The sequence below is a fragment of the Pan paniscus genome, chromosome 9 (assembly GCF_029289425.2).
Source record: "Pan paniscus chromosome 9, NHGRI_mPanPan1-v2.0_pri, whole genome shotgun sequence".
Lineage (NCBI taxonomy): Eukaryota > Metazoa > Chordata > Mammalia > Primates > Hominidae > Pan > Pan paniscus.
In genome coordinates this window covers 87,711,960-87,846,051 of record NC_073258.2, presented here as the reverse complement: position 1 = coordinate 87,846,051, position 134,092 = coordinate 87,711,960, and the positions used below count along the sequence as shown (strand labels likewise).

The following is a 134,092-nucleotide window of genomic DNA, read 5'->3' as shown; positions in this document are numbered from 1 at the left end:
CACCTAGTCTGGAGTGCAGTGGTGCGATCTTGGCTCACTGTAACCTCCGCCTCCCTGGTTCAAGTGATTCTCCTGCCTCAGCCTCTCAAGTAGCTGGGACTACAGGTGCACGGCACCACGCCCGGCTAATTTTTGTATTTTTAGTGGAGACGGGGTTTCACCATATTGGTCAGGCTGGTCTCGAACTCCTGATCTCAGGTGATCCACCCACCTCTGCCTCCCAAAGTGCTGGGATTACAGGTGTGAGCCACTGCATCCAGCCTTGGGTGAAGTTTAAATAAAGAAATGAATGTAGGGCACCTAGCATGGTAGACTCAATATATATTTAGTTTTATTCTTTACTTTCTGATGGGAAAGGGGATGGAGCAAAGCTCTGAGGCTCAGTCACTCAACTCATTTTCAGTTTGAATATGACACGAAACAAACCCCCAAATTTTGAAATTTCTACTTGAAGGTCAAACAGCCATTAAAAGTAGCACATTTGCTATGAAAACGTTACTGAAGACATGTCTATCACAGGCTGGAAAGACAGTGTTGGTTAGTAGCTGGAGTCAGATATACTTGGATAGTAATTCAGGTTTCAACTGCTACTAACTGGAAAGTCTTACAAAAGTCATCACCTCTGTAAGCTAATTTTTTCAACCATAAAAGAAAAAGCTAATTTGTTTGGTTGTTACAAGCACAAAATATGCTCTTGGTACATAGAGAGTGCTCAGTAAATGACAGTTGTTATTATTGTAATATTCTGAATGCTTTCAAGAAGGGTCAGGAGGGCCTTCCTTTCTGTTATTGAGAGCTACATGCCTGATTATGTTTTCATTTTTGCCTTGATTGCCAGGGAGTTCAGAATCAAATTTAAAACTTAATCATGGCAACCCTGCTACTATTAAGGTTGGCATATTTATAAGTCCCTTTTCCTGGCTCTTGATTTTCTGCTTCTAAAGCTTGTCAGCCAATGAGAAGCAGCTTATCAACTGGACCAGACTAGGGCATGCATATAAATGTATACGAACACACACACACACACACACACACACACACACTCCAGTTAAACAGTTATTTTTCAATGCAGTTTTCACTTGGGTAATTCCCTGCCAAGAGAAAACATAAATCACTTTTCAGTCCAGCATCCAGGGGCTCTACAAACCAGTCCAAGAGAAATTTAATCTGGGTCTACGTAACAGAAACTGGGCAGCCAGCCAGCAAATTTTTGTTTTGTGTTTTAAGAGAAATGCAACATGCTCCTTGTCAAGTGATGTCTGGGGTGATCAAGCTCACCCCCACAGGGCCAAGGGCTAACCGCGGAAAAGTTAGCTTGGCGGCTTGTGCTAAAGAAGGGCCTTTGAAGGGTCAACTCCCCTCGGTGAGTTAAAGTCTTCTTCAGAAAATGTTACAGAATGAAATACTGAGTCTCAGCATTCAGGATGTTGATTCTAAAAGTGTCACAAATCAGAAGCTGACCCCGGTTAGGTAGGGGTGAAGAGGCAGAGGGTAGGAGGGAAGCTGTGGAAATAAGCTGGGCTCTTGGAGGAAAGGAAGCCATACTGAACCGTTCACTAAAGGTTTTGGGGAGCCCTTGGACCATTTTAAACAATGTAGTCTTTCCTACTCTTCAACTCAACATTGATTGCACCAGGACTCAGGAGCTTCCTCATTATCATGTAATCACTATAACAACTCTTGGAGATAAGTTTCATTACTTTTCTTTTCCAGTTGAGTAAACTGAGAGTCACTGAATTGCCTAGGATTAAGTGGCTAGGTGGAGCCAAGAATTGAACCCAGGTCCAAGAGCCTTCAAGTCCAGTTTGCATTTTCCAGTTTGGCTCCAATGCAAGCGCAGTATCTTATTTAACTCATTTTTGTTTTATCTATCCCTTACTTCTTGGTCCCAGGTCTCCAAAATTTAACAGAGTTTGGTGGTTGTAAATGTCAAACATGCCCTCATCATTTTGTTGTTGTTGTAAGCCCTAGAAATGGCTGTAGGAGTTGGCAAAATAAATGCATTCTGAGGCCAGCAGCCCTTTCTTCTCTGAGCACATTCCCTGTTCCTTTCCCAGTCTTTGGGAGAGGAATTTTGCCCATGGGAGCTGTCTCAGGTGCCGACCTTTCTGTGCCTCCCTCACACATTCCTGCATCTAAATTAGAACTGGTCAATGTTTCACTCCCCTGCTGTCCTCCCAGCCGTGTCTTCTGAAGCTGGTGAACAATTAACCACCAGCAAGCAGCCCCTGTTTTCCGGCTCTCGATCTTACCTCCTTAGAAGCCTCCCTACATTTACTGCTAGGTGTCAATGATCTACCAAGCTTGAGAAGCACCGGGGCTTCCTCTCCGTTCTTCAAGGATCCTCTTGTATACCCTTTTACAATGATTCTGATGATATACGATTCTTCTCAAGGAAATATATCTTAGGGAATAACCAAGCCAAAGCACCCACATTGACTCTTGAATCATGTTTTCTGTTGGGAATTCTTACAAAGAACTGGAGAAAACGGGAAAAGATTCCAGGCCAGTTCTGTCACTTACAAGCCAGGTGACATTAGCCAAATTTCTTAACTTCTGTGGGTCTACTTTTTACACTTATTAAATGAGGAGGGTCATTCTTCCCTCTTAAGTGTGTTATACAGACTAAATAACAGTGTGTACAAAAGTGTTTGGCCCAGACTAGCAACCTAATCAGTTTTCTTACATAAGAAACTGTAGTCTAAAGTTCATATGACCATAGAATACTGGAACTAGAAAATGCCTTGTAGAGCTTGTATAACTTTAACAAGAGAGGAGGTCCAGAGAAAAAGTCTGAGATATACATATTCAATGACCTTTCAGCCAATTGGTGGCCTATAGTCTGGTTCTGCTTTGTCCATTAGAAATATAATGCATAAGCCATACATGTAATTTAAAATTTTCTAGTAATCACATTAAAGAAATAGAAGGTGGTTTATGCTGGTAATCCCAGCAACTTGGGAGGCTTAGGTGGGAGGATCACTTGAGTTCAAGACCACCCTGGGCAACACGGCAAGACCCCATCTCTACAAAAATATTTTTAAAAATTAGCTGGGTGTGTTAATGTGTGCTTGTAGTTCCAGTTTTTTGAGAGGCAGAGGTGGAAGGCTCACTTGAGCCCAGGAGTTTGAGGTTGCAGTGAGCAACGATCACACCATTGCACTCCAGCCTGGGCGACAGAGACCCTGTCTCAAAAAAAAAAAAAAAAAGTAGACAGGAACAGGTGAAATTAATTTTAACATATATTATTGAACCCGATGTATGTGATATATCATTTTAACATGTAATGGATATAAAAATTAATAATGAAATATTTTACATTTAGTAGCCCCAAAAAAGGGCTACTAAATTTTCAAAACCTGCTGTGTGTTTTGCATTCACAGCACAATCAATTCAGACTAACCACGCTTCAAGTGCTTAATAGTCATATGAGGGTAGGACCTACAGTGCAGGTGTAGTTTAATTCAAGCCAGCAAACATTTTGTGCACCTGTTATATGCCAGGAAGTCTGTTAGATGCAGGAATATGAAGGTGAACAAACATACCAGGGTAATAGGCAGACAGCTCTGGAAAGCACAAATTATAATTCAATGCTGGGTGTCCCTTCCTGTCTAGGCTGCTGTATTATTTATTCATATGTTTGAGCAAATGTAGAAAAAAATTCTCTAGAGAATATCTATATCTTTAGGGCATTTTCTTCTGCTTAGATATCAAGGGATGGAAAGTATTTATTTTTACTGAGCTACTACTGTGTCCCAGGTATTGTATCTGCACTTGACAGGTATTGTCTCATTTAATCTTCATAGTGATGGTGTGAGGACATTATTTTGCCCATTTTATTTTTATTTTTATTTGTTTATTTTTTTTTTTTGGAGATGGGGTCTTGCTATGTTGCCCAGGTTGGTCTCTAACTCCTGGGCTCAAGCAGTCCTCCCGTCTCAGCCTCCCAAAGTTCTGGGATTACAGGCAAGAGCCACTGTACCTGGTCATATTTTGCCCATTTTAAAGAGGAGGAAATAAAAGTTGAGAGTGGTTAAGTAATTGTCCATCTGATTTATCAGAGGTAGACCTGGGACTCAATCTCAGAAACAAGGCATGTTTAACTTGGTCAGTATTGTCTCAGGGAGATTTGGAGAGAGGAATGTTCCTTGGCCATTATTATTTTTATCTATTTATAAACATTCCCAAAGTTTCCTGAATAATGTGACTGGAGCTTTATTTTAATAATAACTTTCCATTCCAGGTGACCAGTGGTCCTCCTTTCTGAAGGCTCTTGCTACAAAGGAAAGATGAGGATATTCTATTTCTTGATCCCTCTCAGCTACTGGGAGCTGCTTTGTGCCTTGGAAGCATCAAGCTGAAATGGATGTCAGCCTCAAGTTTAACTCCAAGAGGGTTCATCTTGTTTCTTTGAACAAAATGTGCTGCCTGTTGCTTCCCTTTGCCAGGAGTGGTGTTCCCTTTTCCACAGGTCTGGACCACGGTGTCTCTAGCTCCCGCTCCTGGATACTTGGTTATTGTGTGTTTCGGTAAAAAAGCATCCACAACATGAATATCCACTAAGCTATAACAGGGCCTGCTGCAACTATAGTATTTCCTGAAAAAATATCAACTGCCGCAAGGGCCACAAATAAAGTCTGTGAACTTGAAATAACCGTGGAGAATGAAATGTTCTGATTCAGATCATCAGTGGGATTTCATTGGGAAATCTCCCACTGGGCAAGAGTAGATGATGGAGGAGGAGAAACAGTCACTAGAAAAAGGTGATACTTTGTATCAAGAAACAATTAAAAATTAGATCACATCCTGAAACATTAAGCATATGCCCCTTTGTGAGGCTTGCCTGGCTGAACTTGAACTGGATTTAGTGAATAATTTCTTAAAAACAATCAAAATCACAGATTTATTCTATTTGAAATACTTGTATTTACTTATATTTCATTCAGAAATTAGTTAACAAATAATTTTTGAGTATCCTGGGAACTGTTCTAATCATTAAACATGCAAGTTTGAAGAAAGTAAGGATGAATCTGCCTGCATGGGGCTCTCAATCTAGCGAGAAGCAGATAAGAAGACAAATGTCAGGGAAGATCACACAACCTTCAGGTAGCATTTAAGCTGAGACCTCACTAGTTGCTAAGACTGGATTTCAGAGGTCAGGTTTGGATATACAAAATTTAGGAGCTGGTACATGACTTTTAAAACCATGGGAATGAACGAGATTTCCTAGATAGAAAGAAGAAAAGAATATTGACATTTAATATTGAACGGAGTAGGAGGAGCTGAACAGGGAGACCAGGAAGGAGCAGACAGTGAACCTGGAGCATGAATAGGAGAGTGGGTGTCATGGAAGCCAAGAGAAACAAGAATTCAAGAAAGAAAGTTTCTCACTGTAGCAAATGGCGCTGAGAGGGAAAGTAAGGCCATGGAATGATGACAATGACAACAGTGACGAAGGATCATTGAGTATGGTATCATGCTGACATTTGTTTCTACCCAGGCTAGGTCGTTACTGAGGGGTGGTAGCTAAGACAGGGTGGGTTGAACATGAGGAAATGAAGACAGAACATGAATTTTTGGAAAGTTTGGCTACAATGGGAAGTAGAGAAATGGGGTAATATCTGGAAGGGGAGGGAATTGAGTCAGTAGGGTTTTGTGTTTTGATTTTACGGTAGGGCATCTAGATAGATCATGTTTATATGCCTATTCCCACTCTGTTCTCTCTTCCTGAAGAGTCTCCTCTGGCAAACTCCATTCTGTAAAAGTCCGTATTTAAGTGTCCTGTTCTCTGTCAAACATTCTTCCCAGGACTAGTATGATGTCTGTCCCCAGGCTTCCATGCCATTATGTGTACACATTATCTGCCATAAGCTTACCTTATTGCATGGCAATGGAAGTTTTTCCTCCCTCTCTCTTCTTCATTAGACAAGAACAGGGTCTTGAAAAGTAGAGACTGTGCCTTCTCAAGTTCGGACTACTGGCACAGGTAGGTGCTCAGAACTTGGCACCAGGAAGATGCTCATTAAATATCTGAAGAACAAATAAGTAAATGAATAAATAGACTAACTGAGTTTGAAGGCAGTGCTATGGCAGATTTTTCTTATTTTATGAATGGAAAAACTATGGCATAGAACAATTTGGAATCTGATAATTTTACAAATTTGTAGGAGTGCTGGAAAACAGTAAAATCTTCAGTCTTGCTCCTTGAGCTGTTGCCCAGGTCCCTCTCTGGGACTGCACTAGCAGCCCTAAAAAACACCTGGGGCTGATACCCTCACATTCACACCAAACCGCAGACCTTACCACAGAAGCACAGGCCTTCACACTGGCGTCTGCAGTCTACTTGTAGTTTGATTTTAGCAACATTTGCCAAGTTGAAGCTGGGAAGCAGCTGGTGAACAAAGGGTGGATGCACTTTTCTGAATCTAGGGGGAGACCAGGTTAGGGCCATGCTAAGTGAAGCTGATAGGGTAGGTGGGCCAGGCAGGGGAACAGGCAAAGATACCCTTGGCTCCCTTAAACTTGGGCTAGAAAAAACAAAGACATGGCTCAAGGAGAACCACAAGGTGTCACTGTTCATCCTCAGTTAAACAAACACTGATTTGGGCAGGGACTTGAGCAACACTGCGAAGAACTTTATTTTGCAGATGAAGAAACGGAGGCCCGGGGAGGTAACATGATTTGACTAAGATCACGTAACAACTTAATGGCAGAACAATTATGAGAAACCAAGTCTCTTAACTTTCAGACTGGCAGGACCACTTTCTCCCATTGCTCCTATGAGATGGCATTTTGAGATGAGGAGTAAGCCTTTTCTACAATCATTCACTCAAGACAATGGCTTTCAATTAGAAATAGAACAGAAAAAAAACGAGAGAGAGAAGAAAAGAATGAAAAAAGCGCAGCATTCGCTCTCACATGTGCCTTATTCAAAGTGCTGGGCTAAGATGCCAGTGCCCACAACGAGAGAGTGGCCCACAGGGCCTCCGTCTGTGGCAGGCTTGAATACCCGAATAGAAAAGTATCAGGTAAAGGATGTCATTCTTTTTATGGCTCCAACTTAAAAAGAGTCTGGTTCCCAAGGAAAACAGGAAGCCAAGTTGCTCAGCAAAGAATTGGCTGAAACCTAAGTAGGACCCAGATAAAAACATTTGCTGGATGGAAGGATGTGGGCAAATTTCTGGGCCCCGCTGCTTGGGGATGGGAATCTATGAGGCAGAAGACCCTTTGTGAAACAGTGACCCGTGCACCAGGCATTTTTGCGGATGTCTGGAAACTGTGAGGCAGTGGAGGAGTCATAAGTTAGTTGGTTTTTTAACTCCAACTAACTTTACTCCACCAAGTATCTCAGGAGATTTCGCCTATGCTCTTTGGCCTGACTCCCACTAGGCCCTTACTCCTTCCATGGTGGCTTCTACTGGAGCCTCTTTCTTAGTTCCCAGGTTATTAAAATAATAATAAATTCAAAGAGCTTTGTTGTTTTCTTAGGTAATATAATTAATATGCGCTCATTACAAAAATTCAGATACCAAGTAGCAGAATGAAGAAAATAAAAGACATCTGTAGTCTCTCCATTCAGAAATAATTGCTGTTAGCGTAATGCTGTATACATTCAGGCTGTTGGCCTATGGAACACCTGGTATATGTCCTCGGCCCTGGGTTTAGAGCTGTAAAGCTGGCACAAACTAATCTCAGCTCTCACAGAGCCTACATTCTAATTGTCTGGGAGAGACAGACAATAATATTTTGTAAAAAAGTGAAATATATAGGATGTCAGATTGTGGTAAATGCTATGAAGACAGAGAAGGGGATGGGGATTTTAATGGTGGTGAGGTGGCAATTTAAAAATAGGATATTCAGAAAGTGACATTTGAACAAAGATCTGAAGCAGATGTGGATATCTGGGAGAAGACTTCTTTCTTTCTGTACATATACAATAATGCAATTATAACATAAACAATATATGAATACATCTTTGATTTAAAATCTTCAAATAATACAGAAATATATGGGAAACAAGGGAACAACCTTCTCACCACCCTCCTATTACCTTCTCCTCTCTCCCAATAAGCACTTTGGCAATGGTGTGTTCCCTGCCCAAGCTTCATCTCTGCATTTACATTCATTTCTGTATATACTGACACAATAGCTTTATTTTATTTCCTACGTAAATGAGCTCATCCTTTGTGAAGGTGATATCTTTTTAGTTTCAGCAAAAAGAGTCTTCTTAACATTTTCTAAAATTCAAAGGTATGTGAGACCTATAGGCCTCATTACTAAAAATGAAATAGCTAAATGTGATTGCTAAGTGTGGGTAAATGTTTTACTTCTTCCTTTGGGCTAATAATCTAGCATATACTGAATTCTATTGAAATAATTTGTTTCTGCCTCTGTCTCTGCTACTACACAGTGAATTTTTTGTGGCCAGGGAATTATGTCTTCACATCTATTAATTTCCTGTGCTTGGTGCAATGCCCAGCATGTGGTGTTTGGTAAATGAATAGGCAATCAATTATACTTTCATACATTACTGTGGAAGGCTTCCAACACTGGGTGAGATATTCGCTGAGATCAATCATCTGCCCTAATGTGGTCCAATCTTTTCTCCATTGAAATATCTATGTCACTATGGGACACAGCCACTGTGGGATGATAGCCAGGATGACTGTGGTCAGATCCTACAAATCAGATAGTCCGATTTTAAGCATTAGAATTAAAAAATCAAGTAATGAGAGCTACCTTTCATTCCTCTTGCTGAAAGAAAAGAGTTAGGACACAAATGTGCTAAGCACTTGACCTAACACTTCTCGTTCAAGACACAAAAGTCTCAATGAGGTAGATATTATTTTGTGGACAAGGAAACTGAAAATCGGTGATTAGTATGGATATTAGTTAGATCCATTCATGTGTCTACCATACAGACTTATCAGATCTTAACATTTCCCTATGTTTGCCTTAATTTTTTTTCCCCAGAAATATTACACCAGAGGGCCACGATCACAAATTGATTGATTGACTGAGACGGAGTCTCACTGTCGCCCAGGCTGGAGTGCAATGGCACAATCTCAGCTCACTGCACCCTCCATCTCCTGGGTTCAAGCGATTCTCCTACCTCAGTCTCCCGAGTAGCTGGGATTACAGGCTTGTGCCACCACGCCTGGGTCATTTTGTATTTTTAGTAGAGATGGGGTTTTGCCATGTTGGTCAGGCTGGTCTTGAACTCCTGACCTCAGGTGATCTGCCCGCCTCGGCCTCCCAAAGTGCTGGGATTACAGGCATGAGCCACCGCGCCCGGCTCCACAAATTTAATTGTGAACACTGGATGGCACATTTAAAAAGCCACTTAAAACAACTTTGTCATTTTATTCAATAGACATGAACTGAGCCTCGGTGCCGGGCTAAGCTGTACGGATACAGAAAGGTATAAAGCTCTGTCCTTGTGCTCACAGGGACTCACTTTTTAGTGGGGGTGGCAGATGTATAAGTTTTACAGTTGAGAAACTGAGGCACAGAGAGGGGTGGTTACTCTTTCAAGAGGCAAAGCCAGGTTTATACACCGGGGGTCAAACAAGCTGGCCTCTTGGTGGACTGGGAGGCCGCCACACATTCCTGGTCTGTTGGAACAGCGTGGATTCTGAGTGGGGGCACCTCTTCTCCAGGAGGGTCCAACTAGGAAGGGGAGCCAGTTTGACACAATGAAGCCGAATCTGTGAGAAGCACGCATGAGTGTTTTTCTCTCTTTCCACTAACCATCTTTTTGCTGCAAAGAATTAAATTCTTTTCTGGTGACACACACTTCCTGTCAGTATGAGGCACACCCAGCCAGACAAAACCACCCAAAGTAAATGAAGAAAAATCCTTTTAATTCCTCTAGGTCCACAGATTTGGTTTCTGCTGGATTGTTGCCATTTTCCCAGGGGTTAAGCCAGAGGTGGATTTGGGGAACAGCAAATAAGAACAATACACTGATAAGGGTAACACCAGTGACATGAAAACATCCACTATTTATTATCTCCAATTAAAATTCCATATTCTTATAAAAGCAATTCTCATCATAGAAAACTCAGAAAGCTACCAAAATTCATGTTTATGGGTTTTTTTTGTAAAAAGAAAACCAAAATCTCTCAGTCTAACCTACAATCACTTTAACATTTTGATGTATAAACTTTCTTTTTAAATATTATATTTGTATGCATTATTTATTCTGGTCTGGTCATATAACTTTATATGACAAATACTTCCTTATATATTATGCACTTTGTTTTGTTTTGTTTTGAGACAGAGTCCTGCTCTGTCACTCGGGTTGGAATGCAGTGGTGTGATCTTGGCTCACTGTAACCTCTGCTTCCTGAGTTCAAGCAATTCTTGTCCCTCAGCTTCCTGAGTAGCTGGGATTACAGGTGTGTGCCACCATGCCTGGCTAACTTTTTTGTATTTTTTTAGTAGAGACAGGGTTTCACCATGTTGGGCAGGCTGGTCTTGAACTCCTGGCCTCAAGTGATCCACCTGCCTCAGTCTCCCAAAGCGCTGGGATTATAGGCATGAGCCACCATACCTGACCCATTATGCTCTTTCAAATATAATTATAAATATAATATTTCATTATACAGTTGCTCTATAATTTAGTTGGTCAATCTATTGTTGGACATTTAAATTTTCTATCTTTCAGTTATTATATTATTACCACTTTAGCCAGGCACAGTGGCTAAATATGTATTATATATAATTATATATTATATATATTACTTATATACATTATATATTAGTTTTATATATATAATATATATTATTATTACGACTCTAAGCAGATATTTGCCTTATTGAGTGACATCACTGGCCTCTTTTCTTACATTATCTCATTTCCTTATAAGCCTCCAGAGTAGACATTATTACTGTATTATTACTGTTTTTAAATGAAGGAACTAGAATTCAAAGAGGATAAGAAACTGTCCCAAGGTCAAAGCCAGGCTTTACACCTAAGTCTCTTTAACTCCTGAGCCAACACTACCTATTGCCACACCCTGGGTGTGCCTGGTGCTCCCTAACCCACCCTGAGTTTTCTGTCTTACCAGAACATCATTACTTGTGATGTAAGAGTTTTCTTCTACTCTCCTTTGCTCAAAAAACTTAATCCTAGTCTCACTCCTTTCATGTTCCCATGAATCCCCTGGCCTCTTAGTAAAATTCGGGTCTTTCCAATTAAACACTCTCCATTTTAAAGTTCCCAGGCAGCTGGACTGATGCGATTGATGGTTCCCAACTGCTGTGCAATGTGCTCTGGTCCTCCTTCCTTCTCAGCTGTTCCCAGAAAGGCAGGCTATGAGGTTAATCACGTCTCTATGCTGTAAAACTGAATCCTGATATACTCACTAAAGCCCTCGTGGTGATTTGTGCCCCATTTGAATTCCCATTTATATTCTGAAACTTTTTCAAAATCTGAGATGCTCTCAGCAACTCAGTACATTCTAAACAGGATATTAAACTTTTAAAAAATGTATAAGGCTTAAAACTCTCTTCTAAATTCCAGACTTGGAACAGTTTAATTGACACCCACTCAGATGTTTTGAAACTTAACACATTCAAATCAGAATTATTGAAAGTTTTTATATGTGCAGTGATTACATGTCAACTAAAAAGGGGAAAAAAGGTTCTGCCACATTATAATCCTTTTTTCCAACTGTTTATTTCTGTTATTTTGAAAGAACAATCAGATGGTACTTTTTTCAAAGACAGTCACATAAAAACTGAAACAAGGTATAGATTAATTACATTTTTTGAAAACTGTGTGATACACGATTATGAAATTTGTAGAAATTTTATGTGGAAAAAGAACAAGGGAAATCGAGTGAAATGCTTCGAAGGCATCTATGACATAGGATGCTGTGCTCTTCCTCACCTTCCATTCACTTTTTAACCCTCTCCAATGTGCCTTTTCTACCATCCGAAATTGTTCTCACAAAGGTCACCAGTGACTTTCCAATTGCAAATCCAATGGGAGTTTTTTGGACTTCAGCTTACCTGATTAATTTGAGGCATTCAATGTTATTAATCAGTAACACTCCTTTTGCAACTTTCTTTCTTTTGTTGTTTTTTGTTTTTTGAGATGGAGTCTCACTCTGTCACCCAGGCTGGAGTGTAGTGGCACGAAATCGGCTTGCTGCAACCTCTGTCTCCTGGGTTCAAGCAATTCTCCTGCTTCAGCCTCCTGAGTAGCTGGGACTATAGGCACACGCCACCACATCTGTGTCTGGCTAATCTTTGAGGTTTTTTTTTTTTTTTTTTTTTTTAGTAGAGATGGTGTTTCACCACATTCGTCAGGCCGGTCTCGAACTCCTGATCTCAGGTGATCCACCCGCCTCAGCCTCCGAAAATATTTGGATTACAGGCATAAGCTACCGGGTCTGGCCACAACTTTCTAGTCTCAGTGTCATCACAACCAGTTTCCAGCTTCTCTGACTCTTCTTAGCTACCCTGTTGTCCTATCACTCCCTGCCTCTTCCCCAGGGTTCATCCTCTGGTCCACTTCCCTTCTCACACTTCATAGGAAAATACCGCTCAAGATCATTGCCTCCCCTCTCACCACAACATACATCTCTATCCAAAAACTCTTGATATTTTAGTTCAGACTGTTTTTAGCTATTTTACTGCAGAGTTGGAATTTAAGAGTCTGGAGTTTGCAAATGTAAACTTTCATTGCACTTGATTGCTGCTGTTCTGTGAACTCTCATTACCTTTTCCCTGGGTGGCTGCTATATATCCTGACTGGTTTCTCCATCCCTAGTCTCATTTCAGATCCATTCTCAACACTCCTTTAGAATACTTTCTAAAATATGGAAATCTGAGTTTCCACTTCTGCTACTGGCAGAATAGTTCCTATAAGACCAACCCTTCCACAAATAAAAACAGTAGATTATTGAAAAAAAAAAAACACCAATACAAACCTGAAGGCTATGGAGAAGAACCAAAAACAAACGCTAGACAAGAGCCAGCATTTGGACAAAAAGACTATCATGTGTGAAATGTTCATTTTTAATAGTTTTTTGTTGTTGTTGTTGTTTTTGCCTGAGGGCAGACCCCAGTGAGTACTAAGCAGGGCAGCTAAAATGCAGATAGACCCAGTCTTACCAAATAGAAGAACAAGAGGGAAGCATTCAGGGTAACTATAGCAGCTGTAAATTGGGATCAAGGGCAGGAGGATCCAAGAAAGGATAAAACAATGGAAAGGGAGCCCAAAATTTTATGTATAAAACTCTACCTAAGTCTCTGGCAATTCTCTGAACTATGCATGTGTAAGACAGACGTCAAGCAGCCTAACTAAGGCCAAAACAACTAAACAGAGATTTCACTTGGTGTCTATTTTAGTGAGAGATAGAGATTGAATTTAGCCATGTTAATTACTGGCTAAAACAAACAAACAAATAAAAATAACACTTTTTGGATGAATGTAACAAAAGACAGAGTCCCTACAACATATCACTCACAATGTCCAAGACATAATCCAAAATTATTATAAAGAAACAGGGAAACATGACTCATATTTAAGAGAAAGGGCTAATAGAGACAAGCTCTGAGACGAACCATATGTTGGAATTAGTTGGCAAGAATTTTAAAGTAGTTATTATAACTGTGGTTAAGGACATAAGAATAGACTTCTAATGAATTAACAAATAGGAAATTACATTAGAGAAATAGAAATTTAAAAAAGAACCAAATGGAATTGAATCATATACAAAAAATGCAATATGAGAAATAAAAAATTCCCTGATTGAACTTCACAGTAACTTGTAGATGACAGAAGAAAGGGTTAGTGAACTTGAAGAGCGGTCAGTAGAAATCACTGACTTGAAGAACAGAGAAAAGAAAAATTGGAAAAAAAATGAACAGAGCCTCAGGGAAAGTAGGCCAATATCAAAGGCCTAACATGTGTGCAATTGGAGTCCCAAAGACTAGAAGCTAGAAAATGGGGCAGAAGACATTTTTGAAGAAATTATATCTAAAAGCTTTCCAAATGTAATGAAATGCATATGTTCTCAGATTTAAGAAGTTTAATGAATCTCCAATAGGGTAAGTACAAAGATAACCATCACATAATTCAGTAGTAAACAACAGTAACAACAATGACAACAAACCCTATGGTTATGTCTATAATCTTTTGGTGCAAAACCTTCTTGTCTTGTCTTTTTCTGCTTATCACCACTCTCTTTCTTATTTTCACCAATCTGGAGATACATATACAAAAACATTTTAAAATCCACTTTTTGGCCAGGTGCAATGGCTCATGCCTGTAATCCCAACACTTTGAGAGGCCGAGGCGGGAGGAATGCTTGAGCCCAGGAGTTCAAGACCAGTCTGGGCAATGTAGGGAAACCCTGTCTCTGCAAAAATAAAAAAATTAGCTGGGCATGGTGGCACATGCTTGTGGTCTGAGCTACTGACCACTGAGCTACTGAAGTGGGAGGATTGCTTGGACCTAGGAGGTTGAGGCTGCAGTGAGCTGAGATCATGCCATTGCACTCCAGCCTGGGTAACAGAGCAAGACCCTGTCACACTCACACACACACACACACACACACACACACTCCACTTCGTTTCTAATCATGGTGTATAGATGCAAGCAATATTGTTGGTTCTATGACAATACTTTTAAAACTACAAAAACAAATTTGAAAGTGACGTGATGTGAAAAAGAATGAAATCATGTCATAGCCACATGGATGCAGCTGGTTGCTATTATCCTAAGTGAAATAACTCAGAAACAAAATCTGATACTGCATGTTCTCAATTATAAGTGGAAGCTAATCAATGGGTACATATGCACATAAAGATGGAAATATTAGATACTGGAGACTCCAAAAGGGAGGAGGATGGAAGGAGGCCAGGGTTGAAAAACTACCTGTTGGAAGTTTTGGGGTACTATGTTCACTATTTGGGTGATGAGTTCACTTGAAGCCCAAACACCAGCATTATGCAATATACTCACGTAACAAACCTGCACATGTACCCCATGTATTTATAATAATAAAAAGTAAATTAAAATATTTCTATATAAAAATAATTTAAAAAGAAAGTGATGTGGTGGAAAGGGATAGGATTCCTTATAAGCTAATTATATATAAAATACTCTCCTGCTCTTTTTTATTTATAATTCAATCACTCCCTAATTAATTTATTCATCTAATCATGAAACTTGTTTAGTCACCTACTTGGGGGCAGGTACTGAGGACATGATGACAAATAAGGAAATCTTTACCCTTTAGAACTCATCATGTAATGATCCATATTGGTCACTTTGAGATTCTGGTACTTCTAAAAATAACTTATTATTTTTACTTCTTATTATAAAAATCATACATGGGACATTTAGAAGCTATAGGAGAGCAAAGGTAAGAGAATTCACTGTGAATTAATTATTCATTGAACACCTATTTTGTGCCATTGACTATCCTTATTGCTGGGAGCACAGCGTTTAAAAAAAACACAAAAACCTTTCTCCCACTGTAATAGATGAGTCACATAATGGGAAAACAAACAAATGTATCATCTATTAAAGTGGGAGAACTTGGTTTTGTAGTTTTAAAAGTATTGTCATAGAACCAACGATACTGCTTGCATCTATACACCATGATTAGAGAGGAAGTGGATGGAGAGTGTGTGTGTCTGAGAGAGAGAATATTTAGAATGCCAAAAGCGGGCACTTCAAGGAAGGCTTTTTTTATTTAAAAAAAATTAGCTCATTCTACATACTTTAGAAATTACCTTTGAGTAGCAAATGTTAAGGATATAAATACTTTGCACGTATATTCCTTGTTTATAGTTAACCATATGTTATTTTCTACCTGCAAAATACTAAAACATATTCTACCTACGTGCAATCTAAGTTTTGTAGCAGAGTCTTTTTACGGGGGCCAAACAATTCTGGACTAATTTTTAAAACCCTGAAATGGCTCACTGTTTTGAGGTTATTTTGATAGAGTATGAATTTACTTCTTTGTCATTTGGAGAAGGTGCACAGTATTATTATGAACAGAGAAGAGCTGTATGAAAACTGATCTTCCAGCATCTATCATCTCCTTTTAGTCTAATGAGATACTGCCATTATCTCCTGATGAAATATTGTTCTAGAAAACTTTACCCCATCATACGATTTCTGCAGATCTTACAGGAGCAATCTGAGCTCAAGCAATATTAATTACTGTTTCATTTGTCCATTTGTCTGTGTATAATCATGTATTTTAATGATCTTCTATTTTCTATGGTTTGTGTAGATTTGGAGACTAATTCAAAAGAGTTGAAGTTTTTTGGACATGTTTAGTTGAATGTGCAGTTCTCTTTTGAAGAATCCTGTCTCCAAATCCTGTTTTGAAAAGAGTGTTGATGAGTAGCACAGCACCTGGCATATTGTGAGTGTGCAATAAAATCATGCCTTTTCAGCAGACCTTAACTAAAGAGTTAATTTTATTTATTTAAATCCACCTTTCAGATGACTCACATTCTGCTTTGTCAGTGGTTGACGAGGGTAAAGGCACTTGAGGATGCACAACACACAGGACAGGGAGCAAGCCTTTCTCAGTGCGGAGAGCTAGGATAAAGTTTGCTCAGAAAGGGGTACATTAATGACAAAGGATCACAGCATTATGGGAGGATACTACACACCTGTTCTTCAGGGAGTACTCTGGACATCCCTGTTCCTTCCCCACCTGGCAGATGTCTTTTCAGGTGCTCCCAACCACATTACCCTGAATTCCCATATCTGGGTTTCCCTCTATGCCAGCCTCTCCTCTTAGCCTTGAATTTAGCTTTGTTGCTTAAGGCAAGTCACTTCCCTCTCTGGGTATGTTTCTTCTTCTGAAAATGGATGCAGTTGAACTAGATGAGAGCCAGGTGGCTTCAACTGATGTGCGGTGGCCCTCTGCCCTGCTTACTTTCATCTCCACGACTCCAAGGTGGCTCACAAACACGAATCCTCAGCCCCTTGGATTGGGTTCAGGGGAGTGCTATCAGGAACTCATGGGAGAGACAGGAATGTTTTCAGAAACCTCAGCCTGTCCTCTTTTTACTGAAATAGGGGCCCTTGTTGACGGTAGTCACTGTCCATGCTGTTTAGCCTAAGGAAGGTGACAGTGGGTGGGCCACCTCAGGCCATATGGAGGAAGGCCTGGCACAGAAACACAAGGCCAGGCAGGCTGTGGCTAGCCTGAATTTAGCTGTAGCCTCAGAATCAGGGGACTTGGGCTTGACAGCTGACATTACATGGTGCACAACTCTGGTTAAGTCACTTAACTTAAATCTTATCCCCTCATCTGTAGATGGCTTGAAGACCAAATTAAGGAGCTCCTTCAACACATACATTAAAAAAAAAAAAGAAAAGAAAAAGATAAGCCATAAGGCACATACGAATCACTTGGGAATCTTGATAAAATGCAAATTTTGGTTTGGTAGATCTGGAGTGGGGCTAAAAATTCTGCATTTCTAACAAGCTCCAGGGTGAACCTAGCTGATATTGCTGCTGCTTGAGTGGGCCACACTCTGATGAACAAGGATAGAAACCATTAAAATAGTTGAAAATGAAAATAACAATGAATTATATAAACCCCACCCCCCTCACACCACTTTCATGTCTGATATTTTTCAGTTAACCTAAAAATGTTTATTATTACCTAATAAACATTTTCCATGTTTCTACAGATTATATGGACTGCAAAGTTTCTGTAATTACTATTATGGAGTAGCTACACAGTATCCCATAGTGTTGAACTAGCATCATTTATCCAATTGCTTCCCTCACACTGGACCAGTGAGTCCTAGGAAGTGGCTGCAAGGAAGCAGTAGGTTTCTGGGACAGCCCAAGGGCATTTCTTATTTCCTCCTGTTCCTCCCTGGGATCAATCTGTAGGAGTAAACTGACTGAAGACTGTGAACACCTTCATGAACTCCTGTGACTTTGGACTTGTTTTCCAAAAGGCCAAAATTATAGATATGTACATATTTTGATTATTAAAAATATGTGTTTCCTTGTACATTGTTGGTGAGAATGCAAAATGGTGAAGCTGCTATGGAAAACAGTATAGAGTTTCCTTAAAAAATTAAAAATAGAATTACAATGTGATCCAATAATCCCACTTCTGGGTATTTATTAAAAAGAATTGAAATCAGGATCTTGCGCTCCCATGTTCATTGCAGCATTATTCACAATAGCTGACATGTGGAAACAACCTAAATGTCTGTAGATAAAGAAAATGTGTCATATACATACAATGGGATATTTTTCAGCCTTAAAAAGGAAGGAAATCCTGCCATATGCAACAACATGAATGAATCTTGAGGACATTATGCTAAGTGACATAAGCCAGTCACAGGACAACTACTGCATGATTCCCACTGACGAGGAATCTGAAATAGTCAAACTTGTAGGAGCAGAGAGTAGATGGTGGTTGCCAGGCACTGGCGGGAGGAAAAAATAGAGTTGCTATTCAACGGGGTATAAAGTTTCAGTTATGCAGCTGAATAAGTTCTAGAGAACTGCTCTACAACATTGTACTTACAGTTAAAACTATGGCACTATGCACTTGAAAATTTGTTAAGGCCAGCGTGGTGGCTCACACCTGAAATCCCAGCATTTTGGGAGGTTAAGGCAGGCGGATCACTTCAGCCCAAGAGCTTGAGACCAGCCTGGGCAACATAGAGGGACTCTGTCTCTACGAAAAATACAAAAATTATCTGGGCATGGTGGTGTACACCTGCAGTCTCAGCTACTCGGGAGGCTAAGATAGGGGGACTGCTAGAGCCCAAGAGGCTGCAGGGAGCCATGATGGCACAGTGTGCTCTAGCCTGGGTGACAGAGTAATACCCTGTCTCAAAAAAACCAAAAAATTGTTAAGAGGATAGATCTCATGTTAAGTGCTCTTACCACAATTTTTAAAAAGTTCCCTATAGAAAAGTATTTTTAAAATGACAATTTCCCTAACACCACTGCTAACATTGATTGAAAAAAAAATCATTAATTTGTTCAATAAACATTATACACTTAGAATGTGCCAGTTTCAGTGTTATGCATGAGGATGCTACAGCGAACAGTTTTTCTTTCTAGGCATATGTCCAACATTATCCGTCAGTCAATCTATATAACAAAAAGTAGATACAATACAAAAATATACATGTATGTATATACACTACAAGATGTTTTTATTCATGTTTTATGTGAATAGCAAGACCAAAAAAATCATTAATTGGGCCCAGTTTAGGCCAGCAATGGTATTCTGTCCCCTGGATGTACACAAATAAAAACAACGCAGCTCATTCCTTTTAAGCATCTTAAAGTATACCAAAGTTTGTTAACAGCCAGGTATGCACACGACAGAGAATGAGTTCCCTGACATCAGCCGGAATCTATCACCGGGTAAAATGGATGGAAACCTCGCCCTGCTACTTACTGCTTATTGCTCTTCAGGCACTGTTTAATTTCTCGGTACCTTAATTTATATAGAGATAAAAATGCCATCTCTGGTTGTGGCTGAGAAGAATGAATGAAATAACGTACCTAAAATGTTCACAGGGCCTAGCATAAGGCAAGCGCTCCCTAAATAGACATTGCTTTTGTTGTCATTAGTGCTAGTGATAGAGGACCTTGGGTTTGGGCCTCATTGTGCCACTAACCAGCAGTGTTATTTTGGGCAGCAGTGCTGTCCCTGGACCTCAGCTCTCCCTCTGGGAAATGCAGGGTATGGAGGAAACTGGTAGTTCAGCATTTGGAGATTCGTGGCAATCTATCAGGCACAACTCCTTGAAATCTTCCGGAGTTGGCGAGGCACTGCGGGGCTGATTAGATGGGGGGCAACCTCGCGGTCCCAGCTACAACCTCGCCGAGCCAGCCTCCAGCCCCTAAGGTGCGCCGGGGTGGCGCAGGGGCGGGCAGCTGGGCGTAGGCGAGTACCAGGCGGAGGGCGCAGCCTCAGGGGGATCCTGGGCGAAGAGCTGAGGATGGCGCTGGTGGGGGCCTTTGAGAGGCCACAGCCGAGCCCATGGCTTAGGGCTTCGATGAAAACAATAGCTGCGAGGTTTGGTTTCCTGGGCACAAGGGTGGAGAAGGCCCGGGAACCCTTCCCTTTCCAATCCCGGTGTGGCCTTCTGACTGGCAGACAATATTAGAGGTATTAGCTTTCCTCTTGCCCCCGCCCCCGGCCCCGCCAGGCCCTGGCCCTTCCCTGCAAGGCAATAGTGCGCCTGAGAAATCCCTGTGGTGCCTTGTTCTCTCTACAAAGGCAATGAATTCTCAGCACAATTTGGCTTGGAGTAGGCTTTCAAGATAATTGTTGAATGAATGAATGAATGAATGAATGAATGAATGAATTAGTGAATGAATGTCATCAGTGGGGATGGGCCTAGGGCACCAGCAAGATCAGGAGATCTCATCTTTCATCCTCACCTTCCTTGTTCACTCCATTTGTTCACATCTGTACAGAATTTTCACCGTTGTGTTGGTCACAGCGGGTTGGTGCAAAGGGGTCATGTTTTCAGGTAAGAGCAGCACTGCATAGTGAGCAGAAACCCCAGATGAGTGGGACTTCTCTGAGTTCTGTGTCCACACCTTGGGGACTCAGATATCTATTCCTGCCTTCTATTAAGCTTGACAGCAAACTCAGCAGATGTAAATATTGACACTTTCTGGAAAAGTGTGAAGGAATTTGTTAAAGAAAACCTTAAAGAAAGGGAGGCAGACATTGTGAGACTTTTTATGCCTTTCAGGGTAGCTTCAGGACTTCTGGATGGTTTAATATGTTTCAACTCAGCATATGACCTAATGATTCATTTCTTAGAAGTTGAATCTGAAAGGAGTGAGGTTTTTAGCTGGCACTTTATTTTGTGTCTGCTTGTGGCGGGAAATAACAGATTCATATATGACTCTCCACCTCCTGAAGAGGCTAGAGCAAGAGTATCAATGATGTACCTGTAGGAAGAGCACCATACGTTTGAATGGTGCCTTATCACTGTCCTGGGCTTTCACATGCTTTGTGATGCTTAAAACCCATAGCCCTGTGGAATAACCAGAAAGAGATTATTATTCCAATTTTCCAGCATTGTTACTTCAGTTATTGAATAGCCACTATGTGCTGAATATTACAGGTACAAAGAGAAGGAAGGCCTATCTCTGCCTTTAGCGCACAGTCTAGTGAAAGAGAAAGATATGCACATGGATCATTTCGGTATGACATGTTACCTGATAGGGTAGATCAAGCCCAACATCTGTTTTTGAAAATAAATGTTTTTTCTTGTTTTGTTTTGTTGTTGTTTTGAGACAGGGTCTAACTCTGTCCCCCAGACTGAAGTACAGTGGTATAACCATAGCTCACTGCAGCCTCTAACACTCAGGCTCAAAGGATCTTCCCATCTCAGCCTCCCGAGTAGCTGGGACTACAGGCATGCACCACCAGGCCCTGCTAATTAAAACTTTTTTTTTTTTTTTTTGGTGGAAATGGATCTCAATATGTTGCTCAGGCTAGTCTTAAACTTTTGGCCTCAAGCAATCCTCCTGCCTCAGACTCCCAAGATTCTGGGATTACAGGCATGAGCCACCATGTCTGGCCCAGTGGTAAAGTTTTACTGGGACACAGCTTTACTCATTTATTTATATGTTGTCCACAGATGCTTTTGTGCTACAATGGCAGAGTTTAGTGTAATAGTTGTGACAGAGGCTATCCGGCCTACAGAGCCTAAAGTATTGACTATTGAACATTTATAGAAAAAGTTTGCTAGCCCATAGAATAGAGGAATAATGCTCAGGTGGGCGGGTATTTAGAGTTGGGGTACATAGCACCACCTGGGAGTTGAGAAAGGCTTCCTGGGAAAGGCACTGCTTGAGCTAGAAGCTGAAGGGTAAGACTTATGGGAGTTAGAAGGATAAGATGGGTACTCCAGGCAAAGGAAAGCCAAGGGACTAAACTGCTAGAACCACAAGCAGTTCATGATTACTAGGATACAACATGCAAGATGGGGACGGAAGCAGATGAGGAAATCAGTCTCGACTTGGGTGATTTGCTGGAGGTGATGTGTCTAGGTGGGGCAGGACTAAAATCCAGGTTTTCTAACTGGCAGCCCTATGTGCTTATCACAACAGCAAGGACAGCAAATACACAGCACCCATGTTGTCATTCCTTCAACCTGGGTCCACAGTGGCCAGTGCCAATTGAGCACAGAAGTCTTTTCTGCAGCTTTATGTGTACTCCAGGTGACTGTTTGTAGAGTGAGTGTGCATGTTCAGACCTATATGCTATCCCTGATTTACCTCATTCCAGCCATAGTGAGAAGGTTTTAGATTTAGTTTTCTCTGAATCTATTAGAAAAAGCCTTCAGAAGCAAAAGCTACCAATTCAAGCAGCCCTATTTCAGCACATTCTAAATTATTGCTTACCCTGCCTATGCCAGGTCATACACCAGGTGGTTTACACACTTTATCTATCTTTATCCTCACTTCAAGATCATGAGGGAGGTAGAATAAATAAGTCACTTACCCAGGGGTCTGGAAGTAAGCATTTTAATTGTTCAAAAAGATTTTAAAAGATTATATGCAGTCCGGGAGTGGTGGCTCATGTCTGTAATCCCAGCACTTTGGGAGGCCGAGGCAGGTGGATCATGAGGTCAGGAGATCAAGACCATCCTGGCTAACACAGTGAAACCCCAACTCTACTAAAAACACAAAAAAATTAGCCAGGAGTGGTGGTGGGCACCTGTAGTCCCAGCTACTCAGGAGGCTGAGGCAGGAGAATGGCATCAACCCAGGAGGTGGAGGTTGCAGTGAGCCGAGATCACACCGCTGCACTCGAGCCTGGGCAACAGAGCGAGACTCCGTCTCAAAAAAAAAAAAGATAGTATGTTAAAAATTACAATACTTAAGGAACAACTTGGTGTTGTGGTACTGTATAGGGCTGGGTTGTAAATGACCAGTGGGCATGCCAGAGGCTCAGCCCATACATCGCTAGTGGGGTATGAACCATTATGCATGATTGCAGTGACCTTGTGACCTGTAGCTTGTAAAACAGAAGCTGGGATGATTATTGTTGGTTTATATTTTGCTGGATATCATATTTTTTATACCTTTTAACTGTGATTGTGGAAATTGACACTAGACATCCATCCCTTAATCCATGTAGTAGGTAAGAACATACAGATAAACACAGGGCAGTGGGGAGGGGAAAGAAAAAAGAAAGGTAGGAAGGAAGGAAAGAAGGAAAAAATATATCCAGAAGATGCAAGACCTGGATCAAATGGTAGCAGGAAAAGTTCTTTTGAAGATATCTAAGTGTTGGAAATATCATTCATCCAGGACAGGTAAGGTCCTGGACATTCCAGTGAGCAATTTCCCTCTGTGCTGTTATTTTTCATATTTTGGAGAGAAGAACACTAAGGCCTGAAGAGGTTAGATAGCTTGCCCATGCTACTTAGTGGTAGACTCAGAATTTCCACACTGGCCTTCCAGAGTCCACAATCCAAGATCTTAACTACGATTATATTCATCTTTGATCCTTGGGAAGAAGGGAAGATATTTTCAATTCAGGCTTGAAAACATAAAGTAGCTGAATGAAGCAGTGTGGAATTAGCAGAGAGCAGAAAAAGTAAGCACCAGTCTGTGTCTTGATATCATGTTGTTTACATCTTGCTTTGGATTTTTTTAAACTGTCTTTCTAGAAAAAACATAGGTAGTAGCATCATGTACACTAATCTTTTCTCCTCAGTTATCCACATCTGGAAGTAGTTTGATAGCTAGATGTATGATATCATGCCTGTTAGCTGTTATCTGGTGGCAGCTCACCAATTATCCAATTTCTAGGGCATCTCTCTTTAAAATCTGTTTCAGAAGTCTTGGTCTGACAGAAAGCCAGGTACACCTGAAGTGGCCGAAGCTTGGGTGAGGACCCTTATCTAGGTCATCCAAAGATAAGAATGAGATAAGCTGAATAACAGGTCTTAAGAAAGAAAAAAATTAAGTACCAATGCCTAGTCCAAGGAGAGAGAAGACTCCAGCTGGGAGATATTGCCAAAGGTCAGAAGACATGCTGAGTCTAAATAGAGCAGTAGAAATTGGGAGCAAATAGATAAGGTTTTAGGGGAGGGGTTGTAGAGAATGTCCCTATAGTTTCTGAGCACAAGTGGGTCAGTTTATAAGTACATAATCTTCCTAAATGAATATTCTAAGGGTCAACTTTATTTCAGTGAAAGAAAACTCCACAAATTGCTTAGACACACTCTCATCTATCCATCATCTATGTAGACATTCAGTAGACACGAATTGACAATCTACTCTGTGCTCAGCACCATTCTAGGCTCCAGGTAAGCAAAGATGAGCAACACCCAGTTTCCACCTTGAAGGATCACCCATGCCTGGTTCAGTAGAGACAGAGACATGAGTTTCCTTTTTATCTATTTTCCCCCAGAAGTACCCTGGTTTTCATAAATGACCATGGCTTGACATGCTATACCATTATGATAATAATGTATAATTAGTGGAAAACCAAAGGAATGACTGGAAATTGCCTTTAGTTATGGGAACAGCTGGGCTTCTCAGGATAACGCTGGAAAATACTATACTATGTGAGCAAGGTCTGTAGGGTCCGGGTTTCTCTGGAGGTACAGCTAATTCCCTTCCAAATGCCAGCTTTAAATTCTGACATTTTGGCATTTATGTGAATGACTGTATGACTATATATGTAGGTGATCGGCCCTCTCAAGAGACTTTGAATTAGAGGCTTTCTGGTTTTGATAAATGCACCTTCTTTTCCTCAAAGTCCTTTATAACTTTTTAGACCAGTGACCTCCCTTCTTAGCATCTCCTTGGCTAGAAGCAGAAGACAGTCAACCTACCATTTTGACTGTAATTCAATTTGGTTTCAGGCACTTTTAATAATTTGGTATTCTGTTATGAGATGAGGTATACAGGCCACCTCTACTCTTTCAGTTCCGACAGCAGGAATGGAAAAGATGGTAGTTTTGTTCAAGCCAGCCATTCATTTATTCTCTAAACATTTATCATGCCCTCTGCTGGGACAAGAGCTGTTTTCGGTTCTTGGTATATAATGTACATAAAATAGGTGCATATTGGTCAATGTCCCCATGAGGTTTACTCTCCATCAGGTGTAGGGTGTCAGACATTTGGCAAATAACCTCACAAATAACAAAGTGTTAATAAGGAAAAGACTAGGCTGTTATGAATGTACAATAGTGGTGGGCCTAATTTGGATTGGGAGACAGGGAAGACCTCTTTAAGAAAGAGATGATAAGCCGGGTATGGTTGCTCATGCCTGTAATCCCAGCACTTTGGGAGGCTGAGGTGGGTGGACCACCTGAGGTTAGGAGTTCGAGACCAGCCTGGCCAACATGGTGAAACCCCATCTCTACTAAAAATACAGAAGTTAGCTAGGTGTAGTGGTGGGTGCCTGTAGTCCTAGCTACTTGGGAGGTTGAGGCAGGAGAATCGCTTGAACCTGGGAGGCAGAGGTTGCAGTGAGCCGAGATCGCATCACTGCACTCCAGCCTGGGTGACAAGAGTGAAACTCCATCTCTTAAAAAAAAAAAAAAAAAGAGAGACAATAATGCTGAAATTTGAAGGAGTGGGCACTAGCCAGGCAGAGTCTGAGAAAGAGATTCCAGGGAGAGGGAGCAGCATATGTGTAGACTCTGAGCTGAAAAGAAGAGGATGCCGCCTATACACTGTCAGAGGCAAACACAGGTGTGCCATAGTCATGGTGGGGAAGAGTGGCACAAAATGAGCGTGGTGAGGTGGCTCAGAGCCAGACCATGCAGGGCCCTGTAGCACCTGGTAAAGAATGTGGATTTCATTCTGAGTACAGTGGGAAGTCACAGGCAGGTGGCAAGCAGAAAAGTAGTATGATCTGCTTACATTACAAAATATCTCTGAATTCTGTGTGCAGAATGGATCAGATATGCATTTAAGAAAAGCAGTACACAGCCTGAGTCATCAAATGCATATTGCAAGGTGGGCACAGAGCCTGAGCATATGGGCACATGCAAGCCGCTTCCTCCTCCTGCCTCCCTGTACCAAATGTCCCGCCTGGGAGGCAGAATGCAGTTTACAGACCTTGAAACCAAGTGCAAAGTGTCTACAATTACAGGAGAGGAAAGCATTGAGGAGGAAATAATAAATCAAGTATTAAAGATCTCAACAACTTAGAGAACAAGATACCAGTCTTAAGTGAAAAGAACACATTTGGCATTAAGTATCTCAGGAAACATGTCCTTCGGGTCCATTGACTCAGAAACATCTCTATTTTCAAAGAGGCATTTAGTCAGCTCCTTCCCTCATCTAACTCAATTTCCTACTTCCCTCCATCATAGACCATGCGTTCTTTGGTTATCGGATTTGCCTTTGGATTTTTTTTTTAAAAGACAACTAAAAACATCTTTTAAAAATCTAGCCTTTTCAGTGTCACTTGTCACTTATGTGTTTCTCTTCCCAATTTACTTCATGGCTGAGGCCTCCCTTGGGGTAGTATTTTTTTTTTTTTTTTTTTAAGAAATGGGGTCTCGCGGCCGGACTTGGTGGCTCATGCCTGTAATCCCAGCACTTTGGGAGGCCGAGGCAGGTGGATCACGAGGTCAGGAGATCGAGACCATCCTGGCTGACATGGTGAAACCCTGTCTCTACTGAAAAATAGAAAAAAATTAGCCAGGCATGGTGGCGGGCACCTGTAGTCCCAGCTACTTGGGAGGCTGAGGCAAGAGAATGGTGTGAACCTGGGAGGCAGAGCTTGCAGTGAGCCAAGATCGTGCCACTGCACGCCAGCCTGGGTGACAGAGCGAGACTCTGTCTCAAAAAAAAAAAAAAAGAAACGGGGTCTCACTTTGTTGCCCAGGCTGGAGTACAGTAGCATGATCTCAGCTCACTGCTGCCTCAACCTCCCAGTCTCAGGTGATCCTCCCGCCTCAGCCCCCCAAGTAGCTGGGACTACAGGTGCGAGCTGCCATACCTGGCTAATTTTTGTATGTTTTGTAGAGATGGCGTTTTGCCATATTGCCCAGGCTGGTCTCAAACTCCTTAGCTTATGCAATCTGCCGCCTTCAGCCTCCCAAAGTTCTGGTATTACAGGTGTGAGAAGCCACGCCTGGCCAGGGTAGTATTTTTTTCTTGACTTGTGAAGAGTTAGCTTGATTCTCCCCTACCAGTGCACCATGAGTGGGGTGTGGGGTTGGGGAAGGGATCAGCACAGGAATGCATGCTGGCCAGGCCAGGGTTTGTTGAAGCAGGTGGGGTTTGAAGGTTGTGGGACAAATACTTCCCAACTTTACCCTATGAACATGATGGCAGGTCAGCTGAGACTTGCACATACACTTTGTCTGCTGGGTGTGTCTGGAAGTAGAGTGATGCCCTGGAACCTGCTTGACCTAGTGCTCAGAATACCTGGGCTTGGTTTCTGATCACTACCTAGTCCAGTAATTCTGTGCCACAAACAAATTAACATAGATGAGTGCCCATGACTACCAGACAATATATATAAGTGCTTCTGGGCACCCAGAGAGGTGTGCCTTGTTTTCTCCATGTAGAGGCCAGGAAATCAAGGTTCAGAGAAGAGATATGCACACTGCATGCAATTCCCTCTGCCTGGAAAGCCTCTGCTCACCCCATCACCCTCTGCTGATGGAGTCAGTTTCTTTGTGTGGTCTCAGCACACTTATCACATCTTCAGTGTGACACATATTTTATTCACAAGACATATGTCCCAAGGACAGGGACCCATGAAGGAACAACAGCAGAGAACTGTAGCTCTGAAAGGTGCTCCACTTCATTTGTCCTTTCCCAAGACAATGAGGAGAGGGACAAATAGCTATGGTCACAATGGAATTCTCAAAGAGACTCCTTCCTTATTGACTACATTCAATAGAAAATGAGTCCTTGGCATTCTGATCCTCAACAAAAAATATCGATATTAATATTTAGCATCCTTATATATCAAATAGACTCTAATGGGTTATGGGATCTTTCTGAAATACTTTTTATACTATATTTCTTGAAGGAAATAAATAAGTTATAATAATTCACTTGTCCCATCTGGTTCAGTTTTAGGGGCCTTCTTCACTATGATTGTTTTTAAAATCCATGGAAATAGAGGTGAAAACCCTTGTCCTCCTCACTGCACTATTGACATTATAAACACTGACCTAGATTATAACCATTAGGTTCCCATCGAAATGAAATATCTGCCCTGGGGTTTAAATTCCTAAACTTACTGTGTAAGATGAGCCTCCAATTAAAGATTTCTAATAAGAAAATCAGAGATTTGGTGTTAAAACATCCTCAAGTAATCTGCGGGGAATGTTACTTTTAAAATGAGAGCACTTACTAGCATCTGATTCGAAGTAGAGTCTAGATCTATCTGTCTTCTCCAGGGAGAGCTCCTTGAGGACAAGGAATTTGCCTCTTTCATGTTATTTGGCACAGTTTTTAGCCCATAAGAGGCTCTCAATAAATACTGGTTAAACAGAAGTAAGAAAAAGGAGATGCTGAGTGCAAAGAGCAAGGTAAAACCATTCTGCTCTTTTTCTTCTTTGAAGATGATGATGGCAAGAGTTACCATAAACTGCTCAGGTGTGGTGGCTCACACCATAATCCCAGCAACCAAAGCCCAGGGCAGGAGGATCACTTGAGGCCAGGAGTTTGAAACTAGCCTGGGCAACAGCAAGACCCAGTATTTATAACAAACAAAAAAAAACTAGCCAGGGGTGCATGCTTATAATTCTAGCCACTCAGGAGGCTGAGGTAGGAGGATTACTTGAGCCCAGTAGTTTGAGGCTGCAGTGAGATATGATTGTGCCACTGCACTCCAACCTGAGTGACAGAGCAAGACTTTGTATCTCAATTAAATAAGTAAATAAATAAAGAGTTACTATAAACTGAGTTGTTTACTATGTGCCAGGCACTGTGTCAAGTACTTTATGTTGGCCAGGCATGGCGGCTCACTCCTGTAATTCCAGCACGTTGAGAGTAGGCCAAGTTGGGAGGATTGCTTGAGGCCAGGAGTTTCAGACCAGCCTGGGCAATATAGTGAGACCCTGTCTCTGTCTAAGAAATTTAAAATAAAAAAAGCACTTTATGTGCAACAGTCCTTTTAACTCTTTAATTCTATAAGGAATCCATTTTTCCTTTAAGTAGATGAGGGCCCAGGGCCATTAACTAAAGTATCCAAGGTTACCTGACTTAGAGGTGATTTTCCAAGATCTCAATTCAGGTCTCTCTACATATTTTTAAACATTGTATTGCCTTTCTAAATGAACCAGTATTTATTAGCCATTTTATGCAAATAATTGGGCCATGTATTAAAAAAATCATTTCTTATGTTCTTATTTCAGCTGGTTTGCAAAGCGGCCCTGCTGGGGCTTGTATAGGGTAAATGATGGGCTGAAGTTAAAGATATACATATGTATAAGATGTATAGGGTGGCGTTTTGTTAACCCTGGAAAGTTAAAGAGAATTAGAAGTTTTCAATATAACAATTCCAGGCAGGAAAGTGTTAGCATGTTATGAAGAATTTCCCTTCCTCGGAGCCATTGGGCTTTTGCCAAGGCTTCAGGGTAGATGCTGCATTAGTGGAAGATGAATTTGATCCAAGAAGACATCTTCTCAATCCTTGTGTAAGATTAGTCTGAGTAGGAATCACTTGGTAACAATTTGAAATGGAGTTTGTTAGATAAACAGAAAAACATAGCTTTGTCTGGGTTGAGCCCAGAACTGGGTGACAGATGTTAATGATGAGTGACTGAACAGATGTTTGGGGGAGAATTACAAAAAGGGTTTCTATCATGCAGGATCTAAACCTTAACCTTCCTGGATGATGCTGAAAGGAGAGCTTGTATGAAACACGTTCTTACAAAACTATTTGGTGGATCGTGACAAAGACGAATGACTGGGTACTATAATTTAAAATGGAAAATAAGGTAAATGGGAGTCCTTGTTTATGTGCATGTGTATATGTGTGTGTGTGTGTGTGTGTGTTTTTTTTTACAAAGGTCAGTGCTATATTAAAGAATTGGAAAGTTGAATAAGTCATTCCATTCTGCTTCCCTATTTTTTCCACCCCTCCCCTCCAAACTGGTAGGAATGAGCAGTATTTGATACTGTACCTTAAGGCTCAACAAATTATTAAAATACTATCACATATATACATCCTGAAATATCTGCCCTGTAATTACATTTGGAAAAGAAAATTTCCTGTGCAAACTTAATTGGTAGTTTTAGTTGGGGTCTCTGAGACTGACTTCAAGTTTTAAGGAGTTTAAAAAGACCCCCATTTCAAAATAAATAAGAGACCAAGGCAGATTTTAAAAGTTGTACAGCTACTGCCATAAGCCTGTCCCCACTGTGAAGTGGGTACCACTTCACAGAAAGATGAACAGTTAGTTGTGTTATACAAATTATATACTTCCAGATAATTTGACTGAAATTTTGGATGGACTGATCAGATGCATTTGTTAATTCATCTTCATATCTGGCCATAATTGTGAATTTGACTTACCTTCTGCTAATTATAGCTGTGGCTACACAATAGTACCAAACACCTGGTTAAAAAAGATGAATACAGGCCAGGCACGGTGGTTCACACCTGTAGTCCCGGCACTTTGGGCAGCCAAAGTGGGCCGATCACTTGAGCCCAGGAGTTCGAGAGCAGCCTGGGCAACATGGTGAAACCCCATCTCTATAGAAAATATAAAAATTAGCTGGGCATGGTAGTATGTGCTTGTGGTCCCAGCTACTCAGGAGGCTGAGTTGGGAGGATCACTTGAGCCCAAGAGGTCAAGGCTGCAGTGAGCCAAGATCGCATCACTGTACTCCAGCCTGGGCAAGAGTGAGACCCTATCTCAAAAAAAAAAAAAAAAAAAAAAAAAAGGATAAAATAAAGGATAAATACAGTAAAAAATCCAGATATTCTCAGTTTAGTATACTAATATTAATGAATGCCATTGAATTTATGATAGACATTGTGTATACAATAGGCTCATATGTCATCATAACCTTGCAAGGTGGATTTATTATCCTCATTTAGTGAATGTGAAAGCAGAAGCCCAGAGAAGTTAAGTGACTCACAGAAGTTCACATATGTCAGTGAGTAGCAGGACCAGGATTTGTACCTTGGTCTGTGGTATTCAAAATTTGTCTCACTTTCTAATACGCCATACTGTCCTGGGTAGAATAGATGTTTAATTATTTGATTAAATCCTTATATTTGATTAAATCTTTATATGTTACTGTATATCAAAATGGAATAGGACTTAAAAGCCAGAATTCTCAAATTCATGATCTGAAGTCTCACTGTAATGCCATCAAAGAAAGAGTACTGGTAACTCTCTGTGTTATTGAAAGGGGAGGAAAAATACTAGATCCTTTCTTTGGCTTTGTCCTGAAGACAGCTCAATAGAAAGGAAGGTAATAACTGAATAAAATGTCTTTGGGCAGGGCAGTGTACTAGAAGCTATGAGCATTAAAAACATAAATGAGATACCTTAGAGCCTACAGAAGAGATAAGACATATACACAAATAGTGATAAGGAAGAAGGGCATACATCAAGGGACATGAGAGTTTAGGGGAGAAAGAGATTTTAGCTATGGTGATTAGGCAAGGCTGCATAGAGAGGATGGCATCTGCACTGTGAGCTTTGAAGATAAAGACAACGACCAGTAAAGGTTAGTCCTTTCTTCAGCTTGATTTTCCCTTCCTGTTCCTACTACCTCTCCTTCCCTACATTGCCAGACATGAAAGTGTCACCCTAGAAATGAAGAAGCAATAAGACGGAAGGCACTGGTCCCTTGACACTGGAAACTGCCATGGGAGTTCTAGAATACTTACTCTCATGTGATTATATAAGAGAGTGCCAGGAAAAATTGCAAAGGGTCTTGAAATGGGCAACAAAAAGATTCTTGGGTGCCTTGAGTAGCTTACCCAGCCAGGTTACCTCTAACATTCATTGTCTTTGAACTATTTTACAACTCTGTAAGTTGTAGAGAACTGCTAGCAGGGCAAAGATGATTTCTTTTCCATATGCAAACAAATTCTGGCTGGGCACACTGGCTCATGCCTGTAATCTCAGTACTTTGGGAGGCCAAGGCGGGCAGATCACTTGAGGTCAGGAGTTTGAGACCAGCTTGGACAACATGGTGAAACCTCATCTCAAAAATACAAAAATTAGCCAGGCATGGTGGCACATGTCTGTAATCCCAGCTACTTGGGACGCTGAGGCAGAAGAATTGCTTGAATCCAGGAGGCGGAGGTTGCAGTGAGCCAAGATTGTGCCACTGCACTCCAGCCTGGGCGACAGAGTGAGATTCCATCTCAAAAACAAAAACAAAAACAAACAAAAACGGAAGACAAATTCTGTCCAGTGAACTGATTCCCCCCTTTACTCCCTCGCTATTTCTGCCCCTTGGAAAAAGCCAGTTTTACATCTATTTGTAAATTCACTTCAGTATTCCTGATTGACCTCTATAAGTGGGGTACTTTAAATTCTCCTTTGAGCTCGTAGTAATATCTTACTGGTTCCTTCATTAGTTAATGAGTTAAAATCTTTGACATGTATTCATTTTATATTTGTATGAGAGTAAATAATTTACCTTTATTTAAAAAAATTTTTTTAACAAGAAGAATATACTTTTATTTAAGCCACTGCTATTTTGGGCACAAAATATACAATGCATGTATATATCTATATCTATCCATCTATTTCTATCTACCTATCTATAATGATCACATCTCTGTGCTAAGTAGATAGCTCCTGCCATCCTACCTTAATTATTTCCATGAGGACCAGCGTTGACTCTTAAACCAAATCCAAAGATTTTTTTCTCAGTCATCATTCATCCTTAACGAGAGACATAGTAGAACAATGTTTCTCCCAATCATGAGTCACAACAAATAAGTGGGTCGGAAATCAATTTAGTGGTTTACAGCCAGCATTAACAGGATTTATCATAGTGCATAACACACAGTAAGTATAATTTGCGAAGCTTTGGATTCAGATACTTATATGTATTAGTTTACTAGGGCTGCCATAACACATTACCACAAACTGGGTGGCTTAGAACATTAGAAGTTTATTCTCTCATACTTCTGGAGGCCAGAAGTCTGAAATCAAGGTGTGGCAGGACTAAGCTCTCTTTGAAAGCTCTAGGGGAGAATGCTTTCTAGACTCTTCTAACTTCTAGTGAATTAGTGAATTAGCCTGGCATTCCCTGGCTGGTGTTAGCATAACTGCAATCTCTGTTTTCATCTTCACAGCATCTTCTCTCTGTGCCCTTTTCTGTCTAAGGACACAGCCATTGGATTTAGGCCCCACTCTAACCCATTGTGATCTTATCTTGATCTTTACCTAAATTATATCTGCAAAGACCCTATTTCCAGATAAGGCCACATTCCAAGGGTCAGTGTAGACATAAATTTTGGGGGACAATATTCAACCCACTACATATATATATGTAAATTCTTGATCACGATGTGAATTGTTTTTCTTATTATGAGAAGAGGTCTCAAAACTTTCAAACATAGGACTAGAAGACCCCTAGTACCTTTTTCACTCTGATTCCAGGAAGCATTTAACAAAGCTGGCTACATTTCCCTTTTTGGCAATAATAATATTAATAATTAATAAGTATAAAATTTATTCAAGTAATTTTACATGCAACAAATAATTCAATCTTATAAAGCCTTAGGAGGTGGGTTTTAATAATATGTCAGTTTTAAAGATTATCACACAGCTAGAGAGCTGAGCAGCCAGTATTCAATTCCAAACACATGGTTTTCCATCATATCATGTGTATTTGGAACTTCATCTCCCTTTGCTTCCATATCGCTGCATTGATCTGGTGTATCTGACTTGGCTGCATTTTCTGGCCTGTATTCTCTTCTTTCTATCTCCTAATATTGTCATTCCATCAACTCTCAGCCATGGCCAGCTCCCGCCCAATCTCATTCAATTCTTCACTTTCTACTTACAGGCATGGAGAAGACTTAATCCTATCTGGAAGGAGCCAGTGCACAGCAAAGATGGCAGAGAGAGAAAAGAGAGGGAGTGACAATGAAGTAAGGCTACAGAGAGATGAACAAGCGTCCCAGAGGAGGAATTCTCTTTCGGAAGGAGATAGACACCTCTTCCTGTGAGACATTTGGTCATTTTAACAAGGCAAATAGTGATAGCAGCAGAACAAGGAAGCTCCTGTCCCATTAGTTGGCTTTGGGTTCCCCAGTTTCTGGCTATGAGGCTTGATGTGAAAGCCCGGGTCTTGTCTCTTGGACAAGGTGCTCTATTTTACAGATCAAGTTCAGCACAGGAAAATAGGATGTTGTATCAGTCTGTTTTCACACTGCTGTAAAGAACTGCTTGAGACTAGGTAATTTATAAAGGAAAAAGGTTTAATTAACTCACAGTTTGGCATGGCTGGGGAGGCCTCAGGAAACTTCCAGTCATGGTGGAAGGCGAAGGGGAAGCGCACCTTATTCACAAGGCAGCAGGAAGGAGAATGAACGCAGGAGGAACTACCAAACACTTAGAAAACCATCAGATCTCGTGAGAACTCACTCACTAGCACAAGAACAGCATGGGGGAAACTGCCCCCATGATTCAATTACCTCCACCTGGTCCCTTGTAACGTGGGGATTATGGGGATTACAATTCAAGATGAGATTTTGGATGGGGACACAGGAAAACCATAGCAGACGTAGTGCGAAATGTTTGGTTACTTAGTTTAAGAAATGTGGGAAAGAACACAAAAAGAAAAGGAGAAACAAAAATCTAACACCCAAAAGATTTCCTCTTTGTCACCTCATTACCTGAGCTAATGACTCCCCAAAACTCAGAGAACACATCAGGAATCCAGGACAGCTGTGCTCCTCAGCCTGGAGGAGCTTTCAACAGGCACAGGAGTTGGACAATTACACACTGGTACCTTTCCCAGATGATTTATGGAATATCCTGTGGCAAATAAGGAAGACACAAGCTCCAACAAATGATTTCTTTAAGTCAGGACCTTTAAACAAGAAAGCATTACTGAGGGGGCAATAAAACCATCAGAATGTGGCTCTGGCTTCTCTCCATCTTATTAGGCTTGAGGTAATTATCCAGGTAATTTAGGGAAAATAAACTGCCATTACCTGAATTATTCAGATAATTACCTCGCTGTTCTGCTTCAGTCCAGTGGTGGAGAGCCGGCTGTAAATGTCTCACAGGCTCAGTCTGATTACAGAAAACAGGCTTGGCAATTGAGGAGCTGGGGGTGGAACAGTGGAAGGAGTTGAGCTCAAATAATTAGGTGTTTTAGACCAAGCCCTGGTACATACTACCTGCTTACTCCTGGTTAGCCACTTTATCTCACCGAACCAAAAGGCATTTTGAAAATGGCAAACTATAAATTACTAACTGGTTGTTGTTCTGAACCCTGATTAACCTTAATAGGGAGAGCACCAGGTTCAAGAGGCTGAAGAGACCTAGAGTCAGCAAAGGAGATAAGGGGTTTTATTAAGGGCTTACACACAGAAGAGAAAGTCCAGTGGTGGTGGGCTGGACAACATAACCACATGGCCCAGTGGCATTGGGCTGAGCAGGAAACTGCAACCACTTGCAAACAGCATGCAGTTTATATAGCATTTTCACTTAACACCTTCCCCTAATGACCTCCACCTGGCAACCTTCATTTAACCCAAAACTTAGGGCCTCAATCCCATGTACAGCCCGTGTTTCACTTCCATGGTTCAGGCCAGGGGCTCAGATGTTCTTCATAAACAAGGAATAATTTCTGGGTTGGCCACTCCCGAATTCCCTAGTTTGGAACACACATTCAGATGTGTCTGCCATACAGGGTCAGTCTAAGGGTATGCTTAAGTTATTGCTATCAGGTGCATTTACCCTACATGGATACAATTTAAGCAATTATTATTAATCATATTTTTTCACTGGTGTTATCAACAGCTGATGTAAACTTTTGTTCTGGCATAAAGATGGCTAGAAATTTTATGCTTTATGCTGAGGTATGAGATTCCAGGGCAATGCTTCTTAATGTTAGCTGCCCATTAGACTCAACTGGGGAAATTTTTTTTTTTTTGGAGATGGAATCTCACTCTGTTGTCCAGGCTGGAGTGCAGTGGCATGATCTCAGCTCACTGCAATGTCCACCTCCCAGGTTCAAAGGATTCTCATGCCTCAGCCTCTGAGTAGCTGGGATTACAGGTGTGCACCACCACACCTGGCTAATTTTTTTTTGTATTTTTAGTAGAGATGGAGTTTCACCATGTTGGCCAGGCTGGTCTCGAACTTCTGACCTTAAGTGATCCACGCGCCTCAGCTTCCCAAAGTGCTGGGACTCAGGCGTGAGCCACCGCACCTGGCCTCAATTGGGGAACTTTTAAAAAATAGAGGATTTCCAGGTCCCACACCAGATCAGTTAAATTTGAATCTCTAGGGTCGAGCTCCTGACATTGGTATTTTTAACAAGCTCTCCAGATGATTCTAACAGGCAGAACTACTGCACATCAGAGAAAGAAGGGAAGGGAGATTTCTGTTACTGAATGGTCATATCCAGGATTTGACATTTCTGATGGATAAGTCTCGGAGTGACAGGTGAAGCTGAGTGGTCAGCCTCTTCCCCCAGAGTTCTAGGCACAAGGGATCTGTGATGGTTTGAATGTTTATGTCCCTCCAGAATTCATGTTGAACCATAATCCACAGTGCAACAGTATCAAGAGGTGTGGCCTTTAGGAGCTGATTAGGCCACGAAGGCTCTGCCTCATGGATGGGATCACCCTTATAAAAGGACTTGATGGAGTGCATTCAGTCCCTTTTTTGCTCCTTCCATTCCTTCCACCTTGTGGGAATACAGCATGCCCTCTGGAAGATGCAGCAACACAGCACCATTTTGGATGCAGAGACCACATTCTTGCAAGACACCAAACCTACTAATGCCTTGATTTTGGACTTCCAGCCTCCAGAACTATAAGAAATATATTTCTGTTCTTTATAAATGACCCAGTCTCAGGTATTTTGTTACTGCCATAGGAACAGACTAAGAAGACAGGGCCCAAATTGCCCTATCTCTGGATTTCAGAGGTCCCTGATCTGAATGGCAGAAGAGGAGTTTGCTGTGCCTATCTGCTGAACTGTACACCACTCCCGTACAAAAAGGCCATGAGGCTCTGGCAGTGCCTGCTCTACATACCAGGTTTGTTTGAGTAACCAAAGGACTCATCAAAGGCTGCTTAACCACTGCTAGTTGTTAGCAGAGATGGGCAGAAAGAATCATTTTCACTTCCTTGTCATTTCCTAAAACTGCCCCTCCCAAGGATTAGGAACAGGCACATCCCCACCATGAGTGATCAGGGCTCTATAAGGTGCATTTGTGCATCACATCAACACTCATTAAAAACAATGAGACAGTAACTGCAAAAAGACATTACTTCACCCCGGCAGCAAGTTCCCAGGGGCAAACTTGCCATCTGCTAGGCAGCGCTAGGAACCAGAAAACTTTTGAAGCAATTCAGTTGGATTCTCCAGCTTTGAAGCATCTGGTTGGTAACTGTGCTATCAGCATGAAGTTACCTTCTCAGTTTCAAACACCCCAGTGTTGGAACCTGAAGATAGAATTCCTGTGGTCTAGACACAAATGCCTGCTACTAGGATTTACAGATGGGGCTCTCCTTTAAGTCTTAGGAGACATGGCTCAGAAATGATCATGCAATCTCTCAACAATTTCTCAGGAATGACCAACAGTCTCTCAGAATACAGCAAAACATCTGTTTCTTACATGTAACTCCACCGAACACAGGCTGCCTTCCCCATACACATGTTTTTCTGGCGGGGATTGTATGACATGTGAATTCAAAGGACCATTTCTTTTGCCCCATGACAAGTCTTTCAGAGGGTGAAGTGCTTGGATTTAGAGTGATTCTCCTTAGAGGATTTACCCCCAGTTGTTGAAATATGGCAAATACCAAGTGTCCACGATTTATTATAAGACAATAAAGTGATTGTTCCTTATGGAGTACTCCCTACACTCTGGAGAAAAGCAAACAATAGCATGTGTTCTTTCTTCCTCTTAGAAAATAGTCTAGTCTTTTAAAATTCCCCTTGACTGCATAGAGGTTTGTTATCTTTCAAGGTCCTGTTCAAATGTTGCCTCCCCTGTAAAGCCTTCTAGGGTCTTCCTGAGCAGAATTAACCATGCCTTATGTGGCAGCTTAGGTTTTTTTTTTTTTTTTTTTTTTTAAAACCAACTTGACGCTCAGTAACATTGTGTGTGTGTGTTTTTGTTTTTGGGTTTCTTTTTGAGACAGAGTTTCACTCTTGTTACCTAGGCTGGAGTGCAATGGCGCAATCTTGGCGCACTGTAACCTCTGCCTCCCAGATTCAAGCAATTATCCTGCCTCAGCCTCCCGAGTAGCTGGGATACAGGCGCCCGCCACCACACACGGCTAAATTTTGTATTTTTAGTAGAGACACATTTTCACTGTGTTGGGCAGGCTGGTCTCGAACGCCTGACCTCAGGTGATCTGCCCACCTCGGCCTCCCAAAGTGCTGGGTTTACAGGCATGAGCCACTGCGCCCAGCCAACATTGTGTAATATTATTTAGTTGTTCAGTGTGTGTGTCTGCCTCTCTTCCCTCCCACCCCTACTCCCAGTACACCGGACTATGAGCTCCTCGAAGACAGAAATAATGTAGGTGCACAGTAATTATTATGTGTGGAATTGAATGTGATTCCTGGGACAGTTATAATATTCTTTCACAGTGGGCATCAGGACTATTTGACTTTTTAAAGTGCTTCCGTAAAGGGGTGTTCCATGTGCTCACAGGGAATATTTTCTGAATCTTCTCATCTATTCCCTCACATTCACTATGAAATTTTCCTCCTGAGATAGTCCTGGCTTTTTTGCTGGGACGTTCATGCTTCTGTTTTTTTTGTTTTTTGTTTTTTGTTTTCCTGACTGTTTTTTTGACCCCTTCTGGTCATTTCCCATTTCCCATTTCACATCTTGGGCAGAGTTGGCATTTGACTATAATTCTCTATCATCCCAAGCTGCTACCAAACATTGCCTCAAGAACCCAGTCCCCACCTGCAATGTACCTTCCTCCAGATATTGCATTTGGGAAAAGTGTCCAGAATAATTTTTAAAAGAAGCCAGGATTGTGTAATAAGAACGAGCACAGTTCTGGAGTCAGTCATATCTGTATTTGATATCTACCTTGAGTTCTGCTATATAGTGATCTTGGGTGAATTATTTAACCTCCTTAAAGTCCAATTTCTTCATCTATAAACTGGGGATAATAATAGTTCCTACCTTTTTAGGTGGCACATAGTAATAATTCCATCGTTTGACTACTTACTTAATGTTAGGTCTTGGGAAAGTCCACTTTTTTATTTATTTATTTTTTTAGATGGAGTCTCACTCTTATTGCCCATGCTGGAGGGCAGTGGCGCGATCTCGGCTCCTGGGTTCAACTTCTGCCTCCTGGGTTCAAACAATTCTCCTGCCTCAGCCTCCCCAGTAGCTGGGATTACAGGTGCCCGCCACCATGCCTGGCTAATTTTTGTATTTTTAGTAAAGACGGGGTTTCGCCATGTTGGCCAGGCTGGTCTCAAACTTTTGACCTCAAGTGATCTGCCCACCTCGGCCTCCCAAAGTGTTGGGATTACAGGCATGAGCCACCGCACCCGGCTGCAAGCCCACTTTATGGGGACTATTACATTTAATCTTCATAACAGGATTGTTGCAGGTTGGGTCCTCTGAGAGACAAATTCTAAGATGCAGATTAATATGCAGGAAGTTTATTAGGGAGTGCTTTCAGGATTAACACCTGTGAAGAGGGAGCAAAAGAAGCAGATTTGGGCAGACAGAGAAACTGAGCTGCAGTACAGTTTTAACAGAGGCTTCACGCAACTTCACAGGACAGTTTAAAGCTGGGAGAGCACTTCAGAGTTGTGTTGCAGTGCAGGGAGGGAGCTGAGGTCTTTATACTCCTACAAATGATCCATCATGGGAAGCAGGCTGTCCTTTCCCTGAAGGGAGTGTGGCCTCAAATGAGGTAGCTCTCTCCAGCTGAGGGCAATTTTTGGAAAGGGCTGACAACTGTGGGGCAATATTCCTAAAAGCACCCATTGCACAAATTATTATTATTATTAGAGATGGGGTCTCACTGTTGTCCAGGCTGGCCTCAATCTCCTGGACTCAAGCAATTCTCCTGCCTCAGCTTCCCAAAGTGCTGGGATTACAGATGTTAGCCATCATGCCTGGTCTATTGCACAAATTATGTGAGATAACACATAAAACACTTAGCACAATGCTTGTCAGAGAGTAATCACTTCCTAAATGTTACCTGCTATCACCATCATCATCATCATCATTATTAACTACCAGATAGTCCACACTTGCCATCTTGCAAGCAAGAACATAATAAATTGCTCAGCCTTTAGAGAAGTTGATGGACATATTTTCTGAATTCTTCTTTTAAAATGAAAGACCTAATGCCCATGCCAATGGAAAAGATTCCTAGACAGTGTATTAGTCAGGGTTCTCCAGAGCAACAGGACCAATAAGATAGGATGTGTGAATTTATAAAGAGAGAGGGAGAGAGAGAAAGAGAGATTTTAAACAACTGGTTTAGGTGATTATGAATATGAAGCCTGGCAAGTCAAAAATGTGCGGGATAGATCAGCAGGCTGGAGGCACAGGGAAGAACTAATGTTGCAGTTCAAGTCTGAAGGATGCCTGCTGGCAGAATTGCTTTTTGCTCAAGGGAGATCAGTCTGTTCTGTTAAGACCTTCAACTGACTGGATGAAGCCCACACACATTATGGAGGGTAATCCGTTTACTCACAGTCCACTGATTCAAATGTTAATCTCATCCAAATACCCTCATAGAAATATGTTGAATAATGTTTGGCCAAATATCTGGGCACTGTGTCCTAGCCAAGTTAACACAAAGTTAACCATCATAGGAGTGAATATGGGACTTCGCCTCTAATTTATGGAATCAGAAAATTTGACAAAGAGAGTCATATGGTGTGCATAATATTATTCCGTCACAGTGCCGGGAAAGGGCTTCAGGTTTCTGTGCTTTCCTTTGCTAATTTTGCCTATGAAGTTCTTGGGATGATATAGTTAAATCAGTAACATTCTTGAGTCACTGATGGTGATAGAAATTTAATGATGTTATATAGTATGTGGTAGGGTACTGAACAATGGAGGTTTAATCACTGAATACTTATTTTAGGCCAAACTTTACTGTAGCACTGGAAATGTAGAGATAAATAAAATAAATGTCCTGTCTTCAAGAAGCTGTTTTCTTGAAATATTCCAATGAGCACAATATAATAAAATAATTGCTTTACTGAAGACAGAGACAAATATATTGTGAGTATAGGAGAAGCACCTAAATTTGTTTGGGGAAATAGCATAATTTCCAGAGGTGGCAGTTTTTCAGCTGACATGAAAGATGTCAATTTTAGGGATGCCAAGTTTGGTGGGAGATACCTAGGAGCTAAGGCAACACCATTCAAGGTCATGGTAGCATGAATGACACATGGCATGTTCAATAATATATGCATTTTCTGGATGAACAGAGTAAGATATGATAGTGTAGGGGAATGGTGGGACAAGAGGCAGGTTAGGGAGACAGTGGCGTATCTTGAAGGCTTATGTGTTATGCAAAGCAATTTGGAGATTGTTCCATGGGTAATAAGGTTTTGAGAAAGAAAATCATATAATCAAATATGAGTGCAAGGCTGGGCGTGGTGGCTCACGCCTGTAATCCCAGCACTTTGGGAGGCCAGGTTGGGGGCAGATCACCTGAGGTCAGGAGTTCGAGACCAGCTTGGCCAGCATGGAGAAACCCCGTCTCTACTAAAAATACAAAAATTAGTTGAGTTTGGTGGCACGTGCCTGTAATCCCAGCTACTTGGGAGGCTGAGGCAGGAGAATCACTTGAACCCAGGAGGTGGAGGTGGCAGTGAGCCGAGATCACACCACTGCATTCCAGCCTGGGTGACAGAGTGAGACTCTGTCTCAAAACAAAACAAAACAAAAACAAATATGAGTGCAAGAATATTTTGTTGGCAATGTGGGGGGTGAATTGGAAGGGTCAAAAACTATAGGCCAAATGGCGATAGATGTAATAGTCAAGGAGAGAGATGATGAGAGTAGCTAGTATAGAGTAGTGTTGGTAAAGACAGAGGACATGATGCATGCCAAAAACTGGGGAGGAAGGGGATGGAGAGGCAATAAGACTAGATGATTTACTGGCTATAGCCATAAGAGAGAATTAAATATTAATGATATGGGATATCTCCAGGGTTTCTGTCTTGGGAAGTGGGTAAATAATGGTGCATATCATAAAGCTAAGGAAGATAGGATGAAAAGCAAGATGAGGTAGAAGAGATAAAAAAGTTAGTTCGATTTTGGGCTGCTAAATTTGAGGTGCTTAGGAAGCATACTAATGCTTACAATTCATAAATATGTAGAAATCAAACAACACACTCCTAAAAACCAGTGGATTAAAGAGAAAAATCACAAGGGAAATGAGAAAACACTTTGAAATGAATGAAAATGAAAACACAACATACCAAAACATATAGGATACACAAAAGCAATGCTTGGAGGGAAATTATAGAGGTAAACGTGTATATTTAAAAATAGATTAAGTCCTTTTCTGTGCAGAAGCTCTTTAGTTTAATTAGATCCCATTCATCTATTTTTGCTTTTATTGAATTTGCTTTTGGCGTCTTCATCATGAAATCTTTGCCCATGCCCACATCCTGAATGGTATCGCCTAGGTTGTCTTCCAGGGTTTTTATAGTTTGGGGTTTTACATTTAAGTCTTTAATCCATCTTGAGTTAATTTTTGTATATAGTGTAAAGAAGGAGTCCAGTTTCAATTTTCTGCATATGGCTATCCAGTTATTCCAGCACCATTTATTGAATAGGGAATCCTTTCCCCATTGCTTGTTTTTCTCAGGTTTGTCAAAAATCAGATAGTTGTAGGTGTGTGGTCTTATTTCTGGGTTCTCTATTCTGTTCCATTGGCCTATGTGTCTGTTTTTGTACCAGTACCATGCTGTTTTGGTTACTGTATCCCTGTAGTATGGTTTGAAGTCGAGTAGCATGATGCCTCCAGCTTTTTGCTTAGGATTGCCTTGGCTATTCAGATTCTTTTTTCAACGGAGTATACAGACAATCTACAGAATAGGAGAAAATTTTTGCAAACTCTGCATCTGACAAAGGTCTAATATCCAGCATCTATAATGAACTTAAACAAATTTACCAGAAAGAAACAAACAACACCATTAAAAAGTAGGCAAAGGCCATGAACAGATACTTCCTAAAAGAAGACATAGATGTGGCCAAAAAGTGTATGAAAAAAAGCTGAATATCACTGACCCTTGGAGAAATGCAAACCAAAACCACAATGAGATACCATCTCACACCAGTCAGAATGTCTATTATTAAAAAGTGAAAAAATAACAGATGCTGATGAGGTTGTGGAGAAAAAGGAACACTTACACACTGTCGGTAGGAGTGTAAATTAGTTCAACCATTGTGGAAGACAATGTGGCGATTCTTCAAAGAACTAAGGTCAGAAATACCATTCCACCCAGCGCTCTCATTACTGAGGATATACCCAAAGAAATAGGAAGTGTTCTATTATAAAGACACATGCACATGTATGTTCATTGCAGCACTATTCACAATAGCAAAGACATGGAATCAACCTACATGCCTGTCAATGACAGACTAGATAAAATATGGTACATTTACGCCATGAAATATATGCAGGCATTAAAAAAACGAGATCATGTCCTTCGTAGGGACATGGATGGAGCTGGAGGCCATTATCCTTAGCAAACTGACACGGGCGCAGAAAACCAAATACCACATGTTTTTGCTTACAAGTGGGAGCTAAATAATGAGAACACATGGACACATAGAGGGGAACAACACACACTGGGGCCTGTCAGAAGGTGGAGAGTGGGAGGAGGGAGAGGATCAGGAAAAATAACTAATGGGTTCTAGACTTAATACCTGGGTGATGAAATAATTGGTACAAGAAACCCCCATGACATGCATTTACTAACAAACCTACACATCCTGCACATGTACTCCTGAATTTAAAAGTTAAAAAAGACCTCAAATTAATAACCTAAGCTTCCACTTTAAGAAACTAGAAAAAGAAGAGCAAACTAATCCCAAGGCAGGTGGAAGTAAATAATAAATATTGGAGCAGAAATAATGAAATCGAGAATAGTAAAACAACAGAGAAAATCAATGAAACAAAAACTTGGTTCTTTGAAATGATCAACCAAATTGACAAACATTTAAGTGGGCTGACCATGAACAAAAGAGAGAAGATTCACATCACTTAAGTCTGGAATGAAAGAGGGGACATTACTACTGGTGTTATAAAAATAAAAAGGTTTACAAGGGAATACTATGAACAATTAATATATATGCCAAAAAATTAGATAACCTAGATGAAATGGACAAATTGCTAGAAAGACACACACTAATGAATTTGACTCAAGAAGAGATAATAAATCTTCATAGGCCTATAACAAATAAGGAGATTGAATTACTAATGAGAAAACTTCCCACAAATAAAAGTCCAGGACCAGATGATTTCACTGGTGAATTCTACCAAACATTTAAAGAAGAATTAACACCAATTTTTCACACATTATTCAAAAAAATAGAAGAGGGAACACTTTCTATGAGGCTAACACATTCTTTGAGGCCAGCATATTTAAATCAGGCAAAGACATCACAAGAAAGGGAAATGATAGAGCAGTATCTCTTATGAATGTAGGTGCAAAATCTTCAACAAAATACTAGCAAACTGAATTCAGCCATATATTTTTAAAAAATATACACCAAGACTAAGTGGGATTTATCTCAGGAATGCAGGTTTGTTTCAATATATGCAAATTAATCAACGTGATGCACCATATTAATAGAATACAGAGAAAAACCCTACATGATCACCTCAATAGATGCAAAAAAAAAAAAACCAACAAAAAAAAGCCAAACATTTGACAAACACCAACACCATTTCATGATAAAAAAAAAAAAAAAAAAAGCACTCAACAAAGTTTCTTCTACCTGTTTCCTCAACAGTTAGAGGGAACTTCCTCAACCTGAAAAGGGTATCTAGCAAAAACTCACAGTTAACATCCTACTTAATAGGTGAAAGACCGAAAGCTTTTTCCCTAACATCAGCAACAAGAATGTCTGATCTTGGTATGTTTATTCAACATTATACTGGAGGTTCTAGCCAGGGTAATTATGAATGAAAAAAGAAATCAAATAATCGAGATTGGAAAGGAAGAAGTAAAACTGTCTCTGTTAATGGATGACATCATATTGCATACAGAAAATCTTATGGAATCCACAAAAACATTACTAGGGCTAATAAGTAAATTCTGCAAGGTTGAAGAATGCAAGATTGATATCTAAAAATCAAGAGTATTTTTCCATGTAATACTCTGCAGCCATAAGACAATAATGAGATCGTGTCCTTTGCAGGGACATGGATGAAGGTGGAAACCATCATTCTCAGCAAACTAACACAGGAACAGAAAACCAAATGCCGCATGTTCTACACTCATAAGTGGGAGTTGAACAATGAGAACACATGGACACAGGGAGGGCAACAACACACCAGGGCCTGTTGGTGGGTGGAGGGCAAGGGGAGGGAGGGCATTAGGACAAATACCTAATGCAGGGCTTGAAACCTAGATGATGAGTTAATAGGTGCAGCAAATCACCATGGCACATGTATACCTATGTAACAAACCTGCACATTCTGCACATATATCCAGGAACTTAAAGTTAAAAAAAAGTCAAGTGTATTTTTATATATTGCCAATGAACAATCAAAAATGAAACTTAAAAAACAATTTTATTTTTGGATGCAGTAATATCAAATATAATACAATTCCAATTTTGATACAATATAAAAAAGAGGTGCAAATGTGTACATCAAAAATTACAAATCATTACTGAAAGAAATTTAAAGAAATTTAAATAAATGGAAAGACATCCTGTGTTCAAGAATTGTTAAAACTTAATATTGTCAACATGGTAATACTCCATAAAATGGCCCACAGAGTCAATGCAATAATTATCAAAATCCTACCTGCACACCCCCCACCCCACCTCTTTTTTTTTTTTCAGAAATGAAAAAGTTGATCCTAAAATTCATATGGAATTGCAAGGGACCCTGAATAGCCAAGACAGTTTTGAAAACAAACAAAGTTGGAGAGTTCACACTTCCTGATTTCAAAGCAATAAAACAGCACAGTTATCAAGACTGTATGGCACTGGCATAAGGATAGACATAAAGACAGATGGAATAGAACTGAGGCAGTTTCATATACAGTAAATTGATTTCTGACAAGAGTGCCAAGACAATTCAGTGGTGGCAAAGAATAGTCTTTTCAACAAATAGTGCTGAGACAACTAGATAGCCATATGCAAACAATAAAGTTGAACACCTCCCTTACCTTCCACTGTATATAAAAGTTATAATAATTCAAAATAGAAAAAGCCTCAATAAAAATATGTTAATAAAAATTCTGTTTAAAATGAATCCAAAGACTGCACAGGTGAAGGATAAGAGCTTTTGAGACATGTACAGAGAAGGGGATCAGAAGAACGGGAACCGTGTAAGAAGAAAAGGTGTCCACATTGGATCTGACCAAAATGGGGACTTTCCCTTTAATCCCCCACTAAATCTTCCCATCAGTTTTGCAGTAGCACTGTGCTGAGAGTTGAGAGATTACAGAGAAAACAGAGTCATTGCCCTTGACCCCCAAGGAGCTCACAGTGCAGTGGAGGAGACAGACCTGAACACAGATAATAGGGTACAATGGATAAAGCCATAATAGAGGGCTGAATGAGGCACTGTGAGGGCTAAACACTTATACTGCACATTACCCATCTTAATTTGATTGCAGTTGCCACAGTGGGCCCAGTGCACCATGAAGTGCCTCGCTCATTGAGATGGCTAAAATGACCTGCTTGGCCAGGGCTCAGCCATGCAGGTAGAAGACAGGTTATACAACTCTTTCTTATGATGGAGACTCTTTACTCAGTTGACATTAGTGGTGAGACCGAAGCACGTTTTCAAAATTCCACAACCTCTAGGAATGCCTCCTATTTAGCCTGTCCTATTTAGGGGTCCACTTGTCTTTCTAATTGGTTTTCTTAGAAATTAGGCTTTTAATTTTTATTAGATCATTTTGCATGGGCCCATAGGTTGCTTTGAAATGAATCAAATTGCTTCATTTTTTTTTATCGCAATGTTAACTGTTATATAGATCACTGTCTTTCCAACATAAATGAGCATAGGAATCACGAATAGTCTTGTTAAACAATAAACTCTGATTCAGTAGGTCTGGGGTGGGGCCTAAGAGTCTGCATTTCTAACCAGCTCCTAGGTGATGTCAATTCTGGTGGTCCATGGGCCACACTTTGGTTAGTGAGGCAAGACTACACTTTAATATTTTAGTATTTACCAAGGACTTTAATCCCTACTATTTAGGTAATATTCAGAATAACCCTGTGAGGTATGCAAGGTGGATATTATTATTCTCATCGTAACAGATGAGGAAACTGAGGCAATAACGGCTAGCCAGAGAATGCTAGGACACACCTTACTTGGAACTCAGCCTCATACTCTCTGATTCCTTCATAGCAGATATGCTAGTCCTTTAATCAACTATGTTATTTCTGGTGACAAGAACTGTGCCTTGATCATCCCTGTGTCCCCTGCAGTTTCTAGTATGGTGTTTGGTACATGGCAAGCATCTGGTGATGTTTACTCCGAAATTTCTTTTTATATCTCACCCGCCACTATGCAATCTTCTGGGTGCTTTATTTTATATTTATTATTCTAATTCTCACACTCACTCTTTCAGGCAGGGTTACTAATTGCATTGCACTGTGTGGAAAATAAGTCTCAGAAAGGCAGAGTGACTTGTACACATCTACCTAGATAAAAATGGGAGAAAAGGTAGAATTTAAATCCACATCTGCCATATAAAGGAGCCCACAGTGTTTTATTTTATATTTTTAATTATAGATTCTTGCACAGATGATACAATGAAGAAGTACTTTTCAATCAACTATTTATTACTGATATCCAGATTGTCAAAAGTCTTTAGAAAGTTGGTTGTGAGAATGATAGTTGGTCTGCCCAAAGTCTCTGAAGATAAAAAAGGCTGTTCTCATTTTCCTTCTGCACATCCTCACAGGTGTTGTAACCTCTATCTGCAGCTTTACACCAAACGACAGAGAATAATTGATGGGATTGGAGGTCTCTGTCTGTAAAGAAAATAAACTTGTTCTGATGTTCCTTCTATATTACGCAGTTGCTTAAATTTTTAATCGAAGGGTTGTTAGTCAAGAAAGAGTGCAGAAAAAGTTAGTGGTCTTGTTGGTACCCCCAAGGATGCTCTGAGTAGATGTTAGGAAAGAACTTTATGCCATAGACTCACAAAACATTTGAGTTCTTGCTTTCTGAAAGAGTCAGCGTTCCTACCAGAGCACGGTCTTTCACAGACATTAAGAGGCAAGAGGGATTTTTAAAAATCATGTGCTGAGCCTGGTCAACTAACTAATGTGGCACTTTATTTCATTTATTTTATATATATTTTTTTGAGACAGAGTTTCGCTCTTGTTGCCCAGGCTGGAGTGCAACCGCATGATCTTGGCTCACTGCAACCTCCACCTCCCGGGTTCAAGTGATTCTCCTGCCTCAGCCTCCTGAGTAGCTGGGATTACAGGCACCCGCCACCACACTTGGCTAATTGTGGCACTTTAAAAACATGCCTATAAATTCTTTCTCATGATAAGGTGGGGTCTAGATCCCCTCTCCTTGAATGTAGGTGGCTTGTGCTTGCTTTGACCAGTAGGATACAGCAGTTGTGAGACTGGGTAACTTTTGAGGCTAAGACATTAAAGACCATGCAGTTCCTGCCTTATTTACTGAAACAATCATGCTTGGGGTCCTAAGCCTCTAAGGAAAAAAATCCAACTACCCTGATGCAGTCATGTTGTGAGGAATTCCATGCCACATGGAGAAGACATGTGAAGGCATTCTGGTTCACAGTCTCAACTGAGCACAGCCCTCAAGTCCTTCCAGCCTAGGCACCAGACATACCAGTGAAGAAGCCTCCAGATGACTCAGCCCTTCGGCCACTTGTATCATCCTCTGTTTTTGCATCCCAGATGAGGCCTCAGACATTGTGGAGCAGAGATAAGCCATCCTCCCTATAAAATGTCCCAATTCATGACCCATAGAACCCACAGGCATAATAAAATAGTTTTTGTTTTACACTACAAAGTTGGGGATTGTGTGTTATAAGTCAATAGGTAACTGTAGCAATCAGTCAGAATTCTTTAGATTGCAAGTGAAAAAGGTAAACTCCGACTAGTTTTGGAAGAAGAGAAATCTACTGGAAGGTGTACTGTAGTGGCCACGGGGCTGTGCCTCACAGATCCCTGATTATGACAGCATGACTGGCGGATGGTCCCAGCTGCTGCACTCAAATCTCTTACTGTGTTACACTGAATACAAGTACTCCCACAAGCTTAGGCGTGTCAGATTTAGCAAATAAAAATACAGGATGCCCATGCAATATTTGGGACCTATTTATACTAACAAATGATTCATCATTTATCTGAAATTCAAATTCAAATTTAACTGGGTGTCCTATATGTAATCTGGCAACCCTACACAAGTTGCTCCCAGCCAGTGAGTGAATGTGGCAAGATTCTGTATTGGGCTGTTCTTGGGAGACACAGGACTCCTCTGATAGGTGACTCTGGCTCAAGGATTCTCCATCGGACTTGGTGAACTTCCTTAGAACTGCACTGCAGCCCAAGACTCTTCCACCCAACCTTTCCCCTTTATTCTTCTCTTCACAAAGATTAAACCCTCTTCTTGGTCTGATGGCTCTCCCAGCCTTCTCTGTCTCTATCCACATTTTCTCTCACATTTTCTATCACAAGACATAGATTAGATATTTTCCCTAATCTATGTCTTGCACTTCTAATCTCACCTCAGAACTGCTCATAGGACTCAGAATAACACAGGAACTTCACATGAATGAAAGTCTGAGTAACTAAATCACAGGAAGAGCTCTGATGCAACTTAGTGTCAGGAACTCAAATGCTTCCACATCTCCCTCTCTCTGGTTCTCTTTTATGCCTCTCATGTTCCGTCCGTTCATTCTCTTGCTCTACAGATTGGCTTCCTCCATCTGATAGTGGAACATGGTTGTCAAAACTCACAAATTTCACATCTTGCAACATTCACCATCAGTGAGGTGTTTACTTACTTTGAGTTTGAAAAATTGAGGGAAAGGCTCTGAGTGGCCTTGCATGGGTTAGATGCCCATCTCTGGACCAATCAGCTATGGCCAGGGGTACAATCTTTAAGAATATAGGCTGGGCACGGTGGCTCATGCCTACAATCCCAACACTTTGGGAGGCTGAGGTGGGAGGATCGCTTGAGTTCAGGAGTTCGAGACCAGCCTGGCCAACATAGCAAAACCCCGACTCTACTAAAAACACACACACAAATGAGCTGGGCATGGTGGTGCATGCCTGTAGGAGGCTGAGGCAGGAGAGTCACTTGAACCTGGGAGCAGAAGTTGTATTGAGCCGAGATTGCACCACTGTACTCCAGCCTGGATAACAGAGTGAAACTCCATCTCAAAAAGAAAAAAAAAAATATATATATATGTATATATGTGTGTGTGTGTGTATATATATATGTACATATATGTGTGTGTGTGTGTATATATATATGTATATATATAATTTCCTGTGCGTGCAAATCACATGGTTGCAATTGAAGGAAGAACTATTCTCAAATGGACAGAGGGGGTTGGATAGACAATATCATAGGTGGGTGTCCACCATAGCCCCTGAAATACAGTGGAGGATCAGCCAGACTTACTGTTGTACATAAAAATTCAGAGTTAATTAATAGTTGATTGAGTCCATTGAATGATGAGAACTGAGTTCCTACAATGTAGCATGGATGCTCTGTGGTAGAGTCTTTAGATATATTATTTCTTAATAATCTTTATAACAGACCCCATGAGGTAGTTATTATTCCTTTGCTATAGATAAGGAAACTGAAATTCAGGCTATTAAGCAACTTACTCAAGGTCATTTAGTAAATAGGAGGGAGCTAGGTTTTGAAACCAGGTCTCTGTTTTCCCATTTCTTTCTACTACTCCTGGTGGGTTGTTCAGTATTAAGTAGAATCACAATGGGATAATTGGATTTTCATCATTATAACAGATTGCTTTGGTGTGGTATATGCATAACTCCAAATTTTATTTTCTTGTATGAAAAATTAAGTCTATTTACTCCTTTGAAGAAAAATTCATAATGTTTGAAAAAACATACTATGTGCTAGATGCTGGGCCACTGTCTGTAACAGAGACAAATATAAATAAAACTTGTCTCTGCACTCAAATGACCTTAACAGTCTGACCTGAGGGTGGAGGAATGGGCAGAGTACGGATATGTTTATAAATAACCCAAATAAGAGAATTTTGGAATCAGGAACGTGTTAAGTGTGGGATACGTGTGAAACTTTCCTTTGTTCCTAGTTGAATAACTTGATATTCAAGAACTTTAAAGAACTCAGAAAAGTGGTATTTATATTTGGAAAATAGTTTCTGTATTTTACACATTGCCCCATATTTTATACATTATATTTCACTCCTTGAACATTATTTAAAAACTTCCAGAAGAGGAAATAATAACACATTATATACTATTTATTCCATTATCTTGCTAGATACTTAACATACATTATCACATTTAATCCCCACGAGAGTCCTGCTGCATGTGTGTAACAAGCCTCATTTGACACAAGAAAGAGTTGAAACCAAGAGTTAAGTGAATTGCTGAACATCCCTTACTGCTAATTGTAAGTGGCAGGATTTGCCCCTGGGATGTTTGATTCCAGAGCCCATGCTTTTACTATTATGCCATTTGAGATAGCTTTAGTTACATAGATGTTTACCAACCTATGTGTGCACACAAATACAGTCACACATATATACATATTTTCTCTGGAGAGAAATATAGCAAGCTTTGCTATCTGGCCTGTGCACATGTTGACACTTCTGCCTGAACATGTTATTCCTGTGGCTTTCTGCATAGTTGGCTTCTTGTCATCTTATGAGTCTCAGCTTAAATGTTACCTCCTGACTTTCTATATCTCCCAATGTAGAGTTATGAATATCAGAGTTCTCCTCCCACTATCAATGACAACAAAATGGAACAAAATATATGAGGCAATTGTTGTCAGTCGTTGGAGGTTAGAAGTCACAGGATTGTGAGGCTTAACAGAAGAGAAACTTACAAAATGATTTGGGAAGAAATTGCAGTTCTCTGATGTTTTGCTGAGTGGAAGAAATAGAAATAGAGTTTGGGGCTACTGAGGTGGCCAGAATTTGTGGGACAGGGTACTGGAGAAGAGAATACTGTACAGAACAGGAACTTTAAAAATATGCATAGAGAACCCATTGGGTCTTTGAAAACTAAGCTGCATATATGCAGGGTAAGACTACACAAGGCCTAAAAGAGAAGAGTTCCTGGTGAGCTGAGAACTGAACAGTGATTCCAGAGGTCACACAGCGCTTGGAGATGTTGACATTCCAACCATTTAAAGTGAAGCAATCCCATTGAAAACTCAGAGAATTTAATTGAGATGTTAAAAAGACCACATTTTTTTAGAATTAAGGATCATTGCCTGAAGTAAGGGCAACTCTACACCCACCCTAAAAAGGCGTAAAACCAAGCCTCAGTAGGATCAAGATGATCTGCTAGTAGCTTAAGTGTGTGCTAAAATAAAACTCCATGCTCTTCAAAGGAAAATATAGTCTAAGCACTCCAATTCAGCTGGTCCAGTGTATAATAAAAAAATTGCTAGATATGAAAAAAGCTAGAAAATGTGATTCATAATCAGGAAAAAAATTGTCAATATAAATAGTCCCAGAGATGACATGGATGTAGGAGTTAGCAGACAAAGACTTTAAAACAACTATTATAAATGTGTTTAAGAATTTGAAAGAAAGGTGGACAGAATGATTGCAGAGATGAGGAATTTTAGCTCAAAAATTAAAACTATAAAAACCAAATGACAATTGTAGAACTGAAAAATACAAGACTGGAAATGAACAATTTACTGGATGGGTTAAAGAGAAGATTGGACACTGCAGAAGAAAGGGGTAATAAACTTGAAGACAAATCAAAAGAAACTACAAAAAATTGATGCACAGATGAAAGGAAGATTGATAAATAAACAGAATCATATCGACCTGTGGGACAATTTCAGGTGATATAAGGTATATGTAATTGGAATCCCTGAAGAGTATGAAAAGGATTGAAAAACGCTTTTGAAAATATAAAGGTCAAAAATGTTTCAAATTTGACAAAAAGTAAATGTTACCATCTAAGCAGAAGCTTTTCCTGACTTATTTATCTACCCCTCCCCTCCATGCCTGTTCTAGCTCACCCCCATCTCTGCCAAAGGAGAATAGATTAAAGCTACTTTTGGGCTGATAAAAGGAAATAGGTTACGAGGGATCCAGGGAACTAAACACAGTACGAGGCCCTATTTCTATCCAGATCCAACCATCCAATAAATACGACAGGATGTTGACATAGGTGGGATAATTTGGAAAAGACTTTCAGCTCTGGTAGGTTTTGTTGTTGTTGTTGTTGTTGTTGTTGTTGTTGTTTCCCCTCCCTTAAAAAAAAAATCACCGTCTCTGTAGCGCCAAGGCACAGATGATGACTCTGGTCAGAGGGCCTGGGATGCTAGTTCCATCCAAGCCTGCCCTCTGCTGGTCAGATGGAGCCATATCATAATCTGTGAAAACGATTTGGGGAAAAAAAGATCATTTGAGTCTTTTCTCTTACAGGCCAGGCAGAGTCATTCACTGGTTGTTCATTTTTTCCCTTTACTCAGTGTTGAAAGAGAGAGTCAGAGAACTTGTATCTGCACCAGCCCTGCTGCTTATTAGCCAAGTAATCTTGTGCAAATCAGTTAAACTCTGTGAGTACCATTCACTTATTAATTCAGTATTCAATATTTACTGACGACGTACTGTGTTTCAAACCCTGTGTTGGGCTCTGAAAGATATGTAGCTCTTGCCCTCAAAGTGCTCATAATCTAGGAGACACGGTGCTTATTTCACAGTGACCAATCTGAGAGGTGCTGCGTGAGTATCTGGAAGATTCCTGGGCTCCATCTCCTGGTGGGACAATTGCAGTTGGTGGTGGTGAGCACTATGATGCTATGATGCATGATGAGGCAGCTAAACCATCACGTTTGAGAGGCATTGCAGAAGTTAATCCAGCTCTGTAACCTTGGACACATCATTTAACTCCTTTGAGCCTCTCTCCTCTTCCCATTTCCCCAAACAGTCAAGCCCTTTCTCGTTGGTGCCCTGGGAACAATGCCATTTCTAGTACTTACCATGGCAGATTTCAGTGATTGTTTGCCTCTCTCATTAGGCTCGGAGCAACTCGAAGGCGGGGCCCATGTCTGTCTCATTCAAAGCTATATCCTCTGCTCCTAAAATAGTGTCTAACCCTTGATAGGTGCCCAGTTGATGTTTGATAAAGGAATGTAGATGTGGATGAAATGTGAACCAGAAAATGACTTCTGTGAACTTCATGTATCATGGCTGCTGCTTTCTAGATACATCATGGTATTTAGTCTCCCTCATGTTATTATCTGCCATTTATTAAATACTGACTACATTCCAAACGATGTTCTGTCAAATCTGTTATGTTTGTCTACCTACTTTTCTTCTCACAACAGTCATTTGCATAGCTGACATTATGTCTGTTTTTCACTCCAAATGAATTTCAGAGTCATTAAAAACTTATCCAAAATTGGCAGGGAGCAGTGGCACTTTGGGAGGCTGAGGCAGGCAGATCGCTTGACTCCAGGAGTTTTAGAGCAGCCCGGGCAACATGGCAAAACTCTATCTCTACAAAAAATACAAAAGGTTAGCTGGGCATGGTGGTGCAAGTCTGTAGTCCCAGCTACTCAGAAGGCTGAGGTGGGAGGATCACCTGAGCCTGGGAGGTTGAGGCTGCAGTGAGCCGTGATCGCACTACTGCACTTCAGCCTGGGTGACAGGGTGACACACTGTCTCAAAAACAAACAGAAATTTATACAGAATCTGTGTTGGGAAGTGACAGAGAAAGATTTCAACCCAAGTGTTCTGATTCCAAAGTGCTTTGCTTCCCTCTATGCAGGCTGCCTCTCTAGGGCTAGTTACATCCAGACAACTAACTTCCTTGCCACTCCTCCCAGAGTAAGATGTGACAGGCTGCAAGGAATCCCATGGCATGCAATGACCTAAATTAGATGGTGCTCAAGGACATTTTCTTGGCTACGCAGGGTCAAAGGGAGACTGGGAAGGAGTCTTTGCAATGTCTGGGGTCCCTATAATAAAAAGGCACCCAGTGCCTTGTGGGGCTAGGAGCTCCCTTGTTCCTCCTAACATCGGTCAAGCCCCCTTACATAAATGAATGTGTCATTCCTTTGCTCTTTCAACAACATTTATAACCTCTTTCCCTGCTCTTAACCACTGAGTGTGGATCAGTGCAGCCTCCATCATCCATACTTGCTATTGTTCAGCCAGCATACCGCATGGGACCCAGAAGGAGATGAAGAACAGTTTTCTCTTTCTCACTCAAGGAACCCACCAAAGTCTCATGTTGACTAGAGAATGGTCAGTGCTTCTTTTACTCCATTGAGTTCACAGGGTGTGCTCAGCCTTTGTCCTTCATGCTCATGAATGCCCTGAGGGTCTCTTGGGAGCCTCTCCTGTCCTCTCCCAGAGCTCCTTGTGGTCTCAAATGCCTTTGCTCAGCCTTTCGCTCCCATGTTCCCTAGGCTTCACTTTTTTTTTCCTCCTTGGCCTTTGGCTTGAATTATCATTCATTATGTATTGCGGAGCTGTAGTGGGGTCCCTGAGGTGAAGAGGGGCCGAGGCGAGTAGCCTCCGAGCATATTCTTTCGAGTTGTGCTGCAGTGGCCTTCGCTTCTTTTCCATACCTCCACTCACATTACAAAATCCTCTTTTTTTTTTTTTTTTTTTTGAGGTAGGGTCTCACTCTGTCACTGGCTGGAGTGCAGTGGCACAACCTCAGCTCATTGCAGCCTTAGCCTCCTGGGCTCAAGTGACCCTCCTTCTTCAGCCTCCCAAGTAGCTGGGACTACAAGCACTTGCCAGCACACTCAACTTATTTTATTTTTTGTAGAGACAGGGTCTCACTATGTTGCCCAGGCTGATCTCAAACTCCTGGGCTCAAGCAATTCTCCAGCCTTGGCCTCTCAAAGTGCTGGGATTACAGGCATGAGCCACTGTGCCTGGCTTATCTTTTATTTTCATAGCTTGGTGTATACTAGGGTCTCAGAAGGAGGATGGTTGTTATACTCCTGAAAGAAAGTTGGGAGAAGAGTAAAGCATCTTGCCATTCATTTATTGATCCCTTCCTCAGTATGTACACTCTACAAAGATGATGAAGGCAAGGCCCTGTCCTTATGACACTCTGTTCTTAAGATACTGCGGGTTTGATCTAGGAGACAGTTGCAAACCACAGTTCCCGTGGAAATCAGCCCTGATAGAGCCTAAATTTCAGGTGCAAGGTATTGTGGGAACACAGAGGCATGAGAGAATAGTTTTGAGAGCCAGCTTGGGGAGGTTTTAAGGAGAAGGAGGCCTTGTGCCAGGCCCTTAAGGATGAAGGTGGTTTTATCACAGAGAAGTTGTGAGGGAGAGCATTCCAGATGGTAAGAGTGAGGTAAACGAAGATATAGAAACTCACTAGTATATGTGAAGACATTTCTGCTCGGGGATGAAGCTAGATTAGATACCCTGGTTCTGTATCTGCCACGTCACTGATGTACTGAGTCTCTTTCTCTAGGGCACGATGGGTGTCTTAGTTTGTTTTGTGTTGCTATAAAGGAATACCTGAAGCTGGGTGATTTATAAAGGAAAAGGCCTTACTTGGCTCATGATTCTGATGGCTGGAAAGTTCAAGATTGGGCATTTGCACCTGGCAAAGGCCCCAGGCTTCTTCCACTCATGGCAGAAGGTGAAAGGGAGCTGGTGTATGTGGAGATCACGTGGTGAGAAAGGAAGCAAGAGATGGGTGGGGGACTCTTTTAAACAAGCAGTTCTCATGGGAACTAGTAGAGTAAGAACTCACTCACACCCAAGAGAGGGCATTAATCTATTCATGAGGGATTCTACCCCATGACCCAAATACCTCTCATTAGGCCCCATTTCCAACACTGGGATCAAATTTCAACATTAGATTTGTTGGTGACAAACAAACCACGCTGAAATCATAGCAATGGGTATCTTGCTCATCCTTAAATACCCAGAGTCTAATGCAGTGCCTGGCATAGATAGAAGGTGTTCAATAAATGCTGACTTGAAAAGTTGATTCATGAATGAATAGATGATGAATGGATTTTAAATAAATGAATTTAGTCATAGGGTGATGTTGCTTAAATATGCAGGTAGTCCTCTATGTAATTATAAGAGCATAATCTCTCCTAATGTCATTTTACCCTGCATGCACTGACCCCTTCACTCCTGTACCCTACCATTCTCCTTACTGACCACAGTTCCCCACCCGTGTACTCAGAGCATTACGGTCATATCACTCACATTTCTCTTGTCATGTACTTCTCTGGGTGAAGGGTGGTGGTCGTATTGGCAGCAGTAATGATGGGTTTACTCTAGAGGGTTGCACTTCACAATCAGGCTGAGTCATAGGATAACTTACCACTTTAAGGGGCTGGATATCACCCCTTTGTGGCTCTGTTTTTAAATGCAAGAAAAAATTGAAAAAGATCAGGCTGAACCTCAACCTTTGAAATACCCCAGCTCAATTTAGATTTATGAGGCCATACAAGAAGTGAGGAGATTAGGCTTGTCTCTTGTTCCAGCAACATGAAGCATGACTCCCAGACATCCCCATCTGTAAAATGGAAGAAATGATGACTGATGCCCAGTCTCTCAGGCCTATGGTTTTTTAATCGCATGTGGACTTCTGTGAGAAGAATTTGCAACTTCAATTCAAAGGACTGTGTGTAAGCTGTTGGCTTTTTCCATTTGTTTCATGCATGGAAAATGAATTTGCAATTAGCTGTCCGCTTAGTCTGGTCTTGATGTTTCCAAGGAGCATGAGAACACCTTGTCAGAATTAGGTGGGGAGAAGTAGGCACCTGAGCTGGCAGCACTGTCCACGGAGTCCTCAGTGTGACCAAAGCCAGGAATTGGCCATCTGAGTAGAAACTGCCAACAAGTGGATGAGCATAAACCTGCTAACTGATGATCAAACAGAACCCAACTATATCTTGAGCTTTGTACAACAGCTTGCTTTCTCCCTCCTGCAGCTCTACCTGCCTGTCCTTTGGCAAAGAAGGCTACAGTTGGCATTGCCACTGAGGCCCAGCAGGGAGGCATTCTGCTTCACAGAACATGGATTTAGCATTTCCATCACCACACTCACAGAACTTGCTGAAACAACATCAGAGTGACAGTGATGATAGCCCCTCATTTATTAAGAATGTACCAGGCGCTTTGCATATGTTATCTCCAAGTTATATAATAACACTAGTCATTACTACGGTCATCCCCACAAGCATACACTGAAACTCAAAGAAGTTGAGGACTTAAGTAAGTTGCTCAAGACCACATATAGTGGAACTGGGAATTGAAACCTCACACTTGCCTGGCTCCAAAGCCTATGGCCTCCCCACTGTACCGTGATGCTTCCATAGAGCAGAAGGGCCACCTCCAGGATAAATTACACACTGGTCTCTTGCTACTTCCCTTGTGTGGTAGTCAGAATAATGCCTCTGTCCCCTCCTACCACCACCAAAGATGGTCACATCTTAGTCTCTGGGAATATTTTACCTTACCTGGAAAAAGGAACTTTGTAGATGTGGTTATGTTATGGATCATTTTCAGATGGCAAAATGATCCTGAGTTATCTGTGTGGGCCCAAAGCAATCACAGTGTCCTTCTAAGAGGTAGACAGGAAGATCACACTTACAGAAGGCAGTGTGATGATGGAAGCAGACTCAGAGAGAGACTGGAAGATGCTAGCTGTTGACTTTAAAGATGAAGGACAGGGCCACCATCCAAGGAATGAGGCCAGCCTCTAGAAGCTGGAAAAGGTGCTCTCCTAGAGCCTCCAGAAACAAGACAGCTCTGCTGACACCTTGATCATAGTTCATAAGAACCATTTTGGGACTTCTGACCTCTAGATCTGTAAGATAATAAATCAGTCTTGCATAAGCCACTAAGTGTGTGGTAATGTGTTATAGAAGCAATAGAAAACTAATCCACCCTGGAAAATTTTGCTAATTGCCAGATGATGAGAGGTGTCCTTAAAGTCACTGCTGGGCAAGAGCCACCATGAGAGCTGGTGATTGTTCAAGGCAGCTCCAGAGAGACTGATGTCATTGGCCAGGATTGTCATTGGCCACCACTGGCCATGCTTCTTAGGCATGACTACATGGTCCCTCCTCTGTGCTGTGGCGTCAGCCCCTCTGCTACACATGAACTGCCAGCCTCCAACTTGACAACCTCCTGTGACACTGTCTCTCCCATAAGGAGTGAGCCTGTTGCAGCTGTCTGATTTCCAGCACTGCCTCGACTACCCCCTGCCTTTCTGCCTTTGCTCAGTCCTGTGTCAGGCCAGGAACACTAGTCTTTGGGGAAAAAAAAAAATCAAGTTTAAATAATCACCGTCATGGGCTATACAGTATGTGTAATGGCTGCAGTCACATCTCAAGGCCATTCTCTCAGTGTCTCAGTCTTGGTAATATCATCTGTAAAATGAAGGTAGGATCAATTACCTCATAGAGTTGTTGGAAGAGAAAACGATTTATGTAGAACATACTGCACAGTGTGAAGCACAAAGTCAATTCCAAATAAATTACCGTGATTATTATATGATTACACATTTTAAAAACTAGTCATGGACATGGGGTCCCAAGTGATCTCAGATTTAACGGTCACTCAGGTATTTAGAAGGCAACCCCTTCATTTGCATCAAGCATTGCAACACAATGCAGAATTAGAGAATTACAATGCAGCCTTGCTCTTTAATACAGAATTAAATTTGGATTTATATTCTTCTACCCACAGCTTGTGGCTTTGTCTTGCATCTGTTAATCGTTAGGAAGTCAATATTTTAAAAATATTTTAAGGAGTTGCTGAAGCATTTGAATCTATGAAGGGATTCTGGAGAAGAGAAAACAGGTCTAGGAAAATCTGGTAAGTGGAAAGTAAAGAAAGAATGGATTTAGTGTTGCAGGCATTTAAAGCTGCTGTGGAACTCTAAATTCTGAAAGTTAGGATTCTGCCATATGAGAAATGTCCCTGTGACCTCAAATATTCAAATCTCCCTAAAGGTTTTCATTCTGAGGCAGGGAATGTAGTAGACTGAGTTACTTCTTGGCCCCCATCCTGAATCCAGGCTCACTGATGAGGGGAACCTACTATTGGGCACTTATGAGCACCTGGGGCATTTCCTGTATCCTGCTGGGTGCCATGAAGGGACTAGAATGTTTAAAGCTGAAGTTCTCTCCTCAAGGAACTGATCTAGCAAGCAAAAGTTTATATGAAGGCATAGGATATTTCAAATACTATCACAGGGTGTACATCCAATATGATATTAGGAGTAATATCTTCCTATGATGTTACAAATAATGTAACAGGGTGAACACCCACTGTTATATTAGGAGTAATGTCTCCCTAGGATATTAGGAATTATATCACAGAGTGTACACCAAGTGTGATATTAGGAGTCATATCTACTTAGGATATTTCTTTTAATATCACAGGGTGTAAATCAACTGTGATATTAGGAGTAATAGCTTTCTAGGATATTACAAAAAATATCACAGGATGTGCTCCCACAGTGATACTAGGTGTTATATCTTTCTAGGATGTTAAAAATAATATCACACAGTGTACATGCACAGTGATATTAGGAGTAGTATCTCCCTAGAATATTACAAATCATATCACTGGGTGTACACCTTCTGTGACATTAAAGTAATATCTCCCTAGGATATTATGAATAATATCACAGGGTGTACATCACCTATGACATTAAAAATAACACCCCCCTAGGATATTATGAATAATATCATGGAGTGTACACCCCCTGTGTCATTAGGAGTAACATGCCCCTAGGATATTAGGAAGAATATAAAAGGGTGTATATCTTTTGTGACATTAAGAGTAATATGCCTCTAAGACATTATGAATAATATCACAGGGTGTACACCCCCTGTGTCATTACGGGTAACATCCCCCTAAAATATTACGAATACTATTACAGGGTTTACACCCCCTGTGACATTAGGAGTAGCATTCTCCTTGGATATTGGGAATAATATCACGCTGTGACATTAGGAATAACATACTCTTAGGATATTACGAATATTATCACAGACTGTACACCCACAGTGACATTAGGAGTAACATCCTCCTAGGGTATTACGAATAGTATCACTAAGTGTACAATGCCTGTGACATTATGGTAACATATCTCTAGGATATTACCAATAATATCCCAGAGTGAACACCCCCTGTACATTAGGAGTAACACCCCCTAAAAATGATACAAATATCATCACAGGATGTACACCCACTGTCACACGAGGAGTAACATACCCTGAGGATATTACAAATAATATCACAGGGTGTACACCCACTGTGAAATTAGGAGTAATATCTCCCAAGGATATTACTTCTAATATTCCAGTGAGTATACACACTGAGATATTGTGAGGAATAACATCCTCTCCCCAACAGATACTACAAGCAATATCACAAGGGGTGTACACCCCCTGCGATATTGTGAGTAATATTATCCTCTCCCTTCCAGATGTTACAAACAATACCACAAGGGGGTGTACACCCCATGTGATATGGGGTGTAATATCATTCTCTCACCCCCTGTATATTGCAAACAATATCACAACTGGGTGTACAACCCCTCTGATATGGGAAGTAATATCATCCTCTCCACGCTGGATATTACAAACAATATGACAAGGGGGTGTGCACTTCCTACAATATGGAAAGTAATATCATCCTCTCCCACTCTGGATATTACAAACAATATCACAAAGGCGTGTACACCCTATCAGACATGGGAAGTAATATCATCCTCTGCCCCACCTTGGACATTACAAAAAATATCACAGGGGGGTGTACACCCCTGAGTCATGGGGAGTAATATCAACCTCTACCCACCTTGGGTAGAATAAAAATATCACAGGGGGGTGTACACTCCCTGCAATATGAAGAGTAATATCATCCTCTCCCCACCTCCCGGATAGTACGAACAATATCACAGAAGGGTGTCCGCCCCCTGCAAATGGGGAGTAATATCATCCCCTCTCCAACTGGATATTATGAACAATATCACAAGGGCGTGTACACCTTCTGCGATATAGGGAATTATATCATACACTTCCCCACCGATAATACAAACGCTATCACAGAGAGGTGTACACCCCCTGCGATATGGGGAGTAATATCATCCTCTCCCTTCCTGGATATTGCGAACTATATCAGAGAGGGTGTACAAAAACTGTGCGTAAGATATTGAGAGTAATATCATGCCCCTCTCCGCCCCCGGATATTACAAACCATATCACAGGGGGGTGGACACCCCCCGCGACATTGAGAGTAATATCGCCCCCCTCTCCCACCCTGGATATTACGGATCATATCACAGGAGGGTGGACAGCCCCCGTGACATGGGGAGTAATATCACCTTCCTCTCCCCCTGGATATTACTAATTATATCACAGGGGGGTGGACACACAGGGTATTAACGATATTTCGAGTAATATTATCTTTCCTGTTAAACATTACGAACAATGTGACAGAGGGATGTACACCTCCTGCGATATTGGGAGTAATATCATTCTCACCCCCAGTGGATATTAGGAACAGTATCACAGGAGGGTGTACTTCCCCCTTCTATATTGGGAGTAATATCATACTCACCCCACGGATATTAAGAACAATATCACAGGGGGGCTGTACACTTCTACGATATTGGGAGTAATATCATTCTCTCTCCCTCTGGATATTAGGAAAAATATCACAGGGTGACGTACATTTCCCGCGATACTGAGGGCAGTATTATTGTCTTCCCCGCCCCGGGATATAAGGAACAATATCACAAGGGGGGTCAAACCACCTGCCAAATTTGGGGTTATATTATCCTGTCCCTCCTGAATATAAGAAACTATAACACAGGGGTAACGTACACCCACTGCGATATTGGGAGTAATATCATCCACTCCCTTCTTGGATAGTAGGAACGATATCACAGTGGGGATGTACACCTCTTGTGATATTGAATGTAATGTCATCCTCTCCCTCCCTGGATATAACGAACAATATCACAGGGTGTGTACAACCCTTGTGATATTGGGAGTAATATAATCTTCTCCCCCCTTGATATTAGGAACAATATCACAGGGGCAGTGTACACCCTCTGCTACTTTGGGAGTAATATCCTCTCACTCCCTGGATATTAAAAACCACATCACAAGGGCAGTGTACACACCCTTTGATACTGGGAGTAATATCACCCTCTCCCTACCTGGATATTAGGAATGATATCTCAGGTGGGGTACACCCCACTTGGGATATTGGAAGTAATATTATTTTCTCCCTCACTGGATATGAGCAACAATATCACAGGGGGTGTGTACAACCCCTGAGATATTTGGAGTAATATCTTCCTCTCCCCATATGGATATTAAGAACAATATCATGGAGGGGTGTACATCCCCTGTGATATTGGGAGCAATATCATCCTTGTTTCCCCTGGATATTAGGAACAATATCACAGGGGGTGTACAAAGTGCGATATTGAAAGTAATATTATCCTCTCCCCCTTTGGATATTAGGATCAATATCACAGGTTGGGTATACACCACCAGCGATATTGGAAGTAATATTATCCTCTTCCCTCCTTGATAATAGTAACAATGTCACGGGGGTGTGTATAACCCCTGCAATATTTGGAGTAATATCATCCTCTCCCCCATGGATATTAGAAATAATATCACACTGGAGGTGTCCACCCCATGCAATATTGGGAGTCATAACATTCTTCCCCACCCTGTATATTAAGAAAAATATCACAGGGTGAAGGTACACCTCTTGTGATACTGGGAGTTATATCATTCTCTCCCCCCAGGATATTATGAAGGGGGGGTGTACACTTTCTGGGATATTGGGAGTAATATCATCTTTTTGCCCTGTGGATACTAGGAACAATATTACAAAGGTGGTGTATACCCACTGCGATACTGGGAGTAATATCATCCTTCCCCCCAACCCTTAATATTAGGAACAAAATCACAGGGGTTTGTACACCTGCTGCGATATTGGGAGTAATATCTTCAACTCTCCCCCTGGATATTAGGAACAGTATCACAGGGTAGGTATACATTTTCTACGATATTGGGAGTAATATCAGCCTCTTCCCCTTTGGATAGTAGAAACGATATCACAGAGTGGGTGTACTCTCCCTGCAATATTGGGAGTAATATCCTCCTCTCCTGCAACGGGTATTAGAAACAATATCACAGGAAGTGTGTACACCCTCTGCGGTATTGAAAGTAATATCATCCCCTCCTCACCCTAGATATTAGGAACTAAATCACAAGAAGAGTGTACACTTCCTGTGATATTGTGAGTAATATCATCTTCTTCTTCCCTGGATATTAGGAACAAGATCACAGGGGTGTGTCACTTCCCCTGATATAGGGAGTCATATCATCCTCTTCCCCCCTGGATATTAGGAACAATATCACAGGAGGGATGTACAGTCCCTGTGACATTTGGTGTAATATCACCCTCTCTCCCCTAGATTTTAGACCGGTGTGTGTACACCCCTGCGATATTGGGAGTAGTATCATCCTCTCCCTCCTTGGATATTAGGAACAATATCACAGGGGGTGGGTGTACATTCTCTGCAATATTCAATGTAATATTATCCTCTCCCTCCCTGAGTACTAGGAACAATATTATAGGAGGAGTGTACACCCTCTGCGATATTGGGAGTCATATCATCCTATTTTGCTCTAGATATTAGGAACAATATCACAGGGTTGTGTACACCCCCTGTGATACTGGGAGTAATATCATCCTGTCGCCCACTGGATATTAGGAACACCATCACAGGGGTGTGTACACCCCCTGCAATATTGGGAGTAATATCATCCTCTCCCCCCTGGATATTAAAAACAAAAATATAGGGAGTTGTACACCTGTTGCAACATTGGGAGTAACATCTTCCTCTCTTCCCTTGGATATTAGGAACAATATCATAGGGGCGGTGTACACCCCCTGAGATATTGGGAGTAATAACATCATCTCCCCCAGTAGATATCATGTACAATATCACAGGGTTGTGTGCACCCCCATCGGTATTGGGAGTAATAACATCCTCTCCCTCCCTGGATATTAGGGACAATCTCACAGGAGTGATGTAAACCCCTTGCGATATTGGGAGTAATATCATTCTCTCCCCCACTGGATATGAGGAACAATATCACAGGGGTGGTGTAAATTCCGTGTGATATTGGAGGTAAGATTATCCTCTCTACACCTAGATATTAAGAACAATATCACAGGAAGGTGTACAACCCCTACCATATTAGGACAAATGTCATTCTCTCCCCCACTGGATATTAGGAACAATATCACAGCAGGGGTGTACAGTTTCTGAGATATTGGGAGTAATATCCTCTCTCCCCCGGATATTAGGAACAGTATCACAGGGGGTGGTACACTCCCTTAGATATTGGGAGTAATATCATCCTCTTGCCTTCTGGATATTAGGAACAATATCCCAGAAGGCGTGTACAACCCCCTGCGATACTGGGAGACAGCCCGTCCTCACTGGGCTGTCCCTGTCCATGTACCTGGTCACGATGCTGAGGAACCTGTTCATCATCCTGGCTGGCAGCTCTGACCCCCACTTCCACACCCCCATGTACTTCTTCCTCTCCAACCTGTCCTGGGCTGACATTGGTTTCACCTCGGCCACAGTTCCCAAGATGATTGTGGACATGCAGTCGCATAGCGGAGTCATCTCTTATGCGGGCTGCCTGACACAGATGTCTTTCTTTGTCCTTTTTGCATGTATAGAAGACATGCTCCTGACTCTGATGGCCTATGACCGATTTGTGGCCATCTGCCCATCTGTCACCCCCTGCACTACCGAGTCATCATGAATCCTCACCTCTGTGTCTTCTTAGTTTTGGTGTCCTTTTTCCTTAGCCTGTTGGATTCCCAGCTGCACAGCTGGATTGTGTTACACAACTCACCTTCTTCAAGAACGTGGAAATCTCTAATTTTTTTCTGTGACCCATCTCAACTTCTCAACCTTGCCTGTTCTGACAGCATCATCAATAACATATTATATATTTAGATATCCCTATATTTGGTTTTCTTCCCATTTCAGGGATCCTTTTATCTGACTATAAAATTGTCTCCTCCATTCCAAGAATTCCACCGTCAGATGGGAAGTATAAAGCCTTCTCCACCTGTGGCTCTCACCTGGCAGTTGTTTGCTTATTTTATGAAACAGGCATTGGCATGTACCTGACTTCAGCTGTGTCATCATCCCCCAGGAATGGAGTGGTGGCATCAGTGATGTACGCTGTGGTCACCCCCATGCTGAACCCTTTCATCTACAGCCTGAGAAACAGGGACATTCATAGTGCCCTGTGGAGGCTGCGTAGCAGAACAGTCAAATCTCATGATCTGTTCCATCCTTTTTCTTGTGTGAGTAAGAAAGGGCAACCACATTAAATCTGTACATCTGCAAATCCTAACCCCTTTGTCACATTATTTTTGTTGCTTGATGGCTTTTATTCCTTTCCACATTTCCTATGTGAATATTGCTTTCTTTTTTATGCCTTTAACTGGAATGGGTGAGTATTCTGGGATCCTTTGTTTAGCATAAACATCATGACTGAATCCTCTATATCTGGGCGGCCTCCTTTAGTTTCTCAGCAATAACCCTGTAGTCCAGGTGAAATCACAACCATCTTTTTATATACAGGAAGTAATTCATTTCATAATTTTGTAATTCCCTGAAAATTGACTTTATGGAAACAATGTGCAGCATGTCCTCCAACACCAATGGTTTGTCCAAGGTTGCTTAGTTATAGTGTTGATGAGGAATACCTTGGTTTCACTATACATAATTTTGCTTAAAGGTGCAGTTTCCAAGAGACTTTCCAAGATGTTAAGTCAGGACATACTGTACATCAAATTCACATCCTTTTCCACAGTTCATGTGGAATTTCTAGGGAATCTATTTAGTCAGGTTATGTGTAGAGATCCATGTCACTGGTTCGGGTCTCAACGTTGGCTTTGATTGAAATCACCTGGGGAGCTTAGACATGATGAGGCCTGGGTCTCATTACCTGACATTCTGATTTACTTGCACCTGTGTGGGCATGCAGATTTTTTTTTTTTTTTTTTTTTTTTAAAGCACCAGAGACAGTTTCAATGATGAAGTTCCTAGAGGGATCAAGCTCCAATGAGTAAGAACAGAAGTTAATTGTAATATGATTTCTTCAAATATTATCTTCAAATGCATTGTCCTAAACATGATGCAAATTTTTATTATGCTGTTCTTTCTTACCACTTAGCATTTTCATTTTACATTTGTTGAAGTTATAGATTTATACACACATTGATTGCTGTTTTATCTCATACTTGTACATACATAAAATGGGAAATAGAAAAGAATAAAATGGTAACAGTATCCCTAAAGTTTCACATTCTGAGACATTTTTAAAATATATATTTTTAAAAAATTTGTTTCAATTAAAAAACTGTGGTATACACACACAATGAAGTATTATTCAGCCTACAAATGAATAAAATCCTCTCCACTGCAGCAGAAATGGATGAGATTGCAGGTCAGTATATTAAGTGAAATAAGCCAGGCACAGAATGACAAATATTACATGTCCTCACTTATATGTAGGAACAAGAAAGAAAATCTTGGCCAGGGGTGGTGGCTCATGTCTGTTATCCCAGCACTTTGGGAGGCCAGATCAGATGGATCACTTGAGGCCATTTGAGCAGTTTGAGATCAGACTGGCCAACATGGTGAAACTCCATCTCTACTAAAAATACAAAAATTAGCCAGGCATGCTGGTGCATGCCTGCAGTCCCAGCTACTTGGGAGGCTGAGGCAGCAGAATTGCTTGAAACTAGGAGGCAGAGGTTGCAGTGAGCCAAGATCATGCCTCTATACTCCAACCTGGTCAAGAGAACGAGACTCCATCACACGCACACACGCAAAGAAATCTCATGAAGGTGGAGAGTATCAAGGTGGTTAGCAGAGGCTGAGAAGAAAAGGGGTGGGATAGGGAATGGAGAGATGTGGATAATTGGGTACAAAAATACAGAAAGATGGAATAAATGAGTTCGACTGTTTGATAGTACAGTAGGGAAATTTTAGTTCACAGGAATTTATTGAATATTTCCAGATGGCTTGGAAAGAAGCTTCCTAACTTTCTCATTATGCTAGTTTTTAAGCTATTACCTTTCCGCTCCAATCACACCCTTCTATACTCTTCTTTTTGAGGCTAGACTGGGACTCGAAATCATGCTGTATTTTTTTTTTTTTAATTGAGGTGGAGTTTTCCTTTGTTGCCTAGGCTGGAGTGCAATGGTGTGATCTCAGCTCACCACAACCTCTGCCTCCTGGGTTTCAAGTGATTCTCCTGCCTCAGCCTCCTGAATAGCTGGGATAACAGGCATGTGCCACCACACCCAGCTAACTTTGTATTTTTAGTAGAGATGAGGTTTCTCCCTGTTGGTCAGGCTGGACTTGAACTTCCGACCTCAGGTGACCACCCACCTCGGCCTCTCAAAGTGCTGGGATTACAGGCATGAGCAACTGCGCCTGGCCCATGCTGTATTTTTATCTGTTGTTGTTTGTTTGTTTTTGAGCCCAGGAATAACTTCCCACACATATGTCCCAATGACTTTTAAAATGGGTGCCAAGAAAGTTCACTGGTGGAAAAGCATACTTTTCAACAAATGGTGTTGGGGAAACTTGATTTCCACATGCAGAAGAATGAAGGTGAACCCTATGTCACACCAGGTACAAAAATTAACACAAACTGGATCAAAGACTTACGCCCAAGAGCTAAAACTATAACATGCCTAAATGAAAACGCTGCCAAAACCTTTATGACATCAGAGTGGACAATGCTTTCTGGGATAAGACACCAAAAGCATAGGCAACAAAAGAAAATTAGATTCCTTGGATTACATCTAAATGACAAACACTTTTGTGCATCAAAAAACACTGTGAACTGAGTGAAAAGATAACCCATGGATTAGGAAAAATATTTGCAAATCATACATCTGAAAAGAGGCTGTTATCCATAATATACAAAGAACAGCTAGAAGTAAACAACAGGAAACCCAAGGCATCCCATTAACAATGGTCAGAAGACTTGAGTAGACATGTCCCTAAAGAAGATATAGCGGCCAGGTGCGGGGGCTCACACCTGTAATCCCAGCACTTTGGGAGGCCGAGGTGGGCGGTCACCTGAGGTCAGGTGATCAAGACCATCCTGGCTAACACAGTGAAACCCTGTCTCTACTAAAAACACAAAAAATTAGCCAGGCATGGTGGCAGGTGCCTATAGTCCCAGCTACCTGGGAGGCTGAGGCAGGAGAATGGCTTGAACCCGGGAGGCGGAGCTTGCAGTGAGCCGAGATCACACCATTGCACTCCAGCCTAGGCAACAAGAGCAAAACTCCACCTCAATTAAAAAAAAAAAATACAGCATGATTTCAAGTCCCTGGGCGACAGAGTGAGACTGCGACTCAAAAAAAAAGAAGATATAGCAGTGGCCAATAAGCATATAAAATGATGTTCAAAATCGCTAATCTTAAGGAAGTACAAATCAAACCAACAATGTGATACCACACATTAGGATGGATATGATAAACAAACAAGCAATGGTGAAACTAGAGGGAAGTAGGAATGCTCGAATATGATGGGAGGGAATGTAAAATTGTGTAGGAACAGGGAAAATAGTATGGAGTGTATTTGAAAAATGAAAAACAGAATTATCAGATGATCCCACAGTTACCTTTGTGGGTACCTACCAAAAAGAATTAGAAGCCAGCAGTGGAAGAGATATTTGTACACCCATATTCATAGCAGCATTATTCACAACAGCAAAAATGTGGAAGCAACCAAGCGTTCGTGGACAGATGAATGAAAAAGCACACTGCAGTTCATTCATACAATGGAAGACTATTCAGCCTTAAAAAGGCAGGCACTTCTGGCCAGTGCAGTGGCTCACACCTGTAATCCTAGCATTTTGGGAGGCCAACGTGGGAGGATCACCTGAGGTCAGGAGTTCGAGACCAGCCTGGTCAAAACGGTGAAACCCTGTCTCTACTAAAAATACAAAAAATTAGCCAGGCATGGTGGCGCATGCCCGTAGTCACAGCTACTCCGGAGGCTGAGGCACAAGATCGCTTGAACCTGGGAGGCGGAGGTTGCGGTGAGCCCAGATTGTGCCACTGAACTCCAGCCTGGGTGACAGAGTGAGACTCCATTAAAAAAAAAAAAAAAAAAAAAGGCAGGCACTTCTGACACAGGCTGCAACATGGATGAACCTTTAAGACATTATCGTCAGTGAAATACATAAATCCCAAAAGGATAAACATGACCGGGCTCAGTGGCTCGCACCTGTAACCCCAGCACTTTGGGAGGCTGAGGCAGGTGGATCACTTAAGGTCAGGAGTTTGAGACCAGCCTGGCCAATATGGTGAAAGCTCGTGTGTATTAAAAATACAAAAATTAGCTGGGCGTGGCGGCGCACGCTTGTAATCCCAGCTACTCCAGAGACTGAGACACAAGAATCGCTTGAACCCACGATGTGGAGGTTGCAGTGAGCCGAGATCATGCCATTGCACTCCAGCCTGGGCGACAGAGAAAGATTCTGTCTCCAAAACAAACAAACAAACAAAACACGGTGTGATTCCACTTATATCAAGTGTCTAGAGTAGCTAAACTCATAGAGTTGCAAAATAGAATGGTGGCCCCCAGGGGTGGGCGAGAGAGAGGAATGGAGAGTTTGGTTAATGGGTCCCTTTTCCATTTTGAAAGATAAAACTGTTCTGGAGATGATGGAGGTGATGGTTGCTAAACAATGTGAATGTACTTAATGTCATTAAACTGTAAACTGAAAAATAGTGGAAATTGTAAATGTTTATACTGGCCATTCTATATGAAGTAATATATATTTATAATTTTTAATATTTATATGTGGTATATTTCCCAAAATAAAAGATGAAAATTAAAGCAGTTGGATCTTTAAGAAGAAAAGAAAGAAGCGAATAATATACACAAGCTTTCTCCTGATTAGAGGAAGAGCCCCAAAGCTTCAATGGACACTCACTTTTCTCTTCTTCTTGCATTATTATGAGGAAATCCTTAGAGGTTGGGGAATTTGGGTGACTTTGGCTAATGAGGAGCTCTGTGCCTTGAGCCCCACAGGCCATAGAATATAAATACTCAGTCTGTGCCTCCAGCCCTGCAGTGTGAGGTTCCAGTCCTGTGGGCTCCACACCCATCACCTCTATCAGGAGGCTCATGTCTCACCCTGTCTTCTTGCCAGTCTTGAGGACGGACTCTGAGACTCCATCGTGCACCGTGCAGGGAGGACAGTGGACCTGTTCTCCGTGGTCATGGCCCAGCAGAGGGGAGGGGCAGTTCAGTGAGTGCTGAGGGATGGTTGGGAGCCTTGCTTTGTTTCCTCATCCTCAGGACAAACAGGAGAGTGCAGTGGGCAGATGGGAGGAGACCAATGTGCAAACTGTCAGCTCAGCAGACTGTGGAGTTTCTGTTCTTGGTTGTGGTGGGGGTCTCAGAAATGTTATTAAAAATTTTGCTCCCCCCCCCACCAATGGTTGCCCTTGTCATAGACATCTCACCCATGATAGCAGGGAATGAGTTACTCTAAACTATTCCCTAAGCACAACAGAAAGATTATGAAGGTGATGATGAGGATAAAAAGGAAGATGGCAGATACCATGGCATCAAGAACTCTTACTGAGGGCTTCCTAAGTGACAGCTTCTTAGCTCTGTGGTCTATGCAGCTTGTTTCATTTCATCTGCGTAGTCTTCTCCCAGTTATTAGTGCACATTTCATTATCATTTAACAGACTAGAAAAGTTGTGACACATTCTCATATAACTTGTATCAGATCATGAAGTCGAAAAGGGTGAATTCCCATTTGAACCATGTGTCTACGTCCAGACACATGGCATTTGGCCAGTCCTCTCCCTGCATCCAACCTGCCCTCTCAAATCCTTGTCACTCGGGCAGATGCCCCTGCTCACTGTGCCCTTCCCTTTGGGGGTTCCTGGTAGACCACAGCTAGACCAGTGGATGCCACGTTCACTATGTCAAATATAGAAAGGGCAGCTAAGATCACATCAAAGATCCCAGAAAGAACTGGCACAGGATCATTCAAGGGGCATCTCTCCCTTGCCCCTGCCCCTGGCTTTCCTTACAGCTCTTGACTTCCTCAAAGGAGTCATAAATTTGGAGTTTGGCTTCCATTCCTACTGAGGAAGCTGGAAACTGTTTCAAAATGCAACTCAGATATGGCTATGGTTAAGACTTCTGACCTCTGCTTACAACTTTTTGAGTGTTGGAAGACCATGAAGTTCAGTGCCTGGGACTTAGAGACTGGCCATTAATTTTGAATACTACCCTTTCTACTTATCTGTATGGCAAGGGGTGAGATGCCAATCCTCTTGTAACGTCTAAGGTTTGCCTAGCCACGCCAAAGAATTGGTGTGAAAGTACAAAGTTTCCACAGTGTGGAAGGGGTCCCGAATGGGTAGCCAGAGTGAGATTATACAATTGCCTTTTAAACTCTTTAAGGCAAGGAATAGGTGTGGTAGGAAGATGTTGCCAGAGCGAGAAACAAAGGCAGTAAATTATTTTGTGACATGTCTTAGATTTTGAGGAAAACTGGAATTGCAACTTAGGTTTTGTCTACTTTATGACCTTGTAGCAGCATGGCAAAGGAGACGGGATCTTACAGGACGTTACAAAGTATGTTTACAAGAAATTGGAATTGGGAGCATAGATAAGATCCACTGGTCACAGAAAAATGGGCAGTTAACATTCCTTTTAGTTTCAGGGGAGGGGGAAGGGAGAGAGGACACAGGGATACTTACAGCAAAATTTTTGCTGTTTATAGCTTTCTTGGGGAAGAAAACACATGCACAGATCCTGGTGTTAGGAATATTTTAAGCAAGCATATATCTTCAATATTATTCATCCAGGACTGAAGTAAGTCCTGACACAGGGAAATGAGTGAGTTTCACAGCTTTCTGAGCCCCTACTCAACCCAGGAAGCCCAGCTGGCACCTCCTCTCAGTTCCCCCTGTAAATAGGACACCCCAACTGCTGTTGGGAGCTGGGTGGTGGTTCTTCTGGCTACTTCCTGCTGGTTAGGGGTGAAGAAGGGGCCCTGCAGTTGTGGTGTCCTCCAGAGGGGAACTTTCTAGGCTAATGAGGGACCAATGGGGCATTCCAGGGTTTCTCACTAGAAGCCATGAGTTGAGCTCATTTGAGATTCCATTTGTACGATCATTTGTAGCTTGATGGCCTCGATCCTGGAGGAAACAAATTTGACAAGGAGGTTAAAAATGCAAGGCCTAAAGGTGAGTAATAGTAGGATGGCTGTCACAGGGCCTAGAAAGGGGAGGAGCCAAGGTATCCATTGGTTAAACATATTCCAGGGTCCTGAGTGTTCAAGCTCCTTTTTCCTACTTTCTATCTGTTCTCTTATTTCTTTGACCTTTTCAGTAATGATTCCTGACTGGTTAATGAAATAGCAATATTCTTCTCTAAGAGGTAGGTTCCTCCTCTTTCAGCTGTTACTATGTCTAGGGCTCTTCAGTTTTGGAGGACTACTGCAGCGAGAGAATTAAGCTGGCTTTGTAGGGTGACTAGGGAGTCAGAGTGCAGGGGAATGCAGAAGAAGGCATCTTTGAGGTGCAGAACAGTGAACTATTCTGCTTCCTCTGGTATCTGAGAGAGCAGCGTATAGGGGTTAGGTACAGCAGGATATAAAGGAATTACTGCCTCATTGATTCTGAGGTCTTGCAATAGTCTCCGTTGACTATTTGGTTTTTGTAATTCTAGAATTGGGGTGTTGCAAGGACTGCTACATTTTCTTACTAAGCCTTGAGCTTTTAAATGTCTAACAATATCCTGTAATTCTTTGTGAGCTTCAGGCCTTAAGGGATATTGCCTTTGATAAGGAAAAGTGGTGGGGTCTTTTAGCCTGATTTGAATTGGATGGGCATTCTTTGCCTTTCCTAATTGTCCTTCCAAGGCCCAGGCTTCAGAGTTGATTCCTTCTTCAAGTAGGGGAAAACAAATGGGTAATTTGTTCCCTATATTTATGTAGATAATAGCTCCAGCTTTGTCTAATATGTCTCTCCTTAATAAGGGTGTAGGACTTATGGGCGTAACAAGAAAGGCAGGTGAAAAGAGCAAAGTCTCCCAATTGCAGCTGGAGGTGAGAGTAATACCTGGTTACAGGGTGTCCTAAGATTCCTCGGATAGTAATGGACTTTGAGGACAGTCCTCCAGGGCAGGAGATTAATCCTGAGAAAGCCGGGCCAGTGTTTAGGAGGAAGTGTACTTCCTGGCCCTCAATGGTCAAACTTACCCGGGGCTCTGTGAGGGTGATGGCATGAGCTGGCGCTTGCTCCAGGCACCCTCAGTCCTGTTGCTGAATCATCTGGTTGGGTGCTTCTGGCCCAGGGGGCCTTCATCCTCTGGGGCAGTGCTACTTCCAGTGATTGCCTTGGCATATTGGACATGGGCGAGGGGGCAGTTTGTTTCTTGTTGGACAATCTTTTTTAAAGTGTCCTTGCAAACCGCACTGATAACAAGCCCTACTAGGCAATTGGCCTGCTCCTCTTTTGGTTCCCTTTGAGCCACCAAGGTCTGCCTGTCTGAGAGCCATGACTAAGGCTGCAGCCTTTCTCTTATCTTGCTTTTCCATTTTGGCCTGTTCCTCTTGGTCCCTGTTATAGAACAACGAGGTTGGCAGGTTTAATAATGCCTCCAAGCTTTGTTCTGGGCCTAAGGCAGACTTTTGGAGTTTTCTCCTAATATCGGCCGCTTCTTAGGTGATAAGTTTATCCTCTAGAATAAGTTGGCCTTCCAGGGAATCCGGAGTTACGGAGGTGTGCCTTCTTAGAGCCTTCCACAGCATTTCTAGAAAGGCTGAGGGGATTTTCTTCTTTTCCCTGGGTAATTGTGGATAGCATTGAGTAGTTCATAGGCTTTCTCCTAGTCTTCCTCAACCCTTTTAAAATGCAAGTTAGCAAATGCCTGTGGCTCTAATCTCCATGATCTGAGTCAGTATCCCAATAAGGATTTACAGTGGGGACTGCCTGTTCCCCTGTGGGCAATTTTTCCCTCTCCTCCAAGGCCATTCAATGGATTGTTTACCTGGCCAAGGTACTACAGATCCCTAAATTGCTGGGCTGCTGCTAAAGCTGCTTTTTTTTCAGTAGGACTTAAGGTCTGATCAAGAAGTAACATGATATCTCTCCATGTTAGATCAAAGGACTGCTCTAATCCTTGCAGGACATCTATATGGTTATCAGGATCATCTGAGAATTTCCCTAAATCTGCCTTTATTTGTTTTAAATTTGAGAGTGAGAAGGGGGCATGCATGTGAATGGGCCCAAATTCTCCTCCTACTGTTTGTAAGGGACATGGTTTGGGTGCCTGGCTCGCGGAGTTTACATTCTCTTTCCACTGTGCCTTTAACACTTCAGTGGGGCCAGATGGAGGAGAGTCAGTGCAGGAGGAGAGTGGGGCTGAGGGAAGAGGCCCTGAATATGGAGGTAATTGTGGGCCTCTGTCATTTGGGCAAAGCTCGCAGGCTTGGCACAGGGCAGTATTGTCAAGAAGGGCAAAGAAAGCCTGTACATAAGGGACTTCACTCCATTTACCTTCCTGCTTACAGAAAAGAGCTAGTTGTAGAAGGGTGTTATAATTAATACATCCCTCAGGGGGCCAAGTTTCTCCATTTTGTAAGGAATACTGTGGCCAGGCAGTGGTACAGAAGAAAATCAGCTGCTTCTTTTTTAAGGTTTCAGGGTCGAATTTGTCCCAGTTATTCAGGATACATCTTAAGGGAGTGTCCGGTTTTGAAGGTGTGGTGCCCATCTGGAATTTTAAACACAGGGATGTCCACACCCCTGGTTAGTCCTGGGACTCATCTTCCCTTAGGGTGTCCCCTAAGGGTCAGGACTAATTGTGCTGAAAGCTCATGGCCGCTTATCCTGAGCTCTCCATCTACCAGATTTAACCATGCTTACTGGCAGGATGGAAACTTCCCTTGCCCCTGCCATGCACCCATTGACTACTAAATGGGGCATAAGGACTGTTGGATTTATTATGGTCCTTCTGCCAATACATCCGACCTGTTCCAGGGTGGCAAGGCCTGGGTTGGGGGCACCACTGATGCTTGAATGCTAAGGCCCAATTTATGCGGTCCTGGCCATAAAACTGTCCTTCAAGGAGAAATCTCTGAATTAGCAACAGGAGGCTTAGTAAGCTTAAAGGGGGTGGTGGATGTCCTCCAGACCAGGGCTGAGAGAACAGCAGCTGTACTTTAGCCTTCTGTCCCCACTTGCCATCAAAAGAGTAAGACCCCCTCTCAAGGTGATACCAGTATCCTGTGTCCCAACTGACTACATTTTCTTTCAATACCAATTATTAAATGGTTGAAACAACAATTCAGTGGCTCTAAGAGCTGTACCCATGCACCATAGATTGTACTTGATAGGCCCCAAGGAAGGGGAAAGTTTATCTGGGGAGCAATGGAGGAAATGCCCTAAGGCTTCTACTATCCACATGAAAATTACAGACCTATCTTTAAATTATCCTGATGTGGGGGACTACACACTATGGTGGGGAACTGGTCCTTCAAAATAGCCATCAAATGGTGACACCTGCCTGAACTCTAGAGGGCACCATGAACAGGGATCTTCTGGGTGCCACCCCAAGAATTTAAGTCTTCTAAATAGGGAATCTTGATCCTGCCTAGTGGGAATAACCTTGCTTACGAGATGAGGAAAGAAGTCTAACTGGTGGACATTAGGACTCATTAGGAGGTGGGAGTCAGAAGATGTGGCTGTCTCATGCTCACTAACCCATGCAGGGGGAGCCTCTGGCAGGGCTGTGGTCTCAACCAGGATACCTGGGAGACTAAGACTTCCACTGAGCACTCCCAGGTGTACTTCAGAACCACCATGGAAAGCAAAAGAGTTGGAACTGGTTCCAGGCCAACCAATGCTCCCAAACCTGAAGGGTCAGGGGTTGTTAGAGAACCTTTTCCAGACAGCCTGACACCCGTGTCTTTAGTCCAGCAGCCACACTAATCACCTTTAAGTGGCTGACAGGTGCCTAGTTTAGCCTCCAAATTCTAAGGAAGGACAGGACAGCATAGCAAGCAAAAGAGGTCTGATTGTACTCACAGTGTGATGATCTAGATGCCTTTCCTGGAGTATCCTGCCTGGCTCACCAAAATGTAACACCTAAGTTTCTTGCCTAGCCACACCAAAGAATTGGTGTGGTGGCTGACTACAGTGAGTGATAGAGGCAAGGACCGAGAGAGAGAAAAAGTTGTAGGCTTTATTGAGCTGAGTGAAAGCACACTGTGGAAGGTGTCCTGAACAGGTAACCAGAGTGAGATTATACAACTGCCTTTTAAACTCTTCAAGGCAGGAAATATGTGTGGTGGGAAGATGTTACCAGATCAAGAAACAAAGGCAGTAAATTATTTTGTGACATGTCTTAGATTTTGAGGAAAACTGGAATTGCAACTTAGGTTTTAGCTACTTTATGACCTTGCAGTAGCATGGTAAAGGAGACAGGATCTTACAGGACCTTACAAAGTACGTTTATAAGAAATTGGAATTGGGAGCATAGATAAGGTCTGCTGGTCACAGAAAAATGAGCAGTTAACATTCCTTTTAGTTTTGGGGTAGGGGGAAGAGAAAGAGGACACAGGGAAACTTACAGCAAAATTTTTTTGCTGTTTATAGCTTTCTTGGGGAAGAAAACACATGCACAAATTCTGGTGTTAGGAATATTTTAAGCATATATCTTCAATATTATTCATCCAGGACTGAAGTAAGTCCTGATGCAGGGAAATGAGTGAGTTTCACAGCTTTCTGAGCCCCTACTCAACCCAAGTGGCCCAGCTGGCACCTCCTCTCATTCTGAGACTCATCACTGTCATATGAGTTGATTTCTTGTTGATCCAACAGAAGTGAGCAGTGATTAAACCTATTTTAGGAGCCCACTGCATGATGTCTATGTGATGGATGTATAAAGTAAAGACAAAGTGAATTTTAGATACATTCATAATATTTTAAGCTTAATCTCCATACAATTCAACTGAAGTATCCCCTGACCTGAAGTTCTGGTTTCCCTGCATTCCAGACAGGACATTTTATTTTGTCCTTATCTAAGTAAGTACTGAGTATTGTGAGAGGAACAAGTGAGTTTCTTTTGCTTCTGATTCTCCAGAGTCTATATTTTGCTTGGCACACAGGAGATAGCAAAAGTAAAAATCTATGTTAATTATTGAATAGAACCTTCCTTGGTTCACAAAAATTGGCTGTGATCAGTGTGACTTCGACATACTTAATTCTTTTTTTTTTTTTTTTCTGAGACAGAGTTTCGCTCTTGTTACCCAGGCTGAAGTGCAATGGTGTGATCTCAGCTCACAGCAACTTCCACCTCTCAAGTTCAAGTGATTCTTTTGCTCAGCCTCCTGAGTAGCTAGGGTAACAGGTATGCACCACCATGGCCAGCTAATTTTGTATTTTTAATAGAGACGGGGTTTCTCCATGTTGGTCAGGCTGTTCTTGAACTCCTGACCTCAGGTGATCTGCCTGCCTCGACCTCTCAAAGTGCTGGGATTACAGGCATGAGCCGCCATGCCCAGCCCAACATACTCAATTATTTGCTGCCTGTTCTTTCATCCCTTCCAGCAACGTGCCATAGAACTAGAGACGATAAAACAACACTTGTTTGTTTCTATGTCATGACGTGGTCCCTATGATTCTATTGATTAGTATTCACAGCATTCAATTATTCAAAAACCAAGGAAGAGCTTTTCATAGGTTTAATAAAAAAGAAATAGGGGCAGAAAGAAATGGGGGCAGGTAAACCTTATTGCTTGGACTGGCACACATTTTAGACTTTCACATTACTCCAGACTCAAAAAAAGTAAACCAAAATGTTCTTAGAACTTCATTATTGTTTAATCATTGACAGCTGTATTGCACACTATGGACATTGGTGTGGTAAGTGATGGCCTATGGTTATGTCCTTTTTTTTTTTTATTATACTTTAAGTTCTAGGGTACATGTCCACAACCTGCAGGTTTGTTACATATGTATACATGTGCCATGTTGGTTTGCTGCACCCATCAACTCAACATTTACATTAGGTATTTCTCCTAATGCTATCCCTCTCCCAGCTGCCTACCCCCTGACAGGCCCCAGTGTGTGATGTTCCCTGTATTGTGTTCATGTGTTCTCATTGTTCAACTCCCACCTGAGTGAGAACTTGTGGTGTTTGGTTTTCTGTCCTTGTGACACTTTGCTTACAATGATGGTTACAGGCTTCATCCATGTCCCTGCAAAGGACATGAACTCATCCTTTTTTATGGCTGCATAGTATTCAATGGTGTATGTGTGCCACATTTTCTTAATCCAGTCTATCATTGATGGACATTTGGGTTGGTTCCAAGTCTTTGCTATTGTGAATAGTGCCACAATAAACATTCGTGGGCATGTGTCTTTATAGCAGAATGATTTTTAATCCTTTGGGTATATACCCAGTAATGGGATTGCTGGGTCAAATGGTATTTCTAGTTCTAGATACTTGAGGAATTGCCACACTGTCTTCCACAATGGTTGAACTAACTTACACTCCCACTAACATGTGAAAGTGTTCCTATTTTTCCACTTCTCTCCAGCATCTGTTGTTTCCTGACTTTTTAATGATTACCATTCTAACTGGTGTAAAATGAGATCTCATTGTGGTTTTGATTTGCATTTCTCTGATGACAAGTGATGATGAGCTTTTTTTCATATGTCTGTTGGCTGCATAAATGTCTTCTTTTGAGAAGTGTCTGTTTATATTCTTTGCCCACTTTTTGATGGGGCTTTTTTTCTTGTAAATTTGTTTAAGTTCACTGTAGATTCTGGATATTAGCCCTTTGTCAGATGGATAGATTGCAAAAATTTTCTCCCATTCTGTAGGTTGCCTGTTCACTCTGATGGTAGTTTCTTTTGCTGTGCAGAAGCTCTTTAGTTTAATTAAATCCCATTTGTCTATTTTGGCTTTTGTTGCCCTTGCTTTTGGTGTTTTAGTCATGAAGTCTTTGCCCACGCCTATGTCCTGAATGATATTACCTAGGTTGTCTTCTAGGATTTTTATGGTGTTAGGTCTTATATTTAAGTCTTTAATCCATCTTGAGTTAATTTTTGTATACGGTGTAAGGAAGGGATCCAGTTTCAGCTTTCTACATATGGCTAACCAGTTTTCCCAGCACCATTTGTTAAATAGGGAATCCTTTCCCCATTGCTTATTTTTGTCAGATTTGTCAAAGATCAGATGGTTGTAGATGAGTGGTGTTATTTCTGAGGCCTCTGTTCTGTTCCATTGGTCTATATATCTGTTTTGGTACCAGTACCATGCTGTTTTGGTTACTATAGCCTTGTAGTATAGTTTGAAGTTAGGTAGCATGCTGCCTCCATCTTTGTTCTTTTTGCTTAGGATTGTCTTGGCTATGTGGGCTCTTTTTTGGTTCCATATGAAATTTAAAGTAGTTTTTTCCAATTCTGTGAAGAAAATCAGTGCTAGCTTGATGGAAATGGCATTGAATCTATAAATTACCTTGGGTAGTATGGCCATTTTCACAATATTGATTCTTCCTACCCATGAGCATGGAATGTTCTTCCGTTTCTTGGTGTCCTCTTTTATTTCGTTGAGCAGTGATGTGTTGTTCTCCTTGAAGAGGTCCTTCACATCCCTTGTAATTTGGATTCCCAGGTATTTTATTCTCTTTCTCACAGTTGTGAATGGGAGTTCACTTATGATTTAGCTCTCTGTCTATTATTGGTGTATAGGAATGCTTGTGATTTTTGCACATTGAATTTGTATCCTGAGACTTTGCTGAAGTTGCTTGTCAGCTTAGGGAGATTTTGGGCTAAGACAATGGGGTTTTCTAAATATACAATCATGTCGTCTGCAAACAGAATTTGATTTCCTCTTTTCCTAATTGAATACCCTTTATTTCTTTCTCTTGCCTGATTGCACTAGCCAGAAATTCCAACACTATGTTGAATTGGAGTGGTGAGAGAGGGCATCGTTGTCTTGTGCCAGTTTTCAAAGGGAATGCTTCCAGTTGTTGCCCATTCAGTATGATATTGGCTGTGGGTTTGTCATAAATAGCTCTTATTATTTTGAGATACATTCCATTAATACCTAGTTTATATAGAGTTTTTAGCATGAAGGTCTGTTGAATTTTGTCAAAGGCCTTTTCTGCATCTATTGAGATAATCATGTAGTTTTTGTTCTTGGTTCTCTTTATATGATGGATTACGTTTATTGATTTGTGTATGTTGAACAAGCCTTGCATCCCAGGGGTGAAGCTGACTTGATAGTGGTGGATAAGCTTTTTGATGTGCTGCTGGATTCTGTTTGCCAGTATCTTACTGAGGATTTTCTCATTGATGTTCGTTAGGAATATTGGTCTAAAATTCTCTTTTTTTGTTGTGTCTCTGCCAAGTTTTGGTATCAGGATGATCCTGGTCTTATAAAATGAGTTAGGGTCGATTCTCTCTTTTTCTATTGATTGGAATAGTTTCAGAAGGAATGGTACCAGTTCCTCTTTATACCTCTGGTAGAATTTGGCTGTGAATCTGTCTAGTCCTGGACTTTTTTTGGTTAGGAGACTATTAATTATTGCCTCAATTTCAGAGCCTCTTATTGGTCTATTCAGAGATTCAACTTCTTCCTGGTTTACTCTTGGGTGGGTGTATGTGTCCAGGAATATATCCATTTCTTCTAGATTTCTAGCTTATTAGCATAGAGGTGTTTATAGTATTCTCTGATGGTAGTTTGTATTTCTGTGGGACCAGTGGTGATATCTCCATTATCATTTTTTATTGTGTCTATTTGATTCTTTTTCTTTTCTTCTTTATTAGTCTTGCTAGCGGTCTGTGTTGTTGATCTTTTCAAAAAACCAGCTCCTGGATTCATTGATTTTTTTGAAGTGTTTTTTGTGTCTCTTATCTCCTTCAGTTCTGCTCTGAACTTATTTTTTGACTTCTGCTAGCTTTTGAGTTTCTTTGCTCTGGCTTCTCTAGTCCTTGTTCTTTTTTTTTTCTTTCTTTCTTTTTTTTTTTTTGAGATGGAGTTTCCCTCTTGTTGCCCAGGCTGGAGTGCAATGGCTCAATCTTGGCTCACCGCAACCTCCACCTCCCAGGTTCAAGGGATTCTCCTGCCTTAGCCTCCTGAGTAGCTGGGATTGCAGGCATGTGCCACCACACCAGGCTAATTTTGTATTTTTAGTAGAGATGGAGTATCTCCATGTTGGTCAGACTGGTCTCGAACTCCTGACCTCAGGTGATTCGCCTGCCTCAGCCTCCCAAAATGCTGGGATTACAGGTGTGTGCCACCTCGCCTGGCCTTCCCTAGTTCTTTTAATTTGATGTCAGGGTGTCAATTTTAGATCTTTCCTTCTTTCTCTTGTGGGCATTTAGTGCTATAAATTTCCCTCTACACACTGCTTTAAATGTGCCTCAGAGATTCTGGTATGTTGTGTGTTTGTTCTCATTGGTTTTAAAGAACATCTTCACTTCTGCCATCATTTTGCTATTTACCCAGTAGTCACTCAGGAGCAGGTTGCTCAGTTTCCATGTAGTTGTGCAGTTTTGAGTGAGTATCTTAATCCTGAATTGTACTTTGGTTGCACTGTGGTCTCACAGATAATTTGTTGTGATTTCTGTTCTTTTACATTTGCTGAGGAGTGTTTTACTTCCAATTATGTGGTCAATTTTAGAATAAGTGTGATGTGGTGCTGACAAGAATGTATATTCTGTTGATTTGGGGTAGAGAGTTCTGTAGATGTCTATTAGGTCCGCTTGTTCCAGAGGTGAGTTCAAGTCCTAGATATCCTTGTTAACCTTCTGTCTTGTTGATCTGTCTAATACTGAAGTGGGGTGTTAAAGCCTCCCATTATTATTGTGTGGAAGTCTAAGTCTCTTTGTAGGTCTCTAAGGACTTGCTTTATGAATCTGGGTGCTCCTGTATTGGGTGCATATATATTTAGGATAGTTAGCTTTTCTTGTTTAATTGATCCCTTTACCATTATGTAGTGGCCTTCTTTGTCTCTTTTGATCTTTGTTGGTTTAAAGTCTGTTTTAACAAAGACTACGATTGCAATCCCTGCTTTTTTTGTTTGTTTGTTTGTTTTGCTTTCCATTTGCTTGGTAGATCTTCCTCCATCCCTTTATTTTGAGCCTATGTGCATCTTTGCACATGAGATGGGTATCCTGAGTACAGCACACTGATGGGTCTTGACTTTTTATCCAATTTGCCAATCTGTAGCTTTTAATTTGGGCATTTAGCCCACTTACATTTAAGGTTAATATTATTATGTTTGAATTTGATCCTGTCATTATGATGTTAGCTGGTTATTTTGTCCATTAATTAATGCGGTTTCTTCATAGCATCGATGTCTTCACAATTTGGCATGTTTTTGCAGTGGCTGTTACAGGTTGTTCCTTTCCATGTTTAGTGCTTCCTTCAGGAGCTCTTGTAAGGCAGGCCTGGTGATGACAAAATCTCTTAGCATTTGCTTGTCTGTAAAAGATTTTATTTCTCCTTCACTTATGAAGCTTAGTTTGGCTGCATACGAGACTCTGGATTGAAAATTCTTTACTTTAAGAATGTTGAATATTGGCCCCCACTCTCTTCTGGCTTGTAGGGTTTCTGCCAAGAGATCTGCTGTTAGTCTGATGGACTTTCCTTTCTGGGTAACCTGACCTTTCTCTTTGGCTGCCTTTAACATTTTTTCCTTCATTTCAACCTTGGTGAATCTGACGATTATGTGTCTTGGGGTTACTCTTCTCAAGGAATATCTTTGTGGTGTTCTCTGTATTTCCTGAATTTGAATGTTGGCCTGCCTTGCTACGTTAGGGAAGTTCTCCTGGATAATATCCTGAAGAGTGTTTTCTAACTTGGTTCCATTCTCCCTATCACTTTCAGGTACATCAATCAAACATAGATTTGGTCTTTTCACATAGTCCCATATTTCTTGGAGGCTTTGTTAGGTTTTTTCCCTCTTTTTTCTCTATTCTTCTCACTTTATTTCATTAATTTGACCTTCAGTCACTGATACGCATGCATCATGAAATTCTCCTGCTGTGGTTTTCAGCTCCATCAGGTAATTTAAGGTCTCTTCTGCACTGTTTATTCTAGTTAGCCACTCGTCTAACCTTTTTTCAAGGTTTTTAGCTTCCTTGTGATTGGTTAGAACATGCTCCTTTAGCTCAGAGAAGTTCGTTACTACTGACCTTCTGAAGTCTACTTCTGTCAACTCGTTAAGCTCATTCTCCATCCAGTTTTGTTCCCTTGCTGGCGAGGAGCTGCAATCCTTTGGAGGAGAAGAGGCGCTCTGTTTTTTTTTTTTTAATTTTTTGCTTTTCCGCTCTGGTTTCTCCCTATCTTTGTGGTTTTATCTACCTTTGGTCTTTGATATTGGTGACCTACAGATGGGGTTTTCATGTGGATGTCCTTTTTGTTGATGTTGATGTTGATGCTATTCCTTTCTCTTTGTTAGTTTTCCTTCTAACAGTCAGGCCCCTCAGTTGCAGGTCTCTTGGAGTTTACTGGAGGTCCATTCCAGAACCTATTTGCCTGGGCATCACCAGTGGAGGCTGCAGAACAGCAAATATTGCTGCCCGATATTTCCTCTGGAAGCTTCATCTGAGAGGGGCACCCACCTGTTTGAGGTGTCTTTGGTCCCCTTCTGGGAGATGTCTCCCAGTCAGGCTACACAGGGTTCAGGGACCCACTTGAGGCAGTATATCTGTTCTTGGAGCTCGAACGCCATGCTGAGAGAACCACTGCTCTCTTCAGAGGTGTCAGACAGGGATGTTTAAGTCTGCAGAATCTGTCTGCTGCCTTTTGTTCTGCTATGCCCTGCCCCCAGATGTGAAATCTAGAGAGGCAGTAGGCCTTGCTGAGCTGTGGTGGGCTCCAGCCAGTTTGAGCTTCCTGGCAGCTTTGTTTACACTGTGAGCTACTCAAGCCTCAGCAATGGCAGATGCCCCTCTCCCCATCAAGCTGCAGCCCCACAGGTTGATCTCAGACTGCTGTGCTAACAGTGAGCAAGTCTCCGTGGCTGTGGCACCCACCAAGCCAGGCATGGGAGGGTATCTCCTGGTCTGCCATTTGCTATGACAATGGGAAAAGTGCACTATTTGGTCAAGAGTGTACCGTTTCTCTTTTTGGTGGTGATGGATGTGCTGGTGATGGTTGATTGTTGTGATGGTTTTGTAGGTGTGTGCCTGTGTCAACGCAGATCAAATTTTATATTGTAAACACATGAAGTGTACTGGATGCCAATTATATGTCAATAAAGCTATTTTAAAAATTGAAAAAAAAAAAAGAGTGTGCCGTTTCTTCAGGTACAGTCTGTCACGGCTTCCCTTGGCTAGGAAAGGGAAATCTGCTGACCCCTTGCACTTCCCAGGTGAGGTGATACCCTGCCCTACTTCAGTTCACCCTCTGTGCACTGCACCCACTGTCCAAGCAGCCCCAATGAGAAGAACCAGGTACCTCAGTTGGAAATGCAGAAATCACCCATCTTCTGTGTCGATCTCACTAGGAGCTGCAGACCAGAGCTGTTCCTATTTGGCCATCTTAAAAGCGATCTCCAGTTATGTCCATTTAACTAAAACTTTCTCTCTTTTTTTGAGATGGAGTCTCGCTGTGTCACCCAGGCTGAAGTGCAGCGGTGTGATCTCGGCTCACTGTAGCCTCTGCATCCCAGGTTCAAGCCATTCTCCTGTCTCAGCCTCCCAAATAGCTGGGACAACAGGTGCATGCTGCCATGCTTAGCTAATATTTGTAATTTTAGTAGAGGCATGGTTTCACCATGTTGCCCAGAATAATCTTGATCTCCTGACCTTGTGATCCACCCACCTCAGCCTCCCAAAGTGCTGGGATTACAGGTGTGAGCCACCGTGTCTGGCCAAACTTTGTTATGAAATCTCTAAGTCCGCCTAAGCTAGGGACAGGAGTTATATCTTACATGAATTTTAAAACAAGGCCCACCTACTTGAGTAAGCAATTACTCTCTTGAAGGAGAAAAGTCAGAGAACATAACTGGCATCTGGAAATATTTTCTGATTATGAACTATCAACTATAACTTTATTTCCAGATGACCTGGTCTCAGCTGTTACACAGTGTTTATAAATGTTCTAAATCAAGGGAACTTGTGGCAATCTATTAGAATAAAATAATACATTTGAGTTCTTAATTTATTTTAATTAGGATAAACTTTTTCTTAAAGCAAAGAGAATGATTTTATTACATATTTTTCTTTGGAAAAGATAGGCTGTATTTTCTAGCAATTATGAATTTGTTATATATGATGATCTGGTTCTTGGAACATTCTTGAATCTAGTGTCTCTAAGGCAGGTGTGTACAGCAAGAAGTGAATAACACAAAACTCAATAAAAGAATTATAAAAAAAATTGAGTTTGTCAGAACTGGACAATATTGCTGAGTGTGGATTGCTCTGAAATCTGAAAACATTACTTGTGAATTGCTTATATCCAAAATGCAGACACAGTGCTGGGTGTTGGTTTACTTGTTTTCTATTTTTCAATCCTCTTTTCTACTCACAATATGTCCAAACTCTGAGGGTGCCCGGAGCAAGTGCCAGTCCATGCCATCACCCTCACAGAGCCCTGGGTATGCTTGACCATTGACAGCCAGGAGGTTAATTGTCTCCTGGACACTGGCACGGCCTTCTCAGTCTTACTCTCCTGTCCTGGACAACTGTCCTCCAGATCTGTCACTATTCGAGGGGTCCTGGGACAGCCAGTCACTAGATACTTCTCCCAGCCACTAAGTTGTGACTAGGGAGCTTTACTGTTTTCACATGCTTTTCTAATTATGCCAAAAGCCCCACTCCCTTGTTAGGGAAAGATATTCTAGCAAAAGCAGGGGCTATTACACACCTGAACATAGGAAAAGGAACACCCGTTTGTTGTTCCCTGCTTGAGGAAGGAATTAATCCTGAAGTCTGGGTAACAGAAAGACATTATGGATGAGCAAAGAATGCCCATCCTGTTCAAGTCAAACTAAAGGATTCCGCCTCCTTTCCCTACCAAAGGCAGTATCCCCTTAGACCCCAAGGCCCAACAAGGACTCCAAAAGATTGTTAAGGACCTAAAAGCCCAAGGCCTAGTAAAACCATGCAATAGCCCCTGCAATACTCCAATTTTAGGAGTACAGAAACCCAACGGACAGTGGAGGTTAGTGCAAGACCTCAGGATTATCAATGAGGCCATTGTCCCTCTATACCCAGCTGTACCTAACCCTTACACTCTGCTTTCCCAAATACCAGAGGAAGCAGAGTGGTTTACAGTCCTGGACCTTAAGGATGCCTTTTTCTGCATCCCTGTACATCCTGACTCTCAATTCTTGTTTGCCTTTGAAGATCCTTCAAACCCCACATCTCAACTCACCTGGACTGTTTTACCGAAAGGGTTCAGGGATAGCCCCCATCTATTTGGCCAGGTATTAGCCCAAAACTCGAGCCAATTCTCATACCTGGACACTCTTGTCCTTTGGTACGTGGATGATTTACTTTTAGCTGCCCGTTCAGAAACCTTGTGCCATCAAGCCACCCAACCGCTCTTAAATTTCCTCACTACCTATGGCTACAAGGTTTCCAAACCAAAGGTTCAGCTCTGCTCACAGGAGGTTACGTACTTAGGGCTAAAATTATCCAAAGGCACCAGGGCCCTCAGTGAGGAATGTATCCAGCCTATACTGGCTTATTCTCATCCTAAAACCCTAAAGCAACTAAGAGGGTTCCTTGGCATAACAGGTTTCTGCCGAATATGGATTCCCAGGTAAGACGAAATAGCCAGACCATTATATACACTAATTAAGGAAACTCAAAAAGCCAATACCCATTTAGTAAGATGGACCCCTGAAGGAGAAGCAGCTTTCCAGGCCCTAAAGAGGGCCCTAACCCAAGCCCCAGTGTTAAGCTTGCCAACGGGGCAAGACTTTTCTTTATATGTCGCAGAAAAAACAGGAATAGCTCTAGGAGTCCTTACACAGGTCCAAGGGATGAACTTGCAACCCATGGCATACCTGAGTAAGGAAATTGATGTAGCAGCAAAAGGTTGGCCTCATTGTTTACAGGTAGTGGTGGCAGTAGCAGTCTTAGTATCTGAAGCAGTTAAAATAATACAAGGAAGAGATCTTACTGTGTGGACATCTCATGATGTGAAAGGCATACTCACTGCTAAAGGAGACTTGTGGCTGTCAGACAACTGTTTACTTAAATATCAGGCTCTATTACTTGAAAGGCCAGTGCTGCAACTGCACACTTGTGCAAGTCTTAACCCAGCTACATTTCTTCCAGACAATGAAGAAAAGATAGAATATAACTGTCAACAAGTAATTGCTCAAACCTATGCCACTTGAGGGGACCGTTTAGAGGTTCCCTTGACTGATCCCCACCTCAACTTGTATACTGATGGAAGGTACTTTGTAGGAAAAGGACTTCGAAAAGCGGGGTATGCAGTGGTCAGTGATAATGGAATACTTGAAAGTAATCCCCTCACTCCAGGAACTACTGTTCAGCTGGCAGAACTAATAGCCCTTACTCGGGCACTAGAATTAGGAGAAGGAAAAAGGGTAAATATATATACAGACTCTACGTATGCTTACCTAGTCCTCCATGCCCATGCAGCAATATGGAGAAAAGAGAATTCCTAACTTCCGAGGGAACACCTATCAAACATCAGGAAGCCATTAGGAAATTATTATTGGCTGTACAGAAACCTAAAGAGGTGGCAGTCTTACACTGCCGGGGTCATCGGAAAGGAAAGGAAAGGAAAGGAAAGGAAAGGAAAGGAAAGGAAAGGAAAGGGAAATAGAAGGGAATCACCAAGCAGATATTGAAGCCAAAAGAACCACAAGGCAGGACCCTTCATTAGAAATGCTTATAGAAGGACCCCTAGTTTGGGTAATCCCCTCGGGGAAACCAAGTCCCGGTACTCAGAAGAAGAAATAGAATGGGGAACCTCAGGAGGACATAGTTTCCTCCCCTCAGGATGACTAGCCACCGAAGAAGGAAAAATACTTTTGCCTGCAGCTAACCAATGAAAATTACTTAAAACCCTTCACCAAATCTTTCACTTAGGCATTGATAGCACCCATCAGATGGCCAAATTCTTATTTACTGGACCAGGCCTCTTCAAAACTATTAAGCAGATGGTCAGGGCCTGTGAAGTGTGCCAAAGAAATAATCCCCTGCACTGCAGGCCACACATTTCAATCCCTGTATCTCTAACCTCCTTGTTAAGTTTGTCTCTTCCAGAATCGAAGCTGTAAAACTACAAATGTTCTTCAAATGGAGCCCCAGATGCAGTCCATGACTAAGATCTACCATGGACCCCTGGACCGGCCTGCTAGCACATGCTCTGATGTTAATGACATCGAAGGCACCCCTCCCGAGGAAATCTCAACTGCACAACCCCTACTATGCCCCAATTCAGCAAGAAGCAGTTAGAGCAGTCAGTCGGCCAACCTCCCCAACAGTACTTGGGTTTTCCTGTTGAGAGGGGGGACTGAGAGACAGGACTAGCTGGATTTCCTAGGCCAACTAAGAATCCCTAAGCCTAGGTGGGAAGGTGACCGCATCCACCTTTAAACACGGGGCTTGCAACTTAGCTCACGCCCGACCAATAGGAGAGCTTACTAAAATGCTAATTAGGCAAAAACAGGAGGTAAAGAAATACCCAATCATCTATGGCCTGAGAGCACAGTGGGAGGGAAAATGATCTGGATATAAACCCAGGCATTCGAGCCAGCAATGGCTACCCTCTTTGGATCCCCTCCCTTTGTATGGGAGCTCTGTCTTCACTCTATTAAATCTTGCAACAGTAAATATATATATATATACATGTCCGAACTATACAGACCCACAGAATCTAACAGATGCCTCAAAATTCCTCCTCCTAGAACTCTCAGAGGATCTAAAACTGCAGCTGGCCCTTGCTGGGCTGTTCCTGTTCATGTATCTAGTCATGGTGCTGGAGAAGCTGCTCATTATCCTGGCCATCAGCTCTGACTTCCACCTCCACACCCCCATGTACTTCTTCCTCTCCAACCTGTCCTTGGCTGACATCGGTTTCACCTCCAACATGGTCCCCAAGATGATTGTGGACATCCAATCTCACAGCAGAGTCATCTCCTATGCAGGCTGCCTGACTCAGATGTCTCTCTTTGCTGTTTTTGGAGGCATGGAAGAAAGACATGCTCCTGAGTGTGAGGGCCTATGACCGGTTTGTAGCCATCTGTCACCCTCTATATTATTCAGCCATCATAAACCCATGTTTCTGTGGCTTCCTAGTTTTGTGGGTTTTTTTCTCAGTCTTTTAGACTCCCAGCTGCACAATTTGATTGCCTTACAAATGACCTGCATCAAGGATGTGGAAATTCCTAATTTCTTCTGTGACCCTTCTCAACTCCCCCACCTTGTGTGTTGTGACACCTTCACCAATAACATAGTCATGTATTTCCTTGCTGCCATATTTGGTTTTCTTCCTATCTCACAGATCATTTTCTCTTACTATAAAATTGTTTCCTCCATGCTGAGTGTTTCATCATCAGGTGGGAAGTATAAAGCCTTCTCCAACTGTGGGTCTCCCCTGTCAGTTGTTTGCTTATTTTATGGAAAAGGCATTGGGGGGTACCTGAGTTCAGATGTGTCATCTTCCCCCAGAAAGGGTGCAGTGGCCTCAGTGATGTACACGGTGATCACCGCCATGCTGAACCCCTTCATCTACAGACTGAGAAACAGGGAGGGACATCAAAAGGGTCCTGTGGTGGTTGCATGGCAGAACAGTTTAATCTCATTATTTTATTATCTGTTCCATTCCTTTTGTAGTGTGGGTTAAAAAAGGCAGCAAGGTCAAATACGAATAATATCACAGGGTGAAGACCCACTGTGATATTAAGAGTAATAGCTCCCTACGATATGAAAAATACTGCCACAGAGTGTACACACATGGAGTACACCCACTGTGATATTAGAAGCCATATTTCCCTAAAATATTGTGAAAAATATCCCCAGGTGTACACCCTCTGTGATATTAGAAGTCATATTTACCCTGGATGTTATGAATAATATCAAGGGTGTTCACACATGTGGTACACTCACTGTGATATTAGGAATTATATCTCCCTAGGATATTATGAATGACATCACTGGGGGTGTACGCACATGGTGAACACCACCAGTAATATTAACAACATCCCCATAGAATATTATGAAGAATATCACAGAGGGTGTACATACATGGCGTACATCCCCTGTGACATTAGGAGTAACATTTACCTCGGATATTATGAGTAATATCACGGGGGTTACACCATCTCGAACATTAGGAGTAAGGTCCTCCTAGGATATTACGAATAATATCACAGGGTGTACACACACTGGAACATGAGGAGTAACATCATTCCGGAATATTGTGAATAATATCACAAGGTGCACATCACCTGTGACATTAGGAGGAACACTGGCATAGGATATTACAAATAATATGACAGGGTGTATACCCGCTGCGACACTAGGAGTAACATCTCTCTAAAATATTAGAAATAATATCACAAGGTGTACAAGCATTATGACATTGGTAGTAACATACCTTTAGGATATTATGAATAATATCACAGTGTGTACACCCCCTGTGACATTAGGAGTAACATCCCCTAGAATATTAGGAATGATATCACAGGGCGTACACCCCCTGTGACATTAGTAGTAACATTCCCCTAGGATATTATGAATAATATTACAGGGTATAGAGCCCCAGTGATATTAGGAGTAACATTTCTATAGGCTATTATGAATAATATCACGGTGTGTATACCACGTGTAACATTAAAAGTAACATCCCCCAAAACTATTACAAAAAATTTCACAGGGGGTACACCTGCTATGACATTAGGAGTATCATCCCGCTAGAATATTACAAATAATATCACAGGGTGTACACGCCCTGTGACATGAGGAGTAACAACTTTCTAGGATATTACGAATAATACAAAAAGGTGTAAACCCGCTATGACATTAGGAGTAATATTCCCTTAGGATATTACGAATAATACAAAAAGGTGTAAGCCCGCTATGACATTAGGAGTAATATTCCCTTAGGATATTATGAATAATATCACAGGGTGTACAAGCATTGTGACATTAGTAATAACATCCTGCTAGGATATAAAAAATATCACGGAGTGTACACCTTCTGTGACATTAGGAATAACATCCGCCTAGGATATTACGAATAGTATTACAAGTTGTAAACCCCGTTGACATTAGGAGAAACATCCCCCTAGGATATTCCAAATAATATTACTGGGTGTACACGCCTGTGACATTAGGAGTAACATCCGTGTAGCATATTATGTATAATATCACAGGTTGTAAACCCCCTGTGACTTTAAAAGTAACATCCCCCTAGAATATTTCAAATGATGTCACAGGGTGTACACCCCTGATGACATTAGGAGGAACATCTCCCTAGGATATCATGAAAAATATCACAGGGTGTACACCCAGTGAGATATTAGGAGCAATATCTTCCTAGGATATTACAAATAATGTTAAAGGGTGTACACCTCTGTGATATTAGTAGTAATGTCTCCCTAGGATATTATGAATAATATTACAGGGTGTACAGCCCCTGTGATATGAGGAGCAACACTTCTATAGGATATTACAGAGTCAAGCCAAGATGGCCGAATAGGAACAGCTCTGGTCTACAGCTCCCAGCATGAGCGACGCAGAAGACAGGTGATTTCTGCATTTCCATCTGAGGTACTGGGTTCACCTCACTAGGGAGTGCCAGACAGTGGGTGCAGGTCAGTGGGTGCAGCACACCGTGCATGAGCCGAAGCAGGGCGAGGCATTGCCTCACTTAGGAAGCGCAAGGGGTCAGGGAGTTCCCTTTCCTAGTCAAAGAAAGGGGTGACAGATGGCACCTGGAAAATCGGGTCACTCCCACCCTAATACTGTGCTTTTCCGACAGGCTTAAAAAACGATGCACCAGGAGATTATATCCCACACCTGGCTCAGAGGGTCCTACGCCCACGGAGTCTTGCTCATTGCTAGCACAGCAGTCTGAGATCAAACTGCAAGGCGGCAGTGAGGCTGGGGGAGGGGCGCCCAACATTGCCCAGGCTTGCTTAGGTAAACAAAGCAGCAGGGAAGCTCGAGCTGGGTGGAGCCCACCACAGCTCAAGGAGGCCTGCCTGCCTCTGTAGGCTCCACCTCTGGGGGCAGGGCACAGACAAACAAAAAGACAGCAGTAACCTCTGCAGACTTAAATGTCCCTGTCTGACAGCTTTGAAGACAGCAGTGGTTCTCCCAGCACGCAGCTGGAGATCTGAGGACGGGCAGACTGCCTCCTCAAGTGGGTCCCTGACCCCTGACACCTGAGCAGCCTAACTGGGAGGCACCCCCCAGCAGGGGCAGACTGACACCTCACATGGCCAAGTACTCCTCTGAGACAAAACTTCCAGAGGAACGATCAGACAGCAGCATTCGCGGTTCATGAAAATCCCCTGTTCTGCAGCCACCGCTGCTGGTACCCAGGCAAACAGGGTCTGGAGTGGACCTCTAGCAAACTCCAACAGACCTGCAGCTGAGGGTCCTGTCTGTTAGAAGGAAAACTAACAAACAGAAAGGACATCCACACCAAAAACCCATCTGTACATCACCATCATCAAAGACAAAAAGTAGATAAAACCACAAAGATGGGGAAAAAACAGAGCAGAAAAACTGGAAACTCTAAAAAGCAGAGCACCTCTCCTCCTCCAAAGGAACGCAGCTTCTCACCAGCAACGGAACAAAGCTGGACAGAGAATGACTTTGACGACTTGAGAGAAGAAGGCTTCAGACGATCAAATTACTCTGAGCTACAGGAGGAAATTCAAAACAAAGGCAAAGAAGTTGAAAACTTTGAAAAAAATTTAGACGAATGTATAACTAGAATAACCAATACAGAGAAGTGCTTAAAGTTGCTGACGGAGCTGAAAGCCAAGGCTCGAGAACTACATGAAGAATGCAGAAGCCTCAGGAGCCGATGCGATCAACTTGAAGAAAGGATATCAGTGATGGAAGATGAAATGAATGAAATGAAGCAAGAAGGGAAGTTTAGAGAAAAAAGAATAAAAAGAAATGAACAAAGCCTCCAAGAATATGGGACTATATGAAAAGGCCAAATCTACGTCTGACTGGTGTACCTGAAAGTGACGGGGAGAATGGAACCAAGTTGGAAAACACTCTGCAGGTTATTATCCAGGAGAACTTCCCCAATCCAGCAAGGCAGGCCAACGTTCAGATTCAGGAAATATAGAGAACGCCACAAAGATACTCCTCGAGAAGAGCAACTCCAAGACACATAATTGTCAGATTCACCAAAGTTGAAATGAAGGAAAAAATGTTAAGGGCAGCCAGAGAGAAAGGTCGGGTTACCCACAAAGGGAAGCCCATGGGACTAACAGCGGATCTCTCGGCGGAAACTCTACAAGCCAGAAGAGAGTGGGGGCCAATATTCAACATTCTTAAAGAAAAGAATTTTCAACCCAGAATTTCATATCCAGCCAAACTAAGCTTCATAAGTGAAGGAGAAATAAAATACTTTACAGACAAGCAAATGCCAAGAGATTCTGTCACCACCAGGCCTGCCCTAAAAGAGCTCCTGAAGGAAGCACTAAACATGGAAAAGCACAACCGGTACCAGCCGCTGCAAAATCATGCCAAATTGTAAAGACCATTGAGGCTAGGAAGAAACTGCATCAACTAACAAGCAAAATAACCAGCTAACATCATAATGACAGAATCAAATTCACACATAACAATATTAACTTTAAATGTAAATGGACTAAATGCTCCAATTAAAAGACACAGACTGGCAAATTGGATAAAGAGTCAAGACCCATCAGTGTGCTGTATTCAGGAAACCCATCTCATGTGCAGAGACACACACAGGCTCAAAATAAAAGGATGGAGGAAGATCTACCAAGCAAATGGAAAACAAAAAAAGGCAGGGGTTGCAATCCTCATCTCTGATAAAACAGACTTTAAACCAACAAAAATCAAAAGAGACAAAGAAGGCCATTACATAATAGTAAAGGGATCAAGTCAACAAGAAGAGCTAACTATCCTAAATATATGTGCACCCAATAAAGGAGCACCCAGATTCATAAAGCAAGTCCTGAGTGACCTACAAAGAGACTTAGACTCCCACACAATAATAATGGGAGACTTTAACACTCCACTGTCAACATTAGACAGATCAATGAGACAGAAAGTTAACAAGGATACCCAGGAATTGAACTCAGCTCTGCACCAAGCGGACCTAATAGACATCTACAGAACTCTCCACCCCAAATCAACAGAATATACATTTTTCTCAGCACCACACCACACCTATTCCAAAATTGGCCACACAGTTGGAAGTAAAGCTCTCCTCAGCAAATGTAAAAGATCAGACATTATTACAAACTGTCTCTCAGACCACAGTGCAATCAAACTAGAACTCAGGATTAAGAAACTCACTCAAAACCACTCAACTACATGGAAACTGAACAACCTGCTCCTGAATGACTACTGGGTACATAACGAAATGAAGGCAGAAATAAAGATGTTCTTTGAAACCAACGAGAACAAAGACACAACATACCAGAATCTCTGGGACACATTCAAAGCAGTGTGTAGAGGGAAATTTATAGCACTAAATGCCCACAAGAGAAAGCAGGAAAGATCCAAAATTGACACCCTAACATCACAATTAAAAGAACTAGAAAAACAAGAGCAAACACATTCAAAAGCTAGCAGAAGGCAAGAAATAACTAAAATCAGAGCAGAAATGAAGGAAATAGAGACACAAAAAACCCTTCAAAAAATTAATGAATCCAGGAGCTGGTTTTTTGAAAGGATGAACAAAATTGATAGACTGCTAGCAAGACTAATAAAGAAGAAAAGAGAGAAGAATCAAATAGATGCAATAAAAAATGATAAAGGGGATATCACCACCAATCCCACAGAAATACAAACTACCATCAGAGAATACTACAAACACCTCTACACAAATAAACTAGAAAATCTAGAAGAAATGGATAAATTCCTCGACACATACACCCTCCCAAGACTAAACCAGGAAGAAGTTGAATCTCTGTATAGACCAATAACAGGCTCTGAAATTGTGGCAATAATCAATAGCTTACCAACGAAAATGAGTCCAGGACCAGATGGATTCACACCCGAATTCTACCAGAGGTACAAGGAGGAACTGGTACCATTCCTTCTGAAACTATTCCAATCAATAGAAAAAGATGGAATCCTCCCTAACTCATTTTATGAGGCCAGCATCATCCTGATACCAAAGCTGGGCAGAGACACAACCAAAAAAGAGAATTTTAGACCAATATCCTTGATGAACATCGATGCAAAAATCCTCAATAAAATACTGGCAAACTAAATCTAGCAGCACATCAAAAAGCTTATCCACCATGATCAAGTGGGCTTCATCCCTGGGATGCAAGGCTGGTTCAATATACGCAAATCAATAAATGTAATCCAGCATATAAACAGAACCAAAGACAAACACCACATGATTATCTCAATAGATGCAGAAAAGGCCTTTGACAAAATTCAACAACCCTTCATGCTAAAAACTCTCAATAAATTAGGTATTGATGGGACATATCTCAAAATAATAAGAGCTATCTATGACAAACCCACAGCCAATATCATACTGAATGGGCAGAAATTGGAAGCATTCCCTTTGAGAACTGGCACAAGACAGGGATGCCCTCTCTCACCACTCCTATTCAACATAGTGTTGGAAGTTCTGGCCAGGGCAATTAGGCAGGAGAAGGAAATAAAGGGTATTCAATTAGGAAAAGAGGAAGTCAAATTGTCCCTGTTTGCAGATGACATGATTGTATATCTAGAAAACCCCATCGTCTCAGCCCAAAATCTCCTTAAGCTGATAAGCAACTTCAGCAAAGTCTCAGGATACAAAATCAATGTACAAAAATCACAAGCATTCTTATACACAAATAACAGACAAACAGAGAGCCAAATCACGAGTGAACTCCCATTTACAATTGCTTCAAAGAGAATAAAATACCTAGGAATCCAACTTACAAGGGACGTGAAGGACCTCTTCAAGGAGAACTACAAACCACTGCTCAATGAAATAAAAGAGGATACAAACAAATGGAAGAACATTCCATGCTCATGGGTAGGAAGAATCAATATCGTGAAAATGGCCATATGGCCCAAGGTAATTTATAGATTCAATGCCATCCCCATCAAGCTACCAATGACTTTCTTCACAGAATTGGAAAAAATTACTTTAAAGTTCATATGGAACCAAAAAAGAGCCCGCATTGCCAAGTCAATCCTAAGCCAAAAGAACAAAGCTGGAGGCATCACCCTACCTGACTTCAAACTATACTACAAGGCTACAGTAACCAAAACAGCATGGTACTGGTACCAAAACAGAGATATAGATCAATGGAACAGAACAGAGCCCTCAGAAATAACGCCACGTATCTACAACTATCTGATCTTTGACAAACCTGAGAAAAACAAGAAATAGGGAAAGGATTCCCTATTTAATAAATGGTGCTGGGAAAACTGGCTAGCCATATGTAGAAAGCTGAAACTGGATCCCTTCCTTACACCTTATACAAAAATCAATTCAAGATGGATTAAAGACTTAAACGTTAGACCTAAAACCATAAAAACCCTAGAAGAAAACCTAGGCATTACCATTCAGGACATAGGCATGGGCAAGGACTTCATGTCTAAAACACCAAAAGCAGGGGCAACAAAAGCCAAAATTGACAAATGGGATCTAATTAAACTGAAGAGCTTCTGCACAGCAAAAGAAACTACCATCAGAGTGAACAGGCAACCTACAACATGGGAGAAAATTTTCGCAACCTACTCATCTGACAAAGGGCTAATATCCGGAATCTATAATGAACTCAAACAAATTTACAAGAAAAAAACAAACAACCCCATCAAAAAGTGGGTGAAGGACATGAACAGACACTTCTCAAAAGAAGACATTTATGCAGCCAAAAGACACATGAAAAAATGCTCACCATCACTGGCCATCAGAGAAATGCAAATCAAAACCACAATGAGATACCATCTCACACCAGTTAGAATGGCAATCATTAAAAAGTCAGGAAACAACAGGTGCTGGAGAGGATGTGGAGAAAAAGGAACACTTTTACACTGTTGGTGGGACTGTAAACTAGTTCAACCATTGTGGAAGTCAGTGTGGCGATTCCTCAGGGATCTAGAACTAGAAATACCATTTGACCCAGCCATCCCATTACTGGGTATATACCCAAAGGACTATAAATCATGCTGCTATAAAGACACATGCATAGGTATGTTTATTGCGGCACTATTCACAATAGCAAAGACTTGGAACCAATCCAAATGTCCAACAATGACAGACTGGATTAAGAAAATGTGGCACATATACACCATGGAATACTATGCAGCCATAAAAAATGATGAGTTCATGTCCTTTGCAGCGACATGGATAAAATTGGAAATCATCATTCTCAGTAAACTATCCCAAGAACAAAAAAGCAAACACCGCATATTCTCACTCATAGGTGGGAATTGAACAATGAGAACACATGGACACAGGAAAGGGAACATCACACTCTGGGGACTGTTGTGGGGTGGGGGGAGGGGGGAGGGATAGCTTTAGGAGATATACCTAATGCTAAATGATGAGTGAATGGGTGCAGCACACCAGCATGGCACATGTATACGTATGTAACTAACCTGCACATTGTGCACATGTACCCTAAAACTTAAAGTATACTAATAATAAAATAAAATTTTTTAAAAAAAAAAGAGAAAAAGACTGGGTTCCATCATAATTTCAGAGTTCAAAGGCCTCACCCCACTGTTCTTACTTTCCTTCATTTTGTTTTTTTATTTTATTTATTTATTTTATTTTATTTTATTTTTATTTTTGACACAGGATCTCACTCTTTTGCCCAGAATGGAGTAAGTGCAGGGTCGTGATCTTGGCTCACTGCAATCTCCACCTCCCAGGCTCAAGCAATCCTCCCACCTCAGCCTCCCAAGTAGGTGGGACCACAGGCATACCGGGCCATGCCCGGCTAATTTTTGAATTTTTTGTATAGATGGGATTTCACTATGTTGCCCAGGTTGAATGATTCCCCTTCTTCTAAAGGGCAGAGCCCTCTTTTGGCTTCGACTTCTCCTCACCAAAGCCCCTTGCTCTGAATTCTTGATGAAACCAATGTGACATTGCTTTGCTCCGTTAAAATGCATTAGAAAATGTGGAAACATGAAAAGATTTAAGCACCATTAAGCATACTGCTTTGTGATAATCTGATATGAACTTACCTCCTCGACTCTTCTGTGAACTCCATGAAGGCAGAACACTATCTTTTCTGTCCTGGTGTCTCTGCTTCTAGCCAGGTCCTGGAACCTAGTTGGTATTCAGGAGGTGGTGGTTGAATTGAATTCGAAACTGTTGAGCCCTCTCGCTTCACAGTTGTGGGGGCATGAGGACTAGGCCAGGGTTGGCACACAGGTCTCATTCTACTCATTAGGGAGCCATCTGAAGTAGATGAAACACAGAGACAGCAAGTTCAAGTCCTGGCTTTACACTAAATTAGGTTAGCTATTCTACATCTCGGACCGTCAGTCTCTTCACCTGTAAAATGAGACTAATCATACATTTTTTTTACGATGCTTTTACAGATTAGGAATACTAAAGTAAAAGAAATAGGAACTGAATAAATTGTATGTATCATCCTTATTACCCTCTGCCTCCATGTTTGTGTCTGGTCACCAGATATAGCCTCCTCACTCTTTTAGGGAAAGTAACTTGCCCCCATCCCCTGATGGGGCCTCCCAAACCTTCAGGCTGGTCAGGTCGAGACCCATGGTACTTGATCCCTGGAGGCAGAAAGTGACAGGAATCTGTGGCTCCAGTTCAGCTGTAACCAGTGTGGATCCTGCATTTAAACTCCCACACTCACCCCCGAGTTGTAGCCCTGGTTCTGGTCAATGGCTTGGCTTCCCATCCCAGTTCCAGCACCTTGGAATTAAGAGGCAGAAGGAAACACCGATTTTGTATTCCCTCCTTGCCCACGCTGCAAAGATCCTTGATACAAGGTCTCAAATTCTCTACAAAATACTTCCACTAACAGAATCACCTCCAGCCCATGTCTCTCTGCTCCCAGAGGTGGCCCCATCCCATTCTTGGTCCGTCCTGGTTGTAAACAGGGTTTTCCTTTCATTATGAAAACCACCACCCTTGAAAGATCATCCACTGGTCCTAGTTCTGCTTTTTTTTTTTTTTTTTTTTTTTTTTTTTTTAGTCAGGTTCACACTCTTGTCGCCCAGGCTGAAGTGCAGTGGCGTGATCACAGCTCACTGCAGCCTCGACCTCCCAGGCTCAAGCTATCCTCCCACCTCAGCCTCCAGACTAGCTGGGACTATAGGCACACTTCACTGCACCCAGCTAATTTTTTGATGTTGTGTTGAGATGAGGTCTCACTATGTGGCCCAGGCTGGTCTCAAACTCCTGAGCTCAAGCCATTCTCCCGCCTCAGCCTCCCAAAGTGTTGGTATTACAGGCGTGAGCCACCATGCCTGGCTCTAGTTTTGCTTTCTACAGCCACATAAAACATAACATTTCATCTCCTAAATGATACTACAAGTCTCTAAAAGATGGTGGTCATTCCTCCCCTGTTATCTCTTTGGCATATGGGATGGAAAATTACCATGTAAACTTCACAAAGACACGTTTTTCAGTTTTACCTACTATGCCTTGCATAGTAGGTGCTCAATAAATATTTGCCAAATGAATGAATAAATAAATGAGCCCCTATTATGTGCTTGATAATTCACTGGTCACTTTATATTCATTAACTCTAGTTATCACAAGCTCTCTAGGAAGAAATTACTAGTCCCATTTTATAGATATTATTTTGCATTTAAAGTAGGATCTTCTCTTCTGTATTCATCTTTATTTCATCTGTAATGTCAATTCTCCTTTTAAAATTCAGATAAAAGCAAGTGCTTTTTCTTTAAAATCCTTTAATACATCCATTTTACTTCTAAAAAATTATTGGTACTCTTACTTATTAAATCGAGCCAATAGGCCCAGACGCTGACACTATGGTCATGGCGGAGGGGGCAGCGTGCTGAGGCGGAACAGGCTGGGCACAGGATTTTTATAATTGGCCTGAGGAACACTTTGAAGAAATAGACAGTACACTAGCTGTTCAACAGTATATTCAACAGAACATAAGAGCAGATTGCTCCAATATTGACAAAATTCTTGAACCACCTGAAGGCCAAGATGAGAGTTATGGAAGTGTGAACATTTAAGGGAATTCTGCCTTGAGCTAAACGGACTTGTTGTCAAACTTCAGAGTGAATGCCATCCAGATACTTGCACTCAAATGACAGCAACTGAACAATGGATTTTTCTTTGTGCAGCTCATAAAGCTCCGAAAGAGTGTCCTGCTATAGCCTATACCAGACACATATTTGATGGTGCCGCATGTCTTCTGAAGAGCAATCTATATTTTCCCAGCAGGGTTAGCATAAAGAAATAATCCGTAGCAAAACTAGGATCACTATACCTTAGGAGTTACAGAATATTTTCACATGTTTATTTTCATCATTGGCAGATATTTGATGAATATGAAAAGGAAACATTTTTGTGTCATCGGATTACTAAATTTGTGATGAATTAGATGAAATATAATTTGATGTCCAGGGATAACCTCATTGTACCAATTTTAGAAGAGGAAGTACAGGATTCAGTTTCTGGGGAAAGTGAAGCATGAAGGGAATCATGGAAAAATGTACTGATCACATAATTAACATTAATTATGTACTGTATATATCATTTTAGACACATCAATCATGTATCCATATTATAGCTTCTTCATTTAGTATAAGTTTTTGTATGCTGGGTTTGCCTTTTAAAATGGGAAATACTTTTTAAGTTACTCATAAGCTGTATATTCACCAGTGTGGCACTCATGGTTTTAGAATAAGATTAGTACTATCTGTTTATAATGCCTGTTAATAAAAGAATTTACAGTTGGGTAAAATTGCTGCTAAACAATCATTGGATCACAATCCTCATCAAACATACCCATCTATAAAAAAAATTGAGCGAGAGCTTGAGGTTTCACACAAGCCCTTTACTAAAGAGGTAGAAATGTTTTTCTTTGTTTCACCCTGAGTTTAGATATCCTCAAAAATTCTATAGTACATAGATTTGTCTTACCTGTTAACTTTCCTCAAATGAGATGAAGTGTTTTAAAATTCTGTTTATAGTTTTTGATATGCATATATAATTATGCGTATATATAATTACAAATGCAAATGAAGCGTTAGTAATACTTAAATAATTTTACTGTGCTACATAAAGTATAACATACTTGGAAAGGATTTACCTTTCTGCAACAATGGACTGGTACATACAGGATGATGATAATGATAAGGCACATAAATGATGTTCCCACTGGAAACCTGCCCTGTCCACCCCTCATTTCCCTTAACCTTATCCTCAAACTACTTTAGGTGAGAAGCTTTTCATGAGACTGTGAGTTAGTGGTGGCTTATACTTATTTATATTTGTGTTAATTGCTTACAGATTATACCTCATATTAGCAATTACATTACACTACAAGAAAATGTATTTGCATAGGCTCTTGCTTATCTTTGTTTTGCAAAATTGTCCTTCTTAGAAAACAGTCCTTAAAATTTTGACTCTTCCTGTTAGTAATTAATCTTTCATTTAACCAGCTAGGCAGCATTAAATAAAATTGAAGAAATACTGTAGTATTTATTTTACACCCCCTCCCCACAAAGTTTATGTTTGAATTACATGCACGTGGGAGATTATTTGCAATAATTCATAGGTTCCAAGGGTGTTGATGAATAGTTATACATTTTTTGGACTTTGTTATAATTCATTGTGGTAAGACTGATTCAAATGCAGATTTATCAATCTTATAATCTATTGAATGCCATTTTTGATAAAGCACTGGAGGTCTTATTGCCAAACTGATTGTAATGAGGCACTAAGGATGAAAACATTGTACATGTTGTGAAGAAAGTACTTAAATCCAACTTTTGAACAGATTTAACAAACATGAGGAACTTTTTATATTTAAAAGAGTTATTTTGAAATGAAGATGAAAATGTATTCATCTTAATTGTTTTTTCAAATTTAAGGGAATAATTTATACCATATTTTGAGGCAAGAATGTACAGCAAAAGTGTGGGGAACAGTAGTATACTGAGAGAGTGTCTATATACAGTGTATGACTTTCCAAACCTGCCAGTCTTTTTGGCTTTGAACAGTGCCCACCAGCCACAGTCATTACTGTTCCCCAACCCACAACTATCTTTTAAGAAGCCTTATGTTCACAGTGAAAGGAATGCTGACTTTGAAATTATGGGTTTATATTCATGTCACTATAAACCAATGGGAATGGTAATTTTTAAACAAACTCGCTAAATATTGAGAGACTAAACTAAGTTAATAAATTATATATAGCAGTGTAGCTGTTCTCTCTCTAAAAAAAAATGGAGCCAATAATTGGCTTTTTTCTTATTGAAAAAAGTTTTGAATTAATAATGCATGTTGCACTGTGTTTCTTGGTTCTGGTCTAATTGGTGCAGATGGCCTGGACCCAGAGTTCTGCAGAGTGTCAGGTCTGTGATGCTGGCTGGGTCTCTCGCTGGCTTTCTACAGAAACTCAAAGGTTTTTCTCGCTATTTGGATGATGCTTAAGTGTCTAGGCCAGCGAGTCATAGCCTTAGCTACCCAAAAGGAGCCAAGAAGTCTGGGTCTGACTGAGGCCTATGGAGTGCTGACTTGTTATATGGGTGAGCGCATGGGACTCCCGCCCAGCAGCATTCAGCATTCCTAATTGGCATTTTCAAGACACAGCATTGCCTGTAAGTCATCCTGTGCCACCAGATTACCTGGCACCACTCCAGTAGGATGTTAACAGAGGGAAGAAAGTAAGGAGTTGGCAAAGTTAAAAACAGCACAAAGAAAAAAAGTAAGAGAACAAACTTGAAAGGATTTCACCACCATCATTAATGGCACGTATTGATTAACACTAAGTGTTTGTGCCACTATGCACGTTGCTCACCCTCATTCAAAGACACTGTCTTCGGAAGCCCCTCTGTGCAAATGGGAGAAGGTGTGGAAAAGATCAAACTAAAAACAAATTGAAAGCAACCACGAGTTGCCGATGAGCATCTGGGAAATAGTCATAAGTTAAATAAACCACTAGGGGGCAATCCAAGAATGAGCAAAAGTCAGTCCAGTTGGCAAAGAAGATGCCTTGGGGAAAGATTTTTTTTAAGTACATTTTCCAACACATGAAGAAATCTGAGATCATTTAGTCTGAATCTACAGAACAAGGTGATATTTCAAAATTTTGATTTATTTTTTCAAGTTACGTGTTGATTTAGAAAGGAAAGGTCTTTCTAAATGGTCAGAAACACTAAATACAAATTGATCAGAATCATGTTATAAGGAAAAACAATGGTTGAAACAATAGTGTGTCTTAAAAATTTAGATTCCCACCCCCAGGCACTCGAGAAACTTCTGAATGTTGGCCATTCAAAATAGATTTCAATTAATGATACATATGATGTGGCACAGCATAAAGGAAATCTGAAAATATTTGGTTAGCATGTATAAATGAATCAAATCACACATGATTTGTTTTATACTTGTACTGATGATACAAAGTTTTTAGGTATGTAATACAGCTTTGTAGATATGTGCACATATTTTTTTCTGGTGTATCTTCTCTGCAGGTAATTTGGTATGTGCTAATCAGTTGCTAACAAGGATCAAATCAAGGATTAAGCCTCTTCATCAAGGATCAAACAACTCTTGTTCTGAATTTGCCTTCCCTGAGGCTCCTGTCTCCCAATCTGGAGGCATGGTTAGTTGCTCCACTCACGGTAGTCTTATGGCAACTTGCTATTAGTAGAATAAGAGCATGAACTCCCAAGGCAGACTGCTAAGATATGAATCCCATTTCTAGCTGTGTGTTTTTGGCAAGTTACCTTGCTTCAATTAGCTCCTCTCTGACATGGATACAAAATCAATGCCTACTTCATAGGTTTGTAGTGGGAAGTGAATTAATTAATATATGTAAATCATTCATAAAAGTGTCTGGCACATAACAGGTACTCAATACATGCTTGTTGGTTTCATAAATGAATGATCTGATACTTGCCTGAACACAACGTAAATTCATTACAAGAACAAATTCATGAAGAAACTGCAGGATTCTTGGATGGATTTTCACTGGCTATAAAAAGTCAACTGGCCAGTGGCAAACAGGAGAGCTGAATAGTGATACTCTTGAAAAGAAACTCTAATTGGTGTTCAGGTCCACCAGACAAGGCTCTTTGTCTTACTTCTAGAATACGGTGACAATCCATGAGCCAGAAATAGAGGCGTTTCAATAAAAGTATAGAGTTTTGTCTCAAAAATGCCAGCCAGCCATTTAGAAAAGTTCTATCTGCAGTCACAGAATTGCTCGCTTTGTTTTTTGTCTTTTCAACCATAGCTATCTAAAGAGTTTAAAAATAGCCACATCATTAACTTAATTCTCTGGACAGATTGACACATTTCAAAAGAAAAAGTTTTTAAAACAGTATCTAAAAGGAACACCATATAAAAAGTTACAGGAAGTTCCAGAGTCAGGAAAAACATGATCCAAAATATACTATACATGAAATAGAAAGCATGAGGGAAACAGAAGCCCACAGTTAGAAGGCAATAAAAAAAATCACAAAAAAAGGCTTTCTTGCCCCTCAAAAACTATATTTTCAAGCAAAAATAGGCCATTTGAAAAAATATAGAATGGAAATAAATCTGACCGCAACTATAAATGTCCAGAGTTTTAGACTCAAGCATGATCATTATGTTTTATTCTTTCACAAAAGTGGGTCTTATAAATAATTAGATTTTCAAGTTAAACTTTTTCTGCAGATGAATCTTCATAGGATTTTACAATTTTCGAGACCTCAGACAAAGTGAAGAGAATTTGGGACACTAAACAGCTTGAAGAACAAAACAAAGCATAAAGAGGCTGATCGGTAAAGATATAATGAAGGAATTGAATGAATTCTTCCTGATATTATGTTATACTCAACCAACTCATCTTTTCTGTGAAAGTAGAAAGACAAAATGGTGGCATTTCTATTCCAACGCTGTGTTCAGCTGGTCTGGAAATCATCCTGGAGTAGTAAAACCTGTCACTTTAAAAAAACAGTGTCCTTATGTCCCAGAATGCCTTATCCACAGAGGATATTAGTCATGCTTGGGGCTATGTTAGTTTACCAAACATGGCATTTTCCATCAGGGAACTGGAGGAGGAGCAAGTTTTAATAAATCCAAGAAAGGAAATGTAATAATCAGGCAGGACGGTAACTCAAAGACTTATTAAAATGTATGGGAAGCACTCAACTCATTCAATTTACAAAGTGGCAATTCCATTGTACTGAGGCCAAGATATTTTGTGGAGAGGGTAGTTACTGAGCCTCATCACTCTGGGAGGTAGAGCAAGAGTCATGACTACAGTGACCTCAAAAGGAGAAGACGCATGAACACCCTGAGCACAGGGATGTATCTCAGTCATCTCTGCAGCCCCAGCGTGAACACAGTGACTGGCACCGAGGTGGGCTTGAGGACATTTGCTGAATGAATAACTGAATGATTGACTAATTGAAGAGATGGAGGAAGGGCAACCTAGCTGGAGGGTAGGAGAGCTTGAGCAATGACAGAAGGTTGAAAACACAGATGTGTTTGGTACAACTTGGCTAGACGACAGGTTATGTGGCTCTGGGAAGCAATGGGGGATAAATCTGATCACTATATTGGATTGGTCATGGATTCACGGCTAAGAAAACTAAACTTCTCTAGTAACCAGCATCTAGTCAATAGGAAACATAGGGGAGGGGCCTGATCAGGTCTTTGCTTCAGAACATGTCTTGGGCAGGTGTGGGCGAGCTGGGAGGCTCAGAATCCAGTTTGGAATCTGCTGTCATAGTTAAAGGAGAAACAACAAGGTAAAATCAGGGCAGTGGCAGAGGAGCTGGAGAGGAGATGATGGATAGCACAGAACTCTAGCTTGTTGCCTGTGAGATATGGGAGAGGATCTATGTCATGACAGGCTAAGTCATGACAGACAGACAGACACTCACTTTCTCACAAATATTTCCTGTGCTAGACCATGGGATAGATAAGGGAAGACACAGAAGAACAGAACTCAGCCCCTGCTCTTGCAAGGCTCATAGTCTTGTAGAAGAGGCAGACACATAAATAACAACAGCAATGTAACATATGCTAGAATAGAACAGAATACATACAAAACACCACAAGAGTTTTATTCTGGGATGTGTTTGGACCCAAGAAATATCCAAGCTCACATAACCCTAAGTCATCATGTTCTGGGTTATATAAACCATCTGGGATCATTCGTTCAATCAGCCATTTGAATAACATTATTTATTGAGAACCTACATGCCAGGCACTGTTCTAATTGTGGGGACACAACAGATAAAAACCTCTGTCCTCATGAAATTACATTCTAGTGGCAGAGGACAAATACATAAATATAACAGTGTTAGTGATAAGTGCAGAGCAGGACAATAAAACAGGGAAGGGCAATAAGAACTCCCCGAGGAAGGGGCTGAGGGGCATTGAATTTCAGAGAAGATGGCCAGGGAAGGCCATCCTGAGAAGACATCTCATTGGATGGCAAGAACTGGCTGCTGTTCCCATGGCTGCTGCTTGGATTCTAGCCCCTTGTTCTGTTTATTTCATTTCCTGAGACTCTCCTCATTCTCTCCAAGGCAAACACTTCAGTCTTTCTTCACTGGATTGGAACTTGACGCTTCTCAAAGCTGTTCTTGCTCTTTATGGAAGACAGGGCCTTAGTCCTTTTAATAGCCCAAAGACAAGGGGCAGTGATAAATCAAGACTAAGAGAGCACTCCGTATTTTTACACACTTGATACACACATAGACAAATACCACAGTGAAGAGTCACCCTGCACTTTCTGCCTCTCAGAAAACATTGGTCCAGGCAGGAGGGGATGGCAGAGGGCCTCCCTGAGCCCATGTTTGCACCACCCCATTGATGCCTGGGTTCTTGCTCTTCTTGTGGGCAGAGCTGTTCCAAGGGTCCCTGGAGGATTCAGTTAATCAATCCCTCATTCACAGGCATGATAAGCATACCTGGTGCACAGTGCCCCATGCTTGCATGGTGGGTGCACAGAGACAGACAAGGCAAGGTTCTGCTTGTCATGAAAACAGCTGGGGCTTGGAGGACTAGATAGACTCCTCTCTGGTCTCCTGCCTTCCACCCCGTCTTTCCCACCATAGCCAGAGGGACATTTCTAAACATAACCTGAAGCACAATCTGATCTTGTCCCACCCTTTGTCTCTCACTTCCTCAACCTGGCTTCCAACATTTTTCTCTTGGTTTCTTTGAGGCCACATTTTCCTTGTTGTCCTTAACCTTATTGGTGGCTTCTTACCAGCTTCCTTACTGCCTCCTCCTCCTCCTCCTCTTCCTCTTTCTCTTCTACTGAACCCAACATCTAAATGTTGGTGGACTGGGACTCTGTCCTCAGCCCTCTTCTCAAGCCTCATTCTCTCCCCAGATGATATTATTTCTCTGTGGTTTAAATATCATCTACAAGTGCATTTGAGATATTTCTACTGAGCTTCACAATCAGAGATCCTATAGTTCATTTGACATTGGCATTTGGGTGTCCGCTAGACAGTTGAAACCTAACATGACTGACACAGGAATTCTCGGTTTTCATTTCCACAGCAGAATCTAATTCTCTTCCTTTAGCCTTTCCCATCTCAGCAAATGGCACCTGGAATCTCTGTGGATGCTCAGGCCCCAAGCCAAGCAGTCATTCTTGATTCCTCCTTTACCACACCTATTCATGTTGGCTCTACTTTCAAATATATACTCTTCCAGATATGACCACTATTCAATATCCTCTACTTCCAAAGTCAAAGTCACTGCCATTTCTTACCTGGATTACTAGTTTTCCCATTGCCACTGCCTAAAATCCATTCTCCATTTAGCATCCAAAGAGATATTGTCAAATATGAATGAGTTTCAGGGCTGCATTGTGATTTTTGTGGGCCCTAAGCCCTTTTGCCTTCATAAGTCTCCTTCTCCATTAAAAAATATTAAAAATTATATTTTATGGCTGTTAATATAAATATATTAACATTATATTAACACATTTTATTAGGCTTAAAAATTAACTTTCTTCTTCTGATTTTAAAATAAATATTTCTGTGTGATCTCTGAAACTGCTGTGGGCCCTAGACACTGTGCCTACTGTCCCTTCATGGATAAGTCGGTCCTGATTAGGCCCCACCAGGGCTCCTACTTAAAGTCCTTTGACTGTATCCCCCAGCAAGTAAGATGAATTAAAAAGACCTTGACAGAATCCTTAATTTCTATATGAGCTGGCTGGAATCTATCTTTTTGAACTCTTCCCCATCTGTCTCTTAAACAGAACAAATTTGATACTGCCAGGGGCCCTTGCACTTCAGTTTGTTGAGGCTCAAACATATTCCCTCCCAAATTCTCAATAAGCCACTAACACACAGGTATAGCAAGCCTATGAGTTTCTTGTGGGTTATGCAAATAGGAAACAAGATGACTGGGCTTGAAGCATCTTGCTGGCTGTGTACTTGAGACAGCTATCTGTTAGATAAAGGTGCGCAGGAGACAGAGGGTTATATCACCATAGGTAAGGGCTAAGGAGGGTAGAAGAGCTGGTGTTATCTGAGAAGCAGCAAGCAATGAAGAGAGAACATCACTGCAGTGAGTCAGATAAAGATGCCTGTCTCCTTTCTCTCTTCCTCAGCTTCAAATGAGCCCATTGAGAAGCTGGAACCCAGAAGAGGGAGGATCTTTAAATCATATAGGAGGGTTTAAATTTTAAACCACAATGCATTGGGATTTATTTGCCACAAGGAACTAGACAACTGTGGAATCAGTCTGCCCAATCCCAAGGCCATCATCTTCCCATACCAGGCTGCTATCTCAGCTCTCAATCCTGTTTACCCTTTCTTTTTTCTTTTTCTTTTTTTTTTTTTTTTTGAGACAGAGTCTCACTCTGTTGCCTAGGCTGGAGTACAGTGGCATAATTTTGGCTCATTGCAATCTCCGACTCCTAGTTTCAAGCGATTCTCCTGCCTTAGCTTCCCTAGCAGCTGGGATTACAGGCATGCGCCACCATGCCCGGCCAATTTTTGTATTTTTAGTAGTGATGGGGTTTCACCATGTTAGCAGGGCTGGTCTGGAGCTCCTCACCTCAAGTGATCCACCTGCCTCAGCCTCCCAAAGTGCTAGGATTACAGACATGAGCCACCATGCCCGGCCAACCCCTGTTTACTCTTGTTCTGGAAGCTGGTTTATTTCCTCCTCCGGGGGGAACCCCAGACTAAAAACAGATGTGTTGTTGATCGTCCAGAAATGGCCTCATGTCTACCATGTATGTACGATGACCCCACCCCATCAAAAGGATTTTTAAATGCCCTTCCCCTATTGGAGGCCCTCAGAATGCTGAGCCAGGCAAAGAAGGTATCACAGGAATCACAATGGAAGCCCAGAGAGGAGAAACGCAGGGAGCTGCAGCCCCACCTTTGTTCCTAGATTAGCAAGGATGGCTGCCAGTCTGCACGCTATACAGAGCTTTGAAAGGTTAATAATTAAGTGACCAAACATGCTTGTTGGCCAAGACATACCTGGCTTACACCTGCTGCCCCAGCTTCATTAGTCATAGCATTCTCAAAAGAATCCCATTCTGAATGATAAATGAAATGGCTGCCTTATCAAACATCCATAGAAATCAATGGTCAGAGGCAACTTCAAGGCATACTTGAGCTGGTTCATGACAAGAACAAAGAAAAAGTGCAGACATGAACAGCAGCAGAACCCAGGCAAAGTAAGAAGGAAGCCCTCAGTGAGTGTTGGGGATCACTGTCAGAATTCCTCTGGACTCCCTGGATGGCTGCCATTTACCCTTCAGTTAGCAGACAGCAGCCTAGAGTCATCATTCCAGGGCAGGCTTAGTCATTCTTAACAAGTTCTGCATTAAAGACCTCCTGTGGGGTTTGTTAGAGAAAGAGTGATTCCTTGAACACATGATCCAGGCATCACCAGGTACTTCCCATCTCCCCAAGCAGGTAGACTGAGCTACACAAAGAACAGGGAATTGGGAGCATGACCTTGGTATTTCAATCCCTTTTTGGTCCAAAAACAGTAAAAAGAAAGATTACACATACAACTCTGCTCCTATTTCTTTACCTCTTTAAGGCTATTTTCCCACCTTTTAAAAACACTATCTCCTTTCCAAAATTCAAAATTTGGAGTAAAGTCTATGTAAAATATGTGTCCCCAGTTCTGCCACAAACTTCTGATTCTCAGCGACAGATAATTTTCAAATTTATTACTTCTAATTTCACGCTGTGAAGATTTCCAAATCCTGGTTACAGGGTCTGGTTAAACCCTAAAGGCACAGACACCTGACCCCACTCGGACTCATCATTCTTTCTACATTACCACCTCAACCAAAAGGCTGTTACAGAGATCCCCAGAATGTATTTATTAGAACACCAGATTGCTTATAGGCATTATATGAGAAAACAAGGGTTTTGTGATCAAAGATGTTTATTTAAATGCAGATTTTACAACCTCAACTTGTCCCTTTACAACAGGTCTTCCCAGAGTTTTAATGTGCAGACAGGCATGTGAACCTCTGATAAAGAGAGGGAAAATGGAGAGGCATCTTCCTCTGACTTAATACAACCCTTTTTACTTTTGGTAGAAAATCGTAAGGCATGAGTGTTTAAGGAGCACACTTTGGGAAATGTGGTTCTACTAGCCTTACTAGGCAAATATGCTTCTAATATGTATAACTAATACATGTAAAGCACTAATTATATTAATAATGCCATGAGTCCTTTTTTCTTTTTCTGTCTACTGCTATGATAGTTTAATACCATGCTTTCTTTTATTAACACTAAAAAGATGGACATGTTGAATTATTTTATAATTTTCTTTTACAGTTCTGTGAGTTAAGCTGTATATAGCATATGGGTGTATCATTCTTTAGTAAATTACATCTACCTGTGAACTAAACATTGATTTCATTTTGACTTTGTGCCATTGTCTAACTTTGCAAAAAATCAAAATCAAGGAATCAAGGTGCTTCACAAAAGGAACATCTATTTTTTTAAAAAAATCCATTCTGGTCTTGGTGTTCAGTGAACTTTTTTTCACCAAGCTAAAGCAAAAACAAACAAAACCCCCAAATACCAGACATAGAAATGGAGACCTCCCTTCTTCCTCAGGCTAGATTCCTGTTAGATTCCAAAGAAAACTGTGCCGGAACTCAGAATTTTCCTGGCGGCTCTGCATCTCCTTGCTATGCATAGTATTTCTCATATGATTTGAAGAAAGCACTGTGGTTGTACATTTCTTGAGTGCCTTATCAGAATTATCTTTCCAAAAAGCTCAAGAAAGACAAGCAAAAAATCCCCCAGAGAATGTCTAAGTGACAGTGCTCCATCTGAATATCCTTACAAATTGCTACAATGCAGGTTTACCTGGGGTGCAAGCACAGCAAACACGTGCTTGTAGTCCATTTGCTTTTTTCTCCCTGATACATTTAGAAAGAAGTGCTTAGGCCGAGAGCCATAAAATAAAAACATACAATAAGTCCAAGTCTTTTCCGTATATGCTGTGATTTGATAATCGTATTGATAAAACATTTGTAAAGGCCTTTATTGGAAGGCATGATTCTGATCCATTTTGCATTCTTCCAATTTTCATTTTTGCTATTATATCTAATTGTTTATCTATAACCTAGAGCATTCCAGCAAAAGGGGCCCTTTTAAAGCTAGTGGGAAAAAGGCCACACTGGTTTTCTTAAAGTAACTTCCAAGTATTTTCACTATAAATGAGAGAGAAAAGTTTCCAAATTGAAGAAGTACATAGCTCCCAGAAAGCACACTGAAAACTATGCAGAATAATTTTTGATCAGGCTGGAGGACTGTGCCAGGCTCCAAACAAGTGGTTATTCTGTTGTGACATCTGCCAGGCAATGCTTCCATTGTTCTCTGGAATTTAATTCATTTTAAATTACTCCATCCAAATGATAAAACATGAGATGTGCTATAATCCAGGGGTAAAATGCTATGATTGTTTTTAGTGTGACCACAACTGTTTGCTGGGAGGAAATACAGCCTGTTCTAATTAAGCCCTGATTATTGTCTTCTGAAAAATAGCTAGTTCCACAAATGTGAGTGAAATCCTGTTAAATGGAAGGGTTGGGATAAACACTCTTGACCACTCTGGTATGACTTTAAAGTTGGGAGGGCCATATGCAAAGACTTCCTACAAAGTAGAGCAACAGCCTTTGGAAAAGAAACTATTTTTGGAACTAAAAGCAGCTTGGGATACTGGTTTACTATAAGGTATAGTTTAATATGTGTATCAGTATAGTCAACACATCGTTTTACTGTTCAAAGACTACTGTGCAAATGCCTCCAAATCCAAAATATTCTGCCTAACAAATGCTGTCAAAGTTCCTAAATGGGAACACTACCTTATGGAAGCATTAATGATCAGGCACTGAATTAAAAAAACAAAAAAACCCACCACCAAGATGAATCTCAGAAGAAAACACACATGCACACATATAAGAATTCATATCTCTTGTATGCCAAATATTTAATATAAATCTTTGAAACAAGTTCAGATGAAATAAAAATCAAAGTTTCCAAAAACGTGAAGATTAACTTAATTGTCAAATATTCCTCATTGCCCCAAATCAGTATTTTTTTTATTTCTATGCAAAAGTATGCCTTCAAACTGCTTAAATGATATATGATATGATACACAAACCAGTTTTCAAATAGTAAAGCCAGTCATCTTGCAATTGTAAGAAATAGGTAAAAGATTATATGACACCTTACACACACACACACACACACACACACACGTGTGCACGCCAATGACAAAAAACAATTTGGCCTCTCCTAAAATAAGTACATGAAGACCCTTACGTGCTGCCAGGAGGGAACACTGTGTCACCCCTCCCTACAATCCAGGTAGTTTCCTTTAATCCAATAGCAAATCTGGGCATATTTGAGAGGAGTGATTCTGACAGCCACGTTGAAATCCTGTGGGGAACCATTCATGTCCACCCACTGGTGCCCTGAAAAAATGCCAATAATTTTTCGCTCCCACTTCTGCTGCTGTCTCTTCCACATCCTCACATAGACCCCAGACCCGCTGGCCCCTGGCTGGGCATCGCATTGCTGGTACAGCAAGTCATAGGTCTCGTCTTTGACGTCACAGAAGCGATACACCAAATTGCCTGGTCGGTCATTGTCATAACCAGAGAAGTGAATTCTGCCCCCTGGCAGCTGCTTAGCAGGAGGGCTCACCCCAATCTTCATAAATTTTCTCTTGTGGGGCTTTTTGAGTTCCAGGAGAGCATAATCATAATCCATGCCGATGTCATTGGCATTGCCCTTGATCCAACCCTTGGGCACATGGGTGCGTTTCACCCGGATCCACTGAAATTTCATCTTCTCGGGCATGGCTGAAGTGGAGTCGTTGGCCCCTCGACCACCATCTTTAAACTTGGGCTTTAGGAAGCCCACTCGAAGCTTCTGGGTTCCTTTCACATAGGTTTTTCCATCATGTATGCAGTGGGCAGCTGTGAGGACATGCTTCTCTGCCACCAGGGTGCCGGTGCAGCCCGTGGATAACTTCACTGATGTTGAGAAAGGGTAGTTGAGCAGGAAGTCCTTCCCAAAAATGCTGAACCTGCTGTCATAGCCATAAATCTGCCGCTTCCTTCGAGACTTTCCTGAAGACCCTGAGTCTCGGTGTTGGGCCCCATCTCCACTACTGCTGAGGATGTAGATGCCCACCTGCGTCTCTGTGCGGCTGCCATTGGCATAGAGCGTTTCATAAGACAGATATTGCTTGGCCTCTTCGTAAGTGGGCAGTGGAGTTCCCTTATGACACTGGGGTCCACATGAAGAAGATACTTCCAATTTGGCTTCGGCTCCAAAGTCTGGCTTGGCTAAATTGAGGGTAGACTGGGGCAAGACGACAGGGAGGCGGTATGCAGGCCAAGTGGGTTTCCAGGGGGCACTGTAAGGGCTCACTTGCCCAACAGCACAGAGCAGAAAGAAGAGAAGGAAGAGGAGCCCTGGAATCCCTGCCATGCCGAGCACTGTTCTGTAGAAACAAAGACAAGCAGGTCAGGAGGGCAAGGGCTGAACGTTCATTTACTGCAGACAGCAAAGCTCAGCAGCAGGCCTGTCATTGTTTCTGAGTCTTTGAACCCTCCTCAGGAATCAGGGTGTGGAGAGGAATCCTTAGATAACGGTCTCACTTTCAACGCAAAGGCTCAACCTTAGGAACGTTCCTGTGGCTGGGTGCCTGAAGTGAAATTGGGTGTTCCTTCCTTTCTATGTTTAAGATGTCCCTAATGATGGTAGACTGCAGAGTAGCATGCATAAAGTCATTAGTCCCCTGGCTAATTGACTGACCAGCCCCAATTTCCACGTAATTTTGAGCCCTCTTTGTGCTTGATTCTAAACCTCCTCCTCTTCTACCTTCATGATGCCCCCGCCTTTCCCTCCTCCTTCTCTCATTCTCATTGTAACATGTACTTGGAAAATTTTCAGAGCAACTTGGTCACTCAGAGGGTCAATTTAAATTACATGGCTTACTGAGTGACTGAGACATCAAAGAAGGACAGCTCCACAGTGTCACAATTACCACCACTCCTGTGGTTTTTAAATGATGGTGCACTCGAGAAAGGGTATGAGATTTTTTGTTTTGTTTTGTTTTTTGCTTTGAATTTACAACAACCTTTACTATTATATATATTGAGTTCCAGAGTGGCTAGGCTTCTAATAAAATATTCCTTCTTCCTTTGGATTATGTTGTACACTACCAGGATCTTTGTCAATATCTAAAGCTCTAATATTGCATCAGCTATAACACTATGAACTGTTACCATTGGTTACTTTTTCAGTTGTTTATATCTGTATTACCAACTAAATCTCTTAAATTTGGGCCTGTGCTAGCACTCGACAAAGATTTGTTAAATGGATGCTTGTATTAACGGAAAAGTGAGGAATGTTGCATGCTGACGCTAATGACAATGATGTACATGGATGATGCGGTAGCTCAGAGAAACAGCTTGAGGCCAATTGTGGGAGTAAGAACGAGAGAGGCCTTCTAGGAGAAGTGATGCTTGAGAAAGTATGCCACAGCCTCACTCCAACCTCTCAATATAGAGGACCAAATGTATTATTTGGCAAATGCACCCGTTCTTTTCAAATGTACCCACCGTTTAGAAGCAATAGGAGTCCTAGTAAAGGTGACACCGTGGAGCTGTCCCTCCTTGATGCTTCGGTCATTCAGTAAGCTATGTAATTTAAATTTACCCTCTAAATGAACAAATTGCCTAGAAATTTTCTAGGCATCACCTGATGTTTCAGATGGGTGCTGAAGTTGAAAAGAAGTCTGATAACATAAGACAGAGAGAAGGGGATACTTAGGGAAGGGAAACAAGAGTCTGTGCAAGGGCACAGCAACATGCAACCATGTGAGTAATTTGGGGAATCACACTTAGCTCAGCAAAGGTGGAGTAGAGGAAGTGGTGGAGGCAGCAGGCAAGAGCTAGATTCTGAAGTGCTATGTGTACCAAACGAAGAAGTTTGGATTTTACACTGCAAGGTATGTTTAAATGCCCAGATCAATCATCCACAAGAAAAACAACAACGAGGGAGACTGAAAGTGCTTTCATAAATGTTTAAGCATCAGTTGGCTCTCCGTGGCTCTGACTCTTCTGGTTCAATAGAAGCTGACTCAGCAGGTAGGGTAACTCATTCACAACCAAGCATCCAAAAACAAGGACCCAGAAGGGGTGGGTCTCAAGAGGCTCTCGGAACACAGCAGAAGTCAGGAAGAAACTGTTTTGTTATTCTTATTCTCTTCCTGTTTGAAAGTACAGATCTACTGGCAACTTTGGGTGCCTTTTGCTCCCTTTTATATAAAAGTGGAAAATCCCAATGATCTGATGTAGTATAGCTGAGCATGCCCATTCTCATTCCCAATATCCACACTGTGTTTCTAACATATGTGTGTGCCCCACCCACCTCTGGGACCTTTTTGCTTGACTTTTTCTCTTGGCTTCCACTTCAGTCAGGGAGAATAGGGATAGGAAAAGAAAGAAATAAGGTCCTGGAAAAGCCAGTTCCTTGGAACTCCCTAATTCCTTGAAATTCTACTTGACTCCATCTTTCCAAATAGGAAGGGTCCCTGAGCCCTTTTGTAGGAAGGAAATACATTTAATTATTTCTTTAAATCCTTGAAAACATGGGGTGCCTGCATATGTGCACATACGTGTTTGTATGTGCTTGTTGGGAGTATTGCCAAGACTAAAGGTTTTAAGTGGACTAGGAAGGGGATGCCAATGCTAGCTGAGTCCTCCTCTCCAATGGAGAACTTGGCAGTGAAATGGGTGTGGTGATGACAACCCTTTAGGAGATCTGTGGGGCATGGTTCTGATTATTCCCACCTACTGGCTAAGGAGTCATCCCTTGGGCTTATCTAGGACTTGAGCAGCCTTTTCTCTATATAAGTTGCTGTCTAGGTGACTAAATGCCCCACTCACACCAGAATCCCTGCCAAATGTGACAGGGACTAGGAGGAGTCATATATCTCCCACATGGCTGTATCTTGGGCTTCAACGCACCATTCTCTCCTCCCTTTGAGTAATGTGGGGAATGTTAATGTGACTTACATTGAGAACATGGTAAGCCAAGTTTTACTTCAGCTTATCTTAAGAAAGAAAACACAGAATGCGGAGGTCCAACCTGCCAAGTGTTCCTGTTTTTAAAATACGATTCTTGGGGGAGAAAGAGTAGGAGATGAGGTAGTATTATACTATGTATTATCATCAGCTACAGATAATATTTTCAATGTGCATGAAGAACATGGCAGTTACGATATCCTCTTTCATGAGCCACAGCCTTACTCCAACCTCTCAATATAGAGGATCAAATGTATTCTTTGGCAAAATGATGAATGATTATGTCTCAAGAAACTTTGGGATCAGTTATGAATCACAGAATCCTGTTAGAGAATGCTAAAGAGTCTACTGCATGATAGAATATTACTAATTCAGAGTTCTTACAACTTGAATTCTGTTCATTTAGCCAGGAGTGAAGGAGAAGCCAGCCATCTATAAGAAAAAAACAAACTGCTAACCCAACAGGACAGTGTGAAGCTTTAACTTTGAAGAATAAATTTTTCAGAGACTTAATAAGTCCTAATTTCTATTAGTTTGCAACTCTGCTTCCAAGTTCTCCACATTACTAAACCCTATTTACTAACTTGTGTGATAAGACTTTGTTCTGACAGCATTATATATCTTGCTTAAACCTTCCATGTAACGCTAAAAGTTATAAAATTGCATTTAAAAAAGTTTAATTCAGATTTAGAAACGAATGCAGACTTTTAGAAACTAATGCCCATCAAATTACTTCAAACTGATTAGGCTTAGATATTTTTAAAATATCTAATCAGAAATTAGAAGATACAGCTGTGGGCTCTCAAGCCCTTAAATGGGTTTAAACTGATGTCTGTATTAAAGCTACAAGCTTCTTAAGTTGCTTAGTCCTTTACCAAATGTTTATTTAGGGTGCTTTAGAAATTCTTCTGAATAGCATCCTCAACCAGATGATTGCTTTAGCTGGTCTTTTTAGCTCTGGTCTTTAGGTCCAGGATTCCCTAATATTATAATTTTCCAGAATCACAGAAGTCCAGGTCAGGGACGATGCTGACTACAGTGTCTGTACTATCATTTACTTCTCAGGACCATTGATTCATGGAATTATGGAGGGTGGAGGCAAAGGAGGGGGAAAGGAAAAGGAAAAGGAAAATGAATCACGCTAATTTCTCATCTATCTGGCAGACAAGATTTCCCTGATCAGTCTGCAAAAGGGCCACTGTTTGAGAGAATGATTTAACTCCTATAGCAAACAAGTGCTGGGAGGGAAAACCTAATCCTTAGGTCATATATTCTCTATTGTACAAATTGTGACTCCAGCAGAAGGCAGCTTTCAAGAACTGAGTGGAGGGATGGCTGTGTGTGTATGCTCTTAAGACAGGCCCCAAAGAAAAGCCTGAGGGGGAAACAACCCTCCTGTCCATTAAGGGTCTTTCCTGAGGCATTCGCAGCCTGCCCTGACTCATCCGCATTAATAAAACAACAAACGATGCAAAACTGTGATGCTTTAAAATTAGGTTGGTGGATTTACATTCATTTCTCAACTCACATGATAATGGAGTAATTCCTTAGAAGACAAATAATTATTGTTACCATCTGTATAAACCCTGGGTAAGCCTGTGCTATACCTGTTTAAGTTTACTTAAACATAAACACTCATCTAAGGTATAAACAGATGTAATGAAAACATTCATAATCCCACACCTGGAAAGGTAACTAATGAGTTACATGATTTTAAATTCTCTCTCACCCTTATAAATGAATCACCTTATCCTTGCAGAGCTGCCTGGAAGACTCACACCTTAAAAATGGAATGAAGATTTTCAAATCTCACCCTTTTACCTAAGTCTGGATGAAGAAAATTTAGGTCTATAACGTTTCATTTCTAGGAATAAGCTTTTGCTGAATAAAGATTCCTCGTATACATAAATTATCTTTTAAGGTTTCCAACCAAGTGTTTCCGTGCATCATTTCACCTAACTGGCAGGGAAGAATGGAAAATGAAGGTAAGAAAATATTTTTTCACCATGCTTAGTAATACAGAAACTATTCCTTTTCCAGCTTTGGGTATCTGATTCATAAATAGGTTACACAGTCCACCCTCCATCACTCAATATGAGCCACGGTCTGAAAATATTTATACTTTTTGAGGATGCTGCCACTTCATAGGCCCTTGGTGGTGGGACTTTGCATAATTAACAGATATGCAAACAACAATCTCTTTGGAGACTGGATGCAGTGACTACTGTCTCCTGCATGGCACCTTAGTCTTGAAAACTGCAACAACACAGGTCTCCTCAAGAGGGCCACTGTTTGAGAGAATGATTTAACTCCTATAGCAAACAAGTGCTGGGAGGGAAAACCTAATCCTTAGGTCATGTATTCTCTATTGTACAAATTGTGAATTCCTGCAGCCACTATAAACCGTAATGATAGAAAGAAACGGCAGGAAAGTTTGCAAAGATACAGGTTTTGGACACCATTTGGAGAGATGACAAAGGGTCTTCCATGGAATCAGTGGTCAGTGATATGGAATGGTGAAATCATGCTAAATCCTAAAGCAAATGCTTAAGAATGAACGAAGCTCTGTGAATACTCTGCAGTCAGGCTTGTTCTCGTTTTCCTGAGTCACAGACCCTATTAAGGCAAAACAGACCTAATCACATAATCGTTTAAGAATTACAGTCTTGTACAGGAAACTACAAGGCACTTACAAGTCCAAGCAACCCTAAACACAATCTTGTGGTCAAATGAAGTTTAGCCTCTTCTCTATCGGATTTCAGGTAAACTAAATTGAGCCTGGGACAAACCTGGCAGAACAAAAACAGAGTGCAAAAAAACCTGCTAATACTGAGAACGTGAGAAACAAATTCCCTGGAGTCTGTGGGAGTTAGGCATGAATAATGCCTGGTGGATGAAATCCCAAGGGATCTATGAGAAGAGTTACTGGGAGAACCTGAGACTATTAACCATTGCAGACCGGGGACAAAAATGTTCTCAGATGCATTAATGGACACTTATGCTACAACCAGAAAATGCATCCATGTTAACCATCCAGCTGAATAAGTCGTCAGTGTTACAAAAATGAGATCCATATTAGGCACCTTGGAAAAAGCCTTCCTTCCCAGTTCAGGCACAGGAAAGGACAAGTTACCGCTTGACTTTATTTAACTAGGAAAACTGCAAGTGAAACAACCTTTTCGTACGCAGATGGGGTGCAAACACTTTCACAAATAAACATAGTGGCTTCTGGGGGCATTTTCTAAGTTCCTTCTCCCCACTTCACGTCCAATCCACTCCTGACAGACTTCATGGTAGGCACGGTTATAAACCTGTCACAAATACTCGCATGCACAAGTAGGATCTTGAAACAACATGCAATAAATATCCTGATACTACTTTGACATAGGGCTTTTGACCACAGCTGACTTCATCTATAAATTCAATTCTTTCTCACATGGCCATGTGATGAGGATTCTGGCATTGGCCTACCTGTTCCTAAGGAGTGCACAGGGAGCCCTCAAATTTAGTTTCAGGAGCTGAGAGAAGCAAGCCCTATTCCAATACCTACACTGAGTTTCTTAATTCTTACTGGTGTCACCCGGTGGGCAGTAAAACAAACAGGATTTTTATCAGCTGCTTTCTCCTGAGGTGCTGGAAAGCAAACCTAATTTGTATTCTGGAGGGGAGTGGTGGTGTTCCTTCATCTGAACAAGTCTTCTCCCGCTCCTTTTAAAACTTTTATTTAAAAGTTAACTCGTGATGAATGCCTACAGGCAGAAGAACTATTTGCTTACAACAACTGTTGTTAGATCAGACTGTAGTGTCTAGGGTTAGCACCCCCGGAACGCACACGGACAACCACTACGGCTCCGGAGAAAACATTCTATTTCCCAGCCTGTATTTGCTGCACTTTTGCACTTCTCTTGCTTGCTTAGGTGTGTTCACAATCACATACCCAGGGTTAAAAATTAATATTTAGAACTTGATGGAATCCGGTATATGCAAAACTCAAGGAAAAGAACTAGTGGTGGTGGTGTGTTGGGGGGGTGCATGGGGGTGTAGCCATCATCCCCGCCGAAGGACAGCTTGCCGAGAGCCGGCTCTCTCTGCTTCCCAACCAACATCCTGCACCCAAGACAGCAGGATCTTCTTTCCCCACCCGTTTCATTGGTGACACTGCATGAATCCAAATGACCTGCAGCCCCCGTCGTCTCCCCAGAGCTCCTTCAGGCCCCCAGCCCGTGTCCTGGAACCCCGAGGACTGCCCTGGCGAAGTCCTGCGGTGCCTCCGGCAGCCCGCAGTTACCCTACCCCGCGCATACCCGGCCCTTTGTCCCGCTCCTCCCGGCGCCTCGCCTCTCCCGCGCCCGGGCGGATGCCCCAGTCGGTGCCCGCACTCACCCGCGCCGAGCAGCCCGCCCGGGCCGCGGCTCGCTGCGCCGCTCAGACAGGTGTGGGCGCCGGGAGAGAGCGCGCGGCTCCCATGCCTGCCCCGCCGCACAGCCGAGTGCGAGCAAGTTGGCGAGCAGCGCAGGCAGCTGGCGGGTCCGCCCCCCGCGCCACCCGCGGCCCGCCCGCCCCGCCTCCGGCCTCGGGGAAGCCGCGCGGCCGCCGCCCGCCCCACTGCACATAAACCGTGCCCCCCTCCCCTCGCCGCTCGCCTGCGGCCGGAGCAGGGTGGAGCAGCCCAGAGGACCTGAGGCCGAGCGTCCCTGCGCAGGTGGGCCCCGGTGGCGCAGCAGCACTAGCCAGTCTGGGCCTCTCGGCGCCAGGCAGCACCGGCTCTGGAGGGCTCTCCTGCCCGGGACCCGCGCGCCGTCACCCTTTGAACACCGCGCATCTCCGGGTCTGGCGCGCGGCCTCCTGAGCGAGACTACGGCCTTCGCTGCTGGGAGCACGCTGCCAGCTCGCAAAAAGGCCAGGTCCCCTACAAAAGGCGACCCCTCCCCCAACAGCCTAGAACTAGGGACGCGGGCCACACCTGGTGTATGGGGAGCCCTGGGCAAATTTGAAGAATTGGTTCAGAACCTGTGTGCGCCCCACCCCCACGTACACTTTTAGCGCCTTAAGGTGCTGACCGAACTCCTAGTTTCTCCGGTGCCTCCAAAGAACAGAAACCTGTATTCCCATGGCAGGGCCACCAATGCTTTGCATTTCCTTACAGCACTCAGTGCTCTGCGTGGGGCCCAAAGCACCGGGGGTGCTTGGCAGCTTCTGAGCGGCGGTGGCCGGGGAGCCCACTGGCCTCAGTTCTTCATCGGGGCACCAGCTGGTGGAGCCACCTCCTTGTCCAGTGGGCCTGCTTCCCTGAATCACTCCAAGCGGTCGTTATCTTGGTGGTGGTGGTTGGGGGCCAGGGTAGGGGGGTGTGCGGGGAGTCCTCTCCTAACCAGGCTGGAGACCTTGCCATTTAAGGTCCTAGTGTTAGAGCCTTCCTATTTAATATAGATTACTGTGTATTGAGCGTTTTCGGTCAAGAGCTTTACATATAGGCCATTGTGGTGAAGAAGGTGCAGAGATTACACTAATTTTTATAAGGAACAGGAGGTTTGGAGAGGTTTTATGACTTGCCCCAAATCACACAGCTACTGAATGGTAGGACAAGATTTTGCACTGAGCCATGCTTTCTATCAAGCTACTTAGCTTTCCTTTCTCCTATCAAAGTCTACTCTCAGAAAGGGAAGGTCTAAAGTGCTATTTCACACCAAGGTGTTACTGATATGCCTAATACGTTGGTGTTTGCAATTACTTTTAAATGAGAAAGCCCTGAACACATTATTGTGTGGTCTTTTCTTTTCTTTTATTTTCAAGACAAGTACTCCCTCTGTAGCTCATTCTGGAGTGCAGTAGCAGGATCATAGCTCACTGCAGCGTAGACCTCCTGGGCTCAAGTATCCTCCCTTCTCAGCAAGGATTACACGCGTGAGCCACTGCTCCCGGCCTGGTGTTTCTTAAATAGAAAGGAAACTGATATTTTCCACCATTTTAAGGGCAAAATTTTCTTAGCTTAGCTTCAATTGTTTTCTTTTAAAATGTCACGTTAATATATAGAGACATAGGCCAGGCTCAGTGGCTCACGCCTGTAATCGTAGCACTTTGGAAGACCAAAGTGGGCAGATTGCTTGAACTTAGGAGTTTGAGACCAGCCTGGGCAACATGGCAAAACCCCATCTCTATAAAAAATACAAAAAACCTAGCCAGTTGTGGTGGCACACGCCTGTGGTCTCAGCTATTTGGGAGGCTGAGGTGGGAGGATGGCTTGAGCCCAGGAGGTGGAGGTTGCAATGAGCTATGATCACCACTGCACTCCAACCTGGGTGACAGACCAAGACCCTGTCTCAAAACACACACAGACACAAAACCAGATATAAACTTATGTTACAGCTTTTGAACAACTCGCAAATAAAACCAAAACAGATTTATAAACATTTTCTTCCAGAATAATAAAATTGAAATTAGTAACGTTTCCTGGACTACTATCAGCATTGCATGGTACTGACAGCTGAGGCGTCAGTACCTTTGACTTCCCTGTGGCTCTGCCACTCTCATGATGTGTGAGGTGCCCAATGCAGACTCAATTCTCTCACCTCTTTCCTTCGTTCCATCTACCATATCTCCTTTGCCCACACCATATGTCATTGCAATGGGTTTCTCTTGACTCTAATACATTATTTAGGTATTTGTGCTGTTTCTCTCTTATTAGCATAGCAAGTGAAGTGGTAACTCTTGCTGCCAAAGACTAGTACACACAGGTGCTGCAATCAAGAGGCAGTACTTGGCATGAGATGGTCATCCCAATGATCCAGAATGTGTTTATCTTTTATTATAAAAATTTTAAAGATTAAATTGAGGATCTCTAAGTGTCTGTAGCTCCCAATTGAAGAAACACCATTAAAAGGTAAGTATCTTAATAGAGGAACTGGAGGTGTAGCTGGAAGGAAGGGAAGAAGGGAGAGATTTATCAACCAGGCTCAAGTTGTATTAGAGTCACTTCAATCCAACAAATATATATTGAGCACGTATTACATGGAAACCATTGCACTAGGCACAAAATTAAAGAGATACATATAGGAGGACCATACAGCAACATAATTAAGAGTGGCCTGTGGCATCTGACTATGGGGTACCAATCCAAGGTCTGACGCTTACTAGTTGTGTGGCTTTTCGCTTAACTTTTCTGTACCTCAGTTTCCTCCTCTGTAAAACCAGGACTTTCTCATAGAGTTCTTTTAAGAATTGAATGAATATACATAGTGTGCTTAGGAGAGTTTCTTACATGGAACAAGCCCTTAATAAACATTAGGTATTGTTATATTTATCACACTTGGCTCTGCTTCGGAGTGTAGTCCTCCAGTACCACCTCAGTCAGCTTTGACATTCATTGCTCATTTTTTTCCTAGTAGTTGCAATGTTTCAAGGTAGAGTCATGGAGAACAAGATGATTATTCCCATCATTCAGAGAGAAAAACTGAGGCACAGAAGGGCCCAAGAGCACAACAGTCCTTCATCTGGTCTCAGGGACTACCGCCCACTATCCAAAGAGCTAATAGGAAGGACTCTTTAACTACAGATGTCCCACGGGGGCTCAGGGTTTGAACATGCACCACCAGCTTTTGTTGTTCCTCAGAGCTACCAAGAGTAAAATGAGAGGCTACTTCCTGGCTGTTAGGTTGTCATCACGATTGCCATAAGGACGATGATAGAACTGTATTTTGACCTCTGAGACAAATGACCAATGTAAACAGCAGATGTCTTCATGCTAAGATTAGAGGTTTGCTTTTCTTTTTGTACTCGTCCCATTTCCCTCCCCAGTGGGGAGGGGGTCGGGGGAACCAAAACCGGAATCCTCACTGCTTCTTAAGAACTCAGTTCAACTCTATAATTGTAATTCCCGAATACTTTTTATATGCATAGCAATGGAGTTGTTCAAAATGCATTCAGGGCAAAGCCCACACATTTTCTGATCATCCACTCTGTGTAAGGTTATTTGGGCTGTCAGGGAGAGAAAGCAAATACCCCTCAGCTCGAGGAATGTATGCAATGGACATAAACAAAATCAAATATAGGAGAAAGCAAGATATCAGCTGGATCAGGATACAGACATGAGCTAGAGAACATGGAAGAGGGAATCATTAATTCCCACACTGGCAGGTGCTGAAAGCTTTGAGGTAGAATTTGAGCTGAAGCTCAAAGCATAAAAATCTGGACATTACCTCACTGTGTTCACAAAACTATTTTGTAACACAGACAAGAAAAATATCCACTGTATAGATGAGAAAATCAATGCATAAATTAAGGGAGCAGAACTAGGACTAAATTGTATCTATGCTTAGTGAATGCATACTATATGCCAGGTACTGTGGAGTATATTTTATTATGTGTAATCTTTAAGACAAATAGAGAAGCTATGATTTTCTTCATTCTGCAGATGAGGATTCTGAGGTTCAAAGTTTTAAAATAGTGTACTCGGTGCCATACTACAGTACAAAGGATCACAGCTGTGACCTCTGCCCAGTCTGCCCCATTCTTTTGCTGGATTCCATTGTGTTATATTGCTTCCCAGACTTGCCTTTTCCCGTCCTGACAATAAGGAGGTTGCATCAGTTTCTGATGTCACTCCAGCTCTAAGTATCCTTTTGATTCTATCTTGCTTTTGTTCCAGTTATGTAATAACTCACGAATGACCTGTTAAATAACCCCAAAGCAGGAAACAAGATGGGACTGAATGATACTTGGAAGCTTAGGGTGGCATGACCAGCACTAACTCTAAACTCAACCTCAACCCAACTTAATTTTAGTGCTTATTTTTTATGAGACCAAGATCCATATGTAGCCTCAACAATTTAAGTCAGTTTGAAAGTTATCAAAAAGGATTATGTCTAAGGAGATAAATGGGCATATTTCAAAATCATTTCCATATGGTTTCATATTTCTTTGATAATAATAAAGTGTTACGTGGATCTTGTAGTTTACTCAGTAAGTGGGGGTTTTCAGCTCTGTGTAGTGAGTGAAAAGAGAATTGGAATGAAAGTCAACACAGGGTGGGGCATTCTAAATGTGTCTTAGCCATAGAGGTGCTGTGTGACCTTGGGTAAATCACCACACTCATTGGCCTTGATTTCTTGTCTGTTAGTAGAGAACCTAGATAACCTGCTGTTACAGTCTTTGAGCTTATGACATAGTAATCCTTATGGGAAGATGATCCACATCATTTTTTAATTTTGGGGCACCCACAGTGCCTACCATGGGATCCCGGAGTAGCGAAAGATGTGAAATTCTGTGGTCAGACTGACTTGGATTCAACTTAGAATTCATTTATTCGTTGGGTGAATGTGGGCAAGTTACGTGACCTTCTGTGCCTCACTTTTCTCATCTGCACAATGAGACTGATTTAGGGGTGTTGTAAAGATTCAGTGAGATAATCAGTACAAAACCCATAGCATCGAGCTCAGCACAAAGTAAATTCTAAATTGGCAATACATATTATTATTATAATTATTATTATCATTACTATCACTGCTGCTATTGTTACTACTGGGAATGCTCAATAAATGGTTTTGAAAATTGTTGAGTGAATAAATGAATAAATCAAACTGTTGTATTATCAATGCTAAAAAGTTTAATCCAGACTTTATAAGAAAAAATGTATCCCAGGACTCCCGTTGACACCCCCAAATCTTGTCTTCAGTCTGGTCTACAGGCAAGAGAGTTTTAATATTGAATTCAGGAAGAATTATAGATTCAAATGAGAGCCATGGTTGTATTTTTTGTCTCCTCCTCCAATCTCCTCTATGGTACCATCAGTTCATTCATTGAACAATTACCTATTGAACCATGAATATTACAAGGTTTATATATTTGTCAGTGTTTTTTTAAGGGCAAAATCACATTTTTCTTATAATGCTTAATTTAAAATTTTCCTTGTAAAAAGTAAAACCCCCATAGTAAAATTCCTGCAATAAAAACAAATCTAACAAGATAAACCACTCAAATCTCTACAGCACTTAACACAGAAAACAAATATATTTGTATTACCTTCAAAACTTTCTAAAAATTTCTATTTTTGTTAAGTATAGATTACTCATTTTAAGTCTTTGGAAACATAGGTAGTCAGGCACTCTAAATGTAAATATGTGAAGGTGTAATATATAAAAGCTTAACATACAAAATTATTGTAGGGTTAAATTGTCATATTGGTACATATGGTAGGAAAAAAAGAGCTGCACAGCAAGGAAAGCTTTACTCTAATCCTACTTAGAATATGCCAATCTAAAATTATCAGAAAGAAAAATAGACTTGAGTACTTGCAATTTCCTGTATACTCTGGGCACTATTGTAAACTGAAATATTAGGAACATTTTGGAATAACTATGTGTTTCTCATTTTCTCTGGTCAAATTTGAAGTCTCCAAATTTGAAGTGGCCAGCATGGGGCTTCTCTGATCTACTCTAACTTGCATACTGGATCTTATGATCAAGAACAAAAGAGAAAATGAAGATTTTATATTGGAAATTTTTTTTCTGAAATCTTTACAACTTTAAAAATCTTTTATGGAAAATTATTTTGTTTTCAATTTTTGTTTATATTTATCCATAAATGTTGGATTCTCTTTTTACTCCTTTATAAGGAGTAAGCTTTCATGTGGTTCAGTGTGGGGTCTGGATATTTGAATTTGGGTCTTTTATGAGGTTTCTCCTTTACTTTCTGGAAAATTCTGTTCATCCTTCAAGCTCAAATATCAGCTGTTCTCTGAAGGCTTCCAAACCCTTCGGTGCTAGATTTGTAAGTTTAACTTATGTTTTTTAGAGGGTTGTATTAAAATTATATCTTATGTTGTAATTATATATATTTACATGATGAAACTCAAGCAGTCCAGAGCTCCTTATGAGTAGGAAATCTGTCTTGTTTTCCTTTATAGTCTTTATAGTTTTCTGCTATAGTCTAGCAGAGAACCTAGCTCTTTGTAAAGGCTTATTTAATGTTAATTTAATAAATGATTAAATTAATGAATAAAATTCTAATTGGTTAAAAATATTAGATTGGAAATAATTTAGCTTGCCAGCCACTAGGAACAGGACACAGTGAGTGTACATGAAATTTTACCACTGGGGCTCTCACACTCTCCAGAATGTGAATCTGAACTTCCGTTTAGGGTCTGTTTACCATTGTTTCCTTACAGTTCATGTCAGATAACAAATTCAGTTTCCACTTGGCCTGCTAATTACATTTCACTACTCACGCTATGGCTACATGGTGGCATTCTAGGTGCCATTTGTCCATGATTTATGACATTTGACTGGCTTTCTGCAGAACTCTTTGCAGTATGCTCTGAATTTGGCCACTACAGGGTGTTCTGAGTTGCTCTACCATGGAGTCCCCCAGGATTAAAGAATGCTATTGGACAATATGTGTTTCCCAAACTCTATTCCCTCCCACACTTCTGGAAGAGGTCAATAAATTGCCTGTAAAAAAAGGTAGTTAAATATGGATATTACCATTTCAAATACTGAGAAGTCTTGCATAAAGAAATCTAGTTAAGCTTGTTTATTTCAAAGGTGCCCAATCTTATTTGACCACAGAATCCTTTTTTCAATACAGAAGTAACAGTTCATAATATAGTAGCCTTCTAAAGAACAGAATTTGAGCTCAGGAGCTCAAGACCAGCCTGGGCAACATGGTGAAATCCCATCTCTACAAAAAAATACAAAAATTAGCTGAGCCTAGTGGCGTGTGCTTGTAGTCCCAGCTATCTGGGGGGCTTGAGCCTGGGAGGTCAAGGTTGCAGTGAGCTGTGACTGTACCACTGCGTTTCAGCCTGGGTGACAAAGTGAGACCCTGTCTCAAAAAAAGAATGGAGTTTGAAAAACGTTATCCATAAGTTTACCCCACTTCTACAATTGAACCACTTCTGTTCCCAAGATGTGCTCTGTGCTTTTTTTTGCCTTGCTGTCTCTGTTCATATCTGAAACTCTTTCATATCCATCTGTCTACATTCTGTCCATTTTTCAAAGGCCTAACACAATGTTACATCTTCTACAAAGTATTTTTGTTGGCCTTTGATTTCCCATAACACTTTCTATAACTTTCTCATAGCTCTTGTAATTTTATTCGTTTTATTTTCAGCTTATGTTTCTCCTCCCCTACTGTTGAATACCATGAGTTTGCATCTCTGGCCTGCACCTTTTTTGGCTGGGTGTGTTATTCAGGGTCTTGGCAATAGCACATTGGTTCAAATGATGATACTTTAATGAAGTGGCTACTTATGGAGGTGAAGACAGGGTAGAGGGAACAAACAAGCCAGAGAGGCATCCAGGGTCTAGCAGCAGTGGGAAGCCATCACTCATCTGGGCAGGAGGCAGAAAGGAGAAAATGCTGTCCCAGAGCCCAGTGAGCATGAGCACCTTGGAGGGAAGCCTGCTTCCAATTGCCAAGTAGTCCATGGAGAGTTGCAGCTGCTGCAAGAAATGGCTCCCCAAGGACGGAGGAAGTTGGAAAGAAGCACCCTGACCTCTTCCTACTCTGATCTCCCGAGGCCTACCAAAGTCAGCTCACAAGGGAGTCAGGTTGTGCTGTCTATAAGGACCAGCCTTCTGAGCACAGTGCAGGGTAGTGAAGGGTGGAGAACTCATGGGAGAGAGGCAGACAGAAAATAATCAGCACACTGGGAAAGCCTGCTTCAAAATAGGGGTAGTGACCAGTACCCTCCTCACAGGGCTGTAAGGAGATTATAGGGATTTCATTAGAAGATGTATCCAAATATTAACATATCGCACAGAGCCTGATTCTCAAATTATTTTAGCTACTCATAAGAATCCTGTGAATAGCTACTGGTATAAAAGCTGATTGAGGAAGATGTCATGCATTGTTTATTTTTCAGCTCTTACACATGCAGCATAGGCCCTCTGAGCAGTAGGGCCATGAATGAATGCCATCAGGTGTGCCACGGGTAGCCACCTTGAACAGAGGTCACAGGGAAGCTAGTTCGGCTGTTTTGACTAAAATCATCAGTCAGTCTGACCTTGGAAAACAGACAGCAGTGAGCTGACTTTAAGACTTATTTTTAACTTTCAGCAGATTGTTCTGGCACTTCTTCCCCACAGTCTAGGCCTCTAGGTTTTCCTTTGTCTCTTTGTGGAGGTGAGAGCTGCTGAAAAACAAGTGAGCTTGTGAAAAGTGCCTCACAGCCATCACTGGAAATGGCACCAATTTGTCACATTTGAAAGCCAGCTAGAGGTGGCTGGCCCAGGGGTTCAGCAGGAGGATTTGTACTTACAGAAGCAAATTGCTTCCTCCTTTTTCAGAAGAGTAACCTGTTTTATTTCAAACACAGGATCACCTGGCTCCTTCTGCCCTCAGCACACAGATTAGGGAAACCACAAGAATAATCATCCATGTGTTCTTTTCACTTCAAAGCCCTGCAGAATGCCACAAGGGCTGGTTCTCCCACCTGAAACAAGAGAGGCCCTTCCAGGGCTGTGCTGGTTTAAGAAAGCCCTTTCCTGGGAACTGGGGGAGTGAGGTGGGACTTACCACATGAAGGCAAATCTGTGTCAGACAAGGAAGCCACACAGGTACCCTCCACTGCAGCTCTGCGCCTGTGCTCCTGGAGGAAGGGTGAGTTTGCAGGGTGACAGCTCTGTGGAACCTGTCACACTGACAGAGGCAATGAAGGTCACACTGGGATGAGATTCCAGTACTGACACCAGCAGCTGCAGGTAGGGACTTCCTTCAAAGAGGAGTGACTTTTTTATCCGGGTTTCCGGCAGACTAAAATTAGTGGGAAAAAGCCCCTTGATCCTGTGGGATCTGTAAGTAGTTGCTCACATTGTTGTCCCTGCCCCTGGGAAATCAAGACATAAACCCAAACTGTTAATAAATGGCTCTGATGTCACTATACCCACAAGCCTCACACTTTCTTAGTGGGCCAATCTTGAGTCCTCTGGCTTTTCCTGGAGCACACAGATATTTAGTCTCTACTCAAGGCTGGCAGAGGTGCTGTTTGGGGAATTGTGTGAAGTCAGGGTGAGGACAGACTCTCCAGACAAGAAGTGGGTCCACTCCATCAAACATCAGGGTGATAGGTAATACAGTGGTTTGAGGATCATGCTGCCAATAAAAATGGGCTCTTCCCAGCAATGTGACACCACTCCAAGATGACATGACAATTTTCCTTGTAATGTGAAAATGAAAAAGTCACTTGGCTACAATCCAGGAAGACCCAGGAAGTCTAAACTACCTAAACTACCATGACCTCACAGTTGTATAAATAGCATTTTGGAAAATGAGGTTATCCAAGCTATTTGCTCTTTCAGGACAAGAGATAGCAATCTCTCTCTCCCTCTCTCAGTGTAATAAAATTGAACTCTTAAATCCTCAAAAACCTTCCTGCAGGAAAACTTAAAACAAATACATGACAAGCCTTTGATTTGTTAGCCTAGCTTTGAAGGGTTGATTGCTGACTTCAAGGCAAATTCCAGTCTTGGTAGCAGTCCCCCAACCCCAACTACAATCTGTAATTTTATTATCAACTCTTTCATCCTCTGCCCAACAATCTCCAAGCTTCAGGGAAATGAAGTTCACTCAGAGATTGGGTATTCTTGATCTAAGCGTGATAGGTGTCAACCTTTGCATTTATTCTGATCCCTACCTGACAAGAAAAGAAAGGATGAGTTAGCTATAAAATGGTTTTGTGTAAAGTTATAGTTTTAAATAGTATAGGTTGGTGCAAAAGTTACTGCAATTTTTGCATTGTTGAAATTTGCCATTTGATACTGGAATACATTATTAAATGTTATGTTATATATCACTTTAATGTACATTTCTCACTTTATGTTTTTTGCTAATGACTTATTACTTGCTGTTTATTTTCGACTATAAAAATGATGTTAGACAAAAAGCAAATTTGAGCAGTTTTCTTATTCGAGTTCAAAATGGGTCGTAAAGCAGCAGAGACAATTTGCAACATCAACAACACATTTGGCTCAGGAACTGCTAACGAAGGTACAGTGCAGTGGTGGTTCAAGAAGTTTTGCAAAGGAGGGGAGAGCCTTGAAGATAAGGAGCATAGTGACTGGCCGTCAGAAGTTGACAACAACCGAGAGCAGTCATTGAAGCTGAACCTCTTAAAACAACACGAGAAGTTGCTGAAAAGCTCAACATCTACCATTCTATGGTTGTTTGGCATTTGAAGCAAATTGGAGAGGTGAAAAAGCTCAATAAGTACCCACTCATAGGTGCCTCATGAGCTGAGAAAAAAAAATGTTGTTTTGAAGCGTCATCTTATTCTATGCAACAACAACAAACCATTTCTTGATTGGATTGTGATGTGCGACAAAAGTGATTTCATATGACAACTGATGATGACCAGCTCAGTGGTTGGAACTAGATTCTTCTCGCTCCAAAGCACTTCCCAAAGCCAAACTTGCACCAAAAAAGGTCATGGTCACTGTTTGGTGGTCTGCTGCCAGTCTGATCCACTACAACTTTCTGAATCCCGGTGAAGCCATTACATCTGAGAAGTATGCTCA

The 134,092-nt window shown here is 41.6% G+C and overlaps 1 protein-coding gene and 2 pseudogenes across 1 annotated transcript; 2 read left to right on the top strand and 1 right to left on the bottom strand.

The window, feature by feature from the left end:
* Nucleotides 1-90,685: 90,685 nt before the first annotated feature.
* Nucleotides 90,686-91,495, top strand: LOC134731216 (olfactory receptor 7E24-like; annotated as a pseudogene).
* A 326-nt stretch (nt 91,496-91,821) lies between these two features.
* On the top strand, nt 91,822-102,796 carry LOC100990500 (MOB-like protein phocein; annotated as a pseudogene).
* Nucleotides 102,797-114,444: 11,648 nt separating this feature from the next.
* PRSS23 (serine protease 23) lies at nt 114,445-123,131 on the bottom strand. Its single transcript, XM_034933507.3, has 2 exons — nt 122,967-123,131; nt 114,445-115,993 (listed from the first exon to the last, which is right to left on the bottom strand). Exon 2 carries the CDS (start codon nt 115,978-115,980, stop codon nt 114,829-114,831), a length of 1,152 nt encoding a protein of 383 aa, XP_034789398.1. The 5' UTR covers nt 115,981-115,993; nt 122,967-123,131; the 3' UTR covers nt 114,445-114,828.
* Nucleotides 123,132-134,092: the final 10,961 nt, after the last annotated feature.

Excerpts from the sequence above, each read along its gene's own strand:
- PRSS23 (XM_034933507.3), bottom strand. The coding sequence starts at position 115,980 with ATGGCAGGGATTCCAGGGCTCCTCTTCCTTCTCTTCTTTCTGCTCTGT.